Raw genomic sequence first — 144,179 nt, 5'->3', positions numbered from 1 at the left:
TTGAAGGCAGGAGGAGAAGGAGATGACAGAGGATAAGATGGTTGAATGGTATCACCAACACAATGGACATGAATTTGACTAAACTCTGGGAGTTGGTGATGAACAGGGAGGCCTGGCATGCTGCAGTCCATGGGGTCACAAAGAGACACGACTGAGCGACTGAACTGAACTTAGAAATCAATTATTCCAAACTTCTCTTTCCAGATGAGAAATATAGAATAAGAAAGTTAATTATCATGCATAGAGTGCCGGGGGGAGATTGTTTTCAAAGATAGATGCCATGATTTCTCACTTTTGCAATGGAATTTGCTTTTCTTCTTGTCAGTGGGTGTAATATATTTCTCCCACACTGAATATGGCTGGCCTGTGATTTAAGTAGGATGAGGTAGAATGACTTTGGAGACTAGGTTTTAAGAAGTCTTATAACTTCCTTTCACACCCTCATAAGAAGCCTCAGGTACCATATAAAGAAACCTAGATTGTAATACCAGAGAAGGCAATGGCACCCCACTCCAGTACTCTTGCCTGGAAAATCCCATGGATGGAGGGGCCTGGAGGGCTGAAGTCCATGGGGTCGCTGAGGGTCGGACTCGACTGAGCGACTTCACTTTCACTTTTCACTTTCATGCATTGGAGAAGGAAATGGCAACCCACTCCAGTGTTCTTGCCTGGAGAATCCCAGGGATGGGGGAGCCTGGTGGGCTGCCGTCTATGGGGTCACACAGAGTCGGACACGACTGAATTGACTTAGCATAGCATAGATTGTAATACTGAGGAGGCTAGATGTAAATACTCTGTAGAATGGAGGGTTGCAAAACCATGCAAGGAAAGAGAAGTTCTTATGAAAAATGGCTTATGAGTGCAAAGAAGTCTCAACATTCCAAATATCCTAGATGTAGGATTAGACATATCAAGCCATATTAAGTCCTCAACCTCAGTGAGGAGCAAAGAAAACCTATCAGTATTAAGCCCTCTTGAATGACTGCTCACAGGAAAAAACAAAATGACTGCTGTTTTAAGTCATCAAGTTTGGAATAGTTTAAGTCATTAAATTTTGAAGTAGTTTGTTATTCAGTGGGTTTTCCTGGTGGCTCAGATGGTAAAGAATCTGTCTGCAATTCAGGAGGCCTGGGTTCAATCCCTGGGTCAGAAAGGTGCCCTGGAGAAGCGAAGGGTGACCCACTCCAGTATTCTTGCCTAGCGAATTCCATGGACAGAGGAGCCAGGCGAGCTACAGGTTGCAAACAGTTGAACATGACTGAATGACTAACACACTTTGCTATTCAGCAATTAATGAGACTAAGAGTACTCATGAACTAGGCAATTAAAAATAAGAGATAGCATATAATTACAAGTACACAGTTTAGATGTGATTAGTGATAAATTCATACTGAATTATATTTAAGAACATTATAAGCACCATATTGGCATAAATTCAAGATGTCACTAGAACAGTGGAAAGTACATAAAGAGTAATAGATTAGCAAATATTTCACAAAAGGAGTGAGAGTGGAACCAATTTTCACTCAATCCCTCATTCACTCATCAAATATTTAATGGACACATCTCCTGTGCATTGTAATGAAGGGAAACATCTAATATTTTGTCACAAAAGAAGTGATGTTCTAAAAACTGGATTGAAGAATCCTATGAAGAAATGTTATGAACTTGAAGAATTAGGTAGGAATTATATCACAGAAGATTATCAAATGATTCTAAAGACTTTAGACTTCTGTCTTTGTAAAATGGGAAAATACCTCAGAGCATTTATCTTGTAACAAATCATTTGAAATCTAAAGAATGAAAAAATTAAACTTCTGGGCTCTTATAAGAAGGGATCAGCTATTATTAGGTGGTTGAATGGATCTACTAAAGGAAGAAGATTAATGAAAAGCACACAACATTCCATGAATTAAAGACTATCATTTTAAAATTACTTATACAAAATCCAAATGCCAGATTTTAATAAATGCATCAAAATCAGTTTAGATCTAAGTTTCCCAATGTAAGTACTCCTAAGCTTGATTACCATAAAAGCATGCCATTGAAATACTAATTTGTAAATCAATATTTGTGCAAAGTTTCTATTGACATACAAAATTATAGAATGTCCCTTTGATGTGAAATAGAGCTTTTAACATGTTTCAGGGCAAGAAAAACTAAAAATTAATGGTACAGATCTTTGCTTTTTTTTTTTTTTTTTGCACTCCAAGGTTTATTTTATTCAACAGTTAATCATTACTTTATTTAATATATATTAAATATTAAAAAGAATAATTTATCTTTTCCTTATACAAAAATAAGTTTCAAGTTAGATATAGAAGAATTATGACTCTAATTTTCCTTTTCACAAGTTAATACACTAAATAATGAATCATTCACAAAGGTGCTGCACTTCTAATATCACAGATTTACTTTGGGTTTTGACATATAATAAATGAAGTTTGCTTTAGGAAGAGTGGCATATTGAAATTACTGAAACTGAATTTTTACTCAATATAACTTTAATTATGAAGAGAACTCTGGTTTCTGGTTGGGAAAAAAGAAACTATCCATCATTTTGAAAATTTTATCAGTTCATAGTTTTATCAAACTAAAATATTTTCCCTACATAATATAAAAGTTTAAACATAACATAAAGTCCTAAGAAAACTCCAAAATAGATATCATCATGGATTTAGAATATACTTGGCTCAACTCACAGTCTTATCTACAATGAAAAATTTGGAACTACTAGAATACTATTTCTAGGGAAAACATTTTAGAATTTGTTCTATAAAATCTTTATTGTATAATCTCTTTTTACCATTTACATTTAAATAATTTATTAAACAAACCTATTTTCTCCCTTTTAATATTTATGCTCATGTAATCATATTGGACTAAACTTATTTTCCCCTGCTTTATGGAGATATGATTGACATATAGCATTGTGTAAATTTAAGCTATAAAACATGTTAGTTTTACACATTTGATATTGCAAAATGGTTGTCACCATAGCACTAGCTAACTCCTCTATCACTTCACATAACACCATTTTTTGTAGTGAAAACATTTAAGATCTATTCTCTTAGCAAATTTCAAGTGTATAATGTAATATTATAAAGTATATTTACCATCCTTTATATTGATCCCCAGAACTTAATTCATCTCCTAACTGGAAGCTTATACCTTTGACCAACATCTCCCAAATCCTTCACCCACAGCCCCTAATAACTACCACTCTATTCTCTGTTTCTATGAGTGAAGCTTTTTTAGATTCCATGTATTAGTGAGATCATACAGTGTTTGTCTTTCTATGACACTTCATTTGGTATAATGCCCTCAGGATTCTTCCTTTTTGTTACAAATGGCAGGATTCCCTTCTTTTTCATGACTAATAGCCCATTGTATGTGTATCACACCTTCTGATAAGAACTTATCACAAGTTCTGATAAGAACTTACTTTTTTAGCATAGATTGAGTATAGTTCAGATAACCATTTAAGTTTGGCTCTTCAACAGATGAATTAGCTTTGTTTCTCTTAACTAAATTGGTCTGGTAATAAACTACTTAAATATGATTTTTAACAGATTCTCTTATTAATAATGGACTACCACCTAAAGTAACAAACCTATATGATGGTTTCTCAATATGTTTACAAGTAATTAGCACTCAGTGTATACCTAAGTAGTAAGTTAAGCTCCCTGAATAAAAGCAAAGAGAAAAAAAAAAAATCTTAGTTTTTCAGGTTTAGATAATGCGTAAACTTTATTTCATATGACTTCTGATGAAATATGATGGATTAGAAGAATTTTCATCCTTCCCTCTTGTATTATCAATACATCAGACCGGAGCAATATACTAGTGTTAATGCAACATTCAATACAAGCAAGCAGAAGAAAGTATTACTGATGATATCAACAAGCTTTTTGAAGATTGAAACTATCTAGATTAGCAGCAGAAGCTGAAGAAGTTTAATATCAAATGATTGCAAAAGAAAAAAAAAAAAAACAAGTCCTTAAACAGGTAACATGCTAAGGCTCAGGAATTAAGGGTATCAATTATCATTGAAAGTGAGGAATGGGGGAGTCATAAATATCAGTTGAAAAATATAAGGGAAATTAGATCCCTGATTTATTCCCACATCCCATGCTGTGAGATGACTATCTTCCTTCCTTGTCACCATCAATTCCTCATATTTGTAACAAGAGGTGGAGGAATTTACTAAACTATAAATCAGCCAGACCCAGGAATATCATGAATAACAAAGGACAGGGAAGTATGTTTTAGAAAAAATAGAGATGTTAATTAAAAGTCAACTTACTCAAAAATAAACTCAAAATGGATTAAAGATCTAAACCTAAGACCAGGAACTATAAAACTCCTAGAGGAGAACATAGGCAAAACACTCTCCGACATAAATCACAGCAGGATCCTCTATGACCCACCTCCCAGAATATTGGAAATAAAAGCAAAAATAAACAAATGGGACCTAATTAAAATTAAAAGCTTATGCACATCAAAGGAAACTATAAACAAGGTGAAAAGACAGCCTTCAGAAAGGGAGAACATAATAGCAAGTGAAGCAACTGACAAACAACTCATCTCAAAAATATACAAGCAACACCTGCAGCTCAATTCCAGAAAAATAAACGACCCAATCAAAAAATGGGCCAAAGAACTAAATAGACTGTATGTCTTCTTTCTCCAAAGAAGACATACAGATGGCTAACAAACACATGAAAAGATGCTCAACATCACTCATTATCAGAGAAATGCAAATCAAAACCACAATGAGGTACCATTTCACACCAGTCAGAATGGCTGTGATCCAAAAGTCTACAAGCAATAAATGCTGGAAAGGGTGTGGAGAACCTCTTACACTGTTGGTGGGAATGCAAACTAGTATAGCCACTATGGAGAACAGTGTGGAGATTCCTTAAAAACCTGGAAATAGAACTGCCTCATGACCCAGCAATCTCACTGCTGGGCATACACACTGAGGAAACCAGAATTGAAAGAGACACATGTACCCCAATGTTCATCACAGCACTGTTTATAATAGCCAGGACATGGAAGCAACCTAGATTTCCATCAGCAGATGAATGCATAAGAAAGCTGTGGTACATATACACAATGGAGTTACTCAGCCATTAAAATGAATACATTTGAATCAGTTCTAATGAGGTAGATGAAACTGGAGCCCATTATACAGAGTGAAGTAAGCCAGAAAGAAAAACACCAATACAGTATACTAACGCATATATATGGAATTTAGAACAATGGTAACGATAACCCTGTATGCAAGACAGCAAAAGAGACAGATGTATAGAACAGTCTTTTGGACTTTGTAGGAGAGGGAGAAGGTGGGATGATTTGGGAGAATGGCATTGAAACATGTATAATATCATGTGAGAAATGAATCACCAGTCCAGGTTCAATGCAGGATAGAGGATGCTTGGGGCTGGTGCACTGGGATGACCCAGAGGGATGGTATGGGGAGGGAGGTGGGAGGGGGTTCAGGATGGGGAACACGTGTACACCCGTGGCGGATTCATGTTGATGTTGGCAAAACCAATACAATATTGTAAAGTAATTAACCTCCAATTAAATAAATTTAAATTAAAAAAAAAGAAAATTAAAAAAAAAAAAAGTCAACTTACTAAATGTCTGGTGGCTAAGCAGCCCCCTTCTGCTACAAATCTCCAAGAACACTCGAATAGTTTTCCAAGTCCCACCTCAACCTCTCCCTTCCTGCTGGCCTCTCCTCTAACATGTACATGCACACACACACACACACATTTTATCACAGAATAAATCGATGTTTTAATCTCTGGAGAATCTGAACAACATTATCTTTATATTCTGAAATGTGTCTATATTCCAAAAAATAACTGGATTCCCAGCAGCACACTCCATGGAAAAATCCATGACTTCACAAGTTCCATCAATGCACACAAAGCTTACAATCCATTATTTAGCATCTTATATAAATATGAATGGACTAGCAATAATCATCAGGCATTCTAGGAAATATTGTAATATGAAAAATAAGAAGTGGAAGAGTGGAGAGGGAGAGAGAGAGAGGAAGAAATCATACTGGAAGGAAAACAATAAGGACATATTTAAAATGTATAAATTGCATAATTAGAGAAGTAAGTTGATACTGATCATGAAATTTGAAAAAGATTGACAATGAATAAAAAAAGAAAATAATAATCTCTCATATATTAAATCCATGACAGAGATACAAGTTGCTGAGGCCCAAATTATAAGAAATTTAAAGAATATGAAAGATAAAGAGAAAGGAATTAAATTTTTAAAAAATACCTATCATATATACTACTAATAATAATTCTAGGAACTGAGAGTAAAGGGAATAGAAGGGAGTAAATCAAATAAGAAAATTTCCTAGAACTCTGAACATAAGCATCCCCATTAAAATAAGTTACTGACTATACGACCAATGAATTAAAATATGCACATATAAAAATAAAAATGGCATGATTATGAACTTTCACAGCAACAGGGAAGTTTTCAGAAAAAGAAGGAAAGAAAAAAAAATGTCAATGAATAAGAATTGTAATAGTATTCTCTGCAAGAAAGGTAGATGAGAGAGTAAATAAATGGACTTCAAAAGTTTGGAGGGAAACTTGTTCCAACTTTTCCAAACTGATATCTCAATTAGGTACAAATTTGTTTGTTTGCTTATTTTTCCTTTTAATGGCATTTTCAGGTAATTTATATCTTAAAAACAAAACAAAACAAAGACAAACTTTGTGATATGTACCGTTTTTCTCTTAACAAACCAGAGACTGTGCTTTGTTCAAAATAAGGAATAAAATCAAGAAGAACAAGCCATGTGATCCAGGATACAGAGGATCAAATAAGAAGAGTGACCAAGAAAATTCCCAGGATACTAGGCCCAATCAGAGGACAAAGTATTTCAGGAGAAAGAGCTCAAGGACTGGGTGAGGAGTTTGGTAACAATTACTAACTCTAGAACAACAAACAAATCAAAGAACATGTAACTGCTCTTGATTCTCCACTGAAGAATATTTGCATAATCAAAATTATAAAATTTCATCAATTGTGCACTAGAAGGTAAGAAACTGGGAAATAATACAGAGGTTGAGCCCCAGAGGAAAAAAATGAATTAAACAGAATGCTGCTGTTTTCCCATCATAAGCTTTAGTTTCATTGGGAGAGTTACTCTAAATTAAAAAAAAAAAAAGAATAAATTTGAAATCTTGGAAAATAAGGTATTTGGACTACCCTCTTAATGAGTAAAACTAAAAATCTGGAAAAAAATTTTAATATCTTTTTTTTTAGAACAGGTTTAAGTTCACAGCAAAATTGTCTAGAAAGTACAGAGAGCTTCCATATACCCCCTGCCTTAAAAATCTGTGCTATACCTGAAAACATATTTTTAAAATCTGTTTTTAAGCTATCAAAGAGTTAACAAGATAGTGAAAAATTACTGAGCCATGATGTAGAAAAAGAGAAACCCAGAGAAGTGACTACAGCTTTGTGGTTACCTTACCTATAGAAATATCTTTCTGGAAGCGGCAGCTGAGAGACTGAAAAGCTGAACAGCATTTTTTAAAGCCCCCAGGGCACTGAGCCATGGACATTCAGCCCAGGGTCTACCAAGTGGAAAATAGAGTGGAGTGTACACAACAGGAATATCAGTGAATCAGAACTATATTACCCCTCACAAAACTGTACCCAATCATTAAATCATACCTATTCAATTTCCAATCTGCTCTCATTTTCTTTGTGTAAAAAAATTCCTTAAAATTGTTAAAGAGAATTCTGATGGCAAGAAATTCTCTCAACTCTTTTAGAATCCGAAAATGTCCTTATTTTACTTTTGAAAGATACTTTCAGTAAGTGTAGAATTGATTTTTTTGTGTGTTTGTTTTTGTTTTTTTTTTTAGTACTCACAATTGTTAGTTTTATTGTTTCTGTGTGCCTGGTTTCTGATGAAAAATCTAAGGCATCATCCTCTTGAGAACTTTTCCTCAGTGCTCAATATATTATGAAGCCACTTCCCTCTGATAAAAAAAGCTAACTCTTTTCAGCCTGTGTAAACTCTTGGAATTATTCTATTTCCAGATTTTGATTTGTATTTTATGAAACATGAAGAACTATATTATTTTATCCAACTATATAAATTATTACATTTGACACCCTTCCTTTCTTCTAAAATTACTTTAATCTTATTCTGTTTATACTTTTTCTTTGTGTTTATTTTTCCCTCTCCTCTCCCTTCTCCTCTTTCCACACAAATCTTTCTCTAACTAGCCTCTTTATCTCTACTTGGAAGGTAACCCATCAGTCTTGTTTAAACGAAGGAATAATGACAAGACTAACTCTGTAGTGGGCACTCTCATTGTATTTGTTCAGTCACAAGAGTGTCTTTCTAGAGTAACTTATATGTACAGAATAAAAGCTCCAAGGCAGTGCTTCATAACCATAGTGGCTCATGGTGTTGGTACATTCAGGACCAGAAAAGAAAAAAATAAATAAAAATGGTACTGTTTACCCTACTGCTGAGAATTGGCATGTAGTTAGTCCATACTATGTTGCAGATTCATGGACCTAACATTCCAGGTTCCTATGCAATATTGCTCTTTACAGCATCGGACCTTGCTTCTATCACTAGTCACATCCACAACTGGGTATTGTTTTTGCTTTGGCTCCATCCCTTCATTCTTTCTGGAGTTATTTCTCCACTGATCTCCAGTAGCATATTGTGCACTTACCAACCTGGGGAGTTTCTCTATCAGTATCCTATCATTTTGCCTTTTCATACTGTTCATGGGGTTCTCAAAGAAAGAATACTGAAGTGGTTTGCCATTCCCTTCCCCAGTGGACCACATTCTGTCAGACCTCTCCACCATGACCCATCTGTCTTGGGTGACCCCACGGGCATGGCTTAGTTTCATTGAGTTAGACATGGCTGCGGTCTGTGTGATCAGATTGGCTAGTTTTCTGTGATTATGGTTTCAGTGTGTCTGCCCTCTGATGCCCTCTCACAACACTTACCATCTTACTTGGGTTTCTCTTACCTTGGATGTGTTGCAGATGTGCAATTTAACCTGAAATGAAGGATGCTAGGCTTTCCTGGTACCTCAGTTGGTAGGGAATCCACCTGAAATGCAAGAGACCCCAGTTCGTTTCCTGGATCAGGAAGATTCCGCAGGAGAAGGGACAGACTACCCACTCCAGTATTCTTGGGCTTCCCTGGTTGTGCAGTCAGTAAAGAATCTGCCTGCAATGCTGGAGACCTGGGTTCAACCCCTGAGTTGAGAAGATCCCCTGGAGGAGGGCGGGCAACCCACTCCAGTATTCTTGCCTAGAGAATCCCCATGGACAGAGGAGCCTGGTGGGCTGCAGTCCATGCGTTTGCAAAGACTTGGGCATGACTGAGTGACTAAATACAGCATAGCACATGAAGGATGCTGAATAAAGGAGTGAGTAGGAAAATCATAAAATTCAAGAATATTAAAACAAAAGTATAGGAAATACACACACACACACACACACACACACACACACACATATATATATATATATATAAAATATTCTATCTAGTTACATATATGATTTTGACATCAGCAAAAAAGGGAAAAACTGCTATCCAAGAAAATTTCAAAATACACTACTAAAAAATGGTAAGAGCAATATATTATCTAGCTCAGCCTCATTAATTGTAGCAAAACAGGAAATCAATTGTTTAGGGGGGCACATGAACCAAAATTAACCCTCAGTTCAGTTGAGTTCAGTTGCTCAGTCGTGTCTGACTCCTTGCAACCCCATGAATCGCAGCACACCAGGCCTCCCTGTCCATCACCAACTCCCGGAGTTCACTAAGACTCACATCCATCGAGTCAGTGATGTCATCCAGCCATCCCATCCTCTGTTGTCCCCTTCTCCTCCTGCCCCCAATCCCTCCCAGCATCAGATCTTTTCCAATGAGTCAACTCTTCACATGAGGTGTCCAAAGTACTAGAATTTCAGCTTCAGCATCAGTCCTTCCAAAGAAATCCCAGGGCTGATCTCCTTCAGAATGGATTGGTTGGATCTCCGTGCAGTCCAAGGGACTCTCAAGAGTCTTCTCCAACACCACAGTGCAAAAGCATCAATTCTTCGGTGCTCAGCCTTCTTCACAGTCCAACTCTCACATCCATACATGACTACTGGAAAAACCATAGCCTTGACTAGACGAACCTTTGTTGGCAAAGTAATGTCTCTGCCTTTGAATATGCTATCTAGGTTGGTCATGACTTTCCTTCCAAGGAGTAAGCGTCTTTTAATGTCATGGCTGCAGTCACCATTTGCAGTGATTTTGGAGCCCAGAAAAATAAAGTCTGACACTGTTTCCACTGTTTCCCCATCTATTTCCCATGAAGTGATGGGACTGGATGCCATGATCTTCGTTTTCTGAATGTTGAGCTTTAAGCCAACTTTTTCACTCTCCTCTTTCACTTTCATCAAGAGGCTTTTGAGTTCCTCTTCACTTTCTGCCATAAGGGTGGTGTCATCTGCATATCTGAGGTTATTGATATTTCTCCTGGCAATCTTGATTCCAGCTTGTGTTTCTTCCAGCCCAGCATTTCTCATGATGTACTATGCATATAGGTTAAATAAGCAGGGTGATAATATACAGCCTTGACGTACTCCTTTTCGGAAAATAGGAAAAATAACCCTAGGGACACCCAATTGAGATTTCCTGATCTTCAGAGCAAAAACTGGTGATAATTGCAAATCTAAGAAATATTAACTTACAATATTAAAGATATTTACATAGATATTTGAATGTGTTTACATTTCCTCTTAACACATATGGTAAACTTTTTCACTGAAATTTTTTGATGGTTATTAGGACATATATCCATAGAACTACGGTTTAATGTCTGCCTTTCTTTTTTATGGTCTTTCAGGGCTTCTTTGGTAGATCAGCTGGTAAGGAATCCTCCAGCAATGCTGGTTCGATTCCTGGGTCAGGAAGATCTACTGGAGAAGGGAGAGGCTACCCAGTTCAGTATCCTGGTCTGAAGAATTCCATGGACTATATAGTTCATGCAGTCACAAAATGTAAGACACGACTGAGCAACATTCATTCACTGGGGGCTCAGTGGTAAAGAATCCATCTGCCAATACAGAAGATGTGGGTTTGATCCCTGGACCAGGAAGATTTCTTGGAAAAGGAAATGACTACCCTCTCAGTACGCTTACCTGGGGAATCCTACAGAGAAGCCTGCAGCTACCATCCATGAGGTTGAAAAGAGTCAGACATAACTTAGTAACTAATCAACAACAAAATAATGCAGTTCTGAACAAAACCAAGACTGGGAGCTAACTGTGGCTCAGATCATGAATTCCTTATTGCCAAAACCAGACTGAAATTGAGGAAAGTAAGGAAAACCACTAGGCCATTCAGGTATGACCTAAATCAAATCCCTTACAATATACAGTGGAAATGAGAAATAGATTCAAGGGACTAGATCTGATAGACAGAATGCCTAATGAACTATTGATGGAGGTTTGTGACATTGTACAGGAGACAGGAATAAAGGCTATCCCAAGAAAAAGAAATGCAAAAAAGCAAAATGGCTGTCTGAGGAGGCCTTACAAATAGCTGTGAAAATAAGAGAAGTGAAAAGCATAGGAGAAAAGGAAAGATATACTCATTTGACTGCATAGTTCCAAAGAATAGCAAGGAGAGATTTAAAAAAGCCTTCATCAGTGGTCAATGCAAATAAATAGAGGAAAACAACAGAATGTGAAAGACTAGAGATCTCTTCAAGAAAACTAGAGATACCAAAGGAACATTTCATGCAAAGATGGCTCGATAAAGGACAGAAATGGTATGGACCTAATGAGCAGAAAATATTAAGAAGATGTGGCAAGAATACACAGAAGAAATACACAAAAATGAGCTTCACGACCCCGATAATCACTATGGTGTGATCACTCACCTAGAGGCAGACATCCTGGAATGTGAAGTCAAGTGGGCCTTAGGAAGCATCACTATGAACAAAGCTAATGTAGGCAACGGAATTCCAGTTGAGCTATTTCAAATCCTAAAAGATGATGCTGTGAAAAGCTACACTCAATATGTCAGCAAATTTGGAAAACTCAGCAGTGGCCACAGGACTGGAAAATGTGTTTTCATTTCAATCCCAAAGAAAGGCAATGTTAAAGAATTCTCAATCTACCACACAATTGCACTCATCTCACTATTAAAGTAATGTACAAATGTCTCCAAGCCAGGCTTCAACAGTACGTGAACTGTGAACTTCCAGATGTTCAAGCTGGTTTTAGAAAAGGCAGAGGAACCATAGATCAAATTGCCAACATCCACTGGATCATTGAAAAAGCAAGAGAGTTCCAGAAAAACATGTATTTCTGCTTTATTGACTATGCCAAAGCTTTGACTGTGTGGATCACAATAAACTGTGGAAAATTCTTCAGGAGATGGGAATACCAGAACACCTGACCTGCCTCTTGAGAAACCTGTATGCAGGTCAGGAAGCAACAGTTAGAACTGGACATGGAACAACAGACTAGTTCCAAATAGGAAAAGGAGTACGTCAAGGCTGTATATTGCCACCATGCTTATTTAACTTATATTCAGAGTACATCATGAGAAATGCTGGGCTGGAAGAAGCACAAGCTGGAATCAAGATTGCCGGGAGAAATATCAATAATCTCAGATATGCAGATGACACAACCCTTATGGCAGAAAGTGAAGAAGAACTAAAGAGCCTCTTGATGAAAGTGAAAGAGGAGAGTGAAAAAGCTGGCTTAAAGCTCAACATTCAGAAAACGAAGATCATGGCATCTGGTCCCATCACTTCATGGCAAGTAGATGGGGCAGCATTGGAAACAGTGACAGACTTTATTTTGGGGGGCTCCAAAATCACTGCAGATGATGACTGCAGCCATGAAATTAAAAGACACTTACTCCTTGGAAGAAAAGTTATGGCCAACCTAAACAACATATTTAAAAAGCAGAGACATTATTTTGCCAACAAAGGTCCATCTAGTCAAGGCTATGGCTTTTCCATTAGTCATGTATGGATGTGAGAGTTGGACTATAAAGAAAGCGAGGCACCAAAGTATTGATGCTTTTGAACTGTGGTGTTGGAGAAGACTCTTGAGGGTCTCTTGGACTGCAATGAGATCCAGCTAGTCCATCTGAAAGGAAATCAGTCCCGACACTTCATTGGAAAGACTGATGCTGAAGCTGAAACTCCAATACTTTGGCCACCTCATGCGAAGAGCTGACTCATTTGAAAAGAACCTTATGCTAGAAAAGACTGAGGGCCGGAGGAGAAGGGGACAACAGAGGATGAGATTGTTGGATGGCATCACCGACTCCATGGACATGAGTTTGAGTAACCGCCAGTATTTGGTGTTGGACAGGGAGGTCTGGTATGCTGCAGTCCTTGGGGTCGCAGAGTCAGATATGACTGAGCAACTGAACTGAACTTACTGAACTGAACAAAAGCAAAGTCTATCACTGTATTTAAAAGTGTTTTTCATGGAGTACAAACTGAATTTCATAGAAATATATCTCTAAATATACAGTAAGCTATCCAAGATTTCAGATTTTATTTCTTCTCTTTGAATGGTCACATCAAATTTTGTCTAAATATTTTTTTTTTAACACAAACCCCCAGGTTTCAATTTTCAGTGTTCTATATCCAGATTAATCATTAAATTGTGTGATATTATAAGAAACAAATAACATAAAAGAAAATAGTATTATCGTTTCAATGTCTCTGGGTTTGTCTCACCATACATTACTCATTTGGTTGATAATTATTTCTAGAGTAACTAACTTCAGGAGTAGCAGTCAGGGATCACAGGCACCAATACTTCACTATATATTAGACCTCGATTCTGCTAAATGCTCATTATTTCTGTCTAATATTGTGCAAACTACCCAGCTTGCACAGAAGGTCAGAAAGCATTAAACCAAGTTCAGGTTTTGCACAAACAGAGTGAAATGTGGAATGACATACTGCCTAACACCGTCAGCTGTGATTCAAGATAACTGATGTCCAAGGGCAAAGTTATCAACTTGCTGAAATTGAACTAGGCTAAATCACTTTAGTCCCTCTGAGGCAAGGAAACCAGCAAGGAGACTATAATTCAGTATCCAGAACATGGACAAAATGGACTCTACATGGAATTCTAACTTCAGACCAGGCATCCAAAACATCATTCTAGTGAATAAATAAAATTCAGTTTGAAAAATGAATCAATTCATGGGGGGTGGGGTAGAAAGAGTATTTCCTATAATATTTAACTTCATAATTTTTATCTTTTAAAATCATATACTTTTGCTTTATATATTTCCATGAGTGTAATCAAGTAATTTAGGCTGAGTGTTTATAGAGTGAATTTTTGAAATCTTTGAGATGTATATTCTGGTGAATGGAACTGAAAAAGAAATTTACTATGTAGAACAAAATGCATTTGTGTCAATGTTTATTAATGACTCTCACTTTGACAGGTATTAGCTTATTTATATTATAGGAGGATTCACTATAAATGGTTAATTTCAAGTAGACTAATAGAAGATTTTAAACTATGGGCCACTGCCAAAGTATTACATCTGTGTTATTACACAGAACTCTTCAGCATTGTGGTATTTATCCTACTGGGAATTCATTTATGATTATTAGGTAACATTTATGGATTTGAATGTTAAAATAAGCAAGCTAAGCAAAAATGTTACCTAAATAAGAACATTAAAATAATATTGCATAGATTCATATTAAAACAATGCAGTGAAAGTCCAGTTATTTGGCTTCAACAAAAATGGAATACTTATGGTAAAATTATTGGTGGTTTGTAAAATATGTTTATCTAAATTCAATCAGAGTGCCAAATTTTTGTTACTACTAATACAGAAGTTATTTCAGTAGGAAGTATATAAAATATACTTAAATATTATACCTCATTATTTATATGGTGGCTTCCCTGGTGGCTCAGTTGGTAAAGCATCTGCCTATAATGCAGGAGACCCAGGTTTGATCCCTGGGTCAGGAAGATCCTCTGGAGAAGGAAATGGCAACACACTCTAGTACTCTTGCCTGGAAAACCCATGGACATAGGGGCTGCAAGGAGTCGGACATGACTGAGCGACTTCACTTTCACTTTCATTATTTATATAAGAGTATACTTACTCCTTGTAGGAAGACAATGCATGTATCTCTCCCTCATGAGGTAAATGAGTTGCCTGAGGAACTGTTCTACCTCTTTTCCTAGATTCCATTGTAGTAGTTAGGATTTGATCAAAGCAAAATTCGGCATGTCACATGTCTTATATGAGATTAAAATGACTAAATGACAAAGAAGCTATAAGGGTTAACCAGCATGTACCAGCAGGTGCCAAGAGAGTATGACTGATACAGGATCTTAAAGGTGTTTGACTAAGAGGGCCAGAACACAAATCTAAGGTAGAATTTATTAAAATTTGGGGCACTCTCTCAGGATACGAAATTTTATGTGTGCAAGAACCCCGTGTATGTGTGCTCCGTTATGTCTGACTCTTTGCAACTCCATGGACTGTAGCCCTCCAAGCTCCCCGTCCATGGAATTTTCCAGGCAAAAATACTGGAGCAGGTTGCCATTTCCAACTGCAGGTGATCTTCCTGACCCAGGGATTGAACCTGGTTTTTTTCTGTCTTCTGCATTGGCAGGCAGATTCTTCAACACTGTGCCACCTGGGAAGCCTGGCAAGAATGCTAGGGGATGATAAACATCCTAGTGCTAGGTTGGCTTCTAGAAATCTAAAGAAAATTATAGCTTGTAGTGAGCAAAACCAAAAGGCCTAAAATTTCAGGTGTAGGAAGGGATTATAATAATCAGGGAAGCAAGGATACTGGAGTGGATATATTGTATGAGGACAATTGTCTCACCAGATTTGTTTCATAGGAAGGCCCAGAGTACTCACCAGCCACCTAAGCGGTGGATCTCTACTGCAGACCAGGGCAGTTTGTAGAAGAGGGTGATGTAGAGCTTCACCTCTTGATACCAGTGGGGATGAGTGGCTCTGGACCAACTGGCATCAGGTGAAAGTGAAGTGAAAGTCACTCTGTTATGTCTGACTCTTTGCGACCCCATAGACTATACAGTCCATGGAATTCTCCAGGCCAGAATACTGGAGTGGGTAGCCTTTCCCTTCTCCAGGGGATCTTCCCAACCCAGAGATCAAACCAGGGTCTCCCTCATTGCAATCGGATTCCTTACCAGCTGAGCCACAAGTTTAAATTACAATAGCCAGGAGGTCACAATTAGCATAATGACCAACAAGACAAGAGTGTGAGACAAAGAGGTCTGACCTACCAAGAGTTGTAAATACACTTTATAAAAACTAGCATTCTAAAGACAAAATACATGGGAAACAAACTAGGAATCAAAAAAGCAAGAATAGAGGAGCATGAAGCTGAAGGCAATGTCTCTATAGAAAGTTAAAATCCTTAGAAATTTCCCAGATAAAAACCACTTTGCTGTCACATTGACTGAAGAGAAAACTGAATCCCCAGGACAAAGAACACTACTACTACATAACAAATACATGCAGCACTGATTCCCCTTTTATTTCTTGAGACTGCATGTAGGTAAAAAGGGATTACTTTTTGAGGTATATTAGATACAGGATCTGAGTTGATATTGATACCTGGAAAACTGGACTGTCTTTATACCTTTCTGGTTAGACTGGAGGCTAGTTAAAAACTTACTAGTTAAAAAGTCTGCTGCTGCTGCTGCTAAGTCACTTCAGTCATGTCCGACTCTGTGCAACCCCATAGATGGCAGCCCACCAGGCTGCCCCGTCCCTGGGATTCTCCAGGCAAGAACACTGGAGTGGGTTGCCATTTCCTTCTCCAATGCATGAAAGTGAACAGTGAAAGTGAAGTCGCTCAGTCATGTCCGACTCTCAGCGACCTCATGGACTGCAGCCTACCAGGCTCCTCCGTCCATGGGATTTTCCAGGCAAGAGTACTGGAGTGGGGTGCCATTGCCTTCTCTGGTTAAAAAGTCTAGCTAGGAGGAATTACATTGATTCCACAGACTCACCTGGTCTCGTTTCATCTGGAAATTAATGTATAATTTGGATTGAGGTACGTAACAATTGAGGGCTTCCCAGGTGGTGTCAGTGGTAAAGAATCCATCTGCCAAGCAGGAGACCTGGATTCGAGACCTGGGTCAGGAAAATCCCCTGGAGGAGGGCATGGCGACCCACTCCAGTATTGTTGCCTGGAGAATCCCATGGACAGAGCAGCCAACAGGCTACAGTCCATGGGGTCACAAAGAGTCAGACATGACTGAGCAACTTAGCATGCACGCACCTAACAACTGAAGTAAATCTCACATACTTCACGGATCATGGTCTGTGTGAGGAGAGCTATCATAGTTGAGAAAGCAGAGTGGAAGTCTCAATGACTGATACCCCACAGAGACAAGTTAACAAATCAAAATCAATATTGCATCTTGGAAAGATGAGAGAGACTGGTGCTGCCTTTAAAGATCTAAAGGATGCAGCAGTAGTAGACCCTATTATATCTTTGTTTAATTTATCAATAGAATCTTTGCCAAAGCAGGTGGCGATCAGAGGGTGGTTGTAGACCATCAGAATCACAATGGAACAGCAGTGCTTTCTGAGAGCATTTTGCATGCTGGATATGCTACTGTTGCTGGAGATTAATGCAGCTTTGGGAACATGGTATGCAAACACTGTTTTAATACATGTGCACTTTTCTTTTACAACTGGGAAAATGGGTCAGAAAGTTACATTTATATGAAAGAACAAAAATATACACTTGCAATTTTGCCTCAGGGCTATGTTAAGGTTCCCAAACTGTATCTTGAAATAGTTAAAAGATATTAGGACCATCTGGACATCCAAAAGAATATCACATTGATTTATACATTAATGACAGGAAATGGCAACTCACTCCAGTACTCTTGCCTGGAAAATCCCATGGATGGAGGAGCCTGGTAGGCTACAGTCCATGGGGTCACAAAGAGTGGGACACGACTGAGTGACTTCATTTCTTCTTCTTCACAAATAAAGTAGGATAATCAAGAAGTATCTTGCATGCGGGAACTCTTGGTATGATACACACACTCCAGAGAGTTGGAAATAAACTCTGTAAAAATTTAAGAACTATCCATTTCAGTTAAGGTTGTAATGGACAATTAGTCCAGGCCACTCAGAACATCCCCTCCAAAGTAGAAGAGAATTTGCCTCAATTTTCATACACTTCCACAAATAAAGAAGATCAATGAACTTTGTGGCTCTTCAGATTCTGGAGGAAACACATAACAATACTAAAATTAATGCTTTGGTATAGTGACAGACAGTGGTAGGTGCCACTGTCTTCCCTGGTGGCTCAGATGGTAAAGAATCTGCCTGCAAGGCAGGAGACATGGGTTTGATCCCCAGGTCAGGAAGATATCCTGGAGAAGGGAATGGCAACCTACTCCAGTATTCTCCTCTGGAGAATTCCATGAACAGAGGAGGCTGTCAGGCTAAAGTCCATGGGGTCACAAAAGTCAGATATGACTGAGCAACTAATACTACCCCTACTAATATACACTGTAGGTAACACAAAATGTTGCTCCCACTGAGTGGAGCCTGGAGAAGAGAAGCATTCTGTACCAGCTCAGTGTCCCAATTCTTGCTTCCAGAATTGAAAAGAACCAAAAAGCCTACTGTGATGGAGGTGTCAGTGTAAAAACTGATGCCAAGTAGAGTTTACAGCAAACTCCAGTTGGAGAATCATAGCATAGGGTTCTGGGTTTCAGGCAGATTTGGCAGGTTTCCTTGCCATCTAACAGTAATTTCACACGTGATACAGCTCTTGGTGCATTTTGATTCCTGTTAAAAATGAACATGTGACCATACAGCATCAAGTGTTCATGAGTTTTGAGCTGCCCATTAAGAAAGGCATCCTATTGGACACACCAAGGCATACATTCAGTTGTTGCTGGGAGAATTCTGTTGTATGCTGCCTGGCAGTATTCTATTGCAGGATTGACCTCAAGCTAGACCAGAGGGAATATGTAAGCTATATTAGCAGGTAGCCCAGATTTTCCAAAAACCACCACAGTAGGACCAGCGTCCCTCCCTCAGCTCACAACTAGAGACACATGGTACATCTCATACACTTTACTGGTGGAAAAGGGTACAGCTCAGACTTGATTTACAGATGAGTTAGTACACTGTGTACATGAAAGTCAAAAATGGATGATGGCTGAATTGGAGGATACTCAGTCATAGCTTTGAACAAAGTGATGAGGAAAAAAATAGAAATCTTCTCAATAGGTGTAGCTTTGGTAAGACTACATTTTCATTTATTTTGTATGGAAGGAGAAGCAACCCAGGCTTATGGACAGTATGGCAACGGTTCTGGGCAACTGAAAGGCAAACATTTGGAAGACTGCAGATGAAGGTATCTTGGATACAAAGGATAAGGATGCACATATGGTGGTGGACACAAAGGGTGAAGTCCTTTGAAACAAATATTCATACTCAATAGAAAGCACCCACCATAGAGAAGTTACTATATAACTGAGTAGACCAAAAAGAAAAGAAAAGATTAGTTGACAACTGCTAGCATTGTTTTGATCAGTGGATAATCCAATTACGACATTATGGACAAACACATTAAGTGTTACAATTAAGTTAAACACCATAGAAGACCACTTATCAAAAGTGATCTAGCTGGAGTCACTCCAGTGTCCAACATGTCTTTAATAAACACCAGTGCAAATATACTTATATTACATTATGACTTATGGAGAGCAATTGAGCACTTTATGGAAAGTAGATTGACTACATAAGGCTCCTCATATCCTGAAAATATCAATTATTTTTTCTCACAAGAATGAACAGTTATTCCGGGTGTAGAATAATACCCACTGAGCTTCAACCAGCAACACTATCTCGGAGAATTACCAAGTGCCAGATTCACACTCATGGAATCTCAAACAGCATAGCATCCAAACAGAGATCTGTTTGAACTTGAAGGAGGTCAGGAGGTAGGTCTACCACATAGGATGCATTGGTAATATCATATAATACACCAAACAAAAACAGGCCTGACACAGACGGGGGATGGCATTCTCTGGATATAATTAAAGCACTAAGGACTGAATCAATATTCTGCAAACATAGGGGGAGGGCAGTATTCTCCAGATTTCAGTAAGTAAACTAAATCAGAAATATCTTATGATACTATATCCTCAATAGAAATTATCTAGAATTCAAAGATTCAAAGCAGGAATGGCTCCACTTATCATTTCCAAAAACCTACTTAGTGATGTTGTGTTCTCCATATCTGCAACTCTGGCCTTCCAGACAACCCAGATTCCCCAAAAGGTAAACTCTAGACAATGTAAGTTGCAATGATTCCATTTAATTCCAAGCTATATGTACAGCCTGAGCACTTCAGACTGTATCTAAAAACAGAGATAATAATTCTAAACTTGTAGTCAGAGAAGTCTTAAAAACATCACCTTCATTTAAGGTAGATTTTGAATATTATTTATTTCTAATAAGGTAAAATATGAATGACTACTGGCTTAATTTTAGTAAAAGTAGAAAGAAGAGTAATAACATTTCTCTTCCCTGAGAAGCTAAAGTTGCCAGCCTCTGCGGGATGAGTGTTAGGGAGGTTGGGGAAGAAAATCTCATAGTTTTGAACCACACTATCTGCTATGAGGCAATTCTAAGGTCTAATTTGAGAAATTAAAGACTAATTTTTATGCATACATCAATTAATTGAGGTCTTTAGTATAGACCTAAGAAAACTACTGTAGTAAAATACTAAGAAATATGCATGAGTCAATATTTTATACCACATCTTTTTTTTTTCTTGTTAGAATATGTTAAAACATATTTTAATGTTAAAAAATAAAAAGGCCTTTTCAACTATTTGGTGTTAATAATAAAGCATACTGAAATGGATTCTCAATCAGCAAAATATATGTTATTTTTCCACTAATTTCTTGCTTCCAATAGGTTCAGCCTTCTGTATTTTTGTATTTACACGGAATTAAAAAGCTATTTTAGCCCTCACTGTCTGCAGTGATATCTATCCTTGGAACAACAGCTACACAATGTGTCCAACCTCAGATGATTTTACCTATTATCTTTGTATTTGAAGGAGTCAGCTTTAGTGACATGATAATTGTATTAACTATTCAATAAGTTTTGCACTCTTTGACTCAATGAAGGAAGATAACAGAAATGCAAAAATGCTTGGGTTTCTCTAAAATATCCTGCTTCAAACTGGTATAAATCTATAACCAGCTAGGAAAACAGTAAAAGTGTATTTATTTTAACATTAATTATCTTGAAACAAGGCACACATGAGTTGGAAGACAAGAAATAACACAGATGGTGTAGAATTATTTCACTAATTGTTTTGGCTTCCAATAATGCAGTACCATTGTTTCAATTCCCACCTAAACAGAATGACTTATGGGTTTTGTTATCCTGAGAGAAGCATATTATCTGCTGTATTTACAGCTTCATGGATTATTTAGATGAATTGAAACGTGTGTGGACTTAGGAAGCACCAATTCCTGATTTAACAATTTCACAAGATTTAGAAAGAATTCAAAGGCAACTGTTTAACCTTAGAACTCTGGGGGAAAAAAAAAAAGAGCAAGACTAATTGAAGAAGAACCAATTAAATTTAACCACAGTGCTCAAAGCTACTTGTCCATTATTCTTTCTTTAGACTAATAGTGAAAAATAGGAAAGAAGACAGCATCCATAGTTCTGTAATCCAGTGTTGATATTATGTTTATTATTGGCATAAATTTATAAGCAAATTATCTGTTAATTCTTATTGGTCACATGTAATCATATGTAAGCTTCTTATTTTTAAAGTAAATCCATAAGAATGTCAATGTATGACAAAACCAATACAATATTGTAATAAGCCTCCAATTAAAATAAATAAATGTATATTAAAAAAGAATTAAAAATAATCAGTTATTATATAGCTTTTATTTTTTGATTTTTTAAATGTTCATTTTGTTATTATTAATATTATTTGAGTGTGCCTTGCAGTATGCAGGATCTTAGTTCCCCCTTCATCCACCAGCAATAGAATCCATGCCATCTACCATGACGTACAGAGCTCTAACCACTGGGAATTCTCTTATATAGATTTTAACATCACTTTTATTGTCTATTTTATGTTTTTAGAAATTAACCTTAATTTAACATTTTTGTGGAAAAAATTTCCTATATTGTAAATAGTTTCTGTATTTAGGAGGGATTATTCAACTTAGAATAATTATTAAAGGATATAAAAGATGATAGAGAAGCCTGGCTGGCTACAGTCTATGCAGTCTTAAAGAGTTGGACACAATTCAGTGACTAAAACTTTTACTTTCATGAAAAGATATTAGGTTATTAGGATATAGCAGACGATGAGTTTCCTAGAGAAATTTTGCAATTCCGAGATTAATGTAGAATTTAAATGATTTAGGTCAGTACACAGGGCTTCCCAGGTGGAGCTAGTGGTAAAGAATGTGCCTGCCTATGAAAGAGACATAAGAGAAGTGGGTTTGATCCCTGGGCCAGGAATATCCCCTGGAAGAGGAACGGCAACTTACTCCAGTATTCTTGCCTGGAGAATCCCCGGACAGAGGAGCCTGGTGGGCTGTGGCCCATAGGGTCACAAAGAGTCAGACAGAACTGAAGTGACTTAACACACACCCAGGTCAATATATATGAACTGAGATCACACTACAGTCCAATTTTAAGGGAGCTACATGGGCAGTATTGAAGGGATATTGTCACAGGTAAGAAATGAGTTTTTGATATTTGATTGTTCAGATATTTGATGAGCTCCTGGTTAACTTCATATAGGGTAGGAAACAGGATACTATTAATCCATATTATACAATAAAATGAAAATTACTCAGACTATTAGAAGTTATATCATGAAGCACAAGTAGGAAGAAAAGCTTTGAGAGATTAAGTGGCTATGGTACTTAGTCACTATGGTGACAAGTAATGACTACAAAGACTTTGGGGATGGATTTGTTGCCTGACTGCTTTTGAATGACTTTAAGAGTATAACTAAAGGAATTAAAAAAAAACAAAGAAGAAGAAAAAGAAAGGAAGGAGAAGAAGAAAAAGAAAGAAAATAACTTAAAGTCTTGACTTTCCAAATCAAGTTGCAAGTAAAGCAACAGATTTATAATAACTTAGACTTGAATTTCCAAACCAAGTTTCAAGTAAAGCATCAGATTTGTGGTGCCTTAAAAAAAGTTGCTAAAGTGGCAAGACAGACAAGCCTGAGGATCAAGGCCACAGCTTGGTGGTAGAGTACAGATTTGCTAAATCATTTAAATGTGCAATTGTAATAGATTGCAAGCTAAAGTAAACTGTTTATACAAAAATAAGGCTTTGAGATTTGGGTTGGAGACATTTAGACAGACTCGGATGAGGCTGAGAGCTTTGACATCCTAATATCCCTTGAAATATGTTGAACATTGAAAAAAAAAACTATCCTTTCCCCTTCTAAGAGACCATAATTTTCCTGCATTAAAATAAACAACTTTTAGTTACTCTCCCTAGTGTACTCGCCCCAAAAGGAAATCTATTTTATTACTATCCCTCATTCATATTGAGATCTAGATGCCAGCATCACTCAAAAGTGGGGCTCCCCTGGTGGCTCAATGGTAAAGATTTCATCCTCCTGACAATGTGGGTTTAATCCCTGGATTGGGAAGATCGCTTGGAGAAGAAAATGACAACTCACCCCAGTATCCTTGCCCAGGAAATCCCATGGACAGAGGAGCCTAGTGGGCTACAGTTCATGCTGCTGCTGCTGCTTCTAAGTCGCTTCAGTCGTGTCCGACTCTGTGCGACCCCATAGACGGCAGCCCACCAGGCTCCGCAGTCCCTGGGATTCTCCAGGCAAGAACACTGGAGTGGGTTGCCATTTCCTTCTCCAATGCAAGAAAGTGAAAAGTGAAAGTGAAGTTGCTCAGTCGTGTCCGACTCTAGCGACCCCATGGACTGCAGCCTACCAGGCTCCTCCATCCATGGGATTTTCCAGGCAAAAGTACTGGAGTGGGGTGCCATTACCTTCTCCTGGGTACAGTCCATAGGGTTGCAAAAAAGAGTCAGACAAGACAACGACTAAATAGCAACAACATCACTCAAAATTAGAAGAATTGGAACTTCTTGGGAGATCAGATATGTCAAAGAAGTTGTAGGGTGTTGATTATTTACATTACAAAAATTCTAAAAGACAAAAATGATGATAGACTGTAACAGAAATCAATCACTAAATATAAAGCATAAGATTGGATCAGACCAAATTTGATGATATGTATTTACTACCAAAGGGATTAAGGATGTAATGTGTTGAGAGTTCAGTTAACAATTGGCTAGATTGGCTACTTAAGTCTGGACTTAACAGATCTGTTTCTGTGACTTTTTCCCCACTTTTGTTATTATAACAAACATAATGGCCTGCCTCAGGGAACCCTGGCCCCCTCTGCCTGAAAGTGAAAGTCGCTCAGTCATGTCCGACTCTTTGCGATCCCAGGGACTACAAGGTCCATGGAATTCTCCAGGCTAGAATACTGGAGTGGGTAGCCTTTCCCTTCTTTGGGGGATTTTCTTGACCTAGGGATCGAACCCAGGTCTCCCGCATTGCAGGCGAATACTTTACCAGCTGAGCCACAAGAGAAGCCTAAAAGTGTCTTTGTTTAGCTAACAGGGAGATAACCTGACTCTGCCCACCTGTGAAGGACTGTGGTGTTCTTGATTTCCTTTTGTGGGAAATGGCACTGCTCCTCTCCTGCTTGCTGGTATGGCTCAGAAATTCACATTTTGTTGGGGCTGGGATTGCAGATAGTTGTGGCATCCTTAAGGATATGGCAGGAGATATTCTATTTCACACCACCTGTGAAATGGCTGTAAGGAAGTGAAACTAGCATATCCCCCTGTCTGAGGCTTGCTATTCTAGAAGAAATTTGGAAGAATTAAATGGCATTTTAACTTTGTTTCCTCACCCCCACCCCGATCTCTGATTCATAAAACAACCCGACATCCAGTTCCTGCCAAAGTTAGTTTGACACATTAGTCTACCATGTTCTTGGTCAGCTGGTTCTCTGAATAAAGTTGTATTCCTTGCTTGAACACCTTGTCTCCCAGATTTATTGGTCTATTGTCCAGCGAGAAGAGTGAGCTTGGACTCAGTAACATATTTACAGAATTTGACTCTGCATCCTAACAAGATCCCCAAGAGATTTATATGCATATTAAAATTTAAGAACCACTGACTTTAAGTCAGTGAGACTCCCTAGTCATTTGATAGAGGAAGGAGTTCTAAGAATCAGGATTCATGAGTGTTAGAGTAAGTTCACTGTACTTGTTCAGATACACTCTAAATATACCGTGCAGGAGTGTTCATGGACACTGTCTTCATTAAAACATTATGAAGTGTATGATGAGAAAGGCAGCATGCTTGAAATGTATTGAAAGATCTTTGTTATAATTTAGGTATTGCCACTCATTAGGCAGAGGACTGCAGTGGAAATGTTGCCATAGATGGTCTAAAAATATAATTACTAATTAGGTTTCAGATTGATTAGTACTTTCAATATTTATTTTTTCTCCTCTATCCCTTTACTCCTTCTGCTACTTTATACAATGAATGATATTAATAGAGAGTGCTGTAATTTAGATTTTAATAGTGAATGTGACTAAATGGCTGCTTTCATTCTACAACAGTAGAGTCAAATAATTAGGACAGAGACTTGTATGATCAACACAAATATTGGCTATCTCTAGAGAAAATGAAAAAGTTGGCTTAAAGATCAACATTCAGAAAACTAAGATCATGGCATCTGATCCCATCACTTTATGGCAAATAGGTGGAGAAACTGAAAACAGTGGCAGACTTTATTTTAGGGGGCTCCAAAATCACCGCAGATGGTGACTGCAGCCATGAAATTAAAAGACACTTATTCCTTGGAAGAAAAGTTATGACCAAACTAGACAGCATGTTAAAAAGCAGACATCACTTTGCCAACAAAGTTCCATCTAGTCAAGGCTATGGTTTTTCCTGTGGTCATGTATGGATGTGAGAATTGGACTGTGAAGAAACCTGAGCGCTGAAGAATAGATGTTTTTGAACTGTGGTGTTGGAGAAGACTCTTGAGAGTCCCTTGGACTGCAAGGAGATCCAGCCAGTCCATTAATGCTGAAGGAGATCAGCCCTGGGATTTTTTTGGAAAGACTGATCTGTCTAAGAGCTCTAACACAGTCTGTCCAAGAACTGTGATGTCCCGAGGGCTTTAATGTCTGTTGCTTCGAATCTTTGTTGTGACAAGAGAACCAAGGAGAATACACTCGCCTGACAGAAGGACTGATGTTGAAGCTGAAACTCCAATACTTTGGCCACCTGATGCGAAGAACTGACTCACTGGAAAAGACCCTGATGCTGGGAAAGATTGAAGGCAGGAGGAGAAGGGGATGACAGAGAATGAGATGGTTGGATGGCATAACGGACTCAATGGGCATGAGTTTGGGTAGGCTTCGGGAGTTAGTGATGGACAGGGAGGCCTGGCGTGCTGCAGTCTATGGGGTTGCAAAGAGTCAGACACAACTGAACTGAATCCAAGCACTGAGCGACTGAACTGAATCCAAGCAAACCATATGATTAGAAGTTGAATGATAAAAGATTTGCCTGTGCTATTGTAACAGACAAGCGTAAAACCTAACTCCAAGTTGGAGCTGCCTTTTTTACTTTATCCTTTGCTTTTGTTATTATAAGTCTGAGATATTGAACAACAACACAACAATGGCTGTAAGTATACATAAAGAACTGCTTCTGAGAACATGCCCTTCTGCCTGAATGTAAACTAAAGTGCCTTGTTCAGCTCACAGATGAATGGCTGCCCACCTGTGAATGGCTACAGAAAGGAAGAAATGAAAGCATCATCTCTCTGATGCAGGCCAAACCCACCCAGAGCCTGAAAAAGTGGTTTTGGAGGACAATAGTACACCATCTTATTGGTCTTCCAGCTTTCCAAATAAAGTCACTATTCCTCACCTTGACACCCTGTCTCCTGATTTATTGGCCTGTTGTGCAGAGAGCAAATCAAACTTGGACTAGATAGCACTAACTAATCCCTGACGGCTCAGAGGGGAAATAATCTACCTGCAATGCGAGAGACACAGGAGACCCTGGTTCAGTCCCTGGCTTGGGAAGATCCACTGGAGAAGGAAATGGCAGCCCACTTCAGTATTCTTGCCTGAAAAGTCCCATGGACAGAGAACCCAGACAGGCTATGTCCATGGGGTCACAAAAGAGGTGACTTTTCAGTTCCCTTAGCCCTGATCACAATTCTGGGAAGAGTCCCTTCATTATACTTGTTTCAAATACAATTTTAAATGTTGTATTCATTTCCTTTTGGCAACACAAATGGATTCATAATGCTATCAGTTATTCACTGTACAGTAATTTTACTGCTTTGATATATCAATATAAGAATAGGTTTATTTCTTAAAATTCTTCCCACTTCACTGGTCAATTTATTTTTTTAAATTTTCACCTGTAAAGTACTAACTTAGGTGTTCCAACTTTATAAAGAAGTAGTAAGACACTAAGAGGGTAGTGCTTGGGAGATATTGACCTTTGCATGGAGGAGAATTTTTATCACTGATATGGTTTAGAATTGCCAATCATGTTGTTAATATAAAAAAAAATTCAGTTTGTTACATATCATGAACATTTTATTGTCTGCAATGAGTACAATCAATCACCCCCTAAAGATGTGCACAACACAGTGATTAAGTATGAAAGAGTAGGACAACTTGCCTGCCTTTTTCTTCTTCAGAAGGATTTTCCTGCTCTCACCATTTTAATTCCTTTTGAAAATAAATTTTAGGGCCAATTTATCATTATTTGGTTTTGATTTAAATTATATTGGATTTATTGGATTGGTTTTTTGTCAAATTTTATATTTTTATATTATTGGGTCTTAAACAAATGAAGATGAGCTGTCTTGAGGTTAATTTTTCAATAAAATTTATAATTTCCCATTATCTTGAATATATCTTTTAGGTTTCTTTCCAGTACATAAAGGTCATTATGGTCGTAACAATGTAGTCTTTTTTAAAAAGTTATATACTCTGCTTTTGATGCTATATAACTATTAAACACATTTTTTTTTTTGCCTACTGAGCTTAGGTACAGACAATTTGTTAAACTTCCAGTATTTCTAATATTATATATGTAAATTTTCTAAGAGACCTTCTATGTGGAAAATTGTCACTTTTTAATAAAGGTTTTTCTGTTTTTCCTTTCAATCCTTATGCCTTTATTTGTTCTTTTCCTTCTTGCTATTTTCCTTGGTCAGAGGAGCAGATGATGATGAATGAAAGTGGTGATAATAGGCATTCTTGTTTTTGATTTTCTTGATTTTAAAGGGAATGCTGCTAATTATTCCCCCTTAACAACATGCTCTGCTGTAGGTTTTTTGTAAAACTATTGCCAAGTTTAGGAATTTCTCTTTAATGTGTTTCTAGAGTAACACCAAAATCTTGAATATACTTTAAATTTTATCAAACATATTCTTCCCACCATATAAGATTTTGCATATGTATAGTCTTATTATGGTAAACTCCAATTTTACATTTTCTAGTGACAAACCCCCCTATGTTTTAGGATAAACATATTTTGGCCTTGGTATGGTATACTTTATATAAAATAGTTTTGTTTGTTTCTTTAATTCCTAACAATCTACATTTATGAGTGAGTGGGATTGGCTTGCTCAAACTATTATTGCACAGTTCTGGTATCAGAGATCTACTGTCCTCATAGAAAAATTGAGAGCAGGCTTCCTTATCTCTCCTTGCTATTTTTTGGAACTCTGCATTCAAGTGGTTATATCTTTCTGTTTCTCCTTTGTCTTTAGCGTCTCTTCTTTGCTCAGCTATTTGTAAGGCCTCCTCAGACAACCATTTTGCCTTTTTGCATTTCTTTTTCTGGGGATGGTCTTGATCATTGCCTCCTGTATAGTGTCACAAACTTCCATCCACAGCTCTTTAGAGACTCTGTCTATAAAATCTAATCCCTTGAATCTATTTGTCACATCCTTTCTATATTCTTAAGGGATTTGATTTAGGTCATCCCTGCATGGTCTAGTGGTTCTCCCTACTTTCTTCAACTTAAGTCTGAATTTGGCAATAAGGAGTTCATGATCCGAGCCACAGCCAGATCCTGCTGTTGTCTGTGCTGATTGTATAGAGCTTCTCCATATTTGGCTGCAAAGAATATAATCAATCTGATTTCAGTATTGACCATCTAGTGATGTTCATGTGTAGAATCCTCTCTTATGTTGTTGGACGAGGGTTTTGCTATGACCAGTGTGTTCTCTTGGCCAAATTCTGCTAGCCTTTGCCCTGCTTCATTTTGTACTCCAAACGCATATTTGTCTGTTACTCCAGGTATCTCTTGACTTCCTACTTTTGCATCCCAGTCCCCTATAATGAAAAGGACATCTTTTTGGGCGTTAGTTCTAGAAGGTCTTGTAGGTCTTCATAGAACCATTCAACATTAGCTTCTTCAGCATTACTGCTTAGGGCATAGACTTGGATTACTGTAATATTGAATGTTTTGCCCTGGAATTGAACAGAGATCATGTGCAGGAATAGAAATCAATCACTGTAGCCTCTAATTTGTGCTATAATGCATTTTTATCTTCATAATATTCATTTGTTTTCTCCCTCTGTGTGTCTGTCTCCATCTCTGTCTCTGCCTCTCTCTTTTTCTCTCCGTGCCCTGGCTCTCTCTGTTTCCTCTCACAAAAAGCTTCTTTTACCATGTTTTTCAAATTTGGATTCATTGATTCTTTTATTATATAATCTCATTTCTTTGTAATTATATTTATTTTTCTAAAATTTTCCTTCTGTTTTTTGCTTCTTATTTTTAACTTCTGAGTTGGATGCAACTCATTCATTTTAATTGTTTTGCTTTTATTATTAATTGTCATTTATTTTCTAATTGTCATTTATTTCTAAGTATTTAAGGTATAAATTCCTTTTGTATACCAACTTTACTTCATTCCACATGATTCAGTAACATTATAATTGTTCTACTTTTTTTGCATTTTTAAAAATTTGTGTCATGATTTATTTTTTTACTCTTGAGATATTTATAAATTACTTTAAATTCTTTTCCTGATGGTGCACAGGAATATCTTGTTTTGTGCACTTCATTTCATTGCACTTTATGGATATTGCATTTTTAAAAAATAAGTTGAATGTTTGTGTCAATCCTGAATCATACCAGTCTACTGGTACCATTTTTTGAACAACATTTGCTCACTTCATTCCTCTATGCCACATTTTGGTGAATCCTGAAATATCTCAAACTTTTCTATTGTTATTGTATTGGTTATGGCGTTCTGTGTTCAGTGAGGCTTGATGTTACTACTGTAATTTGAGCGGGAATCCACAGTGTTGTTGTTCACCCATTAAATTGTGTCCTATTCTTTGCGACCCCAAGAACTATAGCACACTATATATAGTAAACTATATATAGCAAATATATATTTATATATAAATTTATAAATATATAAATACATATATTTAAATTTATATATTTATATAAATTTATATATATAAACTATATATAGTAAACTATATATAGTTTACTATCTCTAGTAAATTCCACTATCTCCTGGAGTTTACTCAAATTCATGTCCATTGAGTCGATGATGCTATCTAACCATCTCATTCTCTGCCACCCCCTTCTCCTTTTGCTTTCAATCTTCCCCAGTATCAGGGTCCTTTCCAATGAGTAAGCTCTTCGCATCAGTCCTTCCAATGAATATTCAGGGTTTATTTCCTTTAGGATTGACTGCTTTGATTTCCTTGCAGTCCAAGGGACTCTCAAGAGTCTTCTCCAGTACTGCAATTTAAAAGCATCAATTCTTTGGCTCGCAGCCTTTTTTATGATCCAACTCTCATATCCATATATGACTACTGCAAATACCATAGCTTTGACTATCCAGCCGCTGGTTGGCAAAGTGTTGTCCCTGCTTTATAATATGCTTTCTAGTTTTGTCATAGCTTTCCTTTCAAGATGCAAGCAACTTTAAATTTCATAGCTGTGCAAGCCACATTTATAATGTACACAAAGATGTGAGTCCTAAAGCTCCAAGTCTAATAAATATGACTGTTTCACAGAAAGACTGGGGCTTCGTTTAAGACTTCTGTCTGTGCAGTACCTTGGGAGTGGTAGCCTCCCAACAACTGTCTCTCTGATAGTCCTTCCATTAGACCTTCTATCACAAGCATCCCTGACCACCAAAACCAGGTAATCAAGGAGTATCCACTATGTGGCAGCTAAAGAAACCAGGGTATCCCATGTACAAATGGAGACATCAGTGACATGCAAGAGCTCCTCTCAAAGATATACGTACAGATATATCTTTTTTTCAGTTCACTATGGCATTTTGGGTTTCATGGATGTAAAACCTGTTTATTTTCAAAGCCAGATGTGGATCCATCAATCATTGCAAGTCTTAAGAGTGGTGCCTGGTGTAGGGTACAAAGTCTTCACTCATTGGGGAGAAATTCCAGATTTGTGAGATCTCTCATGTTTCCTTGTGGATCGTTATGCTGGTGGTGGGGTTTTGATAAGACTCTGTTTCAGCCTCTTCTACCTAAATCAACATGGCCTTTTTTCCCTCTGTTGATATAAGGAAGCTGATTGCCTAGTTTTCAGGTCTTTTTCAAGAAAAATTGTCTCATATGTAGCTGTAGATTTTTTGTGTCTATGGGAGGAGGAGAGTTTAAAATCTTTCTTTGTATCCATCTCTGACTGCCCAGTCCATAGTTGTGTTTTAGATAATTTTCCTTTACTTTGAGTTCAGCAATGCATTAAAATTTGATTTTATCCAGAATATACTTATTTTGAAATGAGAAAACCATTTAGAGCACATAGTCTGAAACACACAAAAATAAAACTTAATTCCTATACAGGTATTTTCATGATTAAAATATATAAATTTGGAAAATTGGTAATATAAAGTCATAAGTATTGGCATATATAGAGTATTAAAAATAGAAATAGAAAACAAAATGGACTTGAAAACCAGGAATACCTAAAAGAGAACCATTTAGTTGAGTACTTAATCACACATGTTCATATTCCACAAATTAATTTAATTCTAGAGGGAGAACCATGCAAGTAAATTTGACAAAACTACATGAAAACTTCTCTTGGAAACACACTGTTATTTAAATTAATAAAATATATTTATAATATGCTAATTTTAAATTTAATTATAGCTTCACTTCCTCTTTGAAGTCTCTTCCTCATTTCCTTAGTCTTCTGTCTGGGTAATCATCAATGTCTTATTTCTTCATTCCAAAAGCAGACTTGCATAATCCTTGGTATAAGGTATATAGCCCTATTGTCTGTTTCTAAAAAAATCTGAATATTTTCCAAGAAAATTGTAAGTTGATCTTATTCAGTAATTATTTTATTCACATTAATTTTATTACATAATTTCATGAACATTAATAAACTCGAGTCCACAAACAGTCCCATAGATTAACTTCAGTTCAGTTCAGTTCAGTCGCTCAGTCATTACCAACTCTTTGCGACCCCATGAATTGCAGCACGCCAGGCCTCCTTGTCCATCACCAACTCCTAGAGTTCACTCACACTCATGTCCATCGAATGAGTGATGCCATCCAGTCATCTCATCCTCTGTCGTCCCCTTTTCCTCCTGCCCCCAATCCCTCCCAGCATCAGAGTCTTTTCCAATGAATCAACTCTTCGCATGAGGTGGCCAAAGTACTGGAGTTTCAGCTTTAGCATCATTCCTTCCAAAGAAATCCCAGGGCTGATCTCCTTCAGAATGGACTGGTTGGATCTCCGTGCAGTCCAAGGGACTCTCAAGAGTCTTCTCCAACACCACAGTGCAAAAGCATCAATTCTTTGGCACTTGTCTTTCTTCACAGTCCAACTGTCACATCCATACATGACCACTGGAAAAACCATAGCCTTGACTAGATGGACCTTTGATGGCAAAGTAATGTCTCTGCTTTTGAATATGCTATCTAGGTTGGTCATAACCTTTCTTCCAAGGAGTAAGCGTCTTTTAATTTCATGACTTAAGTCACCATCTGCAGTGATTTTGGAGCCCCCCAAAATAAAGTCTGACACTGTTTCCACTGTTTCCCCATCTATTTGCCATGAAGTGATGGGACCAGATGCCATGATCTTCATTTTCTTTTTCTTTTTTTCATTTTCTGAATGAAGTTTTAAACCAACTTTTTCACTCTCCACTTTCACTTTCATCAAGAGGCTTTTTAGTTCCTCTTCAATTCCTTCCATAAGGGTGGTGTCATCTGTATATCTCAGGTTATTGATATTTATCCTGGCAATCTTGATTCCAGCTTGTGCTTCTTCCAGCCCAGCGTTTCTTATGATGTACTCTGTATAGAAGTTACATAAGCAGGGTGACAATACACAGCCCTGACGTACTCCTTTTCCTATTTGGAACCAGTCTGTTTTTCCATGTCCAGTTCTAACTGTTGCTTCTTGACCTGCATACAAATTTCTCAAGAGGAAGGTCAGGTGGTCTGATATTCACATCTCTTTCAGAATTTTTCAGAATTTATTGTGATCCATAAAGTCAAAGGCTTTGGCATAGTCAAAAATGCAGAAATAGATGTTTTTCTGGAACTCTCTTGCTTTTTCAATGATCCAGTGGGTGTTGGCAATTTGGTCTCTGGTTCCTCTGCCTTTTCTAAAACCAGCTTGAACAACTGGAAGTTCACGGTTCTTGTATAGCTGAAGCCTGGCTTGGAGAATTTTGAGCATTACTTTTCTAGCATGTGAGATGAGTGCGGAGAAGACAATGGCACTCCACTGCAGTACTCTTGCTTGAAAAATTCCATGGATGGAGGAGCCTGGAAGGCTGCAGTCCATGGGGTCGCTGAGGGTTGGACACGACTGCGCGATATCACTTTCACTTTCATGCATTGGAGAAGGAAATGGCAACCCACTCCAGTGTTATTGCCTGGAGAATCCCAGAGAAGGGGGAGCCTGGCAGGCTGCCTTCTATGGGGTCGCACAGAGTCAGACACAACTGAAGTGATTTAGCAGCAGCAGCAGCAGAGATGAGTGCAATTGTGCAGTAGTTTGAACATTCTTTGGAATTGCCTTTCTTTGGGATTGGAATAAAAACTGACCTTTCCAGTCCTGTGGCCACTGCTCAGTTTTCCAAATTTGCTGGCATATTGAGTGCAGCACTTTTACAGCACCATCTTTCAGGATTTGAAGTAGCTCAACTGGAATTCCATCACCTCCACTAGCTTTGTTCATAGTGATGCTTTCTAAGGCCTACTTGACTTGACATTCCAGGATGTCTGGCTCTAGGTCAGTGATCACACCATCATGATTATCTGCGCTGTGAAGATCTTTAGATCTTTTTTGTACAGTTCTTCTTTGTATTCTTACCACCTCTTCTTAATATCTGCTGCTTCTGTTAGGTCCATACCATTTCTGTCCTTTATCAAGCCCATCTTTGCAAGAAATGTTCCTTTGGTATCTCTGATTGTCTTGAAGAGATCTCTAGTCTTTCCCATTCTGTTGTTTTCCTCTATTTCTTTGCATTGATCACTGAAGAAGGCTTTTTTATCTCTTCTTGCTATTCTTTGGAACTCTGCATTCAGATGCTTATATCTTTCGTTTTCTCCTTTGCTTTTCACGTCTCTTCTTTTCACAGCTATTTTCAAGGCCTCCCCAGACAGCCATTTTGCTTTTTTGCATTTCTTCTCCATGGGGATGGTCTTGATCCCTGTCTCCTGTACAATGTCACTAACGTCCGTCCATAGTTCATCAGGCACTCTATCTATCAGATTTAGGCCCTTAAATCTATTTCTCACTTCCACTGTATAATCATAAGGGATTTGATTTAGGTCATACCTGAATGGTCTAGTGGTTTTCCCTACTTTCTTCAATTTAAGTCTGAATTTTGCAATAAGGAATTCATGATCTGAGCCACAGTCAGCTTCTGGTATTGTTTTTGTTGACTGTATAGAGCTTCTCCATCTTTGGCTGCAAAGAATATAATCAATCTGATTTCGGTGTGACCATCTGGTGATGTCCATGTGTAGAGTCTTTTCTTATGTTGTTGGAAGAAGTTGTTTGCTATGACCAGTGCATTTTCTTGGCAAAACTCTATTAGTCTTTGCCCTGCTTCATTCCTTTTTCCAAGACCACATTTGCCTGCTACTCCAGGTGTTTCCTGACTTCCTACTTTTGCATTCCAGTCCCTTATAATGAAAAGGATATCTATTTTGGGTGTTAGTTCTAAAAGGTCTTGTAGGTCTTCATAAAACTGTTCAACTTCAGCTTCTTCAGCATTACTGGTTGGGGCATAGACTTGGATTACTCTGATATTGAGTTGTTTGCCTTGGAAACGAACAGAGATCATCCTGTCATTTTTGAGATTGCATCCAAGTACTGCATTTTGGACTCTTTTGTTGACCATAATGGCTACTCTATTTCTTCTGAGGGATTCCTGTCTGCAGTAGTAGATATAATGGTCATCTGAGTTAAATTCACCCATTCCAGTCCATTTTAGTTCTCTGATTTCTACCAACAGTCAATTTCTTCATCTAATTCATTGAGAAATTAGATAAAAATTATTTTAAGTTCATTGACCATCATCTCCTCTTTGCCAAAACTTCTGTTTTCCCTTGCCCCTGTTATTTTTTATCTGTCCTTTAATCTTAACAATTCTTCCTTAATGAGACTGAGCTTTCTAGCTATGTTCACGCTTGAGTCTTCTTACAACTTAACGTGAGTATTTCCTCATCAAATGTCCTTCTGTAATTTCAGTTTAAGTTTCTTTCTCTACTGATTCCTTTACCTGGGTCTAAAAATGTGCTCATCAGTCTTAGAAATAGTGTGCCAGAAATTCCTTTCCTTGTGATAAACTCAGTTTTAATATATTAAGATAGAAAATAAAGGAATGAAGAGTAGGAAGTATAATTTTCAAAGCATTCTTATTAAAAGAAGAAAAACAAAGAAGGAAATCATATTCAAAGGTAGAAATATTGTATGTTAATAAACTAACTAGAAATCATCTTACTGACATTTATCAAGAGACATAAATCAAAATAAAATTCAGCTTTTAAAAAATTTTATTTATGGCACTATTAATATGTTACTATACCCAAAGAGATGTTTAATCTATTCCTCACTCAGCATTTCAGAATGCATTTTTGTACTATTCATTTTATAAAGTCTTTTTATTAGAGCTGTATCAGAGTATACTATTAAGTACATTATAAAAGATTAGAATGTAATTTTGTTTGGCACTCTATTTATGTTTACTACTGACTTCAAAGGACATTTAGGATGTAGAAGAGTTATTTTTCAAGGAGTATAAATGAAAAATAATCCTGTCAGCAATTCTCATAGACAAGTGATGAAGAGGCAGTTTTAGCAAAGACATAGTCTCCTTTTAACCAGAAATGATTTGTGTGTTTTCTTGAAGCAATCTCTATTTGCAGCAATGTTAACATTGACATCAGTAGCTGGAAATGACAGCAGAAGACAAATGCTTCTCAGGTGCAAATCTTGGCAAGGGAGAGCTTTAGCCTTTGGGAAAATGTCAGGAGGACCATGAGTCATCATACCTAAAAGAGTCAAAAACCAAAATTTTTGCTTAAAGGGCATGATTCTAAAATGATCCCTGTAGAATTCAAAGAATGGCAGCTAATAACTGTTACAATGGTACAACTAATATCTAGATAAGTCAAGGAGAGTAATTAGGTGAAAATCTCTAGGGCACAGAAAAATGTTGGTGAACACTGCAAGTAGTCATAGTCACATGCAAAGTTGGGTATGTTTTTGCTATTAAACTATTTATTTTTGGTGTCTATAGCACAGCTTTGTTCACTAAAGTAAATAAGTAAATGAATGAATGAATAAAAGAAAAATCTATTAGTATTTATATTACAGCCAACAAAATATGTAAAATATGGAAGGATATGGGGAATATGCATTTATATATCAAAGAATTAAAGCCAAGTAATTCTCTACTTCCAGAAATATATGTTTTGCAATCCTAGAGCAGCATTTAAAATCTATGTCACATGAACTCTGAGAATCGCAGCTCATATTCTAAACAGCTAAGAAGGTCTCAAAAGGTCACAATTTCTTCTGAATTACTTATTAGTAATATTCATGTATTTAATAATACAATTGAATATAACGTGACTATTAATTATAATAAAGCATAAAAATTTTAATAATAGAGCTATAGTACTGGCAAAATTTGCATTCTAAATGGGATGTCTCAGTGAATCATTGTTAATTTACAAAATACTTTTGCATTCTATACCCTTATGTAAGGTCACAGTAGGGCCAATAAATAGCTTATATTTATTGCTAAACAAATTTAGTTTAGACTGATTTCTAGAAACAATAAAAAATCTTATATTTTAATATACTTTAATTTGATCTAGTCTGTATATCTTGAGCTTTTGAAAGTCCTTTAGCAGTATAGAAAATAAATATCAGGAAAGAAGTGACAAAGGTACAAGGAATACTTTAGTTATATGTATTTGATAAAATAAGATTTTTCTGCATTATAAAAGGAGTAAATATGGCTGGTTTAAATTCAAGACATTAATCCCTTAGTAAACAGTTACTGAATTTATTGTGTGAACAAAAATTTAATAATACAAAAGTGGACAATTTAGCCTAGTAAGGAAGAAAAACATGTAAACAAATAATGAATGTAAAGTGTGGGAAAAATACAGAATGAGAGTAAACATTAAATGCAACTTCATAAAGATGAATCAACTGTTGAAATAAATTGAGAAATATTTTTCAGTAAGGGTAGAATTTTAACTGTCTGGAAGGATAAGCAAGAATTTGTCCATAGAGAGACGAGAACTTTTCTGATAAAGGGAGTAGTACTGTGAATTATTACTGTGAATAATTTCAAATGATGAAGTTCAGTGCAAAATCAGGGAAAGAAGAATTGTTCTGTGAGAGGACAACTTTATGGTCAAAGTGAATGAAACAAATGAGGCCAGAAAACTGTATGTCTTTAAAAGAACAAATTGCAAAGTGCTTTATCTATGATGTCAAGCTCTGGGCACATTGACTTTTAGATGGTTCACAATATCTAGAGAAAATAAGTCTCTGACATTTGGCATTTCTTATGATTTTCAGTATGGAGAGGATTTTTGGTCAATCAAAAATGTATTTAAGGTTCAATAAGTAGCAGTCAGGCTTCCCTGGTGGCTCAGATGGTAAAGAATCTGCCTGTAATGCAGGAGGCCCAGCTTTGACCTGGGTTGGGAAGACTCCCTGGAGAAGGAAACAGCAACCCACTCCAGTATTCTTGCCTTTAGAATCCTAGGACAGAGCAGTCCATGGGGTTGCAAAGGGTCAAACATGGCTAAGCGACTAACACACACACACACACACACACACACACATAAATAGGAGTCAGAAAACTAGACGATGTTGGAAAGATATAGGTAAAGCAAAAGTCTTCTATGTTTTAGAGTAACTCATATACAGAGTTTCGGGAGAAATTACATTTTTAGTCTGACATGTGAAGACCTTGGAAGTTTTCATTTCCATCCTGACAATAAAAAATGAATGCTGGAGAACTGGAAAAAAAAAAAAAAAAAAGACTACTTTTCCTGGCCTCATAAGAAAACAGTTCACAGGGAAAACCACCACCTTGAAATCTAGAGAGACAGATGAATCCAGAGGGTTGCAACTTGAACTTAGATCAGAAGCTACTAGAGCCACAAACTGATAGGAATATTTAAACATAGTTTTGAAGACTGAGTGAACTAGCGTGAACATGAAGCTAGCATCATCATGATATCAAAACCATACAAAGATATCACAAAAATGGAAAATCATAGGTCAGTATCAACTGATGAACACAGATGCAAAAATCCTTAGCAAAATACTAGCAAACTGAACCCAATAATATATTGAAAAGATCATACACTATGATTTAAATAGGATTTATCCCAATATCCATGAGTCAATCAAAATGATATTCCACATTAAAAAATTGAAAAAAACCCATATGATAATCTCAATAGATGCTAAAAAATACTTTTGATACAATTCAACAGCTATCTATTATAAAAACCTTCTATAAGGGGGATGTAGAAGGAACATTCCTCAGTATAATAAAGATCATATGTGACTAATCAACACCTAATACACTCAACAGTGAAAAGATTAACATTTTCAGATGATATGATATGATGCATAGAGAATCCTAAAAGCACCACAAGAAAACTAGAGCTCAGCAGCCAATTTAGTAAAGTTGCAGGATACAATCTGTTGCATCTCTATACAACTTAGTTTATATCCCAGAACTAACAACAAAGTAACTGAAAAAGAAATTAAGGGAAAAAATCCCACTTACAATTGCATCAAAAAGAATAAAGTATCTAGAGATAGACCTACCTAATGAGGCAAAATACCTGTACTCTGAAAACTATAGGATGCTAATGAAAGAGATTGAAGGCGATAAAGATAGATGGAAAGATATATTGTGTTCTTGGACTGGAAAAAATATTGTTAAAATGAACATACTATCCATGGCAAGCTGAAGATTCAATATCGTCCCTAAGACCAATGCCAAGGATATTTTTGGCAGAACTTGAACAAATTAAAAAAAAAAAAAAACTGTACAGACAGAAATGACCCTGAATAGACAAAACAATCTTGAGAAAGAACAACAAAGCTGGAGGACTCATGCTCCCTGAATTCAGACTGTACTACAAAGCTAGGGTCATCAAAACAGTATAGTACTAGGACAAAAACAGATCCATAGATCAAAGGAACAGGATAAAAAGCCCAGAAACAAGCCCACACTTTTATGGGCAATTAATCTACAACAAAGGTGTTAAGAATATATAATGGAGAAAAGACAATCTTTTCAATAAGTGCTGTGGGGAAAACTGAAAAGCTATATGTAAAATAATGAGATCAGAACATTCTCTAACACCATGGTCAAAAATAAATTCCAAGTGGATTAAAGACCTAGATGTAACACCAGAAATCATAAAAAATATAGAGGAAAACATAAGGAGAATACTCTTTGCCATAAATCACAATATGTGTGTGTGTCCACTAAGGCACTTCAGTCATGTCTGATTCATCGTGACCCTATTTTCTGTAGCCTGCCAGGTTCCTCTGTCCAAGGCATTCTCGAGGCAAGAATACTGGAGTATTGCCATGCCCTCCTCCAGGAATCTTCAAATCCGTGTATCCTATATCTCCTGAATTGGCAGGCAGGTTCTTTACCACCAGCATCACCTGGGAAGCCACATATATATATGGCTTAGTATATATGGCTTAGTATATATATATATATATATATATACACACACTTATATATATATACATATATATATACTTATATATATATATAATTAAGTTTAAAAGATTTGCATAGTAAAGGAAATCACTGACAAAGCAAAAAGTCAACCTACTGAATGAGAGAAAAATCTGTAAATGCTATGATGAATAAGGGACTAATATCCAATTTGTATAAGCAGCTTGCATAATTCAACATAAAGAACAAACAAATGAAACTAACTTGATTATAAATGGGCAAAGGATCTGAATTGATATTTTTTCCAAACAGGAGATGTAGATGGCCAATAGAAACATGAAAAGGTGCCCAATATTGCTAATCATTAGGAAAACACAAATCAAAACCACAATGAGAAACTGCTTCACACTGGTCAGAATGGCTATCATCAAAAAGAACACAGATAATAAATGTTGTGGAGAAAGTAAAGAAAAGGGAATCCTCACACACTGTGAAAATGTAAATTAGTGCAGCCACTGTGGAAAACAGTATGAAGATTTCTAAAAGAACAAAAAATAGAGCTACCATCAGTTCAGTTCAGTCGCTCAGTCGTGTCTGACTCTTTGCGACCCCATGAATCACAGCACGCCAGGCCTCCTTGTCTATCACCAACTCGCGGAGTCTACTCCATATGACTCAGCAATTCTACTTCTGGCTATATATACAAAGAAAGCAAAAGCTTTTATTTGAAAAGACACATGCACCCTAATGTTTATAGCAGTGTTACTTAACAATTGACAAAATACGGAAGCAGCCTGAGTGTCTACCAACAGATGAATGGATGAAGAAGATGTGGTATATATGTATAATGGAATACCACTCAGCCATAAAAAATAACAAAAATTTTGCCAATGGCAGCGAACATGGATGGACTTGGAAGGCATTATGCTAAGTGAAATAAAACAGAGAAAGACAAATACTCTGTAATATCACTTATATGTGGAATCTAAAAAATATAACAAAGTAGTGAACATAACAAAATATAGAGTCTCTTAGATATAGTGAACAAACTTTGGTTACCACTTTAAGAAGGGGCAATATAGGACTGGAGAAGTGGGAGTTGCAAACTACTTGGTATGAGACAGGGTTAAGGATGCAGTGTACAACACAGGGAATCTAGCCAATATTTTGTAATAACTGTGTTATAAGTGGATTTAAAAGTTTTATACAGTTTTTTAAATCGCATTAAAAAAATACAAAGTCCTATTGCCTTTGTTTCCATTACCCAATCTATCACTTTGACTTTCAAGGAAAAAAAAAAAAAAATATATATATATATATATATATATATATAAGGTGCAAGAAAAAAAAAAATGAAGAGACAAGTGACAAAAGCAAGCATCAGAATCAGATGTAGCATTTGCTTAGTTGGAATGCCAGTAGGAAAATAAAAAGGCAATAGAGCAGAAGAAACATTTAAGCCCTAGTGGATGAAAAAATATCCAAAAGTAATAAGAGGTCCCATAACAAGATCAGAAAGTTCACATAATACCAAACAGGATAAATGCAAAAAAAACCAGTAAGAATATTATATTCAAACAGCAGAAAATCAAAGAAAAGAGATTATCTTGAAAGAAGTCAGAAGAAATAAAACATGTTAACTACAAGGAAACAAGGAGAAGGATTGAAGGTAACTTTTAAATAAAAATTCATAGAAGTTAGAATAAAGTTGATTGAAATATTTAAATATTGAAAGAATTCTATATGCAGTGAAATTATCTTTCAAAAGTGTGGAAAAATAATTTTTCCACCCAAACAATGAAATAATTAATAGTAGATTTACCACACATGTTGCATTAAAAGTAGTTTTTCAGGGAAGAGAAAAATAATACACATGAGAAACTAAGAATTAAGTAAAGCAAGAAAGATCATTGGGGAAAAATGAAGCTAACATATTTTATTTTGTTACACTTAATTGATCTAAAGGATAACTGATTAAAGTAGTAATAGTGATAACATATTGTGGATAAATGAAATAAATGGTAGCAATGACAAAAAGGATGGAAAAAAATAAGTGAAAATGCACTGCCACAAGTAACCTTTACTATACATGAGACAGTACAGTAATATTTGAAGATTTACATGGATTAGGTAAAAAATATGGATTGTAATCTCTAGGGAATATATTATACATGAATTAAAAACAGAAGTATTATTTATGTGCCAAAATAGAAAATAATATGAATTCACAGGACATGCCCAATTCCAAGATCATAGAAAAAAGGGCAAGACAAGTAACACATACAAAAACAGAAAATAGTTGCAAACATGATTGATGTTAACCCAACTACACTGCTATTCAGTATAAATTGATATGATATAAATGTCAGTTAAAAAACAGACAATATCAGGAGTAAAAAAATGTCCGACAATATATTGTTTACAAGATGCCAACTATAAATAAAAAGACTCAGATATGTTAAGAAAAAAATTTTGACTTCCCAGCCCAGGTGACACAGTGGTAAAGAATCTGCTTATAATGCAGGAGACCACCTGCAATACAGGAGACCAGGTTTAGTCCCTGAGTCAGGAAGATCCCCTGGAGTAGGAAACAGCAACCCACTACAGTATTCTTGCCTGAAAAATTCCATGGACAGAGGAGCCTGGTGGGCTGCAGTCCATGGGGTCACAAAGAGTTGGACATGACTGAGCACACACATATGTGCACAAACCAACCACATGTTAAAATTAAAGGGATATTTAATTACACCTGAATAATTCATTAAACAATAAATGAACAAATATTTTATCATGAGCATTAATCAGAGTACACCTAGAGTATATATTCATATTCACACAAACTAGACTTCAAGAAACAGAAAATAATTACAGATAAAGAAAGCACAATACAAAGAAAAGAGGTCAAAGTTCAGATACCATCTTTTAGCGGTCATATAGCTAAAAATGAATCATCAAACTACATTTAAAAAAGACAAAAAGACAAAGTTTATAGAACATCAAGGTGGAAGAAACAAATAACTATGAGCCTTCAATGATCTTCCTTCGGAAACTGATTAAGCAGGCAGAAAATCAGTAAGGATAAAGTCAACCTAATAAGCAGTATGAATTAACTTGATTGAATTGATCTTTATAGAATATTTTGTCAAGCAAATGTATAGTACATATTCTTCTTAAGCTCATGTGGAACATTCACCAAATAGATGGCTTTCTGGACTATAAAATATGAATTAACAAATTGAAAATAATATAAATCATATAAGGTGTATTGTCTTAAAAGTGGAGTTAAACTTGAATTACAGAAAAACAAATGAAAAATTACCAAACTTTTAAGGAGAAATGATATCCATTTTCCATAATATTTTCCAAATAATATAAGCGAAGGGAATATATTTATAGTTGGCCTTTGAAATCTTCAGCTTCTGTATCCTAAGATTCAACCAATTGAAGATGATGCACTCTGTTTAGGACTCCTAGTTGGTTGAATCTAGACAAAGAATCCACAGATATAAAGGGCTGTCTATGAGACCTAAGCATCTGCAAATTTTAGTGTCTGTAACCAGTCCTGAAAACAATCCTCTGTGAATACCTATGGATGACTGTATACCATGACAAATTAGGATTAGAAATCAAAGAAGATCTAAATAAATGAAGAGATAGTCATCATTCATGAAGTGGGATCCTCAATATTTTTAACATGTCAGTTCTTCCCAATTTCATCTAACAATTCTATATAATCCCAGTCACTATCACAGAAAACTATGATAACAAACTGATTTTAAAGTTTATATAAAAATGAAAGATCTAGAATCACCAGCACTACATTGAAGAACAATCAAACTGAAATACTTCACTGAATCCAGACTCACTATAAAGGTACAGTACTTAAGGTATCATGGTATTGGCAAAATACTAGACACATAGATGAATGTAACAGAATGCAGAACACAGATAGAGACCCAATAAATAGAATTAACTGATATTTGACAAATGATCAAAGGCAATTCAAGGGCGCAAAAACAATCTCTCATAAAAATTAATACAAAATGTTTTATAAATGATTTTAAATGTAAGAACTTCTAAATGAAAATATAGTTTAAAACCTAGGTGATTTTGAATTTGGTGGCTATTTTTAATATCACCAAAAATGCAACCCATAAAAGGTAAAAAATATTATAAGTTGGACTTTACTAAACTGAAAGCTTTCTGTTCTGTGAAAGACACAGTTAAGCGATTCAAAAAAAACAATTGTTTAGGAGGTTATGAGATCTGAGGAAAGAATGCAGAATGAAACACAATTAACTGTATTACAAATGTAGTGAAGAAACTGTCTGGAGAAAAAGGTGATGAACTACGTAACTTTGGTTAGGAATGGCAATTGTAAGAGTAGAGGTAAAATCAATTTTACATAAGCATTGAAAGTTGGTTAACAAAGTTATTTCCTAGTGAAGAATGAATTAATAATTCTGATACTGCCATGTATACATACTGGAATTCTACTATTAAGTAAATGTGTGGCAATGAGATTTCTCATTGTAGGAATGGGTAATAACTGATAAGGAAGGAAAATAAGCTAGAATGAGCCATATAGTAATGGATTATACTTGGAGACATCAGACTGAACTCACTGAAATGACTAGTTTACAGGAAATCTAAAATCTAAGGGGAGAGATGGTTGCATGCTGGGAGGGATGAGATGCAAGCCCAGACTCAATGGTGCAAAAGACAGTTGGACACCAGTAGGAACAGCTTGCTAGAATGACTAGTAAATTGTTGGTGTACACCAAGCATGCACTGATGAAAGAGGTTGAAGCTCCTTGATCCTGCAAATATAGAATGATTTTGTACCTTTGTAAGGTTTTGTACAGGCTTTTTCTCAATGAACCCCACTGGCTCTCACAGCAAAGATTGCTCACTAATGATGCAGAACTGGGGAAGGGAAACAGCCATCACTGTAGGAAAGCCAGAATAATCCACCAGAACTCTATTTTCCTTATTGAACAAAACCATTAAATCATGGGAAGAAAGCCAACAAAAACTGTCACAAATGATGCACCAATGAGGAAATCCATTGCAACCGGGGTAAGGAATCAAAACAAAACAAAACTGTCTGACTCTAAGGGAGAGGTAATGATGCATGCTGATTCAGGCTACCCACCCTGGAGAGTCTGGAACACAGGAAAGGCCATGCTTCTTAGATACAGACGTACTGTGTCTACTATAGACTAAGGTTTAACCAGAATAGCAGAGAATACCACCTATCCTCAATCTGAGCAACAGAAAACTTCCAGTCATTAACAAAGAAAACTAATAATTATTTATAGCGAGCTAATTACAAGAGACAGACTATCTGAAGCACAGTGCAAAAGAAAGACTAAAGATTAAAGGGAAACAAGCATTACTGGATGCTTGGGGCTGGTGCACTGGGACGACCCAGAGGGATGGCATGGGGAGGGAGGAGGGTTCAGGATGAGGAACACATGTATACCTGTGGCAGATTCATTTCAATATTTGGCAAAACCAATACAATATTGTAAAGTTTAAAAATAAAACAAAATTTTAAAAAAAAGACAAAAAAAAAAAAAACACCACTCTGGCAAAGCAGACTGTACTCTAAATATAACATATTTTTAAAAGGATTTAAAGTATGTGCTAAGGTAACATTACCAAACAAAAAGCACCCCCAGCACCACAGGGGTAGCCCAAGCCTTAACTAATAAATACAGAATCCCTACTAGAGAACTAACATTAGAAAAGGCGAGTCACTTTACAAATTGTCAGTCTCTAATGTCTTACACAGGTATCTGGTTTTCAGCAAAAAAATTATGAAGCATATGAATAGAAAAGATAGCACACTCCCTGAAGACAAAGTAATCATGAGAATCAGACTTAGATATGACGTCCAAGTGAAAGTGAAGGTGAAGTCTCTCAGTCCTGTCCAATTCTTTGCAACTGCATGGACTGTAGCCTATCAGGCTCCTCCGTCCATGGAATTTTCCAGGCAAGAGTACTGGAGTGGGTTGCCATTTCCTTTTCCAGGGGATCTTCCCAACCCAGGGATCGAACCCGGGTCTCCCACATTGTGGGCAGTTGCTTTACCATCTGAGCCATCAGAGGATATGACATAGTTTAGAAATATCTGACAGATTTTAAAAATAGAGAAACATTTAAAAGGCCCACGTATTCAAGAAAAGATGGGTAATTTCTCCACGGAGGGAGAAATTATAAGAAATTATCTAATGGAAATACTGCAAATGAAAACCTAGAAGAATACATTGAACAGGAGTATTAATTGGCTTGTCACAGTCAAGGAGTAGTGAACTTGAAGATGGGTGTACAGAAATTACTCAAATTGAAATGTATTTTTTATCTTTCCTGGTTACTTGAGTTTATTGTTCTCTGCTTTCGCTAGTATCTTAATGAGTAAACTTAAATTACTGGTGTGATACCATTGTTTAAATCTGTATTGTATTTAAGTTGTATTTAAGTATTTAACTGTATTTAAGTTGGTAAATATGTTTCTTGCAAGAATATGGGCTATAAGCTCTGCAACTACTTGATATGCATATTAGTAATTGAACAGATAAACAAATATGTAATGGGAAATGAGAGCCAGATTTCTAACCATTTTATAAAAGGGATCACAAATATGATAAAGGATGAGTTTAGAATGAACCTTGTAGCTGTTGATTGGTATCACAGGCTTCAGTATGAACTCATTTATATAGATAGATAGGGAAATTAATATATAGACTACTGTGTATGCATGCATTAATACACAAATGTGCAGTTCCTAATTCTGTCACTTATGATGCTCCAGAAGCAATGAGCATATCTAGCACCCAAATGTTAGTTCCTAAATAGTATTATTTAGTAAAAGAATTGTGGATGCAAATTTTCAGTAATCAGTGGTCTAGACTCTAGCTTATTTTTGGAGTTTAGTCTTTAGAGGGCATCTTTTCTATGAAAATTTCTTTACCAGATGCTCAGAATAGAGAGCAATTTGATGCAAATTATAATAATTTTTGGATATATTTAATCTGGAAGGGTTACTTAAATTTTATAATTAATAAAAATTTTAATAAGGTACCAAAAAAATTACTTAAACTAGTGCTCACATTAGATGTGGAAAAAAACTAGCTAAAGGCTGAAAATCAATACATTGAAATGATCATCATGGTGACAAGCATATTCAAAAATCTTGAAAATTATATAATCTATCCAAACCATTCAACTTTTTCATAAAATTGCTCCATAATCCAGCAGCCAATATTCAATTGGAAATGCTAGTGCTACTGAGCAGTATCTCATCCCTTTATATAAGGTGGGGAAGATGAATTGCATATGTAGTGGGTTATGTTACTAAGAGGGCTTTCCTGATAGCTCAGTTGGTAAAGAATCTGCCTGCAATGCAGGAGACCCCGGTTTGATTCCTGGGTCAGAAAGATCCACTGGAAAAGGGATGGGCTACCCACTCCAGTATTCTTGGGTTTCCCTTGTGGTTCAGCTGGTAAAGAATCTGCCTGCAGGGTGGGAGAGCTGGGTTTGATCCCTGGGTTGGGAAGATCTCCTGGAGAAGGGAAAAGATACCCACTCCAGTATTCTGGCCCGGAGAACACTTTCACTTTCATGTTACTAAGATACATCTGTTCTACTCCTTTCCAGGGATTTTATTTGAGTCTGTTTTTACCTGATAGACTGTTTACTTGCAAAGTAAACACTTTTTTTTTTTAAAGGAAATGACACAGAATATTGTAAAATATGTATTCAACACTTGTCTACATGTTAGAATATGTCTATATGCTTGACAAATGTTGGCAGCCAAGATAAAAACAAAGTCTATCAGTCAGGTGATGAGCTGACTATATTCTTCCTAATCAATTTAGCAATTAAACTAGGTTTGGGGACCATATGAAGAAATACTTTCACTGACAGTGAGCACTGATTTAAGGTAGAATACATGACTAGTAAAATAATTTTTAAAAATAACTTCACTAATATAAGAAACTTTTGTTTTAGTATAAGCAACTGAAGATAAGATAAATAGAATATAACAAATCTTTTTTTAAATGAGAATATATTTTGACATATTTAAATATTTACATAGCTTCATTATTGACGAAATACAATAATTTCATCTGTATTACTGAGTGAGAGAATTTAGCATGACATTTTAAAAAATTTAAATGCATTTGAACTAAGTGTTGAGAAATAAATGAGTTTATCTTAAAGACAATTAATCTTTAAGTTCAGTTTTACTAGTTAATGCAGAACTAGATGATTTATAGAAACTCACATTCTTCCCTACATAATACATATATACATAATTGCATATGCATATATAGCAAATCCAGATAAAATACAGTGATATTTAGTTTGCCAAATTGCAGATACAACATTCCCAAATTTCATACTGAGAAATTATTCAAGAGAATGGAAATAAAGACCTCAACTGAAAACTATCAGTTCATCATTCATTGGATAGTGGTGCAAATCTGGCAGAAAATAGAGGATCAATAATTTAAGAGAATAGTAGCACTAGAGGTTTTAATCTAAAGGCAAGCTTGAGTCAGTGTTTCAAGTGTAATCTAGAACTGAGGAAGAAATTCAAAGATACACCAGCTAGAAAACTAAAAAGACAGAATTCACGGATACTATAGCATTTGAGAAATAAGAAGTCCTGGAAAGGAAAGAATCATAGATTAGAACCTTAAATTCTGAATAAACACTCTGCCTAAAATTTCAAGTGACCCCTACGGTCTATATCTAAGGGCAAACCACAAATAAGTGATTGACTCTCAGAGGTCAAGCACAGGAAAGAAGGAGTATATGGCTTTAAAAACTAATAGGATTCCATATGCATGCTTTAATAGGATTTCCTAGGTGGCACAGTGATAAAGAATCTGCCTGCCAATACAGGAGATGCAAGAGACTCAGGTTTGATCCCTGGGTTGGGAATATCTCTTGCAGTAAGAAATCTCAACCCACTCCAGTATTCTTGCCGGGAAAGTTCCATGGACAGAGGAGCCTGGTGAGCTACACTCCTTCAATTTTCAAAGAGTTGGATATAACTGAGCATGAATTCATTATACAGTCATAGAGGACATTTTTTGTGGACACAGAAGGGGAAGGAGAACGAAGGATGAGATCAGAAAGAAGCATTGACATATATAAACTATCATGTGTAAAATAAATAACTAGTGGGAATCTGCTATATAATACAGGGATCCCAGCCCAGTGCTCTGTAATGACCTAGAGGGGTGAGATGGGAGGCAGCAAAGGAGGCCCAAGAGGGAAGCAATATTCATGTCTGATTTACATTGTTGTATGGCAGAAACCAACACATAGCTGTAAAGCAATTATTTTCCAATTAAAAAAAATAATAAGAAAGAAAGATCTTTGATAATTGAATTGTACTCTATTTTGCCTATATCAATGTGAACATCTTGATTTTTGATACAATATTATAGGCTGTAAGATGCTGTCATATTGGGACACTGAATAAGGGATGTAAAATACCTCCACATTATTTCTTGAGCTGTATGTGAATCTATGTTTAAAAAAATAATTTGATTGGAAATTATAAAGGCTATAAATGGCCATAAAAGAGCCAAAATAAATTTAAATGAAATTCTAAAAACAGAGTCTACTAAATTCAGTGTATGCATAAAAGGAGAAAAAAAATGAAAAGAAACAGATGAGATGAGCAAGATACAAATGACAAAACTGCATACCAGAAATGTCTCTAAAAGTTAGGATTAGCAATCTAGCTGTGGTGGAGCAGGTGTTTTCCTCAAAGATCCTAGTTATTCATAAGCAATCAATACAGCTTCAAAATAATAAAGATGTCTAACCGTTTACTTTAACAAAGGTATGAATTAGACGACACTAGGGTGATATGATTCTATAATTAACAAATTATTTTATTTTATTTTTGTGTTTTGGTATAGAAAAGACATGTAGGAGAGTGTAGTAAACCAGGGAAATAGGTACTAAAGTATCATGGAGATTAGCACACACATTGGCTATTAGATAACAAAATGGAGGTAGTAAAGGGAAAGAAGCAATGGATTTGCTATGTGTCAGCTTCCCAAATGGACATGTATTTACTGTTACCATATGGGTCTTCACTATCTTAATTTTAGACGTCAGGACTATGTTTGGTTTTTCTAGCCTTAAATTGCCAAAACATTGGTTTAAGTTTGTGGCTCTGTCTTAGAATCTATTTATTTCTTTCATTTTTTTTTTTTTTAGAAACTAAGGAATTTTTGTTTCTATGTCATTAATATAATTTTATATAAATCTATTTTATATAATAAGACATATATTAATATTTTTAAAATTTGTTATATTTTTACTAACATTCTAAGGGAAAAATCAACTTATGATATGGTTACAATACATATGCATACCATTTTCATAATTAGTATTATTATAAAATTTGGATGCAAAAACACAAAAAAAACACCCAAAACAAATCCCAAGCATTTATTTTATGTTAGCCCCCCAAAAATAGGCACTAAAATCATTACAACTGATTATTTAAAATGTTTAGTGGTGTTTGGATCTGTGTTTCAACTTATATCAATTATTTTTTGCCTTATTTCACAGTGATTTTTTTCAAAAAATTTTATGCTTTTACGATCTATCTAGGTTACTAAATGGGAGAAGGCAATGGCAACCCACTCCAGTACTCTTGCCTGGAAAATCCCATGGACGAAGGAGCCTGGTAGGCTGCAGTCCATGGGGTCGCTAAGAATCGGACACGACTGAGCGACTGAGAGACTTCACTTTTCACTTTCATGCATTGGAGAAGGAAATGGCAACCCAATCCAGTGTTCTTGCCTGGAGAATCCCAGGGATGGCGGGGCCTGGTGGGCTGCTGTCTATAGGGTCGCACAGAGTCAGACACGACTGAAGCGACTTAGCAGCAGCAGTAGCAGCAGGTTACTAAATGCCTATCTGTTCAATGCTTTTGACTTTTTTTATTGAATTCCTTTGTAAGCATCCAACCAAGTTTCCTTATCATTCATCCCATGCTGAATGCTGAACTGAATTTCTAACCTTGTCTCTTTTCTTATAAATGAACTTAAGTATGCACTTTGTATTTTTTTAATTTAATTTTGATTTCATTTTTTTAAGTATGTGACTGTTTCCCTTTTAATTGATATCAGTAATCAGCAAACATTTTTCTGCAAATGACCAGATAAATATTTTTGGATCTGTGTGACATGTAGTCTCTGTTACAAGTGCTCTACTTTTCTATTGTAGCAAGAAAGCAATCATGAGCAACACATCAAGAAATGACTGTGGCCAGATTTGACCCAGTGTAGGCCCTAGGCTAGAGTTTATCAATGCCCAGGTTTCAGTTTAAAACTAAGTTAAACAAATTAAGTAAATTAAACACCTAAATATAGATCCCTTACCCCCAAGATGGATAGAACTATAACATCTTAATGCTACCTTGTTGGACAAAATCTTTACAAATTTACTTAATCACCATTATTTTTCCACATTTTTAAAAAGTGTTTTTGCAATAATTTCTCTTACTTCAGAAATACTTCTAAGATAATTTACATAGAAGACATTCCCAAAACTTTTAGCCTAAAAGTATATTTATTGTGCCTCTCTCTCTCTATATATATATATATATATATATATATATAGCTATAAAATCTAACTTTGATATTATTTTCCTTAAAACTTTGAAAAATATTATGCAACATTTTATCTGTATGTCATTGCTGGGGCTTACAGTATGAATTTGATTTTTTTATTATATCTTTTGATATGTTGTTATTAACCTGTGTAGTAAGCAGAATAATACCCCCTTACCCCTCCACAACCATACATAGAACAACTGACTGGTTCCAGACCTTACATATGCAGGTAATACCATCCTAATGTCAGAAGCAATGAGGAACTAAAGAGGCTCTTGATAAAGGTGAAAGAGGAGAGTGAGAAAGTTGGCTTAAAACTCAACATTCAAAAAACAAAGATCATGGCTTCTAGTCCCATCACTTCATGGCTTATATATGGGGGGAAAGTATAAACAGTGGCAGATTTTATTTTCTTGGGCTCCAAAGTCACTGCAGACGATGACTGTAGCCATGAATGTTTGCTCCCTGGAAGAAAAGCTATGACAAACCTAGACAGCATATTAAAAAGCAGAGACATCACTTTGCTAACAAAGGCCCATATAGTCAAAGCTGTAGTTTTTTCAGTAGTCATGTACAAAGGTGAGAGCTGGACCATTAAGAAAGGTGAATGTTGAAGAACTGATGCTCTCAAATTGTGGTGCTGGAGAAGACTCTTGAGAATCCTTTGGACACAAGAAGATCACACCAGTCAATCCTAAAGGAAATAAACCCTGAACATTCATAGGAATGACTGATGCTAAAGCTGAAGGTCCAATACTTTGGCCACCTGATATGAAGAGCTGACTCATTGGAAAAGACCTTGATGCTGGGGAAGATTGAGGGCAAGAGAAGAAGGGGGTGACGGAGGATGCGGTGGTTGGATGGCATCATCGACTCAGTGGACATGACTTTGAGAAAACTCTGGGAGATAGTGAAGAACAGGAAAGCCTGTCATGCAGCAGTCCATTGGGTTGCAAAAATTTGGACAGGATGCAGCAACTGAACAACAAAACAAACCCTCAAAAAGTGTTCAGAGTCTAATTTTTAGAACTCACAAATTTAGGTACATGGGCAAAGGTAATTAAGGTTGTAGACAATAAAGTTTTCTAATCATCTAAATTTGAGATGGGGAGATTATTCTGGATTATATGACCATAGCTTAGGTCTTTAGATCTTAGGTCTTTAGGTCTAAGATCTCAAAGTTTCTTAGAAATGGATGGGAGAGGCAGAAGAGCAGGTCAGATGATAAAGTGTGTGAACAGTTCAACCTGCCATTGTAGGCATTAAAAATGGAAGAAGTCAAGAAGTGCAAATAAGTTCTATAAAGGCACAGGAGTGTGTGATCTCCAATAGTCTTCAAATAAACACATAGACTTGCTAACAACCTGATTTCAGCCCAGTTATATTTGTATCAGACTTCTGAACTCTAGGCAGAGCTTCCCTGGTGGCTCAGAGGTTAAAGTGTCTGCCTACAATGCAGGAGATCTGGGTTCGATCCCTGAGTCAGGAAGATCCCCTAGAGAAGGAAATGGCAACCCACTCCGGTATTCTTGCCTGGAGAAACCCATGGACAGAGGATCATGGTAGACTACAGTCCACAGGGTCGCAAAGAGTTGGGCATGACTGAGCAACTTCACTTTCACTTTTCTGAACTCTATAGGATAATAAATCTGTGTTGTTTTATGCCACTAAGCTTATAAGTTGTTATAAACTTACATTAGCAGCAGAAAACTAATATGCTTTTGGATGCTTTAGTAATTTCTTTGTCACTGTTTGAAATTTTTATTACAATACTCCTATATGTGTCATTTCTCAGTTATCAGACAACTGGTCCTCCTGTCCAAAATGTCCATAAGACATTTGTTCCACGCCAAAAGTGCTTATCTAAACATGTCCAAAACCATTTGGCACAGTCCAAATGTGTTCATGGATGTTTTGGACAGTATCAAATTTCGAGGACTTTTAACACGGACCAAATTTCTTATGAACCAAATGATTCTGCAAGATTTTTTCTTACATATCAAAGTTGGCAATATATGATTATATTTATATCAATATTTTTACAAAGGTTATTAGTTTTGCAAGTGCAGTGATGGAAGAGTGCACAAAGAATTGGATTGACCAGACTACACACATCTCTTCTTATCCAATCCTTTCTACAGCTGGACATTTATTACATGATAATATGTCTCAGCTAATCATAGGCACATTAGAATGGAGTTGCTATTTTTCCATCTTTTCCTAGAATCTCAGTGGTCTTCTAATGTTATAATGGGGCAGAGAAAACGGCCCAGCAAAAGGAAAGTGTAAAGCAAATTCATAGGATCTGTCTTATGAAAATATAAAGCAAGGGAGAATGAGTAAGGAAAGAACAATCCAGGTTTTAGAAATGGTTGAGAAGTTCAAGCTTGATGAATAAGCTATAAGAAATCATTTGACTTGGGTCTTTCTGTTCTTAATCCAAGAACATCAATTTTCCAGTAAGACTTACAAATAATTTACATCATAAAATGTTATTTTTAGAATTTTCCTTATGGAGAATGCCAGCACACTTTCCAAATGAGCTTAGAATCAAATTAAAGACAAATATATAGTATTGCTCATATATCCAAGATAAATTCAATAGCATCTGTGCAGTAATGAATTTTATTATTTTCAAAAACAGGTATTCATATAAACTTTTGGTAAGCCTTTGTTCAAGTATAAATCCAAAAGTCTCCTTTATTTATTTTTTTATTGACTAGTTAAATGGCACTTTGTGCTTAGTTTCTCAGTTGTATCCAACTCTTTGCCACCCCATGGATTGTAGCCCACCAGGCTTCTCTGTCCATGGGGATTCTCAAGGCAAGAATACTGGAGTCAGTTGCCATGCCCTCCTTCAGGGGATCTTCCCAACCCAGGGGTTGAATCCAGGTCTTCTGCATTGCAGGTGAATTCTTCACCATCTGAGACACCACTAAAGTGAATGGCACTTTGGGTGCCATTATTAATGTGATAAAGTCTCTTGTAGAATGTTTGTGCCACATACTGCCATCTCTGTGCCATAACCCAAAGTGAGATTGATGAAGTCTTAGGTACTTGTCAGCTAGATGCAGTTGCAATTTAATTATTTCAGTCCTTTATCAGTAATACTCCATTTACACGAGACGAGGTTTAAGCAAGTTGACCTTTGAAAGTACTCAATGATTGACTTTGGTATTTTTTCACAGCTGCAATTGTATGTCATAATGACAAAAATCATAAAGGTAGTGACAATGCACATGGAAATACATAATGGAGTAGGTTCATTGTAACAACGATAGAAATAAATTTGCCACTAATACTCTTTTCATCAGTCGTTCCCCATAGTCAAAGGTGATAACAGTATGTAATATTAGTTAAGCTGCAAAAGAACTGCAGATGTGATGAGAAACATATACTTCTCTGCAGAAATGGTATAAACACAGCCTAACGTGAAGTCAGCAATTGTGGATTGGTTTGTAGAAGCTAGGCACTTTTCAGGCTGTGTCTTTTGAATTGAGGAGCTACTTACATTAAGGCTGTTATGGGATTGGATGACAAATCTTCAAATTTTGTAAAACAGTGATCATTTGATTGTGAAAGAGGTATGGCAATAAACATGAAGAATTGAATAGTCAGCAGAACTTTAGAGTTCTGTTTTTCAAAATGGGGCTGCAATCCCTGAAGTGTACATAAAAACAATTTGAAGGGATGTTGCTAATATTTAAACATAGAATAGAATATTAAAATATGTCACAGATATTTCTAAATGAAGATGTTATATGCATCTGTGTGTATGTTTGCTATTTTACATAAAATATATTGTCTACTAAGGGCTGTAAGAAAAAATATTTGAAGCCACAAGTTAGAAAATTTGGCATGCTATTATTAACATTTAGTTATCTCTTGTGTAGGACTTTGGCATCAATTTGTTATTTGATGTCTTTATAATAGTAATTAACATTTATTGAGCTTCTATTATATTTTAAAGGTTAATTACACACACAAATATTTAATTTATTCTCACCATATAGTTGTCTAAGGTCACACAGCAAGGAGTAGAATTGTCTTTGACTCTTTAATGGAAAATTAGGTATACTGTGGGATTTATTAGGTTGGTACAAAAGTAATTGTGGTTTCTGATCATGAATTTTAAGTCAATATAATTAGGCTCAAATCATGTTTGTTAAAATAAGAAACATTATAATCAACACATTTCTGTCAAGGAGAAATGTTTGTTTATTTCTGGAGCATAAAAATCTGCACTTTGGGATTCAATGAACTCTTGGAAAACATTTTCTGTCTCCTGCTTATTGTGGAAGCATTTTCCCTGCAAAAAGTTGTCGAGATGCTTGAAGAAGTGGTAGTCAGCTGGCAAGAGGTCAGGTGAATATGATGAATGAGGCAAAACTTCCTAGATCAATTATTTCAACTTTTGAAGCATTGGTTGTACAACGTGAGGTTGTTGGTTGTCAGGGAGAATTGAACCCATTCTGTTCACCAATATTGGCTGCAGGTCTTGCAGTTTTCAGAGAATCTCATTGATTTGCTGAACATACTTCTCAGATATAATGGTTTTTGCCAGGATTCAGAAATCTGTTGTGGATCAGACCTGCAGCAGACCACCAAACAGTGACCATGACTTTTTTGGGTGCAATTGTGGCTTTGGGAAGTGCTTCTTCTCTGTCCAACCACCAAGCTGGTCATCACCAGTTGTATAAAATTGACTTTTTGCTGCACATCACAATCCAATCATCAAGAAACAGTTTGTTTGTGTTGCACAGAATAAGAGAAGATGACGCTTCAAAACAACAATCTTTTTGATTTTCAGTCCACTCATGAGGCACCCACTTACTGAGCTTTTTCACCTCTCCAGTTTGCTTCAAAAGCTGAAAGACCGTAGAGTGGTTGACATTGAGTTCTTTGGCAGCTTCTCACATAGTTGTAAGGGGATTGGTTTTGATGATCGCTCTCAATTTGTCATCAACTTCCAATGGCCAGCCAGGATGCTCCTCATCTTCAAGGTCTCTTTTGCAAAACTTCTTGAACCAACACTGCACTGTACATTCACTAGCAGTTCAAGGGCCAAATGTGTTGTTGATGTTGAAAGTTGTCTCCTCTGCTTTATAACCCATTTTGAACTCTAATTTAAAAAATTGGTCAAATTTGCTTTTTGTCTAACATCATTTCCAAAGTTTAAAATATATATATAAAGTAAACATCAAGTAATGTCATTGGAAAAATAAATAAATAAATAAACAAATAAACCAAAAAATGTGCATTAAAATGATGTATAACATAAACACATTTATTTAAGAATGTATTCCAATATCAAATGGCAAATTTCAACAATGCAAAGCCGCAATTACTTTTGCACCAATCTAAATATCCTTCAACTTTTTTGACAATTATCTATAACACATAATAAAAGTAAAATGGAAGAAATCTTTCAGGATACACTAAGACTATAGCATTGTATCAGTTAGAAATATTTTTGCAAGGGATGCCCAATTTTAAATAGATTTTAATAAAGAGGACTTTTATTTCTTTATTTTGGCACAATTATTGCTAGAAACAAGACTGAGACCTCACTTTTTTAATCTGTGGATTTGCTCCCCTTAAAAACTCTGTTCTTTGGCTCTAACAGTTTCTGCCTTTGAACACAAGGAAATTTGGACAGGAGTTGTGAGAAAAAGTTAATGTACACCCTACTTTCAGACTGTATCCCAGTGACTCACAGTATGCAGTGGAAAAGATTATTAATTCTTATGCAAGGGGCACACAGTTGAAATTGTTAGAATTCAGGGGTAGTAATCTTTCCAAAGTTTTTGCATCTATGTGCTCAGTTGCTCAGTCATGTCCAACTCTTTGGGACCTCATAGACTGTAGCCCATCCAGCTCCTCTGTTTATGGGAGTTTCCCAGAAAAAATAGTGCAGTGGGTTGCCATTTCCTTTTCCAGGGGTTTTTCCAGACCTCAGGATCAACCCAGTGTCTCTTGCAGCTCCTGCATTGCAGGTGGATTCTTTACTGCTGAGCCACCAGGGAAGCCCACAATTAAAAGAAAAGAAAACCTTACAGGTATAATCATTTTATGCTAATTTTTAATTAATTAGATCATAATCAATGGCCACCAAGGGTTTGATGTAGAGAGAAATAAGCTCAAATCAACTTTTTTTTTAGCTCGTGTGTGCATTGTTTTCCTGTTTTCCACATCAAACTACTATGATTGACTTTTCTTACCTTTTACATTAGATCAGTCAGTTACCATCTGATAGCCATGGTCTGGGAGTTATAACTCATCAAAATGTGAGCAGAATTCTTTTCAGTGTTTGAAAGGATTCATAAAGTCAGTGCCCATTTGTCTATCAACACATGCAATTTGTATTATGCCTTTTAGACAGCATTATCAGAAAATAATGGAAATGTGACAAGTTAACCTATTACTGGCCTATAATAGTAATATTAAAATAATTCTTATTACTTGCTTTTTCATCTATTGAACTAATTTTAGAAGACCAGCATAAGCAGCACATTCCCAATGGCTCAAGAGGTTAAGAATCTGTCTGCAATGCAGGAGACACAGGAGATGCATATTTGATCCCTGGGTTGGGAAGATCCTCTGGAGAAGGAAATTGAAACCCACTCCAGTATTCTTGCCTGAAAAATCCCAAAGACAGAGGAGCCTTGTGGGTTACAGCCCAAAGGGTTGCAAAGAGTCAGATACAAGTGAGCACACATATACAATAAACAACATATTAAAATATGAGGTTGCAATGAGTCTAAACATTAAGCAAATATTAAAAGATAATCTATCCAGCCATTAAAGGTATCATAATTGATGCCATTTGAAAAGTAGGACATTCACGTAACTTATGATAATTTTTCCTTATGCAGTTTGGCATGAGTAACCTAAAATAACAGATATTTCAGAGATGATCTGTGATTGCAGTAGAAATTTTTTTCATGATTCTGCCCCTTATAATTTTATTTTTATTTAATTTTTATTGGGGGTATAGTTGATTTACAATGTTCCATTAGTTTCAGGTATACATCAAAGCAAATATGTTTTAGCGGTTGGGGGCAGGAGGAGAAGGGGATGACAGAGGATGAGATGGCTGGATGGCATCACTGACTCGATGGACGTGAGTCTGAGTGAACTCTGGGAGTTGGTGATGGACAGGGAGGCCTGGCATGCTGCGATTCATGGGGTCGCAAAGAGTCGGACACGACTGAGCTACTGAAATGAACTGATATATATATACACACACACACACACACACACACACACACACACACATATATATACTCTTTTTTAGATACTGTAACCATATATGCCATTAAAAAATACTGAGAAAAGTTTCCTGCATTATACAGTAGATCCTTATTAGTTATCTAGTATATATATGTGTGTGTGTGTGTATATATATATATATATATATATATTAGCATGGACCTGCCAATCCCAATCATCCATTTTATTGAAGTAGGGAAACCTTAAGGATTCATTTTTATATCACATTGTTTTTCTTTTCTGGAATGCTTCTAATTTAATTTTCATAAGAAATCAACTTAAAAGCCTGTAAATATTCTTATGGACTCTGTGAGAGAGGGAGAGGGTGGGAAGATTTGGGAGAATGGCATTGAAACATGTAAAATATAATGTATGAAACGAATTGCCAGTCCAGGTTTCATGCACGATACTGGATGCTTGGGGCTGGTGCACCGGGACGACCCAGAGGGATGGAATGGGGAGGGAGGAGGGAGGAGGGTTCAGGATGGGGAACACATGTATACCTGTGGTGGATTCATTTTGATATTTGGCAAAACTAATACAATTATGTAAAGTTTAAAAATAAAATAAAATTAAAAAAAAAAGCCTGTAAATACAGTCTGAAAACATCCTACAATATGGTAATATAACTATAAGAGGGGAAAATTTGGAACAAGGTAATATTTGTTTTTAGCATGCCCTTTTCCTGTTTTAACACCCCTCTTTTTCTCTGTCTCATCACCTTTATTAAAACACAGCTTTAGTGCTATCATGTCATATAGGTCAGTCATTAAGATGACTATGTCTTGCAAAACTTTTGGAAGCTTGATCTCTGGTATCTTATGAGATGTACTACTCTCTGCTAAGATGTTTATAGGTCCTACTTGTGTTAACACATGAAGAAGGCAATGGCACCCCACTCCAGTACTCTTGCCTGGAAAATCCCATGGATGGAGGAGCCTGGTGGGCTGCAGTTCATGGGGTCGCTAAGAGTTGGACACGACTGAGCGACTTCACTTTCACTTTTCACTTTCATGCATTGGAGAAGGAAATGGCAACCCACTCCAGTGTTCTTGCCTGGAAATCCCAGGGATGGGGGAGCCTGGTGGGGACCCCTGCCGTCTCTGGGGTCGCACAGAGTCGGACACGACTGATGCAACTTAGCAGCAGTGCTAACACATACTACATTAAGTCATTTAGATGTGCCTTTGTCACACACACACATAGAAAACCACTAACAGCAGATATTTCTGTCTGAAAAGTAAGTCTACAAAAAGTAGATTTGGGATGAATTAGAGGATGATTCTAATTCTGTGTACTTATTTTAGGAAGTGCTTTTGATTTGGGTAGCAAAGGAAGATCTATCTGTGAAAAGGTCAAATAGTACAAGTTATCAAGTTATCTAGAGATTTTGGTTAGTAGAGTAGAAAATTTAGGAATTCGAATTGGATTCTCTTGGACTTGAATGATTGACTAGAGAATTAAAAATGTATGTTTAAGTCTAAAATTCAACTTATACTACTTCTTGAAACCAAGCCAAATACTCAAAGACTATATTTTCACATATTTTTCTCCTAGAAGAACAAGAATCAGAAAATTGGCATTGGATGAATTCAACATTAAATTTACAGGTAATTGGACAGAATCAAGTTTGCTTTTATTACTTAAAATACTAAAAATAACAAAATGCCTATCTTTGGATTTATCTTACCAAATCAATATTGATAGTGAAAAGTGTAAGGAAGGACAACACACACTATTGAATAGTTAGAAGAATTAACTTTTAAGGTAATACCTATTTAATTTTTGACAAGAATGTAATTTATAAGTATTAATTATGAGAAAAATATTGATAAAGATGAAAAGAATGAGTAATCTAAGAAGTATTCCACAAATACTTATTAATTCACTTTAGCACAAACTCACTCGTGAATAGAGTATGTGTACAAAATCAAAATTGACAGATCCTGTCACATTTAAAGACTAAGTGAATTTACTACTAAAGAATGGAAGGTATTTCTGGTTTGAACCACATCTTATTATCCACCTGCTATTCTTCCCATGTATCTAAGCTATTAATCAAAAGATACACCAGGTATATATCTTTTCTTTTTCTTTAATTTTTACAAGTAACTTTTATTCAATTGACTTGCAGGCATATTTTGGCCATAATTTTTTTTGGATGAGATTAATATTTTTTATTGAAAGATAATACTTGGCAGAGTTTTGTTGTTTTCTGTCAAACCTCAACATGAATCAGTCATAGGTATACACACATCCTCTTCCTTTTGAGCCTTCCTCCCATTTGGAAACATATATATGTATGCATATATATATATCAGTCCAGTTCAGTTCAGTCGCTCAGTTGTGTCCGACTCTTTGCAATCCCATGAACCACAGCACACCAGGCCTCCTTGTCCATCACCAACTCCCAGAGTCTACCCAAACCCATGTCCATTGAGTCGGTAATGCCATCCATCTCATTCTCTGTCGTCCCCTTCTTCTCCTTCCCTCAATCTTTCCCAGCATCAGGGTCTTTTCAAATGAGTCAGCTTTTTGCATCAGGTGGCCAAAGTATTGGAGTTTCAGCTTCAACATCAGTCCCTCCAATGAACACCCAGGACTGATTTCCTTTAGGATGGCCTGGTTGGATCTCCTTGCAGTCCAAGGGACTCTCAAGAGTCTTCTCCAACACCACAGTTCAAAAGCATCAATTCTTTGGCATTCAGCTTTATAGTCCATCTCTCACATCCATACATGACTACTGGAAAAACCATAGCCTTGACTAGACAGACCTTTGTTGGCAAAATAATGTCTCTGCTTTTGAATATGCTAGAGCCTCCAAAAAATAAAGTCAGCCACTGTTTCCACTATTTCCCCATCTATTTGCCATGAGTGATGGGACCAGATTCCATGATCTTCATTATCTGAATGTTGAGCTTTAAGCCAACTTTTTCACTCTACTCTTTCACTTTCATCAAGAGACTCTTTAGTTCTTCCTCACTTGATGCCATAACGGTAGTGTCATCTGCATATATAGGTATATATACATATATTTTTGCACACGTGGTTTTTGAGATGCATGCATGCTAGCAAAGTCTCTTCAGACGTGTCTCACTCTTTGCAATGACTGTAGCTCTTCGGACTCCTCCCCTCATGGGATTTCCCTGGCAAGAATATTGGAGTGGATTGCCATTCCCTCCTCCAGGGGATCTTCCTGACCCAGAGATCGAACCTGCTTCTCCTGGGTCTTCTGCATTTCAGGAGCATTCTTTACCACCGAGGAAACCCATATATTGAGATTTATAGGTATATTTGGTGTATACATGTTTATTTACATGATTATGCCACCTAGGCTGGCAAGTCCAAAATCTGCAGAACCAAAGTCTCTGTTTGAGTCTGGAGGTTGGAAGCTACTGTATCTTCCAGAAAGAACCAATATTTCAGTTTGAAGGCCATCATACAGAATTCTCTCTTACTCAGGGAAAAATCAGATCTTGTTCTGTTCAGGCCTTCAAATTGTATGAGGCCCAGGATTGCCTGGTAGATCAGATAGTAAAGAATCTGCCTGCAATGCAGGAGACCTGGATTTGATCCCTGGGTCGGGAAGATCCCCGGAGAAGGGGATGACCACCCAATCCAGTATTCTTGCTTGGAGAATTCCAAGGACAGAGGAGCCTGGTGGGTTAAAGTTCGTGGGGTTGCAAAGAGTCAGACACAACTGAGCAACTAACACTTTCATATTATTGGGAGGGGGCAATATGCTTTACTTGCTGCTGCTGCTGCCAAGTCACTCCAGTTGTGTCTGACCCTGAGTAACCCCATAACGCAGGCCACCAGGGGCCCCCATCCCTGGGATTCTCCAGGCAAAAATACTGGAGTGGGCTGCCATTTCCTTCTCCAATGCATGAAAGTGAAAATGAAAGTGAAGTCACTCAGTCGTGTCTGACTCTTAGCGACCCCACAGACTATAGCCCACCAGGCTCCTCCATCCATGGGATTTTCCAGGCAAGAGTACTGGAGTGGAGTGCCATTGCCTTCTCCACGCTTTACTTAGTATACTGATTTATTAAATAAATGTTAATCTCACCCAAAAGCATTCTCACAGAAACAGTCAAAATGTTTGACCAAATATCTAGGCACATTGAGGCCCATTCAAGGTGACACATAAAATTAACTATCACAGTGTGGATGTCCTTATACTTTTTACCCAGATACAAATAGTGGGAGCTAAATAAGTATAACAAACACAGATCTCCATTTGCAGTTTGAGAAATGTCTTTGAAATAATTATACAGTTCTCTTTTCAAAAAACTTCAATAATATTTTGACCCCATAAAGCTTATAAATTCTGCTGCTGCTGCTGCTAAGTCGCTTCAGTCGTGTCCGACTCTGTGCGACCCCATAGACGGCAGCCCACCAGGCTCCTCCGTCCCTGGTATTCTCCAGGCAAGAACACTGGAGTGGGTTGCCGTTTCCTTCTCCAATGCATGAAAGTGAAAAGTGAAAGTGAAGTCGCTCAGTTGTATCCGACTCTTAGGGACCCCATGGACTGCAGCCTACCCGGCTCCTCCGCCCATGGGATTTTCCAGGCAAGAGTACTGGAGTGGGGTGCCATTGCCTTCTCCGTTATAAATTCTAACAGGCTTTAAAAATAGTAAATAATCTGATTACTACATTTTTTCAGAGCCAAGTAAATTAAGATCCAAGTTGATACTGCCTGGAGTTATGCAAGGACTACAAGCATTTTTTTTTATGGTTTTTATTATGTATAAAATGTCTATGCACATTTTCACATAAAAGATTCTATGTATAGCTGACCCTTGAACAACATGATTTGAAATTGCACAAATCCATTTCTGTGCAAATGTTTCAATAATTATGTGCTACAATATTACTCAAATCCTGTTTGGTTGAAGCCATAGATGCAGAAATCCCTATAAGAGGGAAGACTATAAAATTACATGAGGAGTTTTCAGCTGTGCAGGGCACTGGTGCCCTAAATCCTTAGATTGTTCAAAGATAAACTGCACATATGTTTTTATTTCTCTTGGGTAAATACTGAAATGTAGAATGGCTGATTATATGTGAGAGCATACATTATATGCTGATTATATGTGAGAGCATACATTATATGCTGATTATATGTGAGAACTGGTTATTTGATAACCCATGGTGTTGTCAATATTTTTATTTTAGATATTTTAGGTAGGTGTATATTGATACCTTACTATGGCTTAAATGGAATTAGTATTTAATGAATGATGATATTGAAAATGTCTTTGCTTTTTTATTGGCCACTTATATAACTTACTCTATGAAATGTCATTTCAGGTTTTCTTTTATTCCCTCATTTTTTAGTTGGAAGGATTGCCTCTTACCTATTTAAATATAGAAGTCACATATATTCTGAGTACAGTCATTTCTCAAACTTGTATAATGAGTTCTGCCCCCAATTCTAGTGTGTGTTAAGGGAGAGTATTTCCCAGTACTAGCTGGGTGTTCTACAAATCAACTAAATTCTGACACTACTTGAACAGAGATGGTATTCAGAAATGAATACCCAGAGACGGGATTCAATCTATATCATAACCTATATCACAATCTATATTACAGGACTCTCCCTCCCCTTTAAATAACAGAAGCAAGCTCAAGTTACCACCTATGCATCTGACTGAGTAGCTTTAGATTGGAGGTTCCAGTGGTCCCCTTCTTGGGTCTGACTAATTTGCTAGAGTGACTCACAGGACTTAGAAATATTTTACTTACTAGATTATTGATTTATTGTGGAATAATACAGTTCAGGAAAAAACAAACAAACAAATGGAATAGATGCATAGCACATGTGGGAAGGAGCATGGAAATCCCACACTTTGAGCATGCCACTTTCCCCAAATTACTATGTGTTGACCAACCCAGATGGTCTCTGAAAGCCATCCTTAGGGTTTTTATGAAGGCTTCATCATACATTCATGATTGATTAAGATCATTGACCATTGTTGATTGGCTCAACCTCCAGGCTCTCTCCCCTCCTCAGAGGTCAGTGGGTGAAACTGAAACTTCCAGTCCTCTCTAATCACATCATTGGGTGCCCTGGCTACTAGAGCCCAAACTTGGGTTACCTAAGTGTTTCACAAAAGTCACCTCATTGACATAGCAAATGACACCCTTATCAATCTCATCACAATAAATTCAAAGAGTTTTATGGGCTCTGTACCAGAAATGGGGACAAATAAATTCTTAATATAAGATTCATTTTGATATTTGGCAAAACTAATACAGTTATGTAAAGTTTAAAAATAAAATAAAATTAAAAAAAATAAAATAAAAAAATAAAAAATAAAAATTCCACCAAAAAAAAAAGTCACAATATCATACAATGTACTACAATATTTTCTCCCTTTCTTTGGTTTCCTTTGTAATTATAACTATTCCACCAAATTTTATTAGGAAAAAATTCAAGTAGCCAAATTTAAATAAGCTTACAATTAACACATAACCACACCTAGATCCTACTTTAATATACTTGCTTTCTGTATTAATCTATTAATTCATCCTGTTTTGAATACATTTCAAAGTAAATTATATATCTCAAATGGAATACATTGAATGATATATCATTTCTTACAACAGAAATAGAAAAATACAAATGCATCACCTTCTCATTGAAATGACTGCTGGCAGAATTTTAGAAAAATTCCACTTTATGTAATGAGTAAAGCTTCAATACGTACTAAAGACTCTCCTAAGTACTTCTAACATTTGTCTGTAAAGTACAATGCTTTCTTTCTAGGACAGAAATGCACAGTATGTTAATATATTAATTTATTTTTCAATGTATTAGTGATCATTAATCCTTTTGAAGCTTTCAATAGCATCTTTATTTGGTATTGCTATTTGTTTATAACAAATGTCATTTTTTTGGTAGCCCCTTAATAATATACTTCAAAGGGATCAGTCTGTAGGAATCTTAAAATATTATTGGATCACCTTGGACATCTTTTACTCTAGTATTGCTTTAAAAAATTCAATTGCAAATTGTAGGCTTTTATTCCTTCTATATTTGTGGTGAGAAAATTTGACATATGGGCTCAGGCTCTGAGGGAAAAAGAATCTAAATTTGAACAAAACCTCTTGAAATTTTTAATATATTTAGAATTTTGAAGTGTTGAGCTGAAGTGTCAAGGGAGCAACATTTTGTTGACAGTGTCATAATACAATAAAATTTATTATGAATAGCATCCTCTGCTTCTAAAATATATTGTTATTCCTTGGTTGAATTCTCTGTTTTCTTGCTAGAACATAGCTATCATTTCTCCATTGCCAATAAGAGATAACCAATCAAACCAAATAAAACAGTTTAGAATAATTGTTATTAACCATATCAAAATATCATGTATGAAACGAGTTGCCAGTCCAGGTTCAATGCATGATACTGGATGCTTGGGGCTAGCGCACTGGGACGACCCAGAGGGATGGTATGGGGAGGGAGGAGGGAGGAGGGTTCAGGATGGGGAACACATGTATATCTGTGGCGGATTCATTTTGATATTTGGCAAAACTAATACAATTTTGTAAAGTTTAAAAAGAAAAGAAAAGAAAATTAAAAAATAAATAAATAAAATCTATTTATATATATGGATAGCATATTAACAAATACAGTTTAATTTTTCTTCTTTACCTACCATGCTTTTTGAAAGGGAGTCACTAAGGCAGGCCCATACGTAAGGAGTGGGGAGTTATGCTTCAATTCCTTAAGAATATCTGCATAATTTATTGGAAATTCTTATAAACAAAATAGTGTTCTATCTATTCTGTTTATTTTTTCAGCCATCTATTTATATTAGAATGAACTTACAGGTAATAATTTTGTATTTTACATTACAATCCAATGCTAGTTTATTTATTTGGTTGTTCAGATCTTTAAATGGGATTCTTTTGGTTGGCTTATGTGTTCCTTTGACATACCTTCACCATAAAAAAAATAATTTCCTTATTTTCTGACATTACAGAATGCTCCAACTTACCTGATATATTCCCTGACCAGACAGAGTCAACCCTTTCTCCAGAGACACTTTCTTCCTTTTCTTGGAGAAACAATATTAGAAGTCAAAATCTGGGTACTAGCTATGTTCATTGCTACTCTGGTATCAAAGGAAAGACACAGAAATATATGTGTGTGTGTGTGCGTACTCAGTTGTATCTGACTCTTCCTGACTCCATGGACTGTAGCCTGCCAAATTCCTCTGTCCGTGCGATTTTCTCAGGAGAAATATTGGAGTGGGTTCCAATTTTCTCCTCCAGGGCATCTTTCAAACCCGGGCATCCAACTTGTATCTCTTGTAGCTTGCAAGAGTCCACTGGCAGGTGGATTCTTTACCAATGAACCAACAGGGAAGACCCGCCTGTGTGTATACCAACCTTATACACTCGAATTTATATTGATTTCTTCTAATTTAATCCATTACCACACAGAATGGCCTAGCCTTCTCCTTAATTGTAATGCCCCTCTCCGAGAGAGATCAATCCTTCTTTACTGTCATCCATTTGCTTAATAGTTTCATTTCCAAATATGTGCACAGTGATTTATGAAATTGTAATCAGTATCCCCCTGGTAAAGAAATTCATCAGCTAGAGTAGGGTGCTTATATAGACAGTTCTTTTTGCCAAGGAAATATAGACTCAATTTCCTTGAAAAGATACTTGGGTGAGTATTTCCACACACCTCCCCACACACCTTCCACTGCTCATGTGTACATGTGCACACACACACACACACACACACACACCTGTACACACAGGACACACACTTCATTGATGTCATTTCATAAATAATTAGATTATTTTGTCACAGTTTTGCATTCCATTGTGGAGTTGCATTATCTCCTTAATATATGTATTTTTAAGTTTGCATGCATTAACATTCATTCTGTGTTATAAAGTTCTATGAATTTTAACAGATTCATATTATGCATCTACCATTAGAGCATTATGAGGAATGATGTCAACATCTCAAAACTATCAACAAATTTCTGCAATCATTTACCTTTTACTGTCTCTATACTGTTGAATTTTCTAGATTGTCCCCTAAATGGAATCATACAGTATGTAGCTTTTCCACTCTGGTTTCTTTCATTTAGCAGTATTTATACATGATTTTTTCCAAGTTTTTACTTGACTTTACAGAGTAGTAGTCAGATGCATGGATGTACAGTAGTTTATATTTTTTTATTTATTTAAGGACATCTTGTTTGCTTCCAGTTTTAGTTAATATGATCAGAATTTTGTGCATACCTGTGTCATGTTTTCACATCAATTTGGTAAAACTCTCAGATCATAATTGTGTTGGATTATTATGGATAATCATTATCCATAATAGCTGGATAAATCATTATTCAAAATAGGAAACAATCATTGATTCAAACCATTATATTTATAACTCAATGTAGCATTATGTAATTTGTATTCTGACTTTGAAATTTAACACCAAAATCAAACACACAAAATCATTAGTAATTATACCAGAGCTGATTTAACAGCTGTCAGTTTCTGCAAAGAGTAGCAGGACAGCAATTCCCCTGACATTCAAGATGGTGTAACTGTGGCTGTCATTGCCTATGTCTTTGCTGAGGTTGACAGTGATCATAAGACACTTTCTTGGTTCATTTACTCAGGCTGTTTATTAACATAGCTGCAATGCCAGAATAGCATTACATCAATTGAACTGCTACTGCCATTTAGATATTGACAGTATAAAGGATTCTCTTTCAATAGAATGTGTTTCAAAGTATATTTTAGAACACCATATACTGCTTCAAGGTCATTAATACTAAGGCCTTTAGGTGTGAGTTTGTGTTTTTTGTGTGTATGTGTAAATGGTTTCCATAGCAATAAATGGTGATGTTCAGAGTCTCAGAAATTACACTCTCTGGCACCAAAGCCATAAGATCATTGGTCTCATTATTCTATGAATGTGTTTGGATGTACTGAATAATCACTGCACACATTTACATAATCTTATGAGTTTTAAAAGCCCATTCCTTTCTGTTATCTCGCTTGATATTTGCTTCTATACAACCCAATGACAAAAGAAAAGTAGACACACTAGACAATTGTAAAGGTGAGAAACTGAGATTCTAGAGGTTAAGTGATTGTTCAGTATGATGTTTGGAACAGATACCATGCTAACACATGTCAACAGAACTTCTTTTTCCCATAGAGGCAGATAATTCTCTCCACATTTGAATAAGCCATATTCTTGATAACATACTGACAGTTAATATGAAAGCATTTCTACTATTTCCACACTGATTATATCATTTTGGATAAAGTAGCATTTGGATAAAGTACAGGCTACATTGGTCACTCAGACAGTAAACAATCTGCCTGCAGTGGAGGAGACCCAGGGTCAATCCCTGTGTCAGGAGGATGCTCTGGAGAAGGGAATGGGAACCTACTCCAGTATTCTTTCCTGGAGATGTCCATGGACAGACCATCCTGGAGGGCTACTACCGTCCATGGAGTCACAAAGAGTCAGACATGACTGTGTGACTGAACACAAAACAGCACAATTAAAGCTTAGGAAATAACAATAATCTTTAGGTCGTAGTTTGGTCCCTCAAGTACACAAAGAGAAATTCATATTTGAGAGCATTTAATATGTGGCTTGTAATAAATATCATACCCTTTCAGAGGGTAACATATGAGAGAAAATAAATATATGATGAGTATTTTAATAGCACATTTTGATCTCCATAAGTAGCTTCTTGAATTTATTGTTCCTTTTCTCTCACACACCAGTTCTACAATTAAGCTCGGTAAACTCAGGTAGGCCTTAGGAAGCATCACTACAAACAAAGTTAGTGGAGGAGATGGAATTTCAGTTGAGCTATTTCAAATTCTAAAAGATGATGCTGTGAAAGTGCTGCCCTCAATATGCCAACAAATTTGGAAAACTCAGCAGTGGCCACAGGATTGGAAAAGGTCAGTTTTTATTCCAATCCAAAAGAAAGGCAATGCCAAAGAATGCCCAAACTACCGCACAATTGCACTCATTTCACATGCTAGTAAAGTAATGCTCAAAATTCTCCAAGCCAGGCTTCAGCAGTATATGAACGGTGAAATTCCAGATGTTCAAGCGGGTTTTAGAAAAGGCAGAGGAACCAGAGATCAAATTGCAAACATCCACTGGATCATCAAAAAAGCAAGAAAGTTCCAGAAAAACATCTATTTCTGCTTTATTGACTATGCCAAAGCCTTTGTGTGGATCACAATAAACTGTGGAAAATTCTGAAAGAGATGGGAATACCAGACCACCTGACCTGCCTCTTGAGAAATCTGTATGCAGGTCAGGAAGCAACGGTTAGAACTGGACATGGAACAATAGACTGGTTCCAAATCAGGAAAACGAGTATGTCAAGGCTGTATATTGTCACGCTACTTATTTGACTTATATGCAGTGTACATCATGAGAAATGCTGGGCTGGAGGAAGCACAAGCTGGAATCAAGATTGCCAGGAGAAATATCAATAACCTCAGATATGCAGATGACACCACCCTTATGGAAGAAAGTGAAGAAGAACTAAAGAGCTTCTTGATGAAAGTGAAGGAGGAGAATGAAAAACTTGGCTTAAAGCTCAACATTTAGAAAACTAAGATCATGGCATCCAGTCCCATCACTTCATGGCAAATAGATGGGGAAACAGTGGAAACAGTGGCTGACTTTATTTTTCTGGGCTCCAAAATCACTGCAGATGGTGACTGCAGCCATGAAATTAAAAGACACTTGCTCCTTGGAAGGAAAGTTATGACCAACCTAGACAGCATATTAAAAAGCAGAGACATTACTTTGCCAACAAAGGTCCGTCTAGTCAAGGCTATGGTTTTTCCAGTGGTCATGTATGGATGTGAGAGTTGAACTGTGAAGAAAGCTGAGCACCGAAGAATTGATGCTTTTGAACTGTGGTGTTGGAGAAGACTCTTGAGAGTCCCTTGGACTGCAAGGAGATCCAACCAGTCCATTTTAAAGGAGATTAGTCCTGGGTGTTCTTTGGAAGGAATGATGTTAAGTCTGAAACTCCAGTACTTTGGCCACCTCATGCCAAGAGTTGACTTATTGGAAAAAACTCATGCTGGGAGGGATTGGGGGCCGGAAGAGAAGGGGATGACAGAGGACGAGATGGCTGGATGGCATCACTGACTCGATGAACATGAGTTTGGGTGAACTCCGGGAGTTGGTGATGGACAGGGAGGCCTGGCTTGCTGCAGTTCATGAGGTCGCAGAGTTGGACACGACTGAGCGACTGAACTGAACTGAACTGAACTGATGTTGCCTCTATCTGTAATCCTAAACTCTGATTGGTTTGGCCTGATTTTATTTCTCACTCTTGTAACTGTACGTTTTATCTCTCAGCAAAATCTTATTACAGAATTTTTGTGTCTAAATTTATAGGAAACTGTGTTAAGACAGTAAATGTTAAACACTTGTATTTTAAAAATTTGCTTAATGATCAGGTGAACATAGGGGTTGGATTAATGAATTGGAATTTATATCCTTAATAATTTTGATATTATGAGACCTCTTTTATAATAGGTAAGGGATTTTTTTTTTTAGTAAATTGTTTTAATTTATAATGAACAAATGGAATGTTGTTTCACTCTGAATATCTTTTGATGACTTTTTATTGTAGACATCAGATATGGTGGGGCTTCCCAGTTAGCTCAGATGGTAAAGAATCAGCCCACAGTAAAGGAGACCCAGGTTTGATCCCAAGTAGGGAAGATCCCCTGGAGAAGGGAATGAATACCCAGTCCAGTATTCTTCCCCAGAGAATTCCATGGACAGAGGAGCCTTGCAGCTATAGTCCATGGGGTTGTAAAGAGTTGGACATGACTGAGAAACTAACACACACACTTAAGACAAGGTAACTCAGCCTACTTATTTTGCAGCCTACTTATTTTGTAATTGCAGCTATATTAAATTATGGTATAATTTTTCTTGTTCAAAAAAATCAAAGAATCATAATTTCTTTAGTTATTTCTCCGAGTTTTATTGATAACAAAATTGATAATAAAACATTCTTCAGTTCAGTTGCTCAGTCATGTCCAACACTTTGCAATCCCACAGACTTCAGCATGCCAGGCTTCCCTGTCCATCACCAAAACATTCTTAAAATCTTTAATTTTTACCATCTGTAATTCTTAAGCTCAATAACTTTTTGTCACATCACTAATCATAATTTATCACTAATTGTATATTTGGTTATCTTTGTTGTCAATATGGTAGAGGTAATGAAGATAATGGTGACCTCCTTCAAAAGGTCCCATGTATGCACTGCTACACTCTGTAGCAGTGCCCACAACCCTGAAGCAGTCCAACACCGACCCACGCCTTTTCTGGAGACTCCTGGATACGCACAGGCAAATTTGGATGTCTCTTGTGGGGTCACTGCTCCTTTCTCCTGGGTTCTAGTGTGCACAAGGTTCTGTTTGTGCCCTCCAAGTGCCCATTTCCCAGTCCTGTGTAAGTTCTGGCAACTCTGGTGGAGTTAATGGCAACCATCTCCAGGAGGGCTTATGCTATACCCAAGTCTGCTGCACCCAGAGCCCCTGCCCCTGTGGCAGGCCACTGCTGACCTGTACCTCCACAGGAGATACTCAAACACAGTTCTGTCTCAGTCTTTGTGGGGTCTCTGGGTCCTGGTGCACACAAGGTTTGTTTGAGCCCTCTAAGCATCTCTGGCAGGTATGGAGTTTGACTCTAAATGTGATTTTGCCCCTCCTACCATCTTGCTGAGGCTTCTCCTTTGCCCTTGGATGTGGGGTATCTCCTCAAATTCGCTCCAGTGCCACACAGCCGCCGCTCCTTGGAAGAAAAGTTATGACCAACCTAGACAGCATATTAAAAAGCAGAGACATTACTTTGCCAACAAAAGTCAGTCTAGTCAAAGCTATGGTTTTTCTGGTAGTCATGTATCAATGTGAGAGTTGGACTCTAAAGAAAGCTGAGCACTGAAAAATTGATGCTTTTGAACTGTGGTGTTGGAGAAGACTCTTGAGAGTCCCTTGGACTGCAAGGAGATCCAACCAGTCCATCCTAAAGGAAATCAGTCCTGAATATTCATTGGAAGGACTGATGCTAAAGTTGAAACTCCAATACTTTGGTCATCTTATATGAAGAACTGACTAATTTGAAAAGACCCTGATCCTGGGAAAGATTTAAGGCAGGAGGAGAAGGGGACAACAGAGGATGAGATGGTTGAATGGCATCACCAACTCAATGGACATGAGTTTGAGTAAACTCTTGGAGTTGGTGATGGACACGGAGGCCTGGTGTGCTGCAGTCCATAGGGTCTCAAACAGTCGGACATGACTGAGCGACTGAACTGAACTTGTCGTCAATATAGCCTTTCCCAAACTCCTCCTTGGAATTTTCCTGCAAGACTCCTTGTGGGACTCCCTCTTCACTTTGGATGGAAGCTGTTTATTATATCACCCTGCACCCCATCCACCCCCAGGTAACATGTACATGACATAGTCAGAATATCTTAGATATGACAATAAATATTTCCTTGAGATTTACATAAGGATACTGACAGAGGAAATATACTTTTCCATATGCTAAAACTAGTAAAAGAATAAAGTCAGAGGAGAACACACAGAGCCAAAATATGATCAATATTCTAGCATTGTAATTCAAGGCATAAGCTATAATTTGTACCTAAAGTCAACTCCTCCCCACTCCTCTTCCTCATAGACAGATATATTCTCTAGTTGGAACTGGGTTTCTCATTTTTGAAGAAAACAAATATCCTAATCTATTCTTCTAACTCTAATCATGCCAACACAAATACATTTATAATTGACTGGATGATTTATCAATGTTTTCAAGTGCTAGACTGATGCTAGAAGGAAAAGTTAAAAATAAATACTATCAAAATGTCTGTTATTAAAATTTTCAACTATCACATTGCTTGTACAGCTTCTCATATAATTTGATATTAATATTCCTTGAAAATGTGGGTGATATATAGTAGCTAGCTATAAATATAGAATGCTTCACAACTAATATAAAGATAGTGAAGAATACTGCTTGTAAGAGATGAAAGAAATGTCCAAAGTATATGGTGTCCTCTTCTGGAAGTGAGTACGTAAGGTGAAAAAGACTTGGTAGAAAGTATAAAAAAATAAAAGATATACAATCAACCTGATAACTTCTAGATGTGACAAGAGTTTATACAAATTGCTGTTGTTGTTTAGTCTCTAAGTAGTGTTTGACTCTTTTGCAACCTTAAGGACTATAGACAGCTACTTTCCTCTGTCCATAGGATTTCTCAGGAAAGAATACTGGAGTGGGCAGCCATTTCCTTCTCCAAGGGATTTTCCTGACCCAGGGATTGAACCCAAGTCTCCTGCTTGGCAGGCAGATTCCTTCCCACTGAGCCACCTAGGAAGCCACTTACACAACTTATAGGTATCATCTACTGAAACTTACAGATATTCAACATGCCCTTGGTAAACTCATGAAGTGAGCATCAACTAGACATCTGTCTGGGTATATAAAGTCAAACAGCCTGGTCCTCACTCTCAAGATGTTTAAATCAAACACAATAAATTAGCAACTATCTGAGTATATATAATGACTAGATAAATGATCGAACGGATAATTGAATCATATATAAATCTAACTGGAAGTATAACATAATTAAAGATTAAATAATAGCAATGTAAATTTATAAATGACATGTTAAATGCTACATAGAGGAATAACTGTTTTAAAGAGTGATATTTATAGACATATCAAAGAAGTATGCAAAGGTTGATATCAAAAAAGAAGGGATATTTATCAAGCATAGGAAAATTTAGAGCACATTTGGTGTTCAGTTCAGTTCAGTCACTCGGTCATGTCCAACTCTTTGCGACGCCATGAATTGCAGCATGCCAGGCCTCCCTTTCCATCACCAACTCCCGGAGTTCACTCAGACTCACGTCCATCGAGTCCATGATGCCATCCAGCCATCTCATCCTCTGTCGTCCCCTTCTCCTCCTGCCCCCAATCCCTCCCAGCATCAGAGTCTTTTCCAATGAGTCAACTCTTCGCATCAGGTGGCCAAAGTACTGGAGTTTCAGCTTTAGCATCATTCCTTCCAAAGAAATCCCAGGGCTGATCTCCTTCAGAATGGACTGATTGGATCTCCTTGCAGTCCAAGGGACTCTCAAGAGTCTTCTCCTACACCACAGTTCAAAAGCATCAATTCTTCAGTGCTCAGCCTTCTTTACAGTCCAACTCTCACTTCCATACATGACCACAGGAAAAACCATAGCCTTGACTAGACGAACCTTTGTTGGCAAAGTAATGTCTCTGATTTTCAATATGCTATCTAGGTTGGACATAACTTTCCTTCCAAGGAGTAAGTGTCTTTTAATTTCATGGCTGCAGTCACCATCTACAGTGATTTTGGAGACCAGAAAAATAAAGTCTGACACTGTTTCCACTGTTTCCCCATCTATTTCCCATGAAGTGATGGGACCAGATGCCATGATCTTCGTTTTCTGAATGTTGAGCTTCAAGCCAACTTTTTCACTCTCCACTTTCACTTTCATCAAGAGGTTTTTAGTTCCTCTTCACTTTCTGCCATAAGGGTGGTGTCATCCGCATATCTGAGGTTATTGATATTTCTCCCAGCAATCTTGATTCCAGCTTGTGTTTCTTCCAGTCCAGCGTTTCTCATGATGTACTCTGCATATAAGTTAAATAAGCAGGGTGATGATATACAGCCTTGACGTACTCCCTTTCCTATTTGGAACCAGTCTGTTGTTCCATGTCCAGTTCTAACTGTTGCTTCCTGACCTGCATACAGATTTCTCAAGAGGCAGGTCAGGTGGTCTGATATTCCCATCTCTTTCAGAATTTTCCACAGGTTATTTTGATCAACACAGTCAAGGCTTTGGCATAGTCAATAAAGCAGAAATAGATGTTTTTCTGGAACTCTTTTGCTTTTTCCATGATTCAGCGGATGTTTGCAATTTGATCTCTGGTTCCTCTGCCTTTTCTAAAACCAGCTTGAACATCAGGAAGTTCATGGTTCACATATTACTGAAGCCTGGCTTGGAGAATTTTGAGCATTACTTTACTAGCATGTGAGTTGAGTGCAATTATGGGGTAGTTTGAGCATTCTTTGGCCTTGCCTTTCTTTGGGATTGGAATGAAAACTGACTTTTTCCAATCCTGTGGCCACTGCTGAGTTTTCCAAATTTGCTGGCATATTGAGTGCAGCACTTTCACAGCATCATCTTTCAGGATTTGAAATAGCTCAACTGAAATTCCATCACCTCCACTAGCTTTGTTTGTAGTGATGTTCTAAGGCCCATTTGACTTCACATTCCAGGATGTCCGGCTCTAGGTCAGTGATCACACCATCGTGATTATCTGGGTCATAAGAGTAAATGCATCTAACCTATGGGAGATAAGTAAATTACATAGCAAGTAAACCATGGAGAATAGTTCACTTGTATATGTACTAAAGGAAAATATACAAAGTATTAATTGAATACTAGGGAATGTGTAGCATAGATTATGGATTTGTGGTTTATACTTTAAGTTCAGTTCAGTTCAGTTCAGTTGCTCAGTCGTGTCCGACTCTTTGCGACCCCATGAATCACAGCATGCCAGGTTTCCCTGTCCATTACCAACTCCCGGAGTTCACCCAGACCCACTTCCATCGAGTCAGTGATGCCATCCAGCCATCTCATCCTCTGTCGTCCCCTTCTCCTCCTGCCTCCAATCCCTCCCAGCATCAGAGTCTTTTCCAATGAGTCTTTTCCTTAAAGTGATTCAATACAAAAATATACAGATAATCTTTAAAAAAATGCCAGCCATCAAAAAATATTAAAAAGCCTTCTTTTTAGTGGTAGGTAGAATAGGAAAATGGAGTTCAAAATGGCAGTGGCTAAAAGACAAAGAAAGAGAAAAGTCCATGAAAATGGAACAAAAGAAAATCTGAGGAATGGTGTAAGAACCTCAGGTGAAGCAAGTAGTGCCCCCACCCCCTTCCTGGCGAGTCCAATTTGCATAGGGCAGGCTCAAGGGGAGGAGATGAAACATATAAAAAAGGAAGCCAGGTGGATTGAGACCTTTTCTTTGGGGTCAGCCACCCTCATGCATTAAGGGTGTACTATCTTTTGGTTGCTGAATAAAACGCTGAAGTATAACTGAGCTGTAACACTGGTCCACCGTCTCAAATCTTTGTTGAGACAATACAGAACTGAGGAAATTACACACTAGCATCTGCTCACTTCCAGATATAGATACTATAACCATGGAACTATCAAGCTACAAAAAGTGATTCGCATAATTTCCTTCCAGGAATCAGTTCAGTTCAGTCACTCAGTCGTGTTTGACTCTTTGTGACCCAATGGACTACAGCAAGCTAGGCTTCCTTGTCCATTACCAACTCCTGGAGCTTGCTCAAATTCATGTCCATCGAGTCAGTGATGCTATCCAGTCATCTCATCTCTTGTTGTTCCCTTCTCCTCCTGCCTTCTAGGAATAGGCACTAACTGACTTCAGCATGCCATTGGTTGATGACACTGATCTAGTACAGAGATTTTTTATGTCTGGTAAGTGCTATGCCCAGTGAACCAGATTGAATACCAGATATAGGAAAGAAGCTCATCTAGGAAACAATTGACATTTTATAATCATGTGGGTAAGGGCCTATGATAGAAAGTGATATTGAGAATGAGAAAGAAGAAATATGTCTTTGAGGATTAAAAAGAAGGGAGAAATGTTCAATTATAGATTTGAAAAAGGAAGAAAGAGGAGAAACACTTAGTGTGCAAGTAAAGAAATACAGTAATACTTTTTCACTGGGCAGGGGAGGAAGGAAGTAGGGAGGTATAGAGAGAATAATATGGAAACATATATTACCATGTGTAAAAAAAATAGCCAGTGGGAATTTGCAGTATTACTCAGGGAACTGAAACCTGGGCTCTGTGATAACCTAGAAGGTTGGGATGGGGAGGGAAGAGGAGGGATGTTCAAGTGGGAAGGTGTTACTGAGTCCAAGCACATTCTGCTCGCCACATGATAGGCCAATGAATCTGAGGGAGGAGGTGTTGAGTCAAGGAAGAGACTTTAATCGGAGAGCAGGCAGACCAAGAAGATGGAAGGCTAGTGCCTAAAATAACCATCTTATTGGGGTCTGGATGCCAGGTTTTTTATCAATCAGAGAGAAAGAAGTAATGAGGAACTTTAGTCAAAAGACAGAATAGAGAGAGAGATATAGTGCTGAAATAAAGTGAAAGCATCTTCAGTCTTGCAAAACATCTCCAAGGGAATGTCCAGCCTTTGGAAGAGGTGTGTTAATCTCTGTTATTCACAAGTTGGCAGGAACAAACTATCCCTCCATGAGCTGAACAAAGGCACTTTAGTTTACAGTCAAGCAGAGGGGTTGGGGTCCTCCAGGCGGCAAGCCATTGAGTATGCTTATAATAATAAAAGCAAGTCAAAGAAACAATCTCCATCATGGAGTCAGACTTGGCTTCTTCCTTGCAACAGGGGGACATGGGTAAACCTATGGCTGATTCACACTGATGTTTGGAAGAAACCAATGCAATAGTGTAAAACAATTATCCTTCAATTGAAAATAAATAAAAGTAAAAAAATAGAGAGAACCTAAAAAAGAATTATAGTGATACCTCTTTAATAAAATAGGGTTGGGAGGTTTATTTCCTTGTATACAATACATATCTATGTTTATGTTACATTTACATCCTTCAAACACTTTACAGTTTATGGGCTTAATTCCTATATCCCCATGGTCTTTGCAAGCTAATATTGCAATGTGCATTTCCTTCATCCTTGAAAAATAAACAAAATAACCCACTAAAATTATTTGAAACCTGTTAATCCTTACCTAGTCTTGCACACTAAGTTTGCCATGCCTGGAGAGAAAAATAGTTGTTCTTCACTTGCTCATTCAAATCTCTCAATTTAAAAAATTTTATGCCAAATCTTCATTTCTTTTCATCAATTTTCCTTAAATATTTGTTTGTTTATAATACTGCTTTTCCAAAGAAGTTTAACAGAAGCTAGACTGACTATAAATTTGACATTTTTGTGAGGGAATCTATTTGCTTTGGACACGAATATTTCAAACTGACTGTTTTAATGAGTATGTTTAAAGTTCTCACCTCATACATATTCTGAGAAATTTTTACACCAAGGAATATTCTACAAGTTCACAATTGCTCACGTTAGTAATATTTGGTAGTACCAAATGTTCTGTACTTTCCTCGTAAGCTATTTCACTTCATTTCCCTTAATAGAACTAATTCTGTCATTTCTGCATTGGTAAACAAGTATATCTTTGATTACTATTACTTTATTTCATTTCAATAAAGAGTATAAAATAAGATATGGAGGTAGAGATCAGAAACATAGAGGCATTTTTTAATGGCTGGTATAATATTAAAAAACAAACCAATTTTGCTCATTAGTGTCATATAAGCCCTGTGTCCTACAAAAAATATGTCAAGCTCTGTAAAACATATTCCTATTCAAAAGTTATATTAGGTAGTTAGAACAGGAAAAAGGAGTCCAGAATGGCAGTGGCTAAAACACAAGGAAAGGGACAAGCCCATGAAAATGGAACAAAAGATAATCCATGGACCTGACCAGAGTGAGAACCTCAAGTGAAACAAACAAGCCCCTTTCCTGGTTAGCCCAATTGCATAGGGCAAGCTCGGGGGCGGGGGTTGGGGAGTGGGGGTGGAGACAAAACTTATAAAAAGAGAAAGCCAAGACGGATCGAGGCCTCTCTTTTGCCGTCAGCCACCCTCACACTTTGAGGGTGTGCTATCCTTTGCTGAATAAAACTCTGAGCTGTAACGAAGCTGTTAACTCCGCTGTTTCACATCTTTGCTGTGAAAAATTACACACTCCCCTGACAAGCTATATTTACAGTAAAATATTTTATTCATATATATCATTTGCAGAAAAGTTCAATAGTCAAAAGTTTACAAGTTGATGAATTTTTCACAAAATGAATTAACTGGTATAACTGGTACCTTGATCGAGACACATAACTTTACTAGATGTTCTGGAACCTGTTCTCTGGGGCTCCAGAAAATACTGTCCCCTAATATTATCCTAAATTGCAGCATCCTAAATTAATCTCACACATTAGTTTTTGAATATTTTGTAAACAATGTATAATATGTATGTGTGTTTTCATTCAACATTATGTTGATGAAGTGAATCCATATGGTTGTGTGTGATTATGATTCATACATTCTCATTCCATACAGTATTATTTTGTTGTACAAATATATACATTACTTATCAGTTCTACTTTTCATGGCATTTGTATTGCTTTCCATTTAAGCACATATAATTAATATCACTTTTAAAATCCTTGTACATACCATTTTGTGAATAAATGGACTGTATGGGGGTGCAAAGAATCAGACATGACCGAGTGACTTTCACTTTCACTTTACTTTATACCTAGAAGTAAAATTTCTGAATTATTGTATATTTATAGATCAGCTTTATTAGATACTATCTACCAGTTTTACATTCCTATCAGGCACATATAAGAGTCTAAGCTGCTGTCAATACTTGGTATTATCCTCATTGTTTTTTATTTTAGGGATTTTGATATGTGATATTGTAGTGTTCAGAGAAGGCAATGGCACCCCACTCCAGTACTCTTGCCTGGAAAATCCCATGGACAGAGGAGCCTGGAAGGCTGCAGTCCATGGGGTCGCTCAGAGTCAGACACGACTGAGTGACTTCCCTTTCACTTTTCACTTTCATGCATTGGAGAAGGAAATGGCATCCCGCTCCAGTGTTCTTGCCTGGAGAATCCCAGGGACGGGGGAGCCTGGTAGGCAGCCGTCTATGGGGTTGCAGAGAGTCGGACACGACTGAAGCAACTTAGCATCGTAGTGTTACTTCGCATTTTCTTGATGACCAGTAAAATGATTACTTTTAATAGGTTCATTGGCTCTTTTGATATTCTATTTTGTAAAGACCCTATTCATTTGTCTACATATATATTGGGTTACCCACTGATTGCAGTTATATACAAGTAATTTTCAGCCATCTATAAAATTCATACGAATTCCCTTAGGTTTATGATGAATAAACACATCACAGAGGATTCTCTAGCCTTAAAATAGAAGATTTCAACTAAAATGATGGTGTCAATGGATTACCAGTGATTCTTTGGAGTTCTGAGCATTTCTTAATCATGCACTAAGGAAGTGTGGGTGTAAGAAATATTTTTGTTTTCTGATTTTAAGATTTAAGCTAATAGATATATAAAACTAACCTTCTACATTCCTTCTTCTCCTTCTGTTAAAGCCTGCTTCTATTTAGTTTAAAAGCCTGGAGAAAGAGATGCTCAGGGAGGATTCACTTTCTTCCCAGTAAGATAAAGATTCTTATCTATCTTATCTCATTAGGTTGTAGAAATAGAGAGATTGAACAGAAAAATCCTATGACCAAAATCACTTGAAACCAAACCAAAGACAATGAAATTCCATAGAAACCATATATTTACTAATACATATTATTAGGCAAAAGATGGCTCATAGATGCATAGACAAACTTAAGACCAAGTCTCTGAAGGACTTGCCTGGGGATAGCTACAGGGCTCTAGATAGGAGATCCTAATGAACATATATATCATGGAGAAAATCACTTTTGTCTTTTGTGTCACATCCTACAAGATTCCATTTCTGTCAGAGAGAATTTAGGTTTCCCAACTTAAAATAAATAATGATACTGAGTGAGGAGGAAACAACATACCTTGATTGAACACATTTTCATGTAATTGTTAACAGATTTTTCCATAGCAAAGCTATGTTGCTGCCACCAGAACAAGGGTTGGAGAAGTGGCAGGTTGTTCTTGATTGTCAAGAAAATGACAGACACCCACTACATTCCTTTCAGTGGTGTATGGAAGAATAGAACTGGACATTCAATTAGAATTCAATATTTGATACTAATTCTCTCATAGGTCTTCCCTGGTGGCTCAGATGGTAAAGAATCTGTGTGCAATGTGGGAGAATCAACTTCAATCCCTGGGTCAGGAAGATCCCCTGGAGAAATGAATGGCAACCCACTCCATTATTATTGCTTGGAGAATTCCATGGACAGAGGAGCCTGGTGTGCTACAGTCGCAGAGAGTTGGAGGACACGACTGAGTGACACAAAGCAAAATAATTTAGTAAGGATGAGGGAGTAGAGATGAGAAAAAGGGTATTATATTTATTATCCTATGACACTGACTACGATGCCACAATAAGGAAAATCTTGAGTAACACTTAAATGGACAAATATCTTTGATAAAATTGATCCTGGTGCAAGTTCAAATGTAGGATTCAAATTTCAATATAGAATCAATACTGAAATATTTTCACTTAAATGCTTTTATAAATATATTACAACTCTCAGTATACCCAATATATGGTGAAGCATAAAAGATTAGAAATCATCCAATACTATATGTGTCTTTTCTAAGTTTTTACTCATCATTTGTGATTAAAAGGAGAAAGAAATGGCAACCCACTCCAGTATTCTTGTCTAGAGAATCCCGTGGACAGAGGAGCCTGGTGGGCTGCTGTCCATAGGGTCGCACAGAGCAGGACATGACTGAAGCGACTTAACATAGCATGCATGTGCTTAAAAAAATAAAAATAAACTTTCATAGCTGTTGCTTTTTTGCTGAGCCATGATTTTTTTTATTTATTTTTTATTTTTTTATTATTATTTTTTTAATTTTATTTTATTTTTAAACTTTACATAATTGCATTAGTTTTGCCAAATATCAAAATTAATCCGCCACAGGTATACATGTGTTCCCCATCCTGAACCCTCCTCCCTCCTCCCTCCCCATACCATCCCTCTGGGTCGTCCCAGTGTACCAGCCCCAAGCATCCAGTATCGTGCATCGAACCTGGACTGGCTACTTGTTTCATACATGATATTTTACATGTTTCAATGCCATTCTCCCAAATCTTCCCACCCTCTCCCTCTCCCACAGAGTCCATAAGACTGTTCTATACATCAGTGTCTCTTTTGCTGTCTCGTACACAGGGTTATTGTTACCATCTTTCTAAATTCCATATATATGCATTAGTATACTGTATTGGTGTTTTTCTTTCTGGCTTACTTCACTCTGTATAATAGGCTCCAGTTTCATCCACCTCATTAGAACTGATTCAAATGTATTCTTTTTAATGGCTGAGTAATACTCCATTGTGTATATGTACCACAGCTTTCTTATCCATTCATCTGCTGATGGACATCTAGGTTGCTTCCATGTCCTGGCTATTATAAACAGTGCTGCAATGAACACTGGGGTACACGTGTCTCTTTCCCTTCTGGTTTCCTCAGTGTGTATGCCCAGCAGTGGGATTGCTGGATCATAAGGCAGTTCTATTTCCAGTTTTTTAAGGAATCTCCACACTGTTCTCCATAGTGGCTGTACTAGTTTGCATTCCCACCAATAGTGTAAGAGGGTTCCCTTTTCTCCACACCCTCTCCAGCATTTATTACTTGTAGACTTTTGGATCATAGCCATTCTGACTGGCATGAAATAGTACCTCATAGTGGTTTTGATTTGCATTTCTCTGATAATGAGTGATGTTGAGCATCTTTTCATGTGTTTGTTAGCCATCTGTATGTCTTCTTTGGAGAAATGTCTATTTAGTTCTTTGGCCCATTTTTTGATTGGGTCATTTATTTTTCTGGAGTTGAGCTGTAGGAGTTGCTTGTATATTCTCGAGATTAGTTGTCAGTTGCTTCATTTGCTATTATCTTCTCCCATTCTGAAGGCTGTCTTTTCACCTTGCTAATAGTTTCCTTTGATGTGCAGAAGCTTTTAAGGTTAATTAGGTCCCATTTGTTTATTTTTGCTTTTATTTCCAATATTCTGGGAGGTGGGTCATAGAGGATCCTGCTGTGATGTATGTCAGAGAGTGTTTTGCCTATGTTCTCCTCTAGGAGTTTTATAGTTTCTGGTCTTACGTTTAGATCTTTAATCCATTTTGAGTTTATTTTTGTGTATGGTGTTAGAAAGTGTTCTAGTTTCATTCTTTTACAAGTGGTTGACCAGATTTCCCAGCACCACTTGTTAAAGAGATTGTCTTTAATCCATTGTATATTCTTGCCTCCTTTGTCAAAGATAAGGTGTCCATATTGCAACGGAAAGAATAAAATACTTAGGAATATACCTACCTAAAGAAACTAAAGACCTATATATAGAAAACTATAAAACACTGGTGAAAGAAATCAAAGAGGACACTAACAGATGGAGAAATATACCATGTTCATGGATTGGAAGAATCAATATAGTGAAAATGAGTATACTACCCAAAGCAATTTATAGATTCAATGCAATCCCTATCAAGTTTTTTTTTAAATACTAAAGAAAAAGAGTGTTTTTCCCAGAGAGTGAGTGATTCTTCTAATCATTGTCTCAGTAAACATGGCCACCTTCTCATTAAAATGTCAAGGTTTCTTGGTGGTAAATAAACTAGTTTACCCAATAGGACTAGAGTAAAAGCACAATTATGAATAGAAATAAATAAGGGAAGAGAAGGACATGCATCACATACAGTAGAGGAGAATGAGAGGAATGAAAGAAAGTCAACGTAAGAAAAGGAGGGAAAGAAACAGATAGAAAGACTAAAGAGACGGGAAGAAACGACTCAATTTAGAAGGCAGGACACAAGCTGAAGAAAAAAGATAAAATGATCAAACAGTGTTAGTACATAACACATAAACCTCAGGTCCTGCCAACTGTGATGTTGAAAGTTGGATGCTGAGATACTTACAAAGGCAGTCAGTGAGCCATTGCAAAGCGTAACAGGGCAAGATGAGAGAGCCACCCGTTCAGCAAAAGAGGTCAATGGTGATGTTCTGGAATATATTGAAAAGGGCAATGAAGAGAGGTTAAACGAGGCACAGGTAACTCTGGTGACTGAACTATTGCCAAAAATTGGGAGACTGGATAAATTATTTAAGAAAAAAATCAGTTTTTACACAGCTGACTTAGATATCATGGAATAATTACTTTTTTAAAATGGTCCTTGTTATCTTTAATTTAAATGTGTATTTAAATTCAACTATCCTAATTTTCAATGATTGGTAGCCCCCCAGATTTATAAAGAATACATGTACAACTTTCATATCAGTTTACTATTCATTGGCAACTACAGCACAACTTTTGTATTTTAATCTGAATCCCATATAGCATTTAACAGAAAGTGAAAGTGTTCATCAGTCAGCCATGTCCGACTCTTTATAACAGTATGAACTGTAGCCCACCAGGCTCCTGCATCCATGGGATTTTCCAGGCAAGAATACTGGACTGGGTTGCCATTTCCTTCTCCAGGAGATCTTCCCAACCCAGGGATCGAACCTGGGTCTCCCGCATTGCAGGCAGACACTTTACCATCTGGGCCACAGAATTATACATAAATTAAGGTCCAAAAATATGTTTCAGGGCTACTTTGTTATTGTTCAATCTCTAAATCATATCTAACACTTTGGGATTCCCACAAACTGCAAAGCACTAGGCTCCCTTGTCTTTCACTATCCCCACAAGTGTGCTCAAACTTATGTTCATTGAATTGGTGATGCCATCTAACAATCTGATCTTCTGTTGCCCCTTTCTCTTCTTTCCCTCAATCTTTCCCAGCATCAGGGTCTTTTCCAATGAATTTGCTCTTTGCATAAAGTGGGCAAAATATTGAAGTTTCAGCTTCAGCATCAGTCCATCCAGTGAATATTCAGGGTTGATTTCCTTTAGGATTCACTGGTTTGATTTCCTTGCTGCCCAAGGGACTCTCAACAGTCTTCTCCAGCACCACAGTTTAAAACCAGCAATTTTTCAGTGTTCAACCTTCATTTTTGTCGAAATTTCAAATCTGTACATGACTATTGGGAAAACCATAGCTTGGACTGTACAGAACTTTGTCAGCAAAGTGATGTCTCTGCAATTTAATAAGCTGTCTAGGTTTGTCAGCTTTTCTTCCAAGAAGCAAACATCTTTTAAATGTGTTCCTGTAGTAACCATCCACAGTGATTTTGGAGCCCAAGAAAATGAAATCTGTCACTGTTTCCACTTTTTCCCTTACTATTTGCCATGAACGGATGGAACCAAATCACATGATCTTTGTTTTTCTAATGCTGAGTTTTTAACCAGTTTTTTCACTCTCCTCTTTCACCCTCATCAAGAAACTCTTTAGTTCCTGTTCACTTTCTGCCACTAAAGTTGTATAATCTGCATATCTGAGATTGCTTATATTTCTCCCAGTTGTCTTGCTACCAGCTTGTACTTTATCCAGCCCGGCATTTCACATGATATTCTATGCATATAAGTTAAATAAGCAGGATGACAATATACAGCCTTTTTGCATTCCTCTCCCAATTTTGAACCAGTCCATTTGTCCATGTCTAATTGTTTTTTCTTGTCTTGCATGCAGACTTCTCAGGAGACAGGGAAGGTGGCCTGGTATTCCCAACTTTTTAAGTATTTTCCACAGTTTGTTGTGATCTACACTGTCCAGATGGTAAATAATTTGCCTGCAATGTGGGAGACCTGGGTTCCATCCCTGGGTTGGGAAGACCCCCTGGAGAAGGGAATAGCTACCCACTCCAATATTCTTGCCTGGAGAATTCGATGACAGAGAAGCCCAGCAGGCTACATACAGTCTATGGGGTCGCAGAGTTGAACACAACTGAGTGTCTCACTTTCCCTTTTCACACTTGTCAAAGGCTTTAGTATAGTCAATGAAGCAGAAGTATATGTTTATTTCTGGATTTCCCGTGCTTTTTCTGTGATCCAGTGGACGTTGGCAGCTTGATCTCTGGTTTCTCTGCCTTTTTTAAATCAAGCTTTTCAATCTGGAAGTTCTTGGTTCACGTACTGATAAAGCCTAGCTTGAAGGGTTTTGAGCATAACTTTGAAAGCATGCTAAATGAGTGCAATTGTACTGTAGTTTGAACATTCTTTGGCATTGCCTTTCTTTGGGATTGGAATGAAAACTGACCTTTTCCAGTCCTGTGCCAGTAGGTCCCCATCATTTCTGTACTTTACTGTGCCCATCTTTGAATGAAATGTTCCCTTGGTATCTCCAGTTTTCTTGAAGAGATTTCTAGTCTTTTCCATTTGTTTTCCTTTATTTCTTTGCATTGTTCATTTAAGTAGGCTTTCTTATCTCTCTTTGCTATTCTCTGGAATTCTTCATTCAGTTGTATATATCTTTCCCTTTCTCCTTTGCCTTTCACCTCTCTTCTTAGCTATTTGTAAGACGTTCTCAGACAACCATTTTGCCTTGTTGCATTTCTTTTTCTTGGGGGATGGTTTTGGTCACTGCCTCCTATGCAATGTTAAGAACCTCTGTCCATAGTTCTTTAGGCAGTCTGTCTTCCAGACCTAATCCCTTGATTCTACTTGTCACTTCCACTGTATAATCATAAGGGATTTGATTAAGGTCATATTTCAATGGCCCTAGTGGTTTTCCCTACTTTCTTCAATTTAAGCCTTAGATTTTGCTTAAGGAGTTGATGATCTGAGCTACATTCAACTCCAAATCTTGTTTTTGCTGTCTGTATAGAGCTTCTGCATCTTCAGCTGCAAAGAATATAATGAATCTGATTTTGTTATTGACCATCTATTGAAGTCCACATGTTGATTCCTCTCTTATGTTGTTGGAAGTGGAAGTTTGCTATTATGAGTGTGTTCTTGTCTCAAAACTCTATTAGTCTTTGCTCTGTTTCACTTTTGTACTCCAAGGCCAAACTTTCCTGTTACTACACATATCCCAGGGTTAGTTTAAGAAGATTTATTCGAATATTTGATTGCATTTGCCACTGCTATTTCATAAAGTTTGTGGGAAACGACAACAAAAACTATTACAAATAATAGGAAATATAGATCATATAGAGTTATGGAACTGAAGAAAAAATAACAAGAAATAATTAAGTATACTGTATTAGTTTTCATAAGCTTGGTAGGATGTATTCATTGAAGCTGTGTCCATTGAAAAGAAAATGCTGAAAGATTTGTTTATAATTCAAGGAGAATTTTTTTTTTTATCCTCTGGAAAGAGATCTACCATGTATAATGTTAATTTTTTGCTCAAATTGGTGCCACTTAATTTTGATATAAGATTTTAAGCAATATTTTAATGAAATTAATAACATGAACATAAGAACAAATCATAATTTATTCCCAAATATTTCCATTGCCATTCCCATACTCAAGCTCTAGTTAATGATCCTAAATAGATTTGAATCAGTTAAATTTATGGAAGATCTTGTCAAGTTTTTGAATGTCAAGCTGATAACCAGATTAATTTCTAGAACAAGGAGACTAGGCCTTTTGCCTTATCTGATTAAAGCACAATTGCATGCAGACATACGATTTTAAATTTAGATTCAGAAGTGAAAATAATACACACAATCTATATATATATATTATTTGGGGAGGGGGGCTTCCCTTGTGGCTCAGCTGGTAAAGAATCCACCTGTAATGTGGGAGACCTGGGTTCAATCCCTGGGCTGGGAAGATACCCTGGAGAAGGGAAAAGTTACCCACTCCAATATTCTGGCCTAGAGAATTCCATGGACTCTATAGTCCATGGGGTTGCAAAGAGTCAGACACAACTGGGTGACTTTCACTTAACTTCACTTCATATATTTTTTTTTTTAAATATAGTCTTTGTCAGGGTTTACTAATCTGTAGCCCATAGACTGAATCCTGCCCATGAACTATTTGTCTATGGACCATAAACTAAGAATGTCTTATTTATTTTCAGTCTTAAAAGTTATTTTAAATTCCATGTAACTGTGTTAATATACAGTATTTGTCTTTATCTTTCAGACTTACTTTGCTCTGTATAATAGGCTCTAGGTTCATCTGACTCATTAGAACTGAATCAAATGTGTTCATTTTTATAACTGAGTAATATTCCCTTATGAATGTACAACAATTTCTTTATGCATTTATCTGCAGGTGGACATCTAAGTTGCTTCCATATCGTAGCTATTGTAAACATTCAGGGAAGCCAAGGAGACACAGATGTAAAAAACAGACATTTGGAATCAATGGAAGAAGGAGAGGGTGGTATGATCTGAGATAATAGCATTGAAACGTTTATGTTATCAAATGTAAAATAGATGACCAGTTCATGTTCGATACATGAAGCAGAGCATGCAGAGCTGGTGCTCTGATACAATGTAGAGAGATGGAGTGGGGAGGGAGATGGGAGGGGGTTCAGGATAGGGGCACACATGTATACCAATGGCTTCTTCATGCTGATGAATGGCAAAAACCATAACAATATTATAAAGTAATTATCCTCCAATAAAAATAAATCAAATAAAAACAAAACAAAAGTTATTATAAAAAGTAAAGAATATGTGATAGAAACCATATGTGATTTACAAAGCTTAAAATGTTTTTCATCTGACATTTTACAGAAAAATTGTATTGACTTCTGGTCTAGGTACATGATGCTGCCCCCCCAACCTTTGTTGTACAGTATACATCCTGTGTAGCTGTACATGACTGTTTGAGAAAGTAACTGTTCTTGGGTCACTGAAACTTCCAGAACACTAGCTTATGAGTCATTTAAAGGACTAGCTCCTCAAATGTTTCTACTCCCATTTGGAGTAGATTTGGCCTTATGTCTAAATCAAACTAATACCAAACAATCAAGCTAAAGTCTAGAAGAAACAAAAACAAAACATCCTCAGCAAAACCAAAATAAAAAATATTGGTTTAGTTTAGATCAACTCTCAATCCTTGACCTCCCTAGTCCGGTCAGTTTTGAGGAAGAGTGGGTATGTCTGGTGTTACTCAAACCTAAATAGAAGAAATTATTCTCTTACCATTCAATAACAGCACAACCTGAAGCTGTTATCTTACTGTTTTCTGACCAATGGCCATAATTATTATAGAGAAAACAAGCTAAAAATAACCATCACAAAAATAAGATCCATATATTTTTGCAAACTATCTGTGCACTTGTAGCCTTTCTTTCAGGTCAGCAAAAGTTAGAAGTAACAGATCTGTAGAACTCTTAAAAGCAAATATCAATTTCAAAATGCCCTATAGTGAACTGTTCCTATGATATATAAGTCAACTGCAACTTGAATATATCAAAATCATATTGTTTCTACATAGAAAGACAATGTGAACTCTTTAGAAGTGACATAGCACTCATTTAATTTTTAAGAAGAAACTAGGATAATAAGAAAATCACTAGAAAAGAAACAAGATGCAGAAAAATTCAGCTAATCTCCTATTCTATCAGTATAAAAGAAGCTATGCCCAAGCTTTGTGGCTTCCCTTCTTTGTGAAGATTAAAAAAAAAAAATCAAAATAAACAGAAAGAGTAAAAACAATGTCAACTCCAATTATTGTCATATGTTTGGGTAGGTACAGGAGTTCTGTACATACTGAGTTTTATAAAAATGATTTACAAATAAGTTTTCTTCCTTGAGGAAGCTACAGGTATGCTATTTAAATAAATAGAAATAGGCTACAGTAAGCAGAGCTATTATATGTTTTCAAAAGTCTTTGAATAAAAATATGTACATGAATATTTAACCTGTGGATTACAAATTACTGAAGCATAAATTTTGGTCTTACTGAATATTGAAGGCAAAGAATAAGATTACACAGTAAACAAGTATTTGTACGGATATACAATGATAAGACCCTTATGATGTAATGCCTACTGTGGCTAATAAACACAGATTTTAGTTATAATGTCACTACATTATATGTGTATAGGTCAAATAAATAAATAACAATGGGTGCTATTTACTTATTTACAAATAAGTAAATAATAATTTTTAGAACCAAGTATACTATTATGAATTTCCTGTAATCAGTTTTATTTTGAGACATAGAAAAAAGAATATGTAAAATTTTAAGTGCTTGTGGGAATTGAACACATTAGATGTCTGCTGCTGCTAAGTCGCTTCAGTCGTGTCCGACTCTGGATCCCATAGACGGCAGCCTACCAGGCTTCTCCGTCCATGGGATTCTCCAGGCAAGAACACTGGAGTGGGTTGCCATTTCCTCCTCCAATGCATGAAAGTGGAAAGTGAAAGTGAAGTCGCTCAGTCGTGTCCGACTCTTAGCGACCCCATGGACTGCAGCCTACCAGGCTCCTCCATCCATGGGAATTTCCAGGCAAGAGTACTGGAGTGGGGTGCCATTGCCAAACAGCAACTAGACTGGAAATTAGGAGACCCAATTTCCTTGTTTACTACCAACTATGTGAACTAAGAAAATCACCTTAAGAAATTACCATTCATGGGGCATATATGATGTATGGAATGCTTTACAACTGCTGTGAATTTTTACAGTAGTTTTATGAAATAAAAATCATCCCAATGTTACAGATGAGACACTAAGATTCATTAAATATTCAAGGTCACACCATAAGTCATTGGTAGAGCCATGGTTTGAACTGAAGTCTAACTTATGAGGCTGTATACTCTTTGCAGGGCTAGATGCCTACATTTCTCAAGATCTTAATTTTTGCTAAATGAGGGCCCTGAGCTATCTTATCTCCAAGCACCAAGCAGGTATTTAAAAGGGAAATCCTTTCAACAAAAACTTACTTGGAAAAGGGTGGATTAAGGATGTATCTGTTCACATCCCCTTCTATAGCTGTTTAATCATATTTATGTGAGTAAAATGTTGGAAGAATCCTTTAAGGTAATCCTTCATGGTGAAGGATCCTGGGAAATTCTTGGAGGTAAATAAAGCTAGCAGCAGATGGGTAATATATGTCTTGAGAGCTATTTATAAGAAACGTAAGGATTGTTTTGCTTTCTTTATTAAACATTTAAAGTTATTTTTTATTTTGAAAAAAAAAAAAAACCTACCAAAGTTTTATAGTCATAATTTTGTTACTTTTTAAAAAACTTTTCTGAAATAAATAGATGTAGCCAAATTATGTGGTTATCTTTTGCTGTTAGAATTTGGGACACATGTATACCTGTGGCAGATTCATTTTGATATATGGCAAAACCAATACAATATTGTAAAGTTAAACAAAATTAAATTAAATAAAAAAAAAGAATTTGAATATGTAATATGTGTGGTAATCTCCTGTTGGGAATTTATAATGGTCTCAAATATAGTTGGAGAGTTGGTAGTTTTAAAAATATTTTTTTCCTTTAAGTTATACAGACAAACATGGATTTATATTTGTTTTTTATTTTGAATGCTATTTTTTCTATGAAGCAGTCAAAGTTTACCAGTCTTTTCCTAGGTAGAAAACTCAAAACTTGTTAACCCTGTACTTTAATAAAATTGAAGATTGAACACTAAAAAGAAAACTAAACAAACTGTCAATTTCTATATATATATTTTTACTACTGGATACAATTTTTATGTATTTATTTCTAAATCTATTTATTTATTCTAAATTTATTTATTTCTCTCAGAACACTTGTTTCTTTTTTTTTTTTTTTTTCCTGATCACTACTCTTCCTCCTCTTACTCTTATCTACAAGAATTAAAATTTCTCAACATTCTTTTCTTGGCATTCTTTTATACTAATTCTATATATCTTATTTCTGGATTTTATTTATTTTTATTTTAAAAGTAATTCATGCTCATGGCAATATTTTGTAAAATGATATTGCTATATAATTCACAGTATTACCCAAAGAGAAGAGAGATTAAAAAAATAAATCATGACTGGAAAGTATAAATATTATCTGATAGTTTTTTCAATGTTTCTTCATATCTTAAAATCAAACATCAGAATTTTAAAGTACACATTGTTGCCAAGAATCACTATGATCTGAAACTACATGTAGGAATATATACATATATGTGTTTGTTCTTAACAGTGATGCTACTTATTTATTCTATTTCTAAAACAGCGATTTATTTTTAATGTTTTCTGGAGAGTTTTCTTTATACTGATGTAAGAAGTTCCTAAATGTCACCTCATCAGATTCAGTTCTAAAACCTAAATTACAAACATGTCTGAAAATTTTTTTAAATATAACGTTATATCATATATACCTGTGGCGGATTATGTAAAGTTTAAAAATAAAATAAAATTTAAAATCTTCAAAAAATAAATAAATAAATAAATGCAACATCAAAAAAAATTTTTATAGGGGAAAGTTCTATGAAATTTCTACTTAAAAACTGTACACAAAAATAAACTTCATACTAATGTTAATGAAGCCTCTATTTAGATGAAAAAATGCCTGTGTGTATTAACCACTTAATCGTGTCCAACTCAGCTATAGTCCATGTGGGACCCCATGGACTGTAACCCACCAGGCTTCTCTGTCCATGGGATTCTCCAGGCATCCATACTGGAGTAGATTGCCATGCCCTCCTCCAGTGGATCTTCCCGACCCAGGGATCAAACTCAGGTCTCCTACATTGCAGGCAGACTCCTTACCATCTGAGCCACAAGGGAAGCCTGAAAGAATGTCTAGGAAAACTAAAAAAAAAAAACAATTGAATAATATAACATCTGCCAATATACCTTCCAGAAAATATTAGTATAAATGTCACGACACCGTTTTAGTTTTCAATTTATCAAACATGTCCCAATTTTCTACAAAATATCAATTTGTTGGAATTGTGGCACTTTATTAGAAAAAACAAACAGGCAAACAAAAGAGCTGGAAATCTTCTGACTATGGAAATCAATTGGCAGATTTTTAAGCATCAATGTGAAGTTTCTGTACTCAGTCGCTCAGTCCTGTCCAACTCTTTGTGGCCTCAGAAGAGCCCACCAAGCTCCTCCATCCATGGAATTTTCCATGCAAGATACTGGAGCAGGTTATCATTTACTACTCCAGGGGATCTTCCTGACCCAAGGATTGAACCTGCATCTCTAAGTCTCCTGCATTAGCAGGTGGGTTCTTTACCACTAGTGCCACTAATGTGAAGTTTACATCTCTTTAATGAAAGAAATAGATTTATAAAATGTGATTTTGGTCCAATTCCACTTAAACACCTATTCAGCCCTATGAAAGTCCTGTTCTTTTTTTTTTTTAATTTATTGAGATATATTTTACGTACCATATACCCATTTCAAATGTAAAATTCAATTATTTTTAGTGGCTTTACTGAGTGGTACAATCATCACAATAAATAAGGTTTAGAACATTTTCTTTCCACCAATAAGATCTCCTATAATCATTTACAGTAAAGTTTCATTCTCATCTCTAGCACTAAGCAAACACTAATTTACTTTCTTTCTACATTTGTCTTTTCTAGATATTTTGAATAAATGGAATCATAAAATACATGGTCTCTTGTGTCTGGCTTCTTTCAATTAGTAGAACTTTTATTAGGCACAAATGTCCCCACAGATGTCCACACCCTCATCCCATGTGAATTTTACCTTACATTTCAAAAGACTATGCAGGTGGGGTCAGGGGTGTAGACCTTGAGATGAGATTACCCTGAATTATTCTTGGCCCCATTTGGACCCTTAAAAGTTGAAAAATCTTGCCTGTCTGATCAGAGAAAAAGGTGTAGCTACTTAAGAATGGTCTAATAGGTGCAAAGTGGATGACTAAAGATGGAGAGAGGGGCTGTGAATCAAGGAATGCAGGCAACCTTTAGAAGGTGGCAAAGGTATGGAGATATATGTTCCATAAGGGCCTCTGTTGGCATCTTGTTCACGTCTTGATTTTAGCCCATGAGACCCATGTCGAACTTCTAACCTACAGCATTTATAAGATTACGTTCTATTGTTTAAGACTCTGAATTTGCAGTAATTGGTTAATGCATCAGTAGAAAACTAACACAATATTTTTTATTTTCATCCATAATACAAGCATGTGTCAGTAGTTAGCTCATTTTTGTTGCTGAATAGTGTTTCATTTCTTGATATGAAAATACCAAATGGTCTTTCCAAAATAGCTGAGTAATATATAAGAGTCCCTTCTCCCCACACTTGCTGACATTTGTTATCATTTCTCTTATTTATAACAGCAATTATAGAGAGTATGAAATGGCATCTTGTTTTGTACTTAATTTGTATTTCTTTAATGTCTAATAATTTTGAACATCTTTTTTCATGCTTATTAGGCATTTGTATCTCTTCTTTGGTTAAATGTGTTTTCATATCCTTTGCCCATTTTTGATTGAATCCTTTGTTTCTTATTCTTAAGTTTTAAGAGTTTTTTTTTTTAATAAATTCTAAACAAAAATCCTTTATCTGATATGTATTTTCTCTGATTATATATTTTTTATTAATGTTATCTTTTGAAGTGAAAAATTTTGAACTTTAATGAAATCGAATTCATCATTTTTTGTCTTTTATGGACGCTGAATATGATAAATGTCTGCATTAGTATATGCCTAGATCTATATCTGCCAATTCATTTAATTTTCTGTTTCTGTGTAAGAATCATGGATGTCTTATTGTGTCCAAAGATTATCACAGGCACTGTGTGGATTAAGTAAGGATGTTTGGATCTTTTCTGCTGCCTTATCTAAATAATAAGTAGAAACAAAAGTTGAGATAACCATCCCCTCAGAAGTTAGTATGCATGCTAACTGTATGTGGGCTTCCCTGGTAGCTCAGCTGGTAAAGAATCCACCTGCAATGCAGAAGACTCTGGTTCAAATCCTGGGTTGGGAAATTACCCTAGAGAAGGGATAAGCTATGCACTCCAGTATTCCTGGTCTTCCCTGGTGGCTCAGATGGTAAGAATCTGCCTGCAATGCAGGAAACCTGGGCTTGATCCCTGGGTTGGGAAGATCCCCTAGAGGAGGGTGTGGCAACCCAGTCCAGTATTCCTGCCTGGAGAATCCCCATGGACAGAGGAGCCTGGTGGGCTACAGACCATGGGGCCACAAAGAGTTGGTCATGACTGAGTGACTACGCACAGCACTTCTGTATATGAGGGCTTCAATTCAAACACAGAGCATCATCAAGTAAAAATATATCTTATGTCCTAAAATAACCTTCCTCTCTATAGATCAGCTAATAATCTTGAAACTCCTTCTGAAACTTAAGTATGCTTCATCCAGAAAATATATGTTCCTAAAATCTGTAAAATCATGCTGTTTAATATTTCCCCAAACAATATATTCAAGTTGACCATGATATGGCTGTTTCCAAATTTATCCCCATTAGAAAAAGGAGAGTGGCTGGTGATAGAGACAGGGATGGGGGAGTGACAGAGAGAGAGAGACAGAGAGAGAGGGAGATCTTACCAAGCAGGTAGTTTCTATACTGTATGAAAATTAATTGGATTACCTGTCTTGAATGCCGTCAAGTGTGTCCTTCACAAACATTCATAACATTCATTGTGAAGGTGTTTTTAAAATGTGTAGTCCAACTGGTTTGTTGTAAGCACCTCATTTTGAATGACAACTCAATAAATTACATATCTTTTTAAAATGGTTTGAATATTTAATGGTATGATTATTAATCCACTAAAATAATCAGACATCTTTATCATTCATTATTATATGCTCTATTCAATTATCTCATTAATTTATCCATCTTAACTTTAACAAGTATTGCTACAAGTAAGAGGTTAAATATTAGATGTGAGTTAAATTTCTAGTTTATATAGATGAGAATTTTTCTAATCCAGCTGGAAGATTTTCAATTCCTCTTTGGTATGTGTTATTTACAATGTCAAGTAAACATCCAAAGAGGAAAATATCTTTAGATGAGGTCACTGATGAAAAATATTGTAAGTTTATTGTTAATTCCCCTTTCTAAACATTTACTAGTGCTGTGCAATGGGATGTGTAATGTTATAACTTTGGACATTAGAAAAAACCTGGAAAGAATAATAAATATTGTGCCATGTAAGGTAGAAACTACAGATAGAACATTTTGTGGAAAACTATTCCTAAGAATTAGTTTTTATGTATAAAAATTTTTACTTCTATAAAATTGGTGTGGGTGCCCTAACCAATAAAACCTACAATATTTTCTAAGTAAAATGATTTCTGTCTAGAAATCATATTAGCCAGCTGACATTATGGATGGCATAGCTACTGGTCAGGGCTCCTGTACCAGTAGGAATAAATGGAAAATCCCTCCTAATACTCTTACTTCATGTAGTTAAATAGAAAATTTCAATTCCATTGTTTTTAGATCACCAATAAAGTACCTATCATATCTTTCTGTTCCTTTGTTTTATTTGATTTCCCCCTCCATCTCAATTCGTTTCTTTTACCTTTACACTTAAAGAAAAAAAAGTATTTTGTTATTGTGATAAACACATAGCACAGTAGGATATTTTCAACATGGTTAAGCAATATTAATTAATCCAGTTACTATTTTTACTGAAGTCAGTGATACACACTAACCAGTGAAAGTTAAATGGACTATGAATTCTAAGGATCATTTGACTCCACTGTCTTTCCATAACATGCCCTGGGAAAGATGTGAAATGTAAGTAGTACAATGTCTAGTTGTGAGTTTCCAGAGATGTAACTCAGGAAGCCATTATGTGAAATGGTGCTTTAGGGTCCAATACAGGCAGAGTGCAAAATATACTCACATCTTCCATTTGTTGCTGTGTGTCTGTTTGATCTAAAGAAAGGCTTGATTTGGAGGATGACTGCATCAAAGTATACATTCTTCAAGGGGTGACTTTTATCAACTATTTTTTCAAGGTTGTATCTTTTATGCCATACTGGTTTTTACTTTTGTCTTTAGTTTCATAAAGTTTCTGTGCTAATATAGATAAACTGAATTAACCATATTTCAAAGATACATCTAATTAATATAAACAATAAAACTAATCATTTAATTTATATAAACAGAGCTTTGAGCATCATATGAAGATGTTACACACAGCATTTTTCTCTATATACAACCAATATGGCTATATCCATATAGATTATTCTCTAAGAGCTGAACATAAACAATAAAAAGTCTTATGCTTTTCATAGTACCAAAGTGAAGGGAAATACTATTTAATACTTATTTTGGAATCATCCTCTGAATCAAGCTAAGAAAATCAATTCCCAGGGTGGTTATGAAATGGGCTTTAATTGATATTCAGTATGGAAATATGACAGTCAGTGTAGTGCCCACATGCGTCACGTCTTTGTTGGTACTCACTCACATCTCTATGCCTGAGTTTCTCCGTTTATTAGAGAAAGCCATGCTGTCCCCCTAAGAGTACATGTAACAAGTGCAACATGCCAACATTTCTGCAGGAACATTTTTCAACCAATGGACCTTTATAATTGGTGTATAATTACCCCAGCTCTCTTGTATCTCAGATAGGATATTTCTGAAGTGTGTGTTATGCACCTCTTCCCAAATTTTTCTAGTAGAATTATTCTCTAGTCAGCCACTGTAGTAACTGTAAAATTTTATTATTTTCCTTGTCTTCTTTGGTAAAAAATATCTGCCTTTTTCTTAGTGGTAGAGGTTGCCAAGTGTAATAATTTATCCTTCACTTTAGAATGAATATCTTGGAATGTTCCAGATCATTGGATCCTTAACAAATGAATCAATGTAGTTGGTTTCCTGAATATCTGAATAATTATTTCCCATCCTCTGATAAACATACATCTCAGTTCATTAGGTCTAATAAATACGATGTCATCCACACACTGCACCAGTGTGGTAAGCTGGAGAATGTTATAATTTAGGCCCTCATACTATATTATTATAGGCAGTAATTCTATCAGGCAGTTCTGTTTGACATAGTGCTGAGTAACAACTCAGTGACAGGGACCAAATATCTTTTTTTTTTTTTTTGCTCTTACCTCAGTTAATCAGGTAATATTGGATACCTAGGTTGCACTCAGTTAGCTTTATTCCTAGTGGTAGGAAAAGTTTCAGGTTGCTCTATATGTTTTTCAGTCTTTCAAAGCCAATGGGCTTATAGGACATATTCTTTTTTGGTAATAGCCGAAGTTCATACCCAACTCTGCAAACATATTTCAACAGTGACATCCTATTGGCCAGAGTTATATTCCAAGTCTAACATCATTGGAAAAAAGTATTTTCCTTACATAATTATAGAGGATAATAAAAGAGAAATTATTAAACAATAATCAAATATATTGTACACCCCAAATTCTTTCAGTCCTGGTGGCAAATTCAAGGTTCAGTCTCTTAAGACTTAAAATCAGGTACAAATGAGATGTTTTTTGTTCCAGACAGCTATAATGTGAAAGACAAGTTACGTGCCTCCACATTTCCACCATATGAACATAAACAGAAAATTATAAGCCCACAAGGGAAGCCCCTGGGATTAAAACTAATGGGAAAATGAGCTCTGTTTTCAATATTATCACACTTGTAATCATTTTTGTTAACTCTAGAGGTCTTTGGGATTCCCTGGTAACTCAGATGGTAAAGAATCCACCTGCAATGCAGGAGACCCCAGTTTGATTCCTGGGTTGGGAAGATCCCCTGGAGAAGGGGTAGGCTACCCATTCCAGTATTCTGGCCTGGAGAATTCCATGGACTGTATAGTCCATGGGTTCGCAAAGAGGCAATACAATGGAGCAACTTTTATTTTCTAGAGATCTTTAAGCCAGATGAATTACAGTCATCTATTTAATATAGTGATTTCCCAATTCCCCGTATTAATATTCACTTAGGAAGAATACTTGAGGTGAAGGCCCAGACCCAGGCTAGCCATCTACCCCTGCCTTGGGTTTACAAATATGATCAAGTTTAGCCTTCCCAGAGCTCTTCTCTAAAAGATGAAGGTGATGTTCACTGAAAGTTCTGTCTCTACCTTAACAGGATCAGTTCCAGAGAAAAAGATGTTTTGTGTATGCTACAAATTGTCGTCTCCCTGTCCTACAAAACAAAGTATATTCATACAAGCAAATCAATTTCCTTTTAAGACGGAATATTTTTGCTTTTGTGAAATCATATGCCTGGTTATTGGAGTTGCCATCTTCCCTAGAGACAGACTCTATTACAAATATATCGTTCCCTATAGTCATTTGTATCAACCTGGTTAAATAACTACAAAATCTGAGAGTCTTGGGTATATATAGATACACTCCCAGTAAGCCTTATCATTACTAATGTAGCACATTCTGCATAAGAATACAGTGGGAGCAATTTAGCTGACACTGAATTTTATTTCACCGAGTCTATAGAGTTCTCATTATTCAAGAAAAAGTTGAATTTATGAAAGTCTACAGTTTTAAACTATAATACACATGGATATCAAATCTATTAAACAGACATTTCCAGCAGGCATGTTTTAAGTGTGTGTGCTCCATTGCTTAGTCTTGTGTGACTCTCTGCAACTCCAGGTACTGTAGCCTACGAGGCTCTTTTATTCATGGGATTTCTCAAGCAAGAATGTTGGAGCAGGTTGTCATTTCCTCCTCAAGGGGATCTTTCTGACTCAGGGATGGAACCCAAGCTTTTTGCATCTCCTGCACTGGCAGGTGAGCTCTTTACCACTGTGCCACCTTGAAAGTGTGCACAATTTAAAAAAAAAAAAATTAAAAAACTTGCCCTTTTGGCTGGCCTTGTTAACATTTATTCATCTCAAATCTCTTTCATTATAAAGCCCTGAATTAAAGTCACTTTACCTTCAAGAAAATAGGTTTGATGTGAGAATAAATAGGATTAAAATACAGCTCTGACCTTTATTGTTGGAGTGTCAAGTCATTCTACTAAGTCATACTCTTCTCTTCCTTAATTTGGAAATAATAATATAATTTACAAAATTTGTTTTGAAAATTAAATTATATAATCACACAAGGAGCTTCCCATGTGGTACACTGGTAAAAAATCCACCTGCCAATGCAGCAGACATAAGAGACGCAGGTTCGATCTCTGAATCAGGAAGATCCCCTGGATTAGGTAATTGCAACCTGCTCCAATATTCTAGCCTTGAAAATTCCATGGACAGTGCAGCCTGGTGGAAGATAGTCTATGGGGTCACAAAGGCTTGGACATGACTGATTGGCACACACCAGTTGGCAACAGTAGTGTAAAAGAAGCTTGAAGAGAAATTGTTGAGAACTGGTACAACAGTTCTATGCAAATCTTGAATTCACGTCTCCCTTTCTTTTTGGACCGCGATCCTTAGTGTTTTCTTTCCATACTTAAGGTTTCCTGCTCCTACTGCGGAGAAGGCAATGGCACCCCACTCCAGTACTCTTGCCTGGAAAATCCCATGAACGGAGGAGCCTGGTAGGCTGCAGTTCTGCTGCTACTGCTAAGTCGCATCAGTCGTGTCTGACTCTGTGCGACCCCATAGACGGCAGCCCACCAGCCTCCCCCGTCCTTGGGATTCTCCAAGCAAGAATACTGGAGTGGGTTGCCATTTCCTTCTCCAATGCATGAAAGTGAAAAGTGAAAGTGAAGTCGCTCAGTCGTGTCCGACTCTTAGCGACCCCATGGACTGCAGCCCACCAGGCTCCTCCGTCCATGGGATTTTCCAGGCAAAAGTGCTGGAGGTTTCCTAGTCGTCCTATATAACTGCTGCTACTCCAGCCAGCATATATGCCTTCCAGATAAGAAGAGTAAGAGGGATAGAAACAGAGCAAGCATCAAAGTATTTTCTTCTCTGTTGGGTCAGCTCTCTTCAGAGAGATTTGTTCAACTTCCATGGAACAATTTCCACTTACAGCTCATGAGCAACCAAAGTTGCTAAGGAAATTGAAAATAATTTATTTTTAAATTTGGATACATTACCACCATGAGTAAAATTAAGATTCAATTATCAACAGTAAAGATTTTTAGATAATGAAATCTCTGGTAGAGACAAAGTATTTTATGGATGCTTAAAATACAAAATTTTAACATATTTGAAAAGTTAAGTTTCTTGTAACTGAAGTTTTTTGAGTTAATTTTTGGTCAAAACTACCCAGATTTATTTTATGCATAACCTTAGTTATAAATCTGTAGTTCAGTGGTAACAAAAATCTGCTTATTTTTGTTCTTTGTAGAGTTGTGGCAAAATGTTTCCATTGTGTGATAATGGAAGAGCCCTTGATTTGGAATCAAGAGAACATATACTGGTAGGTCTTTGATTCTGAACACTGATTCCTTCAATCAGCTTCAGTGACTCTACAAAATGAGATAACAATACTTTCTTCAGGGGTAAACAAAAATGTATAAAAGCTGAGTCTTAACTGAGAAATCTTAACAGGCACAATGTAACTCACATAGCTGTATTGGACATTCCTCAACTCAGGTTAGGATTCCAAACAAATATGATCTGTATCAAGAGTGCATTGTTTAGTTACCTTATTCTCTCTTGAATTAACTGAAGCCTAGATGCCTTAAGTAGCAAGTTGATTGGCAGTTTAACTGTAACAGAGTAGTATTCAGGAGTTAATGCCATGGCCAAAGTTTAAGAATGTCATTTATTTTAGCTCTGTATTGTGAAAGAATGACCTGGGTACCAGCCTCTTCCTGAAATTTCTTTCTAGTATAGATGATGATAATAATAATAATACTGATAAAACAGTAATAGGTAAATTTTATTGAATGCTTTCTATGTGCAAGGCAGTATTCTATATACTGTCTATGTTTCAGTGCATTTGATTTCACAAAGCCTAAGAAAATGGTCGGAGAAGGCAATGACACCCCACTCCAGTACTCTTGCCTGGAAAATCCCATGGATGGAGGAGCCTGGTAGGCTGCAGTCTATGGGGTCGCTAGGAGTCGGACACGACTGAGCGACTTCACTTTCACTTTTCACTTTCACTCATTGGAAAAGGAAATGGCAACCCACTCCAGTGTTCTTGCCTGGAGAATCCCAGGGATGGGAGAGCCTGGTGGGCTGCCGTCTATGGGGTTGCACAGACTCATACATGACTGAAGCGACTTAGCAGCAGCAAGAAAATGGTAAAATATTAGCCTCATTTTACAGATGAGGAAATTGAGGCACCGAGTTCTTATGGCACTTGCCATAAGTTCACATATCTAGATAGTGACTGAACTGTGATTTGAATGTGCAGTGGCTCTGAGCTCAGACTGTACCATCCTGCCCCAGGAAAGCAGCACACAGTGGGCCCATAAATAGAAAAGAAAAGAAAACAAAACAAAACAAAAACTCTCTTCCCAAGGCAACTGGCATCAATAAAAAAAATTGTTTTCTAGTAGATGTTTTGTTACTGATGAAATGGAAGTGGTGTTCTCCCTAGATAAGAAAATGACAGAGACTTGACAGAAAATGAGAGTCTCTAGACAGAGACTTCTAGAAAACTCTATTCCTCATCGATGTCAGCTTATTATCCAATCTGACAAGAAAAGTAAAAATTGTAATATTTTCCTTTTTTATTTTTTTATCACCCTTTATGGGTTTTCCAAGGACAAGATCCAATATTAAACATGGATTTTGTTTTATGCATACCTCAGATTGTGTTCTCTATATAAGGTCCTATTGATTTAGAAAAAAGCTACCTGATCCTGGTTTCACTTTTGGAACTAAGATGCAAGCCATTAATCATTCAATCTTAAGCCACTTTCTTTACCTTAGCACTACTGGCATTTGGGGCTGGGAAATTCTGTGTTGTGGGGACTCCTCTGTGAATTGAAGGATATTTAGCAGCGTTCCATACTCTACCCGCTAGGTGCCAACATTTACTCCCCAGTTATTACAAACAAAAGTACCCCATTGTTTGCAAAATCACCCCAGTTGAGAACCTCTAGACTCTGGCACTTTAGTTCAAATATAAAATAAGCTTGATGATGAGATAATCTCAAGTATAGTGAGAATTGTTCTTCCAAAAATCAGAGTTTACCAGTTAGGTAGCATTCTTCTTCTTTTATTTTCTAAATCATGACAAAGTGTTTCTGTGAATCTCACCTCTCAGTTCAGTTCAGTCGCTCAGTTGTGTCCTACTCTTTGCGACCCCATGAACTGCAGCACGCCAGGCCTCCCTGTCCATCACCAACTCCCGGAGTTCACTCAAACTCACGTCCATTGAGTCAGTGATGCCATCCAGCCATCTCATCCTCTGTCGTCCCCTTCTCCTCCTGCCCCCAATCCCTCCCAGCATCAGAGTCTTTTCCAATGAGTCAACTCTTCGCATGAGGTGGCCAAAGTACTGGAGTTTCAGCTTTAGCATCATTCCTTCTAAAGAACACCCAGGACTGATCACCTTTAGAATGGACTGGTTGGATCTCCTTGCAGTCTATGGGACTCTCAAGAGTCTTCTCCAACACCACAGTTCAACTCTCACATCCATACATGACCACTGGAAAAACCATAGCCTTGACTAGACGAACCTTTGTTGGCATAGTAATGTCTCTGACTTTTAATATGCTATCTATGTTGGTCATAACTTTCCTTCCAAGGAGTAAGCGTCTTTTAATTTCATGGCTGCAGTCACCATCTGCAGTGATTTTGGAGCCCCCAAAAATAAAGTCTGACACTATTTCCACTGTTTCCCCATCTATTTCCCATGAAGTGATGGGACCAGGTGCCATGAAATTTGTTTTCTGAATGTTGAGCTTTAAGCTAACTTTTTCACTCTCCTCTTTCACTTTCATCAAGAGGCTTTTTAGTTCCTCTTCACTTTCTGCCATAAGGGTGGTGTCATCTGCATATCTGAGGTTATTGATATTTCTCCCAGCAATCTTGATTCCAGCTTGTGCTTCTTCCAGCCCAGCATTTCTCATTATGTACTCTGCATATAAGTTAAATAAGGAGGGTGACAATATACAGCCTTGACATACTCCTTTTCCTATTTGGAACCAGTCTGTTATTCCATGTCCAGTTCTAACTGTTGCTTCCTGACCTGCATATAGGTTTCTCAAGAGGCAGGTCGGGTGGTCTAGTATTCCCATCTCAGAATTTTCCACGGTTTACTGTGATCCACACAGTCAAAGGCTCTGGCATAGTCAATAAAGCAATAATAGATGTTTTTCTGGAACTCTTGCTTTTTTCATGATCCAACGGATGTTGGCAATTTGATCTCTGGTCCCTCTGTCTTTTCTAAAACCAGCTTGAATATCTGGAAGTTCACGGTTCACCCATCGCTGAAGCTTGGCTTGGAGAATTTTGAGCATTACTTGACTAGCGTGTGAGATGAGTGCAATTGTGCGGTAGTTTGAGCATTCTTTGGCATTGCCTTTCTTAGGGATTGGAATGAAAACTGACCTTTTCCAGTCCTGTGGCCACTGCTGAGTTTTCCAAATTTGCAGCGCGGCTGAAGTGCACCGGCTGCGACTGATGGCACAGAAGCGTGGCAGAGAAGGTATCCCTTGCCCGGGATCAGGGGCAGCCGGGAGGAGCTACCCTATGCCTGAGGTCAGGGGCGGCGCGGAGAGGAGCAACCCCAGGTCAAAGGAGCGGTGGATGCGCGGGTGCAGGAGAGCAGAGAGAAGCTACTCCATGTTCAAGGTCAGGAGGGGCAGCTGTGAGGAGATATCCCTCGTCCAAGGTAAGGAGCAACTGCTATGCTTTGCTGGAGTAGCCGTGAAGAGATACCCCACGTCCAAGGTAAGAGAAACCCAAGTAAGACGGTAGGTGTTGCGAGAGGCATTAGAGGGCAGACACACAAACCATAATCACAGAAAACTAGTCAATCTAATCACACGGACCACAGCCTTGCCTTGCATTGTTAAATATTATCAAAACAGAAAAGAAATTCAATATCCAAAACATAAACTGAGTTAATCCATCAGCATTCACAGTGTTAGTAGTCAAGGGGAATTTATATTCAATGTCTTCATGGAATTTTTATCATGTGTTCAGATTTTTAAACTGATTCTCAGCTCATCACCCACAAACCCAGTTTTGTCAGGGTGCCTTCAAAATGTTGTATTCTAAAGGAATCAGACTTGATTGTTATATAACACAGAACCATTCTAGAGTGAGAAATTTTAGATTCTATCTTGAATTAATTTCTGTTCCACTGTGAACAAATTATGTCCTACATTTCTTTTGAGGATTATAACATTTTAGAGTGTCTTTTCTACACAAAAGGAAATGTTAGTATTAGGAAAATATAGAATAATTTGACTACACATAAAAATATGACACTAAAATTATTGGAGAAATTATGAGATCATTGATATAAAAACAAAAAATTGTTTTTATTAAATTGCCATCTTATAGAATCTATTAAAATGTGGAGATATTTGCAAATTTTAAAGTTAATGTGCTTATTGTTCATATTATAACTTTGTTTCAAATGCTATTAATATAATTATACCATGGTAGGTTTTAACCAATTTCCTTAAGTTCTTCACTTTTTAAAATTTTTCAATTAAAGGTATAATTTTCCACCAGGAGGTTCTCTTGAAATATTTTTATATGTTATTATTTGGACACATAAACAAGGTGATATTGGTTCACTCCCTTTTCTCATCTCATAACTAAGAGAAAATATTCAAATAGTTTAAGTAACTACATGAATAAAGTGAAATATTCAGGAGTTATGGACTTCCCTGGTGGCTCAGTGGTAAAGAATCTGCTTGCAATACAGGAGACACAGGAGATGCAGATTAGATACCAGGGTCACGATGATGCCCTGGGGAAGGAAATGACAACCCACTGGTATTCTTGCCTGGAGAATCCCATGGACAATAAGCCAAGCTGACTACAGTCCACGAGGTCACAAAGAGTCAGACATGACTGAAGCAACTTAGCACATAGCACACATGCATGATGTTGTATTTAATACTAGCCCACCAAAAATAATGAATTCACAAAATTAGCATTTTCAGATCAAATACAGTGCTTACTGAAACAAGTATTTGTCTGGATCTGTCTATATGCATAGTCTCTTTCATATTTTTGTCGAAATAGTATAATCAGTGAAAAAAGATTGCTGCATAATTAAGTACATTTTTGAAAAGGAGACTAAATCAGAATATTTTGCAGTGTTGAATCAATTGATTGCTTTATTTCTCCATTTTTCAACTTATAGTTCTGAACTAACAGTATCACTCATTTTGGTGTTGTAATTATATATGATAGTTTTTCCAAGTGTGCTCTGTAATCCAATACCTTATTGTTAACTAGAATACTTTGAATTACCTGAGAGGATTATAACATTTTAAATAAAATGTAATAAGAGCTATAAAATATTTGTATTGGAATTACAATATTTTTGAAGGATAATTGTTACAGACAAGTGCACTGCTTTTGAAATCTGTAGCAAAGCTTTTGATATAACAGTAAGCCCTTCCCCAACATTCCAATTAAAAGCACCCCTGTCACATTCTACTTAGCACACTGGCTTTCAGTAATGTACTTACACTGCTGATAGATATCTTTTATTCATTTTATCAAGCTGATAAAATCCAAGTTTCAAAAAATAATAACAATATTTTAGGTGTTTAATTTAATACTGTGTCTCCAAAATCTAGAATAGTATTTGGAATGTAGCTGCCACTTTAAAACTACTTGCTGAATGAATTAATGCAAGAATGCTATGCTATGCTAAGTCACTTCAGTCATGTCCGACTCTGTGTGACCCCATAGATGGCAGCCCACCAGGCTCCCCTGTCCCTGGGATTCTCCAGACAAGAACACTGGAGTGGGTTGCCATTTCCTTCTCCAAAATGTAAGAATAGGTGAGTGAATAAAAAAATAAAAGATTTCTGGATGCTGCTCACCCCACAGCATGCCTCATAATGTTTCTAATGTGAGTAGTAGCTTAATTCCAAATTAACTCAAGGAATTTAGGATTTCTCCCATTGCAGTAACAGACCCTTTACATGTGGAAATAAAAAGATAATGTAAGTAAATCAGCAGTATTGAGGCGGTGGGAATCCTATTTACATTGCCATCAGTTCAGTTCAGTTCAGTCTCTCAGTCCTGCCCGACTCTTTGAACCCCATGAAACGCAGCACACCAGGCCTCCCTGTCCATCACCAACTCCCGGAGTCCACCCAAACCCATGTCCATTGAGTCAGTGATGCCATTCAACCATCTCATCCTCTGTCATCTTTTTCTCCTCCTGCCTTCAGTCTTTCCCAGCATCAAGGTCTTTTCAAATGAGTTGGCTCTTCACATCAGGTGGCCAAAGTATTGGAGTTTCTGCTTCAACATCAGTCCTTCCAATGAACACCCTGGACTGATCTCCCAGAGGATGGACTGGCTGGATCTCCCTGTAGTCCAAGGGACTATCAAGAGTATTCTCCAACACCACAGTTCAAAAGCATCAAGTTTTCGGTGTTCAGCTTTCCTTATAGTCCAACTCTCACATCTATACATGACCACTGGAAAAACCATAGCCTTTACTATACGGACCTTTGTTGGCAAAGTAATGTCTCTGCTTTTCAATATGCTGTCTAGGTTGGTCATAACTTTCCTTCAAAGGAGTAAGCGTCTTTTAATTTCATGGCTGCAATCACCATCCGCAGTGATTTTGGAGCCCAGGAAAATAAAGTCTGACACTGTTTCCACTGTTTCCCCATCTATTTGCCATGAAATGATGGGACTGGAATGCATGATCTTAGTTTTCTGAATATTGAGGTTTAAGCCAACTTTTTCACTCTCCTCTTTCACTTTCATCAAGGGGCTCTTTAGTTCTTCTACACTTTCTGCCATAAGGGTGGTGTAATCTGCATGTCTGAGGTTATTGATATTTCTCCCGGCAATCTTGATTCCAGCTTGTGCTTCCTCCAGTCCAGGGTTTCTCATGATGTACTCTGCGTAGAAGTTAAATAAGCAAGGTTGACAATATACAGCCTTGAGGTACTCCTTTTCCTATTTGGAGCCAGTCTGTTGTTCCATGTCCAGTTCTAACTGTTGCTTCCTGACCTGCATATAGGTTTCTCAAGAGGCAGGTCAGGTGGTCTGGTATTCCCATCTCTTTCAGAATTTTCCACAGTTGATTGTGATCCACAGAGTCAAAGGCTTTGGGATAGTCAATAAAGCAATAATAGATGTTTTTCTGAAACTCTCTTGCTTTTTCCATGATCCAGAGGATGTTGGCAATTTGATCTCTGGTTCCTCTGTCTTTTCTAAAACCAGCTTGAACATCTGGAAGTTCATCGTTCACGTATTGCTGAAGCTTGGCTTGGAGAATTTTGAGCATGACTTTACTAGCGTGTGAGATGAGTGCAATTGTGCAGTAGTTTGAGCATTCTTTGGCATTGCCTTTCTTTGGGATTGGAATGAAAACTGACCTTTTCCAGTCCTGTGGCCACTGTTCAGTTTTCCAAATGTGCTGATATATTGAGTACAGCATTTTCACAGCATCATCTTTCAGGATTTGAAATAACTCAACTGGAATTCTATCACCTCTACTAGCTGTGTTTGTAGTGATGCTTTCTAAGGCCCACTTGACTTCACATTCCAGGATGTCTGGCTCTAGGTGACTGATCACACCATCGTAATTATCTGGGTCGTGAAGCTCTTTTTTGTACAGTTCTTCTGTGTAATCTTGCCACCTTTTCTTAATATCTTCTGCTTCTGTCAGGTCCATACCATTTCTGTCCTTATTTGAGGCCATCTTTGCATGAAATGTTCCCTTGGTATCTCTAATTTTCTTGAAGAGATCTCTAGACTTTCCCATTCTATTGTTTTCCTCTATTTCTTTGCATTGATCTCTGAGGAAGGCTTTCTTATCTCTCCTTGCTATTCTTTGGAACTCTGCATTCAAATGGGTATATCTTTCCTTTTCTCCTTTGCTTTTCACTTCTGTTTTTTTTTTTTTTTTTCCCCACAGCTATTTGTAAGCCCTCCTCAGACAGTCAGTTTGCGTTTTTTCATTTCTTTTTCTTGGGGATGGTCTGTGTGGATCACTACAAGTTGTGGGAAATTCTGAAAGAGATAATACCAGACCACCTACCCTGCCTCCTGAGAAATCTGTATGCAGGTCAGGAAGCAACAATTAGAATTGGACATGGAACAACAGACTGGTTCCAAATAGGAAAAGGAGTACATCAAGGCTGTATATTGTCACCCTGCTTATTTAACTTATATGCAGAGTACATCATGTGAAATGTCAGGCTGGATGAAGCACAAGCTGGAATCAAGATTGCCAGGACAAATATGAATAACCTCAGATTTGCAGATGACACCGCCCTTATGGCAGAAAGTGAAGAACTAAAGAAACTCTTAATGAAAGTGAAAGAGGAGAGTGAAAATTTGGCTTAAAACTCAACATTCAGAAAATTAATATCATGGCATCTGGTCCCATCGCTTCATGACAAATAGATGGGGAAGCAGTAGAAACAGTGACAGACTTTATTTTTGGGGTTTCAAAAACACTTCAGATATGGACTGCAGCCATGAAATTAAAAGGCACTTGCTCCTTGGAAGAAAATCTATGACCAACCTAGATAGCATATTAAAAAGCAGAGTCATTACTTTGCCAACAAAGGTCTGTCTAGTAAAAGCTATGGTTTTTCCAGTAGTCATGTATGGATGTGAGAGTTGGACTATAAAGAAATCTGAGAACCAAAGAACTGATGCTTTTGAATTGTAGTGCTGGAGAAGACTCTTGAGAGTCCCTTGGACTGCAAAGAAATCCAACCAGTCCAATGTAAAGGAGATCAGTCCTGGGTGTTCATTGGAGGGACTGATGCTGGAGCTGAAACTCCAATTCTTTGACCACCTGTTGTGAAGAAATGATTCATTTGAAAAGACCCTGATGCTGCGAAAGTTTGCAGGCGGGAGAAAAAGGGGACAACAAGGATAATTAGATGGCTACTGACTCAATGGACATGAGTTTGAAATAACTCTGGGAGTTGGTGATGGACAGTGAGGCCTGGCATGTTGCAGCCAATGGGGTCACAATGAGTCAGACATAACTGAGCGACTGAACTGACCTGAATGTATTCCACAGTGCAGAAAAGAAACTTATAAACAACAAAGGGGAATTCGGGGTGGGCTGTATTGAGAGACTAGGATTGACAGATATCATATATAAAATAGATAACTAATCAGAACCTACTGTGGAGCACAGGGAACTGTACTCAGTGCTCAGTGGTGACCTAAATGGGAAAGAAATCCAAGAAACAGGGGATGTATGTACACATAGAGCTGATTCACTTTGCTGTACAGCAGAAATTAACACAATGTTGTAAAGCCATTATACTCCAATAAAATTTTTAATATATACATATTTATAGCGCTTCCTAAGTGTTAAATTTGTTCTAAATTCTTGATAAATATTAATATTTGTCTTTTGTAACAACCTTATGAAGTGGATCTATTATTCCCCCATTTCCCAGAGAAGGAAACTGAAGTATAGAGAAGTTAAGTGATTTCTTCAACATCACACCACTAGTAAGCAGTAAAACTGATATTTGAACTAAAAGGTAAAGGGCATATAAATGTTGGATTGTGCCACAATATTATTACTATTACCTGCTGGATTAGGAAACAATTTGCATCAGTTTCTATGATTATGAAATTCTTTCATAGAAAATTGTTGAAAGGAGAATGATAAAACATTTTGAATCTTGGGCTATTTCAAAATACAGTATACAGATTTAAATGTCAAGAGTTATCTGAGATTAAAATAACACCACCACCAAATGGGCCTGAAATAACTTGCTATTAGTCTTATCTTTTACATTCCTGCTGACAGATATGATGTATATGCTCAACTAATTAAAAATAAATCTCTCCAGAACTTTGCATTAAAATGACTTTCTGAGAAAGGTTGCTAACCTTAATCAGAAATCCAGCTACATTGTGCCCAGAGATAAAAGGCTCCTTAAAGCCTACTCTTGTACTAATTTAGATTCCACTTATTAATTTCATTTATCAATTGAAAACTAATCATAATTTTACTTTTTAATTATTTTATGTATTTAATTTTTCAGCTTTATTGAAGTTAAATTGACAAATAAAGATGTAATATATTTAAAATGTACAACCTGATGATTTGATTTTCATGTATATTGTGGAAAGATTTCTAAAATCAGGTTAATTACACATCCATCATCTCACATAGTGACTTTTTTTGTTTTTTAAGGATGCTTAAGAGCTACTCTCTTAGGAGTATTCAACTATATGATACAGTATTAACTGTAGTCATCATGCCAAATATTAGATTCTCAGATTTTATTCATTTTATAACTGAAAATGTGTACCCTGTGACTATCCTTTCCTCATTTTCCCCACCCATCAGCCTCTGGCAAAAACCGTTCTACTCTCTGCTTCCATGAGTTTGACTTTTATCTTTAAGGTTCTGTATATAAGTGGTAACACACAGTATCATTTGTCTGTCTTTATTTGATTGAGTTTACTTACCAAAATTCTCTCCAGTTTCATCCATGTTGTTGAAAATGCCAAGATTTCCTTTTAAGGCTGAAAAATATTCTTGTGGTTGTGTGTCTATGTGTCTGTGTGTATGTTTTCTTTATCCATTTACCTGTCAATGGACATTTAGATTGTTCCTGTTATTTAGATATTAAGAATAATGCCACAATAAGCATGTGCGTACAAATATTTCTATAAGATAGTTATTTTGTTTCCCTTTAATGTGGAATTGCTGAGTCATTTGGTAGTCTTTTTATTAATTTTTTGAGGAAATTCTATACTATTTCCCACATTGTACCAATTTATATTCCCATAAATTGTACAAGAGTCCCCTTTTCTCTACATCCTTATCAATATTTGCTATTTTTGCCTTCTTAATAATAGCTATCCCACTTGGTGTGAAGTGATACCTCATTGTGGTTTTGATGTGCATTTCCCTAATAATTAGTGATACTGAGTATCTTTTTTATATACCTGTTGACCATTTGTATGTGTTCTGTGGAAACTATTTATTTAGGTTCTCTGACCATTTAAAAAAATATTTTTTGTTTATTTGGCTGCATTGAATCTTAGTTGTAGCACTACTACTAAGTCACTTCAGTCATGTCCGACTCTGTGCGACCCCATAGACGGCAGCCCACCAGGCTCCCCCGTCCCTGGGATTCTCCAGGTAAGAACACTGGAGTGGGTTGCCATTTCCTTCTCCAGTGCATGAAAGTGAAAAGTGAAAGTGAAGTCGCTCAGTCGTGTCCAACCCTCAGCGACCCCATGGACTGCAGCCTACCAGGCTCCTCCACCCATGGGATTTTCCAGGCAAGAGTACTGGAGGAGGGTGCCGTTGCCTTCTCCGAGTTGTAGCACATGGGATCTCAACTGTTTGAAGTGGGATCTTTCCTTGTAACTCATGGACTCACTAGTGTTTGTGGGCTCTGGAGCTTGTGGGCTTCAGTATTTATAGCACACAGGATCTTTAGTTGTGGTACATGGGCTCTAGAGCCCACAGACTCAGTACTTGCACCACATGGGTTTAGGTGCTCCATGGCATGCAGTATTGCAGTTCCCTGACCAGGGATCAAACCCACATCCCCTGAATTGCAAGGTGGAAACTTGACCACTGGACCACCAGGGAAATCCAGACCATTATTTTTTAATTGAGGTTTGTTGTTTTGCTATTGAGTTATGTGAGTTCCTTATATATTTTGTATATAAAACCCTTATCAGATACACAGTTTACAAACATTTTCTCCCAGTTCATAGGTTGCTTTTTAAAAAATTTTTTGATGGTTTCCTTTACTGTGCAGAACGTTTTAGGTTGATGCAGTCATACTTGTCTATTTTTGCTTTTATTGCCTTTGCAATTGTCTTTGCAATGGTGTCAAATCTGAAAATAACAACAGTGCCAGGACCAATGTCAAAGATTTTTTCTGCCATTTATTCCTCTAGCTTAGCAGTTTCAAATCTTAAAATCTAAGTCTTTAATCCACTTTAAGTTGATTTCTGTATGGTGAAAAATAATGGCCTAATTTAATTTTTTACATGCGGCAATCCAGGTTTCCTAACTCCATTTATTTAAAAGGCTATCCTTTCCTCCTTATTAATTTTTGGTGCTTTTGTAAAAAAATAAAACAAACAAACAAAAATAAAAACAGTTGACTATATACCATGGGTGTATTTCTGGGCTCTCTATTCTGCACATTAATCTACATGTCTGTTTTCATGCTAAAGCCATCTTATTTTGATTACTAGAAATTTGTAACACACTTTAAAGTCAGGAAGTGTGGTGCCTCCACCTTTGCTCCTCTTCCTCAAGATTCCTTTAGCTATTCAGGGTCTTTTGCAACTCGATATAAGTAGGCTGCCCTTGTAACTCATATGGTAAAGAGTCTGCCTGCAGTGCAGGAGACCTGGGTTCAGTCCCTGGGTTGGGAAGATCCTCTGGAGGAGGGCATAGCAACCCACTCCAGTAATTCATGCCTGGAGAATCCCATGCTCAGAGAAACCTGGTGGGTTACAGTCCATGGGGTCCCATAGAGTTGGCCATGATGGAGTGGCTAATGCACACACACACACATGAATTTAAACATACTTTTTTCTATTTCTGTGAAAAATTCTATTGTGTGTGTGTGTGATTGTATCCTCTATTGCAGTTGTCAACCTAAAAACTTGGCTTATATTTATATGCAGGAATCAAGTATGTCAAAATATTCAGGCTGTTTTAAACCTCTGTTGATATATTTCAGTATTTAAATGCTATGCTAAATATAATACTGTAGAATGATTCTCACACTAGAAAAATGTTCAAGGATATATTGATTTTTCCGGCAAATGTTGCAAATTTCATGAACTCTACAAATAGAGTTCCATCCAAATTATCCCAGATAGCTTTCTATCAAAAATTTTAGAGCCTTCTAAATAGTGGGAAAGACTAGAGATCTCTTCAAGAAAATTAGAGATACCAAGGGAATATTTCATGCAAAGATGGGCTTGATAAAGGACAGAAATGGTATGGACCTAACAGAAGCAGAATATATTAAGAAGAGGTGGTAAGAATACACAGAAGAACTATACAAAAAAGATCTTCATGACCCAGATAATCACGATGGTGTGATCACTCACCTAGAGCCAGACATCCTGGAATGTTGAAGTCAAGTGGGCCTTAGAAAGCATCACTACGAACAAAGCTACTGGAGGTGATGGAATTCCAGTTGAGCTATTTCAAATCCTGAAAGATGATGCTGTGAAAATGCTGCACTCCATATGCCAGCAAATTTGGAAAACTGAGCAGTGGCCACAGGACTGGAAAAGGTAGGTTTTCATTCCAATCCCTAAGAAAGGCAATGGCAAAGAATGCTCAAACTACCGCAGAATTGCACTCATCTCACACGCTAGTAAAGTAATGCTCAAAATTCTCCAAGCCAAGCTTCAACAATACGTGAACTTCCAGATGTTCAAGCTGGATTTAGAAAAGGCAGAGGAACCAGAGATCAAATTGCTAACATCCGCTGGATTATCGAAAAAGCAATAGTTTCAGAAAAACATCTATTATTGCTTTATTGACTATGCCAAAGCCTTTAACTGTGTGGATCACAATAAACTGTGGAAAATTCTGAAAGAGATGGGAATACCAGATCACCTGACCTGCCTCTTGAGAAACCTGTATGCAGGTCAGGAAGCAACAGTTAGAACTGGACATGGAACAACAGACTGGTTCCAAATAGGAAAAGGAGTATGTCAAGGCTGTATATTGTTACTCTGCTTATTTAACTTCTATGAAGAGTACATCATGAGAAATGCTGGACTGGAAGAAGCACAAGCTGGAATCAAGATGCCGGGAGAAATATCAATAACCTCGGATATGCAGATGACACCACCCTTATAGCAGAAAGTGAAGAGGAACTAAAAAGCCTCTTTATGAAAGTGAAAGTGGAGAGTGAAAAAGTTGGCTTAAAGCTCAACATTCAGAAAACTAAGATCATGGCATTTGGTCCCATCACTTCATGGGAAATAGATGGGGAAATAGTGGAAATAGTATCAGACTTTATTTTTTTGGAGCTCCAAAATCACTGCAGATGGTGATTGCAGCCATGAAATTAAAAGATGCTTACTCCTTGGAAGGAAAGTTATGACCAACATAGATAGCATATTAAAAAGCAGAGACATTACTTTGCCAACAAAGTTCCATCTAGTCAAGTCCATGGTTTTTCCAGTGGTCATGTATGGATGTGTGAGTTGGACTGTGAAGAAAACTGAGAGCCGAAGAATTGATGCTTTTGAACTGTGGTGTTGGAGAAGACTCTTGAGAGTCCCTTGGACTGCAAGGAGATCCAGCCAGTCCATTCTAAAGTAAATCAGTCCTGGGTGTTCATTGTAAGGACTGATATTGAAGCTAAAACTCCAGTACTTTGGCCACCTCATGTGAAGACTTGACTCATTGGAAAAGACTCTGATGCTGGGAGGGATTGAGGGCAGGAGGAGAAGGGGACGACAGAGGATGAGATGGCTGGATGGCATCATGGAGTCAATGGACATGAGTTTGAATTAACTCCGGGAGTTGTTGATGGACAGGGAGGCCTGGTATGCTGCAATTCATGGGGTCACAAAGAGTCGGACACAACTAAGCGACTGAACTGAACTGAACTGAACTGAAATAGTGTTTTACTTTATCTTAATAGAATATATGCTACTTTTAATCTTTACAAAAATCTCAATACTTAAATTCTGAAAGCAATATTCTAAGTGATTCCAAATAGAATTTACAATGTGATCATTGATAATTCTGTATATTTTGTAACATGGATATTCATTTAAGACAATAATGATAAAATAATAAATGATTTAGTCCTATTCAGGCTTTTATAGACAAAGTGTCATTGAATTAATATCAATAGACTGATTTAACATGTTTTATATTTTAGAAATACACAGTTGACTGGTTAGTGATCTTTAGTAAAAATTCAGGTTCTTGTTCCTGGGACTCTACCACTTTTATCATGTTCCTTGGAGTAGCATGTTGTGCTTCTAACTATTATGTCTATAGAAAACACAAAAATGAGTTTATAAGTAAAAATAGTAAATAACATTACTTGAAATTAAACTTTAGATATATGCTTTCCTGGAGCATTATTAGGACTGAAATTAACATTTGTTTATACACAATAGAAAACATTACATCTTGCAGGCCAGAATTGTAATTATATTCTAGACCAGGGCTCCCCAACCCCCAGGCCACAGACTGGTATCAGTTTGTGGCCTGTTAGGAACTGAGCTGCATAGCAGGAGGTGAGTGGTAGGTTAGGGAGCAAAGTTTAATCTGTATTTACAGCCACTCCCTATTGCTGAGATTAACACCTGAATCCACCTCCTGTCAGGTCAATAGGAACATTAGGTTCTCATAGGAGCTTCAAGTCTACTGTGAACTGTATATGTTGGGGATCTAGGTTGCAGGCTCCTTAGGAGAATCATCCTAAAAATAACTGTCCCCTTCTCCCCCAACACCCTGGTCCATTCAAAAGCTGTCTTCCACAAAACCAGTCCCTGATGCCAGAAAAGTTGGGGACCTCTGTTCTAGAGTGCAGAACTTTCAGGCCTTCGATTCTGTAAGTACAATTTTCTTCTTTCCTTCCTCCCTCTCTTCCTTCCTTCCTTCTTTCCTGCCTTCCTTCCCTCCTTTTCCTTCTTCCTTCTCTCTCAAGTTCTCTCACTTCCTCCTTACTTCCTTCCCCTCTTCTTGCCTTTCTTTTTTACTTAAGGAAAAATTTTTCACTGATAATCATTGTTGTCATTAAATAGGCATGAGAGATTATCTGTATTCTGAACATTTTCTAAAAAATAAAACCTTGAACAGACTTCTCCTCAATTCTTATCTGAAGGAGAGAAAAGACTAATATATTCCAGATGACCTAAATATCATGTTACCATTCAGTCTTCTCAATTTTCTGTAAGTGTCGTTAGATCAGTGTGTATCATCAAATGACCTGTCTTATGTATATTATTGTTTGGGACTCTCAACATTACTTGGACTTTGCTGGTGGCTCAGTGTTAAAGAACCCACCTGTCAATGCAGGAGACATGGGTTCAATCCCTGGGATGGGAGGATCTCCTGGAGAAGGAAATAGAAACCTGCTCCAGTATTCTTGCCTGGGAAATCCCATGGACAGAGGAGCCTGGTGAGCTACAGTCCTTGGGGTTGCAAAGAGTCTGCCATGACTTCACAAATGAGCACACATACTTGCAAACCATTATTTAATATTTTGTCAGTATTTTATAAAGAAGGATGTTTTAAGGATCAGCCATGAGGATAATATCCATATACTTTTTTTTTTTTCAGGTCATAGGTTTAGGTCCAGGGATAGAATCCCTGAGCAGTCATTTTGATTTCATATCTTTTGAATATTGTAAGTCAAAGAAGTTTATGTTTCACTCTTTATAGTGACTCCTTTAAATTTAATAGTTCCCATATTTAGATTCTATATTTTACTGTTTTTATATAGTTAAAATCATTGAAAAACAAAATGAAGACAGATGGTTTTTATGCTTTGTCTTTATCTAAACTTTGTAGAAACTAGTTCATTGCTAAAATGTAGATTAAGTCACTCTCTATCAGAGGACATCCTATTTGCCAGTTCTTGGCCAGTACCCTTCATCCAAAAGAATTCCAATGTTAAAGCCAAGTCAGCTAAAGTCAATTGGTTCCTAACAGCTGTAGTGCCTATTTGACCTGATTGTCAAAATGGTGGGAGGTTCTAATAGTTTTGTAATTATATTTCAGGGTCAGCAGCTACAAGGCTCCAATAATCAGTGCAAGTTTATAGTCTGGAAATTCCTTCCATTTGCCATTCCTTAGCTTATCTTTTTCCCTTGCTTATGCTTTAGCAATTAGTAGATATTAAGCACAAAACTGCGGAGAAGGCAATGGCACCCCACCCCAGTACTGTCACCTGGAAAATCCCATGGACTGAGGAGCCTGGTGGGCTGCAGTCCATTGGGTCGCTAAGAGTCAGACATGACTGAGCGACTTCACTTTCACTTTTCACTTTTATGCATTGGAGAAGGAAATGGCAACCCACTCCAGTGTTCCTGCCTGGAGAATCCCAGGGAAGGCGGAGCCTGGTGGGCTGCCGTCTATGGAGTCGCACAGAGTCGGACACGACTGATGTGAATTAGCAGCAGCAGCAGCAGCAAGCACAAAACTGTAGTTACCAATTCATTCACAGGGATTCTTCAGCTTCTTCTTTGTGTATCACAACAAAGCAAAATATTTGAAATTATATTTAAAATTTCTTTTTTAATATAAATTTAAAATTTCTAAAATAGTTATTCATAAAGCATAAAATATATTTTGGTGTATAAAACTAACTTACAAATGGAAGGATACAAATAAAATTTTATAATAAGGGGAGATTCACTCATTGTGTAACACTTTGACCTCAACACAGGTCACAAGCTTGTCCATTCAGATCAAGGAATGTCATGAAATTCTCAAAAAATTACCTTCAGAATAATTGAAATTGTGAATAAACATTTTTCAAACTTTTGGATAGTCCTGGTGGATGAAATCACATGATAAATACTTGTATGAAGACAATAAAATTGTTTTCAGATTAATAAAAAAATAGAAAAACATACTCATTGTTTTGGATAGTCTCACTGTAAAATAAAAATTAAGGTGTATAGCATATGTTTCCATTATTCTTTGAAATTGCTTATAAACAACATATAATGTCTTAAACTGAAATAATATAATATGGAAAGTGGTAAACACAGAAAAAATAAAGACTGTTTCCAATTAAAGATAAGTAATCCTAGAATCTCTTCAAACATGTATGTTTGTCTTAATGGTTAACTCAGACATTACTTTTGTAAAAGACAAGAGAGAGAAAGAGGAGAAGCTCATTGAGGAAAGGCATGCTCAACCGCTCAGTACTGTCTGACTCTTTCCAGTCCCATGGACTGTAGCCTGCCAGGCTCCTCTTTCTGTGGGTTCTTCAGGCAAGAATACTGGTGCCATTTTCTCCTCCAGGGAATCTGGTCAGGATGATCCAGGGATAGAACCTGTGTCTCTTGCATCTCCTACATTGGCAGGCAGATTGTTTACCACTAGCACCACCTAGGAAGCCCAGTAGAAGACAAGTTTGAAATTTAAAGCACTGTTTCTAATGCTATTTTCTCCTTTCCTGGCTATATTTTAAGACCTATTTCTGGTGGCTAGAGTCAGAAGGGTTGCAGAGTTGGACATGCCTGAGTGACTGGGTGACATGACTGAGTGACACATTTGAAAAAAAAATACATAGATTCATGTTATTTTTATAAATATTTTCCAGAATGCATGTTTCAAATAAAAGTTTACTCCAGAAATAATTTTCATTAAATAAGAAAGTGTTTTAGAATACCTCAACTCCATTCCATTCATAGCCATTGCATATTTTTGTGTTGTCCTGTCTGCCTGCTAAATACCTCAAAATGAATGCAATTCAAACAACTACATATATTCACAAACTCTTGCAGTACACTTGCTTTTCATCTGTAGTTTTCTTATTGTAATTTTAATACGAGCCCGCTAGGCATAGACTTTTAACATCAACATATTTTTTTTTTATTTTAGAGAAATTTACAATTAAAATTAAAATATCTGCAAACACATGAAAATTCAGCCTTGGAAAAGTTAGTGCTGTGCTGTGCTTAGTCACTCAGTCATGTCCAACTCTTTGCGACCCCATGGACTGTAGCTTGCCAGGCTCTTCTGTCCATGGGATTTTCCGGACAAGAATGCTGGAGTGGGTTGCCATGCCATCCTCTTGGGGATCTTGCCAACCCAGGGATTGAAACCACGTCACCTGCTTGCAGGCGAATTCCTTAGCATCTGAGCCACCAGGGAAAAGTTGGTATTTGGTCTTACTCACAAAAGGTCCTAAAATGAATGATAGTATTAACAATATGAAATGTGGAATCCTTTAAGTGGTTCTAGGATTTAATGGTTAGTCACACTTCTTCCTGGAAATACAAACAAGTTGAGCAAATCTTTAGGCAAATCTTGAAAAGCATAGAAACCATTATGGCCATTGTCCATCATTGGGACACAGAGTTGGAACATGATATAATAGGGATTAGAGGTGTATAATCATTTACTGAACTGGGATGTTATACATTGTATGGAAAAGCTCTGAAGTAATTTTTTGATTTGAATAACAATATCCTAAAGAGAACAAGTCATTGTTGGATTTTCCCAGAATCTATATTGATGTCTGTTCATAGGCAATCACTCATCTACATATCCAATAGTATATTTGATTCTTAAATGATGCCCCATAGATTAGTGGACCTTTGAATTATCTCTCCCTACCTTTCTTGATAATCCCTCTAGAAATTGTGGGTAGGCATAAATCAATTTATAAGAAAAGCCAAAACTCTGCTTAAAGTTTTAAGCAGAGACAAAAGAGCACTCATTGCACCTGAAACGGGAAGGTATTTGATAAACCTGGCGCAGGTTATGTAGGCTCTTTATCTCTTGCTAAGGAAGTACTCCAAGCCCAGGGGCCATTCTTACATAGCTGTTCAAGTCAAAAGACTTGCTTTCTCCATCTCACCCCCCAAATTATCTGCTAAAATGCAGATAAAAAATACAAAATCTGAAAGGATCATTGCCCATATTGAATTTGGAAATGGAATCCAGGGGTTTGCTCACAGTGGATTGCTTTGCAGCTGGTTTGCTCATAGAACCTCTCTATCATTTTGAGATAGTACTTTACCAGGGCACTAGGAAAGACAGATCCAAGAGAATGGTCAGTCCTCCCTAGCAAACAGCCCTCAAGCAGGAACCCCAAGTGCCATGGTTGAGCTTCCTAAACAGGTCAAAGAATGAGTATAGAGGGGACTGTGGATGTATTCCTGACAACCCTCCATCCGCCTAAGCATGGATTTTCCCCAGCCTCTCCAAGTTCTTGATATGTAGTTGACCCTTTAACAATACAAGTTTAAACTACAGAAGAACCACAGATACATAGGAACTGAGTATACGAGGGCTGAATATAAAGTATAGAAAGATTTTCAATTGCTTAGAGAGGTGACATCCTTTAACCCCCACATTTTTCAAAAGTCAACTGTATAAACGACAAAAGGTGTTGCCAGTGACATAGCACTCTGTTCTGCCAGCAGATAACTGAGGGTTATTTACTTGTCCGTCACCAACTTGGCTAATGAGTTCAGTGAATTTTACTGGTCTTGAATAACCTGGGTAGTAGCATTAGCCATCTCTGCCACAGTTAATGACAAATTATGTACCTTTTTTTTTTCCTCCAAGGCTTGTATGCCTATGCCAGATATGAATAAAGTGACAGCAGAAAGTGACAGAAGAAAGTGACAGGCTGTTTTCCTGGTGATGTGCTTGGAAAAACTTTGCCATGTGTCAGAAGTGTGCAACTCACATTCAGAGCGTCATGTTTGCACAAACACCTGATGATATAACATTCCAAAATATCTTGGCAATCTGAGGGTGATAAGCACTCCAGTAGACCAATATACCCCACAGAGGGAAATTTAACCCAAAAGAGCACATGGATACCAAAAATAAACAAATACAATACAAAAAGTAAAAAATAAGGAAAGAAAGGAAGAAAGAAAACGACTAACCAATATCTCACATTATTTTAAATGCAAAATATTGTTTAAAAAATTGTAAAACAAAACCTGAAATACATAAAAAATAATTATATACATAACCAAGTTTAGATTTCTTCTAAAAATGTATGATACATTTAACATTTGAAAATCAGTGCACTTCACCATATCAACAAGGTAGCGACAAAAAATAATATGAGCATATCAGTTGATGCAGAAAAAAGAATTTGAGAATTAAATGCTGTTTATAAGCCATACGTCTCTGGTATATTTTTTACAGCATCCTGATTAACTAAAAGAGTAAGCTTATTTCAAAACAGTTGATTAGATACTGTGGAAATATAGCTGCATTTTTTTTAACTAAAGGTAAAAAGATTTTTTAAAAAATCAAAGAATAAGCATGTATAGACAACTGGTATATTTATGTTACAAATTATGGTGAGGATCAATCCTAAAACTTTAGCATTTATCCTAAAAATTTGATCATTAGAAAGCAAATAACTGAGAAGTCATCACCTAAATGTCAGTATTTCCCAGGTTAATCATCTGTCTCAATTTCTTTCTGAAAAGCTGATATAAAATGCATAATGAGAAGAGACAAGGAGGACACCAGTACCAGATGGAATGAGGAGAGGATGTTATGAACCTAGATTGTGATCTTCTGTCTGTGACAACTAAATGTATTTAGTGTTTATTTGTGCCTTGTATATAGTACTTGGGGTGCAGGTGTTCATAAAACATTTGCTGTATTATTAACAAATTAGCTGTATTATTAACAAATTAGCTGTATTATTAACAAATTAACAAATAAGGTGAAAAAGAAAGTCCAGACCGGAAAAATGCAGATAATATAATTTTGGATAATATATATTTAACAGTTATTAGAAGTGGCTATAAATACTTTTTATTAATTTATTCTATGATCAGTGTTCAGCAGAACATGTAATCTCAGGTTGCCTATATATGAAAGACTGAAGGCAATTTTCACACATTACTGGGCTGATAATTTTTGATTAAGCATAGCAATGGTGCATGGTACTTAGTAATGGCTTGATCAAATATTATTTTTTAAAATAGTCCCATTGAAGAGAAGTAGAAGAGTGATAATGCATAAAAGCACAGAGTATGGCAGTGATTGCCTGGTTTTAAATTCAAATATCCCTCCTTATTCAGTAGCTTTGTGATGTTAAGCAAGTTACCTCATCTTGGGTGGAAAAAATATCTATCTCATGGAGTTTTTATGATAATTAAACAAGCTAATGTCTGCAAAAATCCCAGAAAAATATGGCATATAATAAAAGTTATATAAATGGTTGTACTTAGGACTGTTATGCTTTTGAGCAGAATAACTGCTAAAAATGATTCTATCAACCTTCCAGTGTGCATTTCGTTGCTATATCTCCTTCCTGTAAAAAGACCTCTCCAGCAATCCTTTCTCATGTCTTTCTATCTAAGTACCTCTGTTTTCATACTTATACTCACTGGTTTCACACAGTTAAGACCTCCATACAAGCTATAAAACACTTGTTGATTTTTATTCCTAATGTGGAATATGCATATCCATTCTTTCCCATCAATACACTAACGGGGTTAAAAGCACACATTGACTCATGAAACATACAACACATTTTCTTTAATTCTATGTCTACTGCTGTATATACCATGCCACCCTCTCTATTTTGCATACATATTCTTTTGGAGCTGTTCTTAAAATTCTTTACAAAATATTTTCAGTCATTAAAGATTTTAAGTTTATTGAAAAGAATGCCTACTCTACTTTTGGTTTATTTGGTTTGTTTATTTCACAATTCCTCTGTGGTGTTGGGAACAGAGTTGATTTGTTGTTTTTCGGTCACTCAGTCACATCCAACTCTTTGTGACCCCATGGACTACAGCACACCAGGCTTTACTGCCCTTTACCATATCCCAGAGCTTGCTCAAACACATGTCCATTGAGTCAGTGATGCCATCCAATCACCTCATCCTCTGTTGTTCCCTTCTCCTCCTCTCTTCAATCTTTCCCAGCACCAGGGTCTTTGCTAATGAGTCAGTTCTTCACAGCAGTTGCCAAAGTATTGGAGCGTCAGCTAAAGCATCAGTCCTTCCAGTGAATTTTCAGGGTTGATTTCTTTTAGAATTGACCAGCTTGATCTCCTTGCAGTCCAAGGGACTTTCAAGAGTCTTCTACAATACCACGGTTCAAAAGCATCAATTCTTCAGTGCTCAGCCTTCTTTGTGGTCTGACTCACATCCATACATGACCACTGAAAAAACCATAAGTTCAGTTTAGTCACTCAGTCATGTCCAACTTTTTGCAACCCCATGGACTACAGCATGCCAGGCTTCCCTGTCCATCACCAACTCCCGGAGCCTACTCAAACTCATGTCCATCGTGTCGGTGATGCCATCCAACCATCTCATCCTCTCTCATCCCCTTCTCCTGCCTTCAGTCTTTCCCAGAATCAGTGTCTTTTCCAATGAGTCATTTCTTTGCATCAGGTGGCCAAATTATTGGTGTTTCAGTTTCAGCATCAGTCCTTCAAATGAATATTTGGGACTGATTTGCTTTAGGATTGACTGGTTGGATCTCCTTGCAGTCCAAGAGACTATCAGGAGTCTTCTCTAACACCACAGTTCAAAAGCATCAATTCCTTGGCGTTCAGCCTTCTTCATAGTCCAACCCTCACATCCATACATGCCTACTGGAAAAACCATAGCTTTGACTAGATGGACCTTTGTTGGTAAAGTAATGTCTCTGTTTTTTAATATGCTGTCTAGGTTGGTCATAGATTTTCTTCCAAGGAACAAGTGTCTTTTAATTTCATGGCTGCAATCACCATCTGCAGTGATTTTGAAGCCCCGAAAAATAAAATTTCTCACTGTTTCCAATGTTTGCCCATCATTTGTCATGAAATGATGAGAATGGATACCATGATCTTAGTTTTCTGAATGTTGAGCTTTAAGCCAACTTTTTCATTCTCCTCTTTCACTTTCATCAAGAGATTCTTTAGTTCTTCTTTACTTTCTGCCATAAGGGTGGTGTCATCTGCATATCTGAGGTTATTGATATTTCTCACAGAAATCTTGATTCCAGCCTGTGCTTCATCCAGGCCAGCATTTCACATGATGTACTCTGCATAGAAGTTAAATAAGCAGGGTGACAAAATACAGCCTTGACATACTCCTTTCCCAATTTGGAACCAGTCTGTTCCATGTCCATTTCTAACTGTTGCTTCCTGGCCTGCATACAGGAGATTTCTCAGGAGACAGGTCAGGTGGTCTGGTATTCCCATCTCTTTAAGAATTTTTAACAGTTTCTTGTGATCCACAAAATCAAAGGCTTTGGCACAGTCAATAAGACAAAACTAGATGTTTCTCTGGAACGCTCTTGCTTTTTCGATGATCCAGTGGATGTTGGCAATTTGGTCTCTAGTTCCTCTGCCTTTTCTAAATCCATCTTGAACACATACTTTTGAAGCCTGGCTTGGAGAATTTTGAGCATTACTTTGCTAGCATGTGAGATGAGTGCAATCATGTGGTAGTTTGAACATTCTTTGGAATTGCTTTTCTTTGGGATTGGAATGAAAACTGACCTTTTACAATCCTGCGGCCCCTGGGGCATTTTCCAGATTTGCTTGCACATTGAGTGCAACACTGTCACAGCATCATCTTTTTGGATTTGAAAAAGCTAAACAGGAATTCCATCACCTCCACTAGTTTTGTTCCTAGTGGGCCTTGTGTCCTACGACCCATTTGACTTCACATTCCAGGATGTCTGGCTCTAGTTGAGTGATCACACCATCACAGTTATCTGGGTCATGAATATATTTTTTGTATAGTTATTCTGTTTATTCTTGCCATCTCTTCTTAATTTCTTCTGTTTCTGTTAGGTCCATACCATTTCTGTCCTTTATTGAGCCTATCTTGTCATGAAAAATTTCCTTGGAGAAACCATTGTTTTGACTATACGGACTTTTGTCGGTGAAGTAATGTCTCTGCTTTTTAATATGCTGTCTAGGTTTGCCTTGGAACAAAGTAGATGTATAATTACACTGATTGACTAAAATATAAAGTGTTTCGGAAGCTAGTGTCACTTCTGTTGGGTTTTTCATTCTTTTTGAATGGTTAACTGAGCAGAATATTTTATATAGTACTTGGGGCTCAATATATTTGATATCCAAAAGTACAAAGTTGGGAAAATGACTTGTCATAAAATTAGTATTTACTACCTTGGATGTATTCATTAGATTTAGTATACATTCTTATACTAGGATATTTCTTTAGAAATACAGAGAATCACGCCCAAGAAAGAATATGATTGTGTAAATCAAAATCATGTCACCTAAAATTATATAAAGTCTTGTTGAAATAGAAACTTATTTCCTGTGTTTCCTACATGTATATGACACAAATGCCTCTGTAAATCTGTTTATATCATTGCTTGAAATAACCTAATGTTGAGTAATGCTTTAAATAACCATTACCATGATTCAAGGAACGATAATGCTTGGATTTATTGTAAGACTCATTATTACTTATGATACTGAAAGAGCTCAGTAAACTTTTTAGAGGTGTTCGAATATTTGCTTTAAAATATTGCTTACAACAAAAGAATTTCATAGCGACATTTCTTTGGCAGGGCTGACTGAGAGTATCACATGCTACATCTTATGAAGTGCTTAGTAATCAGGTCTTCAAAGGCATTTCCCTCTAGTCAACAGAAGGAAGGGTGATTTCAATGACAGTATTCATAATAAACATTCTCCTGGGGAGTATTTACATAATCATGGAAATGGAAATTATCATTACTTGTCATTTATTATTTTACTATGTCTCCTTGAAGAGTACTATAGATGAATCCATCCATCCATCCTCCTTCACAGATTACTCTAATAGAGCTCATCTATCCACCCTACTTTGTAATCTCCATAATAAGAACAGTTTAGACTCTGAAAGAAACCTTTCATTTATGCAATTACTAAGCACATTTTAAAGATACCCATAAAAAAGGAAATGGTTCAAGAAAAATCCTGTAACAGAGTATATGTCCTTATGTGTATTCCCTCTCTTAAGTCTAAATAACCTTTGAGAAGATGCACTCCAAATACAAAATAGCATTTGCTTTTGGTTTATGGATATCTTACACTGCTGGATATTTCTCTGAAATATGTTGTTTGAAATATGACTAAATTTTTTAAATATATATAGATATGTTTTATGAATATATTTTAAAAATATATAGATATGTGAGATATAAAAGTATAACTAAAGAAAGGTTTTAAAATTTTAAAAATATATAGATATGTTAATTATGTTAATTGAGATATAAAAGTATAACTAAAGAATCAAAGGTTATTAATTAAAAGTATTTAGTCAGTTAAGTGTTGAATATTTTAATATGTTTAGAACAGTCTCTGAATAACTTTCTGTTTAATTTCCTCTATAGTCTTAAGAAAGGTATACTATTCAAGTGACCTGCTATAGAGGAGATATTTCTGTAGGTTCTTTACTGAGGTGCTTGTGCTTGTCTATGTGTGTGTGTATGTGTTTAGTTGCTCAGTCATGTCCAACTCTTTGGGACCCCATGGACTGCAGCCCACCAGGCTCCTGTGTCCATTGGATCCTCCAGGCAAGAATACTAGAGTGAGTTGCCATTTCCTTCTCCAGGGGAATCTTTCCTACCCAGGGATTGAATCCAGGTGTCCTGCATTGCAGGCAGATTCTTTATCATCTGAGCCACCAAGGAATCCCTTCTTATCTCTATTCCACCCTTATATGGTAGAGAAGGATATGGCAGCCTGATATTTCCAGGATTCTTGCCTGGGAAATCTCACAGATGGAGAAGCTTGGTGGGCTCCAGTTTATGGAATCACAGTCAGACATAACTGAGCACACACACACCTTTGTATGGACTATCATTTGGAATAATTGCAACCAACAAAACTTTCTCTCAAGATCATATGTAATAACGTAAGTTTGTTCAAGCAAATCATAATCCAAGGAACTATTTAAAAGGATATATTTCACTTAGATATTTCATAACAGGCATTCAGAATTCACATCTGAAACTGTAAAGAACCAAAATTCTCAGTCACCTAAAATAAGGCCTTTAAATGCATTTAACTAACTATGTATGGAGGCATTCTGCCTCTTGAAACAGAGGATAGGAGAGTAACACATCTTTCTTTTCCTAGTTCAGAACTTACATATACCTGTGTTTCTTCCATCAAAAATGTATCTATCTATCAATAGCAAGATAGCCTACATCATATATATCTAGGGGAAAAAAAGACAAAAAAGACAAAGCAATGTGAAGCATGGAGTAGAGACTATAAGGCATATCTTCAACCTTAGAGCATTATTTGGAAAATAAAAAATTTTTTTAAATGTATCTTTAAGATTTTGATCACCTGCCAAAAGTGTTTCTAATAAACAGCTTAAATATATGTCTATAACTAATTCAACTTTTAATACAAAAGCCTACTATATCTGATTCTAAGGACAAGGAAAACACTTATGTCCTTTTAAATATAATATTATGAACAGCATTATGATTAAGTCTATTAATAAACAATGCATTGATTTATTTCTTTTTACCCTGTTAGTCAATATATGTTGATAGTATCTCACTAAAATATACTTTATAAAAGCTGAGTTAATCATATAACCAAATAGTTTTCCATACATGGCCCTTTGCTAATATGCTCTAATATAGCATACATTTTATCTTACTGAGTACATAAACTACTCTGTGTTCTTCTAATCATCATTTGCCCAAGGGCCCTCTCAGAAAATTCAACAACTTCAGTTAGAAACCAAGGAGAGGAGAATTTCTAGGTGGGGAAAAGAAATATAAAGGACTAGCCTCATCTGGAGCAAGCAGCCAGATTGCAATATGCCCCAACTGGGACTGAACAGATTATACACAGACACACACACACACACACACACACACACAGGTGAGCTTGTGTGTTTAGAGACTGAACTTATCTGCAGTTCTGAATTTAATGTGTTCATCATTTTGCCTAACACTTCAGTTTAAACAGAGAAGTCATGGATTGTTTTTAAGTTTTTAATTTTGGAACACATTTTATAGTTAAAGAAGGAAATAGTCTTTTGATTAAATCATTTTCTTAGGCTCTTTAATATACCAGTCACTTCAATTCAGGAAGTTATTGCTTCTTATGTATTTGCTTTGAATGCAAATTTTATGTTTGAAAACTCAGAGATTCAGATTTATATCAAAAGTATTTATTAAGGCCCTTTAAATATGCAAATTAATAAAATTTCATGTTCTTTGGCTCAAAAAATCAGAATCTATTTCCATCAGTACTTATTGCAAATTTTGATAATATTTTCATTATATCCTATAGTTCTAAACACAGAGATGAATATGATTTGCTTAATTTCTGAAGCCATAATACCTTTCCTCCATTTGAATATTTTGTTTCCAACCACCAGCAGCTCTGAAGATTTCATAATGTTCTATACTAATTCAAGAAGTCAATTGGGGGAGTCTTTGGTTTGTTGGTTGGTTGGTTAGTTTTGTTTGTCTATTACTGCTTGGTTTCTCTGAGATCCTTGAATCTGTAACTTGGTGACATTGATTTTGGAAATTGCTTGGCCATTATTACTTAATATTTCATATGTCTAACTTCCTCTTTTTTCTTCTTGTAGCATTCTAAGTAGCTTTGTATTATACCTTTTAATCGTCACATTTCAATTTGTAAGGCTTCTATTGAAATATCTTCAACTCATTGATTCTTTCCTCAGCTGGCTCCAGTTTATCAATAAAACTATCACAGGTATTATTCACTCTTTTTGCAACAGCTTTTAAGTATCGAATATTTGATATTTTCTAAGTGATTTCTTTTCCCTGCCCTCATTACTCATGTATTCTTTGCATGCTGTCTACTTTTTCCTACTGGACTTGTTAACATACTAATCATAATTTCCTGTTTGGTAATCTCAAAATCTGTGTCATATCTGAGTCTGGTTCTCATGCTTGCTTCATCTCTTAAATTTTTTGCTTTTTTGCAAGCCTTATAGTTTTTTTTTTTTTTTTTTTTTTTCTGTTGAAAGTCAGACATAAAGTGTCAGGTAATTATAACTGAGGTGAATAGGATTTTAGTGTCAGGAATGATGTTAATATAGGTGGGAGCTAAGATGAGTTTATGCATGTTATGAATGCCAGAGACTTTAAATTGTCTATCTCTATTGTCCTTGTTTTTGTTAGTTTTGTTTTTTTTTCCTCTCCTCTTGACTTTAAACTTCCCTTTGTACTCCTTTTCAGAGTTTGCATCTTCAGAGTTTTTCAGCTGTAATCCATTGTTAGTAAGACAAAGCTTTTGTGTGATGGGAATATATGTTGGGCAGGAAACATTCTATAGTCTATATAAATGTCCAACTTTCAGTGTGCCTGTGTTCCTAAGATTCAGAAGTGGTTTTAGTCTCTCCCACTCATAGGTGAAGAAGGAAAGCAAAATGGGACTTTAGCTGGAGAAAAGGCCTTCCCTCATATGAGATAATGCTCTGGTGATGTCTTTTGCCCAGGAGAATCAACTTTTGTTATGGAGAAGTCTCTGAGTGAATTTCACAAAGATACTATCTTACTAAATATGATGTTTGGTAAGATGTTATTAATAATTTAGTAAAACATTATTTAGTAAGATGTTATTAAAATTAGACCTCATAGTAATAATAATCCAAATTGTTCTGCTAAAGATTTTCATAAAATATTTAGTCATGTACTTAAAATTTTCCTAGACACAAGAATTAAATATTTAGACATAAAACTTCTCTTAAAAATATTAATTATGTATCTTTCTCCAGAGTTAATTAATTTAATAAAACATGACATCAACTCAGTGCAAATACACAAAACATCTTCTGGAAGTTAGGTGGTTTTGTCATATTTCTCCTTAAACTACAACAAAGGGCCTTTTTAAAAGATTCAAAATTTTCTTTTATGTTTTGCTGGTTTATCTTTCTAGCGTTGGTTTTCCCTTTCCTTTCCCTGTTTTCTATTCCCCCCCCCTTTTTTTTTAATGCAATAGGCTTTGTTCTTGAAACTGTGCTAAGGAAACAAAGGAAACTTCAGGCACTGTGTTCTTAGCATGGTTTAATAAGATAATTCAGTAGCTGCAATCTTTCCTCACTGTCAGTTTTCATGAAATTGCTGCAAAGAGGGTACCTAGAAGCTTATCTGGGTTAAATATTTGATTTCAGAAGTTTTGCAATGGTGTTAAATGTAAGAGTTTGATTTTTGGAGTCAATGCACTTTTACCTGTGGGAATATATTTGACATCTGTGATTGTGTAATGGAAGTCAACATGAAAATATATTGGATTTAAACACTTCTTATGAATTCTGCTTCTACACAAAATGCTGCAAATTGGTATAAACTTAATGAACGCTCTACACCACTGCCTTCTTGTCATTGTTATTCATCTACCAGTTGATAATGCATTTTAAAGTAAGGTCTAAAATTGCAAAACAGCTGAGGGGGAAGGAGAAGGTGGGAAGAACTGAGAGTAGCATTGACATATATACATTACCATGTGTAAAACAGATGGCTAGTGGAAAGCTGCTGTATAGCATAGGGAGCTCAGCTCAGTGCTCTGTGACAACCTACAGAGTTGGGATTGGGGGTAGGAGGCAGGCTCAAAAGGAGGGTATATATGTATACTTATAGCTAATTCACATTGTACAGTAGAAGTTAACATAATATTGTAAAGCAATTATGCTCCAACTAAAAATAAATTGAAAAAAAATAAAATAAAATTACAATAAATGCTATGAATCAGGGTAAGCATATGGCTATTGTCCAAAACTTTGAAACTCTGCTAATGATTTTATTGATTTTTCAATCTATCAATGTAACTTATCTGATTGTTACATTCATATGTAACTGATACATAATTTTACATTCACATATAATAAAATATAGGAATACTCTGAGTTTTAAAAATCTACATTAGAGTTATATTAATAAAGAAGGCTAATATTTACTAAATAGTTTCTTAGAACTATCCTTCCTCCTTAATAAATGTTTTATTTAATCCTCACAACAACCCTATAATTTGGTTATTATTGTAATCAATCTCCAATTACACTTGAGGAAAGTGAGCTTTAGGTAAACTTTCTAAGAATTTCAAGAGTTCATATGAAGGAGATAAGCTTTCAAACAAGGCCGAGCTTTTAAACAACAAAATAACTTTTAACTCTCCTGTAAGAAAGAACTATGAATTATCCCTCATAAAATTCAAAATAAAATACACACATATACGTGTGTGTGTGTGTGTGTGTGCACGTGCGCGCGCTCGCAAGTCGCTGTTGTGTCTAATTCTTCGCAATCCTCATGGACTGTAGCCCACCAGGCTCCTCTGTGCATTGGATTCTCCAGGCAAGCATACTGGAGTGGGTTGTCATGCCCTCCTCTAGGAGATCTTCACAACCCAACCCTTTGAAGAGGATCAAACCCTCATCTCTTATGTCTCCTTCATAGGCAGATGGGTTCCTTACCACTAGTACCACCTGGGAAGCCCACACACATGCACATACACATATGAATTCAGAGGCTTTGTTTTCAACTTGTTTGTATTTCACCAGTTAAACTGAGTCCTGTATAAAATATTAAGTTCTTTTTTGTTTTTAATGAGAATGCTAACTCCTGGTAATTTATCTACCTGATTTGCTGATTTTCTATCATTAGACACAATTTTGACTATCCCCAGCACAGGGAGAAAATAGTGTTTTAAAGTAGATAATAATTAAATAATTCAATATAAAATATGATATTTCCAATTCTTTTTTATTTTTATGAAAAGCATGTGTATATTCTAATTATTGCTAATTCTCTAACAGGAGCATACAGATTTTCAAATATAAAGCTTGTAAAATGATATCTCAATTGATAAATATAAATATATATTTTAGATAAAATTAAAGAATAGAATTGAATGGTGGTACTTTTTCTTAGTCAGTGATTGAATATTTATCAATAATAAATCTAAACAATATTCTTTCAAAAATGAGATCAATGAACACTACTTGAATGACAAAATGACCTGATTTTATCTAATTTACAAGCTATTTTTCTAAATGTTTGCATTATTTTAACTGAACTATTAATTGGAAAATACATTGGGTCAAATATCCTAAAATAATCCAAAATTAAATGTAAGCCCTTTGGATTATATTTGGAAAAGGAAGTCTGATTCATAAAAACTTAGAGAGGAGAGCTTTCATATATAATCCCCTTTCTTTTTTCACACAGGCTTTTCAGAAATATACTTAAGTTTTATTTTTCTATATAATTTAGCAACAAACACACACAGTGGACACAGTAGAGACAATGGGTAGAAAAAAACATAAAATAAGTATAGCTCTTCCTATTCTGATGACATATCATTTGCTTGTGATAATAAAGAAAGTTCTACTTAAATATATGTACAATGTAGCACATATGGCATGATAATAGAAGTCTGCTCTTTTTCATTGTTTTGTATTGAATTGGATTAGTATTCCATTTAACATATTTAATACAATTTGTTTATCTATTATTGGTGGGCGGAGTTTTTGATTCATTCCAGTTATTGTGAATAAAGAATAAAGTCATTAACTCATCTCACATGCTAGTAAAGTAATACTCAAAATTCTCCAAGCCAGGCTTCAGCAATATGTGAACTGTGAACTTCCTGATGTTCAAGCTGGTTTTAGAAAAGGCAGAGGAACCAGAGATCAAATTGCCAACATCTGCTGGATCATGGAAAAAGCAAGAGAGTTCCAGAAAAACATCTATTTCTGCTTTATTGACTATGCCAAAGCCTTTGACTGTGTGGATCACAATAAACTGTGGAAAATTCTGAAAGAGATGGGAATACCAGATCATCTGACCTGCCTCTTGAGAAATCTGTATGCAGGTCAGGAAGCAACAGTTAGAACTGGGCATAGAACAACAGACTGGCTCCAAATAGGAAAAGGAGTTCGTCAAGGCTGTATATTGTCACCCTGCTTATTTAACTTCTATGCAGAGTACATCATGAGAAACACTGGGCTGGATGAAGCACAAGCTAGAATCAAGATTGCTGGGAGAAATATCAATAACCTCAGATATGCAGATGACATCAACCCTTATGGCAGAAAGTGAAGAGGAACTCAAAAGCCTCTTGATGAAAGTGAAAGTGGAGAGTGAAAAAGTTGGCTTAAAGCTCAACATTTTCAGAAAACAAAGATCATGGCATCTGGTCCCATCACTTCATGGGAAATAGATGGGGAAACAGTGGAAACAGTGTCAGACTATTTTGGGGGGGGGCTCCAAAATCACTGCAGATGGTGACTGCAGCCATGAAATTAAAAGATGCTTACTCCTTGGAAGGAAAGTTATGACCAACCTAGACAGCATATTGAAAAGCAGAGACATTACTTTGCCAACAAAGGTCCGTCTAGTCAAGGCTATGGTTTTTCCTGTGGTCATGTGTGGATGTGAGAGTTGAACTGTGAAGAAGGCTGAGGGCCGAAGAATTGATGGTTTTGAACTGTGGTGTTGGAGAAGACTCTTGAGAGTCCCTTGGACTGCAAGGAGATCCAACAAGTCCATTCTGAAGGAGATCAGCCCTGGGATTTCTTTGGAAGGAACGATGCTAAAGCTGAAACTCCAGTACTTTGGCTACCTCATGCAAAGAGTTGACTCATTGGAAAAGACTGTGATGTTGGGAGGGATTGGGGGCAAGAGAAGAAGGGGATGACAGAGGATGAGATGGCTGGATGGCATCACTGACTCGATGGAAGTGAGTCTGAGTGAACTCTGGGAGTTGGTGATGGACAGGGAGGCCTGGTGTGCTGCGATTCATGGGGTTGCAAAGAGTCAGACACGATTGAGTGACTGAACTCAGTCTATTTTAAGGAATTCTATTTTAAGGAACTCGCTCTATTTTAAGGAGATTTTTTTTTTCTCTTGTGCACATGAATTTCTGCATATGCTGCAGTCCAAGGGGTCACAAAGAGTCAGACATGATTGGGTGACTGAACAACAATAACATGAATTTTTGATTCCACTTGGAAATAGCTATTAACAAAATAACGTTTGGATTTTACTTTTTTTTAATTTAATATTATTTTTTAATAAGAAACAACCAAACTGTTCCAAGTGGTTACAACTGTTGGTTGGTGCCCACAGAGGGTATTGGTTCCAGGAATCCATATATACCAAAAACTCTAGATATAAAATCCCTTATATAAAATAAAGTAGCACTCCAGATCCTCAAATATGGAACCCATGGTTCCAAAAGGCCAACTGTGTATGATTTTACCTTTCTACAAGCAGTATTTGAGGATTCTAATTTCTCTACTTCATCAGTAAAATCTTGGTAATGTCAGGTTTTTTTTTTTAATAGATTTCATATAAGTATAAAGTTATATTGTGGTTAATTTGCATTTCCTTGACGCAATAATAATAATACAAGTGGAATAAATATATGAATGGAAAAAAAATAGTACTAATAATGGAGATGGTTTTCCCGAGTTGCACTAGTGGTAAAGAACCTACCTGGCAGTGCAGGAGCTGCGAGTCGTGGCTTCCATACCTGGGTCTGTAAGATTCCCTGGAGGAGGAAACGGCAACCCACTGCAGTATTCTTGCCTAGAAAATTCCAAGGACAGAGAAACCTGGCAGGCCACAGTCCATGGGGTCACAAAGAATCGCACATGACTGAGCAACCAAGCATGCACAATAATGAAGGCACAAAGAGGTATATGAACCTCCTTAGATCAACAGAAAAATAAAGTATTTGAAAGCCCTGAGTTGGCATGGAGACAAGAAATTCTATTTAGAACTTATGCTTCCTTTGTGAAGCAATCATTTATAGTATGACTTGACCAACTGATAATGTGTTAGAATAGTTTAGGCTGCCGTCTATGGGGTCACACAGAGTCGGACACGACTGAAGTGACTTAGCAGCAGCAGCAGCCGCAGTAGCATCTCTATATCTGAAAAGAAGGAGCCCCTTGACAGATTGCTTTGATGTGTTGTAAAAACTGTTCACAAACTTATAATCATGTAAATGAGGTTTTAATTTGTTTTTAACCTTAGGATTATCTTTACTGAAAAAGTTTTGAACTTAATTATGTCTATAAATCTGAAAGTAAATGCTGTCAATTTTGTCAATGGATGGATTGAAGAACTGTTTTGTTTTGTTTTGTTTCCATAAACTGTCATAGCATTTGCTTGTGTCTTTGCTATACATAAAGTAAAATGAAATAAAGGGGAATACTTGTGGCTCATATGGTAAAGAATCTGCCTGCAATGCAGGAGACCTGGGTTTGATCCCTGGGTTGGGAAGATCCCCTGGAGAAGGAAAAGGCTACCCTCCTCCAGTATTCTGGCCTGGAGAATTCCATGGACTGTATAGGTCTGGCCTGGAGAATTCAACGGACTGTATAGTCCATGGGGTCACAAAGAGTCGGACACGACTGAGCAACTTTCACTTTCACTTCACCATTAAGGGAACATAAATATGTCTCTCTACTGTCAAGATACAATACTAAAATTTTCATTCAAAATAGCACTAAAATGTTCATGCTGCTCCTTTAGTATTTGACAAGAAATTACTTTTTCTCATTCTGTTGTTTGCAGTCTATGTCTCCCTGATGCAAAGAGGAAGGAGGATGAGACCTACCAACTACATAGCACAGGGAAATATACTCAATATCTTGTAAAAACCTATAATGGAAACATATCTAAAATAGAATGTATATTATATTTATTCATGTATGTATGTACATATGTATGTATGTATCTATATCTATCTATATGGATGTTTTCTTTACACCTGAAGAATAGCACAGCATTGTAAATTGAGTATAGTTCAACACACATTTTAAATTCTCCTGAGTACTTGCCATCTGTAGACAGAAAAAAATTGCATTAGATTCTCTAAATATCTTATCTCTTTAATCTTCATAATAAACCTTCAAGGAAGCTATTTCTGTCTACAGTAGGTCAGAGAAGTTTGTAGTTAACCAGTTATGAGATAAAGCTAGATTTTCCCTACAGAAATTTACTGTAAGAGAACTAGCTTTTTTCATTTAAACATCAGGGGGAAATGATTCAACAAAATGTAATTTTAATACAAGATATTTTTACACAGATGACAAACCTTTTCTTCAATTACCTTGCTATTCAAAGAAATACTGTATACTAAGAATCAATAATTTTTATAACATAAGGGTACCTTTTATTAATTGTAAAATAAGGATCATTCAACAACAGATTCAGTTTCCTCATATCTCTCTAACTAAAATGCTGAAATCAACAAAATATACATAAATGCATTCATATACAAGTGTGTATCTTTATATCTCCTTTCTTAAGTTTAAATTTATAAAGACAAATTTTGCTATGTATTATTTTGTTGTTTTTCAATTTAGACTTCTGTGTTATTATACAGTTGACTTGAACAACTTGGGGGTTAAGGGCACTGACCCTGAGCTGTTGAAAATGCACATGTAAATGTACAAATTATGTAGTACTGTAGCATGTATTTATTGAAAAAAATTCACATAAAACTGGACCTGCACAACTCAGACCTCTGCTGTTCAAAAATCAAATGTATTATTATATTAAAAATTTCTATGCTGTAAACCAAACATTCACCATGGAATTCTGTGCACATAGAATAACATCTCTTTGGTTCAGATAACTTAATAGACTCCTTCCTTATATATGTATCTCCTTATTTGTTTAACTTCAGTTGAAATGCAAGAATATAAACTGCTGTTAAATGAGTGTATTGAACAAATAAGATAGTGAATTTTCACAGACAACTACAGCTTTACCATAAACTGACTATATAATAAAACCTAGTAAAACTTTTAAAATAAACAAACCAAAAAAACATCCAGGGGAATTTAGAAATAAACAGCAGGCTAAAACAAGCCTGAATATTAAGTATGAGTAGGAAAATATGTAATTACATCCACTAATATATATTTTACATACTGCATATTAATCAAGCATAAACTTAACAGCTTTTTAGTACATATTGATTCAGGATATATTTAATGACCCAAGAACAAGTTGACTCAAATTACTACTTAATATGTACCTAACCCTTGGCATTTAATTAACTGCTGCTGCTGCTGCTGCTAAGTTGCTTCAGTTGTGTCCAATTCTGTGCGACCACACAGACGGCAGCCCACCAGGCTCTGCCGTCCCTGGGATTCTCTAGGCAAGAACACTGGAGTGGGTTGCCATCTCCTTCTCCAATGCATGAAAGTGAAAAGTGAAAGTGAAGTCACTGAGTCGTGTCCAACTCTCAGCGACCCCATGGATTGCAGCCTACAAGGCTCCTCCATCCATGGGATTTTCCAGGCAAGAGTATTGGAGTGGGGTGCAAATTAACTATCTTTCTTAAATTGTATATGCCAAGAATTATTTAGGAAGAATTTTGATGGAGTATAATAGATGTATTTTAAAGGGTTAAGAATAAACATATTCAGAAAAATGTGGATGTTCTATACAGGTAACCCATGCACTGTTTTAAATTATGATTTTTGAAATATATAATTTATATAGAATGCATATAAAAATGAAAAATGTAGTAAAACTGTAAGACATGAAGCTCTTTTAGCCAAATATTATTGTCAATTTTTTTCATAGATGTATAGAAATGCTACCAATATCTACATGTTGATTATATATGCTGCAACTTTACTGAATTAATTGGTTGGTTCCCATAGTGTTTTGGTTGAGTTTTTAGGATTTTCACAATGGCACCCCACTCCAGTACTTTTGCCTGGAAAATCCCATGGATGGAGGAGCCTGGTAGGCTGCAATCCATGGGGTTGCTAAGAGTCAGACACGACTGAGCGACTTCGCTTTCACTTTTCACTTTCCTGCATTGGAGAAGGAAATGGCAACCCACTCCAGTGTTCTTGCCTGGAGAATCCCAGGGACGGGGGAGCCTGGTGGCTGCCGTCTATGGGGTCACACAGAGTTGGACATGACTGAAGTGACTTAGCATAGCATAGCATAGCATATATAAGATAATATAATATGCAAATAATAGTAATTTTCCTGCTTTCTTTTGATTTGTATGTTTTTTTTTTCTTATTTTGACTAATTAATTGCTCTACCTGGGATTTTAGTATTATGTTAAATAAGAGTGATGAGTGGTCATTTTTGTCTTGTTCTTGATATTAGAAATGAAGTTTTAATCTTCACTATTGAGCATAATGCTAGCCATGGGTTATCATATATAGTGTTTATTATGTTGAGGTGTGTTCCTTATACACCTAATTTGTTGAAGGTTTTTAATCATAAAAGTCTGTTGTATTTTGTCAAATGGTTTTTCTGTCTCTGTGAGATAATTGCATGTTTCTTTAAAAAAAAACGTTCATTCTATTAATGTGGTGTATCACATTTATTGATTTGTATCCCAGGGATAAATCTCTCTTAGTCATGGTTATAATCTTTTAAGGTATTGCTCAATTTCATTTGCTAATATTTTGTTGTGAGTTTTCGCATCTATATTTATCAGATAGAATTGTCTATAGTTTTCTTTTCTAGTAGTGTCTTTTTCTGACTTTGGTATCAGGGTAATGGGCTTCTCAATAAGTGTGGGAGTGATCACTTCTCTTCAAATTTTGGAAGAGTTTGATAAATGTAGCACTGATTCTTCATAAATCTTTCACATAGAATTCACCAGTGAAGCCATGTAGTCCTGGGTTTTTTCTGTGTTGGGAGTTTTTGATTACTAATCATATCTCCTTACTTATTATTGGTTTTACAGATTTTCTATTTCTTACTGATTCAGTCTTCATAGTAGCGTATTTCTAGGAATATATTCATTCACTTCTGGGTTATCCAAGATGTTGGCATAAAAATAAACATAGTATTCTCTTATGATCCTATGTATTTCTGTGATATCAGTTGTAATGTCTCCTCTTTTATTTCTGAATTTGAGTCTTTTTACTTAGTCTAGCTAAATATTTGTAAATTTTTTAAATTTGTAAATTTTGATAATTTGTTACTATTATAAGTGAGCTTTACAGTATATTTATATGTTTTCCAATTCTGAGTTAGTGCTCCTTTTACTTCCATTCAAAGAACTCCCATTAGCATTTCTTGTAAGGCAGGTGGCAATAAACATCCTCAGCTTCATTGAGTATACTCTTAGTTGACTGTTGTTTTCCTTCAATATTTTACAATGAGTCTACTCTCCTGAAAGGTTTCTATTGAAATATCTACCCAGAATCTTAAGGGAGTCCCCCTGTATGCAATTTATCTATTTCCACTTACTGTTCTTAAAACTATTTCTTTTTCTTTGACTTTTGGCAGCTTAATTCTGATGTGTCTTGTTGTTGTTTTTCAGTTGCTCAGTTGTATCCAAATCATTGCAACCCCATGGACTGCAACAGCCAAGAACTCTCTGTCCTTTACTATCTCCCAGGGTCTGCTCAACTTCATGTCCATTGAGTCAATGATGCCATCCAACCATCCAGTCCTCTGCCCCCTCTTTTCAGCTGCTCTCAGTCTTTCCCAACATCAGGACAGTTCCATGAGTTGGCTTTTTGCATCATGTGGTCACAGTATTAGATCTTCAGTCTCAGTAAGAGTCCTTCCAATGAATACTCAGGGTTGATTTCCTTTAGAATGATGGTATGATTTCTTTGATGTTCAAGGGACTCTCAAGAGTCTTCTCCAGCACCACAATTTGAAAGCATCAATTATTCAGCACTCAGCCTTCTTTATGGTCCAACTCTCACATCCATACATGACACTAGAAAGACCATAGCTTTGACTATACAGACCTTTGTCAGAAAAGTGCTGTCTCTGCTTTTTAATATGTTGTCTAGGTGACTTTTTCTTCCAAGGAGCAAGGATCTTTTAATTTAATGGCTGCAGTCACCATCCACAGTGATGTAGAAGTCACAGAAAATAAAGTCTGTTACTGTTTCCATTCCCAACTATTTGGCATGAAGTGATGGGACCAGATGTCATGACCTTCATTTTTTGAATATTGAGTGTAAAGCCAGCTTTTTCACTCTCTTCTTTCACCATTATCAAGAAGCTCTTTAATTCCTCTTTGTTTTCTGCCATTATGGTGGTGTCATCTGCCTATCTGAAGTCGATGATATTTCTCCCAGCAATCTTGATTCCAGCTTGTGCTTCATCCAACTCAGCATTTTGCATGATGTACTCTGCATTTAAGTTAAACAGGCAGAGTGAAAATATAGAGCCTTGATGTGCTCCTTTCCCAGTTTTGAACCAGTCCATTGTTCCATGTCTGGTTCTAACTCTTGCTTCTTGACCTGCATATAGGTTTCTAAGGAGAGGAGGTAAGGTGGTCTGATATTCACATCTCTTTAAGAATTTTCCACAATATGTTGTGATCCACACAGTCAAAGGCTTTAGTGTAGTCAATTAAGCAGAAGTAGATGCTTGTTTGGAATACTCTTGCTTTTTCTATGATCCAACAGATATTGGCGATTTGATCTCTGGTTCCTCTGCCTTTTCTAAATCCAGCTTGTACATCTGGAACTTCTCAGTTCATGTACTGCTGAAGCTTAGTTTGAATGATTTTGAACATTACCTAGCTGGCATGTAAAATGTGAACAATTGTTTGGTAGTTTGAACATTCTTTGGTGTTACCTTTTTTTAGGATTGGAATGAAAAGTGAACTTTTCCAATCCTGTGGCCATTGTTGACTTTTCAAAATTTGCTGGCATATTGAGTGCAGCATTTTAACAGTATCATCTTTCAAGATTTGAAATAGCTCAACTGGAATTCCATCACCTCCACTAGCTTTGTTCATACTGGTGCTTCCTAAAGCCCACTTGACTTCACACTCCAAGATATCCAGCTCTAGGTATGTGTAGTCTTACCAGGTCTTCTTAGTATCTTTTGCTTCTGTTAGGTCCATATCTTTTCTGTCCTTTATTGTGCTCACCTTTGCATGAAATTTTCCATTGGTATCTCCAATTTTATTGAAGAGGTCTCCAGTCTATCCCATTCAGCTGTTTCTATCTCTTTGCATTGTTCACTTAAGAAGACTTTCTTATCTCTCCTTGCTATTCTTTGTAACTCTGCTTTCAGATGGGTGTATCTTTCCTTCTCTCCTTTGTATGTCACTCTCTTCTTTTCTCAACTATTTGTAAGGCCTTCGCAGACAACCATTTTGCCCTGTTGCATTTCTTTTTCTTGGAGATGCTTTTGGTCACTGTTTTATTGTACAGTGTTACAAAGTTCCATCCATAGGTCTTCAGGCACTCTGTCAGATCTAATCCCTTGAATCTATTTGTCACTTCCACTGTATAATCATAAGTGGTTTCATTTAGGTCATACATCAGTGGCTAGTGGTTTTCCCTATGTTCTTCAATTTAAGTCTGAATTTTGCAATAAGGAGTTCATGATCTGAGCCATAGTCAGCTCCCAGTCTTGTTTTTGGTGACTATATAGAGCTTCTGCATTTGTCTATGGGATTTTACAGGCAAGGATATTAGAATGGTTTGCCATTTCCTACTCCAGGGGATCTTCTCAATCCAGGCATTGAAACTGCATCTCTTATGTCTCTTGCATTAGCAGGTGGGTTCTTTACAACTAGTGCTACCCAGGAAACCCATAATGTGTCTTGGTGCAGTCCTATTCAGATTCAACTTATTTGAGATCCTTTGGGCCTCATGGATCCGTATGCCCATTTCTCCTCCCAGATTCAAGAAGTTTCCAGTCAATACTGCTTTAAATATACTTAATGTCCCTTTTTCTTCTCTTTCTGGAATTCCCATAATGCAAATATTATTCATTTTTACTGTGTTCCATAATATCTTTGCACATTTCAGGTGGTGCTAGTGGTAAAGAACGTGCCTGACAATGCAAGGGACACAAGAAATGCTAGTTTGATCTCTTATTTGGGAAGATCCACTGAAGTAAGAAATGGCAACCCACTCCAGTATTCTTGCCTGGAAATTTCCATGGATAGAGGAGCCTGGCTAGCTACAGTCCATGGGGCCACAGAGAGTTGGATATGACTGAGACTGAACACACACATTATTTGTCTTTGGACTTTATTCACTCTTTTTCATTCTTTTTGCTCCTCTGACTGGGTCATTTCCAATGTGTTATCCTCCAGATCAGTGATTCTTTCTTCTGCGTGCTTGAATCTACTCTTCCGGAGAAGGCAATGGCACCCCACTCCAGTACTCTTGCATGGAAAATCCCATGGATGGAGGAGCCTGGTAGATACAGTTCATGGGGTCACTAGGAGTCGGACACGACTGAGTGACTTCCCTTTCACTTTCTACCTTCATGCATTGGAGAAGGAAATGGCAACCCGCTCCAGTGTTTTTGCCTGGAGAATCCTAGGGACAGAGGAGCCTGGTGGGCTGCCATCTATGGGGTCGCACAGAGTCGGACACGACTGACGTGACTTAGCAGTAGCAGTAATTTTACTTTCTAACTCTAAGATTTCCTGTTTTCTTTTTTACAGTTGTCGTTTCCTTATGAACTTCTCATTTTGTTCATGTATTGATTTCCTATTTTTATTTAATTGTCTGTTTTCTTG

General features: G+C 36.6%; 1 non-coding gene across 1 annotated transcript; it reads left to right on the top strand.

The window, feature by feature from the left end:
* The first annotated feature begins 14,982 nt into the window (after window positions 1-14,982).
* On the top strand, window positions 14,983-15,055 carry TRNAY-AUA. The gene has a single exon. It is a non-coding gene; the product is annotated as a tRNA-Tyr (tRNA).
* The last annotated feature ends 129,124 nt before the right edge of the window (window positions 15,056-144,179 follow it).

The sequence above is a fragment of the Bubalus bubalis genome, chromosome 9, assembly GCF_019923935.1.
Source record: "Bubalus bubalis isolate 160015118507 breed Murrah chromosome 9, NDDB_SH_1, whole genome shotgun sequence".
Taxonomy (NCBI): Eukaryota; Metazoa; Chordata; class Mammalia; order Artiodactyla; family Bovidae; genus Bubalus; species Bubalus bubalis.
The sequence above is the reverse complement of the archived record's forward strand: the minus strand, read 5'-3'. Positions and strand labels throughout refer to the sequence as shown.